This window comes from Dryobates pubescens, chromosome 8 (assembly GCF_014839835.1).
Source record: "Dryobates pubescens isolate bDryPub1 chromosome 8, bDryPub1.pri, whole genome shotgun sequence".
Lineage (NCBI taxonomy): Eukaryota > Metazoa > Chordata > Aves > Piciformes > Picidae > Dryobates > Dryobates pubescens.
The window spans coordinates 30,243,804-30,358,231 of record NC_071619.1 but is presented as its reverse complement, the minus strand read 5'-3'; the positions used below and the strand labels follow the sequence as shown (position 1 = coordinate 30,358,231).

The window sequence follows — 114,428 nt, the reverse complement described above, 5'->3', positions numbered from 1 at the left end:
CAGTAGCAGTGTTTCTTTTTCTACTTCTCCAGGTACTGTTTTCCCAGGACAGGAATCATATAGCTTAGGGGGGATTTCAGGTGCAAGAGTGAGCATGTTTTCATCATATTGCTTCCCTAGGGGGTTAATAAATGCTGTTTCTGTCTGTGTGCCTTTCAGCAATGCTGGACAAGGGCATGTGTGTATGTGCGCATAAATATACAAAGTAGATCCTTTTTATGAAGCACATAATGGGACTGCAGGAACCAGATGTGTGTTCTGTGAGAAATTCATACTTACATATACTTCATACTGAGTTCCATTGCTGCCCCAGAGCTGTGATTAGATGTGCAAACAGGAGCAGTCCTGAACTGTGTGCTTAGCATTTGCCTGTGAGGAGGTACTGCTAAACCTGCATGCAGGTTTTTAGCTGTTAGAAGGTCAATGCTTCCATGCTGCCTGCAGGAAAGCATGGTGTGTGCTGCCAGCTGCTCTCATTGCACGTGTAGCTGGAAGGTGAACAAAGTGCTGGCAGGCTCTGGAGCTGAATAATGGTGATGTCACTGATTCTTCTGATCAGTTGGGTGACACCAGTCACTTGCATTGGAATAGAAAACTGTTTGACTAGAAAGCCTTTCCAATTTACATGTAGTAAGTGGGGTTGAGCAAATGCTGGGAAGAGAAACCCAAGTGATCTTTGAACCACTGGTTTGTAAGCCCAGCATGCCTTCTTGTGGATCCAGAGTTTCATGCTTGTTTCTGCTCTGCTGATAGCAGCACCACTGCCTGAAATTGAGACCGAGTGTAATCTGGAGAAGACAGAGCAACCAGGATCATTAACAGGTAACTTGCTATAGGGATAAGGTGTTAATCATGCTTGAAATAACTTTCCCTCAGTTTAGATATTTGCTTTAAGAGCAAAGATTGCTTAGAGTAGAAAACGCTTTGGTGTGTTTCCTTTGTTGTATGTCTCTTATCTGGAATAGAAATAAGTGCCTTGGGGGAAGAACTGCAGGATGATGCAGGGTCTGCCTGAAGCAGAAGCTGCCATCAGACATGTAGCTGTTCAGGTTTATAGCTGCATGTTCACAAACAGCTCAGCCTTAGTGAGTAGGTAGCACTCCTTTCAGCAGCCAGGGAGAGCACCATCCTGTGTCAGAGCTGTTCACTGGCCAACTGTCTGAATTTGGAAGTTTTCAGTGAAATCACTTATGGGCTGAAATTCTCATACAGTTGTGAATTGGGTAGTGCTTCAGAGAGGTGAGTGCTTGTCTTGTCTACTGTGTGTTTGGAGTTGGTTGGTTTGTTTTCAGTAGTTTAAAAATAAACCAGATATGCTGGTTGCAACATATCACTGCTTATCCTGGCTTCTAATGTAGAAGCAGAATTGGTATGGGATGATTTTGTGGGGCCATATCTACAGGGAGCAGTTTCCTGGGGGAATAAAGGAAGGAGCGGCCATACCTTCTGTAGTAGTGCATCGAGGTAGCTATCTTGGAGGCGCATAAAGTGGAAACCACAACACCATCAGCACAGACTGTCCCTTTGTAATCAAGGCAGACACTTCAGCTGCTGGATGAACCTTTGACAGAGTTCTGGTGACTTGAGGTGCTGAACAACAAATAAATTGATATTCATGTGAAGACTTGCAGCTTTCACTGAAACAGCCTAAAAGCTTGCTAGGTGCGTGCAAAGCCCAGATGGTATCTCACACTTGGGTTTGGAAAGGTAATTTCTGTGTTTGAGCAGAGTTGTAGATGCCTTTGGTGTTTCATCTGTTGTAATTGTGAAGAAGTTTTGATGCTGTTAGTGGCAGGTACTTGTTTGGGTTGCTCAGCAGGCCCAGCCACGTACCCCAGCCCCTCACCTTGAACTGCAAACAGCACCTTGGCACTTCAGGTGGTTTTGTAACCAAAAGACCAATTCCTTTTGGGTTGTGGATTTGGGAATGCGAAGTGCAGAAGAAAATGAGGGCTGAGTTATTTTCTATCTTGTTTCTTCTTGCAAATATGCTTTAAGAAAAGGAAAATAAGACACTGCCTGAGGGGGATGTTCCTCCCTGCATCAAAGTCTTCTGCTAGACTGGATTGAGAAGAACATGCAGTGTGTGTTTTGACCTCTGTGTAAATGAGAATTGAAGATGGTAAAAATATTTTCCTTGAACTTTCTGCTTCTGAACCTTCACTTTTCTTCCTGCTCATGGCAACTGAGCAGAGTTGGTTTTCAGTGTTCCTGGGTTTTATTCCAGCTTGAAACTGCAAAACCTGAAGTCACGGGTCCAAGAAAAACAAAAAAGCATCCTCGGTCTGGAGCAGTGGAAAAAAGAGGAGAAAAGGTATGCAGTAGAGATGGTGCTGCAACTTGCCCTTTGGAAGGGAAAATAAAGCTCTTCTGCTTTGGGGCTTGCTGCATTTTTGTTGTGTGGGGTTTTTGGTTTGGTTTGGTTTTGTTGCTGTTTGAAACAGGACAAATTATTAGATGAAGCTCCCTGTTGGCATCACATCCGGTACAAAGTTCATGTGACAGGTTGAACGCAGTTCCACGGTTACAAAAGTGCTGGATTTGACTTGATTGCATCCTTTGAAAGACTACCCTGGCAGCAGAGAAAATACAACATGCCAGGCATTTCTCCTGAGAAGAACAACAGTCACCAGTATTTCAGCCTAAATATCTCAAATGCCAGTAGTGGTTTTTCCTCTAATTTGGCTTGTCTTAGAGGAATCACAGTTTGAACTCTTCAGTATTAGAAGTGGCAGACTCACCCTGTGTGACAGTGGTTATTGCTGGAAAACAGGCTTTGGCCACTGCCAAAACAGAGCAAAGTACATATCACAAAGATAATCCCCTTCTGGCCTCCCATAGATCTGTCTTTGAAACGGCCTTTAGTAGCAGGACTGTCTGAGGATGAGTGACACGAGCCGGCTCACCGTGCTGCTGCCTTTGCTGCACACTGCAAACATGTTTTGAGTCATGAACTGGTATTTCTCAATGCTTATTTTTAATTGTCCCTGCATGCTGATTAGGTTCACAATGTAGCCATAACACTTAAAGCCTGCAAATATTTGTCTGGTTTCAAGATTCAAATTGAATCCCGAACTCATTGTTGGTTTGCTGCAGTGGTGTGTCCGTGAGGGAGGAGCAAGGCTGCTGCAAGGACACTTTCTGTTAGCAACTGCTAATTTGGAAGGTACTAGTAATGCCAACCAGGCAATCATCTGTTTTCTTTAGCAATACATGTGGAGATTTGGCAGTGCCATCTTCATGCCACCTGGGTTTTGTCCATGAAGGAGACTGTGTTCTCAGATGGTTATTTGATGGCGATCTCCTGGAAAGAATTGCTAGAAATTAAACCACTAAAGCTGTAAACTAGATGATAGCAGTCTTTTATTTTTGCATTTATTGCCAAGAACAAGGACTTCTAGTAGCTTAATTTCCTTTATGCATTTTCTTCCTTCCTCCTGTCTTGAGGCTGGGTTTGTTTCCTTCCCAAGGCTGAAGGATAATGCAGGCAGTGTTAGTAACGTGCACCAGGGAACCGGCTTATCAAGATCATGGTTGTGGTGAAATTCTGTTTACCCTAAAGAATTGGCCAGTGTGTGCTCTCTGCTGTTCTGCTGTACTGCAGCCCCTGGAGCAGAAGAGGCTATAGAAGCTGTTACAGCAATACTTTTAGCTGAGAACAAGGGAGATCAGCTGAAAATCAAGCCTCTGAAAGGCAGTGGGCTCCCACCAAGTGCATGTGCCTCTGTAGATTGCTAACAAGCAGTTAGCTTGAAATCCTTGTCTTCCTGCCACAGGAACTGTGGGTGCTTGGTTAGAATCCTGTAAAAAAGATGAGAAGGAAAATTCTTGTTGCTGTCCTTAGGCCTACTGAAGTGTAATGTTTAAATAGACAGGTATGTACTGCTCTTCCACCTCCCACACACACACCCTTTCTCCCAGAGGAGATCTAGAGGCTCACCAGTGTGGTATCCCTGGTGTATGCCTCCTCACTGCTGGAGGTATGCACCTGCCCTGTCCTGTTCCCAGGACCTTACTTTGCTTGGGTCTGTGTGGCTTTAGTGATCTTCATGCACCCTTTGTGCTTGTGGATCTGATAAGTGAGGCTTCCTTTGTGGGTTTCAAGCTTTGCCAAAATGAAGTTCTGACAGTGACCAACTGAAATAACTTGTGGTGGTGGTTGTTTAGAAGAAAAATTACTAGCTTCTAATGTGATGAAAACTAGCAGTGATCATTATGCCTGCTTAGATCACAAAGGTGTTGCACTGCATTCATTGACGCTTGAGAGATGCTCCAGCTGCAGTGCTGAGGACCTCAGATATGTAGGGCAACTCGGGCTCTAGGCTGAGCAGATGGGAACTGAACTCCCACACAGAGGCTGGAGAATGCTTTCTATGAAGGGCAGGGGCATGTGTCCCATTTGGCTTTTCCTGTGAGCACAGGTGTGGCACTTCCCTTGGGAGTGCAGACCCCCAGGGTCAAAGGTAGGCTCAAGTGTACACTCAGATACTATCACTGACATTCCAGGGTACCACAATTCTTTTTGAAGGCTCCTGTGCATGGTGGGACAGGAGAAGAGAGGCAAGATTCTAGCTTGTCATGTTAGGAATTTTAAGCCCATGCTCAGACCTATCTCTAGTCACCCTCTTGCTGTGTTCCTGTCCATTAGGACGCAGCTACTCTGCCTGGTGAATCTCAGCCTTGATGCTGGTGATGTGTTTCGTAACTCAGAGGGAGCTGGTGCATGCAGTTTTGTTCCCCAAGAGAGTTCAGATGAGGTGTGGCTTTCTGGCTCCAGGCTGTGACAGTGTTCAGATTGACTCTTTTCTGTGTTTTTCCCTCCATTGCTGGTTGTTCTAGGACTGCTGCTGAAAACTGCCTGTTAGTTTCATAAGCACTTAACTGTCCTACTGAATTGCTGGCTTTTACAAGATGCTGCCAAATGGGATGGAGTTCAGTTCCAGAGAGGTAGCAGAGCTCTTCTTTTACTTTGTTGTTGAGTAGCAACCACAAAAGACCACCTCACAGTCATCAAAATTTTTCCTCTGATCTGATGGGGGCAGGATATGTCAGTGTTGAATCTGAGGCTCTTGCTTCTTGCTTTTTGTGAGTGTCAAGTAAAAGAAAAGGAACGTTCAGAGAATGCAAGGAATTTTTGTGTCACTTTTCTCCCTGCTTGCTTTTGAAATGCCTGAGAGTGAGAAGCCAGTACTCTGGCAGGCTTATTCTAGACTTCTGTTCTGAATATAATTACTCCATGGCACTCTTCATGTCGGTTTTGATACATAGGGAGGAGGCATTCTGCCCCAGTGGTATTTTGGACTCCTGTTACCATGCTGCTAGCTGAGTGGGTTTGCTGGTGTTTGTAAAACTCCATTTGCTGTCCCGTCTGTTAGCTGCTGTTCTGTTTCAACACACCTTTGGCTGACCTGTGCTCTAGAGCACTGTTAAACATTGCAGGCATGCTAAAGGAAGGAAAACAATCTGCCTTTTAACTTGGAGTGCAGCACTTAAGCTCACTGGTGTGCTGCACGAGCAGTAGGTGCACTGTGGGCAGTGCTGAACTGATTTAGAGAGAACTGGGAATGCATGAAGTGTGGAACTATGAACTTTATGCCATGGTGGGATGGGTAAGTTGGCATCTACCTGTTGAAAGACCCGTGTGTGTGTGTGTGGAAGTATTAGAGCTTTAAGAGTATTGTGTGCTACAGAAAGAGCTTGGAAAGGGTTTGAGATTGTTCCCCCCATGCTGACTTTGCCTTGCTTGAGTAGAAGGTCACCAGAGATGGTTAATAAAGCTTTAGCTGCTGAGCTCACCAAACATTCTTCCAGTTCAATGGCCTATACAGAATGATATGTTTAGTCAATGTTTAATTCCTAAGCAACAAATGGTGAGTGTCATACTAGGAGGCACTTGCAGTGTTGACTGAAGCAATGGAGGCCAAGGATTAAAAAGGTCATGGGGGGAGATGTCCTCTGCAGCCTCAAAGCTCCCTCCTGTAGGTCAGGTCCCTTCACAACAGGAGAAAAGGGGGAGAAGTTGATGCTGCCTTAAGGTCAAAGAAGGCTTTCCAATAAAAAAAGAAACCAGCCCTGGCTAAAACACACACAAATTAAAAAGTGGATGTAGGGGAAAATCCAAAAGGAAATGTTAACTGGGATGGCTGAGGGAAGGTAGTGAAAGCAAGACATAGGGAGACACCTGCCCTTGCCCTGGTGCCAGGAGATGAGTATATAGCTGCTGCTTTGGTGGGCAGGACAGCCAGGCTTTGATAGGAGGAGAAAGGTGCTGCAGTTGTCAAGGAGGTTGAGATCTGCCCATATGGCTCAGATCTGCATCTCTTCTTCAGAGACAAACTGCAAACTGTGCCCTCAGAGTGAGGGAGACCTGGGTGAGATGTCAAGTAGAAAACTCAAAAAATTCTCTTGTTGGATGAGTCAGAAATGAAAAGAGCTCTCATCTCAGATGAGAGCCTCCAATCCTGCCTCACCTTTCTCCAAGAACTGCTGTTCCCAGCAGAGCCCCTACCTGCCCTTTTAGCAAACACCATGCTCTTAAAAAGCCCCAGCCCTTGTGTCTGCACAAAACACAGCCCAATATGTGTGCAGAAAGTCACTCACTGCCATGCAGGATCAAGGGCTTATCTTGTTTTGGACATCTCAGTGCTGAAGGACTGTCACAGCCAGGCCCAGGGGCTGTTTGTCCTTAATCTGGCCTGGTTTTGTCTGAAGCTGCTTTTTCCAAGGACTGTGTTAGCTTTGACACTTTGACTTCACATAAAATCGGCTCCAAGCATCTGTTTCTAACATTTGTCCCATTGTCAGTGGGACTGGCTTGGCTGTTATGGTGTAGGTGCTGAGAGATCTACAGGGGTTCATTTCCATGTAGGCACTGGGAGAATCAGTATGACTTGTTCTTTATTGTCCATGCTTTATACATCAACATGTATAGTAGTAATTGTTCTACTGGGTGAAGTATAGTAACCTTTTGTGATACAGGAAAGAGCAGATGCTGTTCAGACCACTGTACCTGTGTGGCCATTGGAATGTGCTGCCCAGGGAGGTGGTGGAGTCACCATCACTGGAAGTGTTTAAAACCAGCCTGTATGAAGCACTTAGTTGATTAGATGGTGTTGGATGATAGGTTGGACTCAATAATCTCAAAGGTATTTTCCAACCTGGTTAATTCTGTATTGTATTCTAGATTGTGACTCAGTGTTTGGGATGGCTTTGTCTTATAGGCAGATGGAGACAGTGCCCATTTGGGGTTTGTAGCTATTGCAGATCTTGGGCATGTGTGTAATACAGACCAGAGTTCTGCTTCAGGTTTTGAAGATTAAGGCAAGACTGGAGAGATTGTCTTTGAGCTACCAAGACTTCCACTGCTTAACTACAAAGAGCAAGGCTGGGAGCTAATGGCAGAGTTTACTTGTGGCCAGGACATGTTACTCCTTACATCCTAGATACTGACTTAAGTGCTGATGTAGTGGGCACCAGGAGTAAATTTTCACCCATGGAATTTGCAGCTGCATGATAAGCTTAGTACTAGATTACTGATCTGTATTTCAGTCACAGTGGTGATTTATTTCACAGATGACTTGATGCTCTTGTAACCACGTAGGGCAGCTGTGCAAAAGTCATAGTTGGAGGGCTTAGCTTTTTTTTCTTCCATATCATGCTGTTTACCTTGAGAATGAAGAATGAATTGCTTTGTAAGAGTGGCATGTCCTATAAACCAGTATTACTTTGCTCAGTGTATCAGCAGGAGAGAGCTGTTCCAGCAGCCAGGGTGTGCATTCCAAAGCAATTAGAGCAGTTTCATGAGTAAATACTGCTCGGCAGCTGATAAAATGCCTTTCAGATGTCTTTGTGAAACAGATGCAGGTGACCAGCAAAAATCTTTACAGTCAAATGTGAAAATACTTACTTTGATTTTAATAACTTCTTAATTTAACAGTGTCTGTGAATTGGAAGTAGTTAATTTGTTCTGTTAGAATAGCCTGCAACTGAGTGGCAGGGAAAAGGAAAGGTGATGATGAAAAATTCCCCACCCCTGTCTGCTTCCCCAGGGTGCCTGCCTTCAGCATATCTACACATGCAACTCATTTGATGCTTGGTTCATCTGAGAGGATGAAAACTTCTGGGGAGGAGGAACAAGCAGGGGGGATGGAAACCATAAAAGGAGGATTTCCTCTGCCAACAGATTGACACATCCGTAACTGCAGCTAAGCTGGAAAGCTCAGCAGACTCTAAAGCATGACTTTGTGCTGCTCAGCAGCACGGCTGCAAGCTGCAGCACTGCTTCCCAAACTTCTTGGACCAGCAAACCCTTTCAGCCCTCAGCTTTTTCCCATATTATCCTTTGCCATAGAGCTTTGAATTCCTAACCTCACAACTGTGGTGTTTTCCCCTCACAGGCCCACCAGCTCAGTTGTGAAAACACCTGGCCCAGAGTAATCTTTGGGAACAAATGTAAAGAGTTGGAGATTCTGTGTTCCACTCCCAAAGCTGAAGATCTTTTCTCCAGTGACATGCTTTCAGAAACTAAACAAAGCAGTCATATTTTTTTCTTTTGTGTTCCCAGTTTCCTTTTGTTTTTTTCCTTTCCTATCCTTCATACCTCTTGGCTAGAGCCACTGTTTTCCCCGGATTGATTCTGCACATTGCCTCTGTGTAAAGGATGGATATAAAACTCTGAAGGGATAGTTTTCTTTCAAACACTTCTGTGAAAGTGTTGCTTTGAGTTGTCTGAGAAGGTAGGCATTGTGGACATTACCTGGGTCACCTCCTGGAAACTTCTAACTCGTGTATGAAGGAGGCCAATGTGAATGGAGAGCAGTACAAGCCCCTTGAGCCAGGCTGAGCCTGGAGAGCAGCAAAGAGTGGAGGTGTTCCTTGAGCAGAGCCAGCTGAAGCTCAGCCTGGACAGTGCCTGAAGCCAAATCCTCCATCTGTTTGCTTCAACTGGGTAATTTAAGCCCTGTACTTGGATGCTGTGGCACAGGCCCTGGCCAAGCTCGTGGAGCGTTAGCCTGATGGAGTGTAGGGAAGAAGTCTTTAGGTTTGTCAATCTACTACCCAAGCCTGTCAGATAAGCATGGCCTGAACTTTGAGTGTGTAGCTTAAAATGTGTCTTCACTCCAGTCCTTATTCCTGATGAAGAAAAGTAGTTTTAAACAGAAGCTTGTAAGCATAAAACAGTCAGGTTTTGTTCTGCACTGTACTGAAACATGCAGATAGAAAATTAAGCTAGCAGAAGGATAGTTTGGGGGTTTTGGTGGGTGGTTGGTTGGTTGGTTTTGTTGTTGCTGCTTTTGCTCTATCTTGGTGTAGCTTTCTTGGGGGGATTAGATGTGGTAGCATGATAAATGTAAGTCAAAAATCTGGCTTGGCAGTTTTCTGTAGTCACCCCATGGGTTGCTGGTAGTACATACCTAGTGAGGTTCTAGGTGTGACCACCTATAGGAAGATAATTCTGCTGCCTCTTGCCCAAATGAAGCCTGTTTCTACTGGAACCCTTGTCCAGCTCTGTCCTGGATCTGGAGCCTGATGTGGTATCTGGTAAGTCCACTCCATTTTTTTTTTCCTCTCACTCTCTCACAGGTCTCTGTACAGCATTCTCATGTCTGTGTTTTGGCAGGTTTTGTTTTTTAATCCTCAGACTAAATAAGAAAACAAGTGTTGGCTATGTTGTGAAGCCTTATTACTGGAAATAAATGCCTCTAAAATGAGGTGACTGTGCCTAAAGCTTTCCAACATCTCTGGGGCCTTTAGTTCACAAATCTCCTGGCTTTGTTTTGCTATGAGTTGAAACATAAACAATCATGAGCTCAATCTTATTTCTACTTCTGAGTTCCACCACATTAAAGGCAAGTGTTCAGATTTTACCCAGATGATTTGATGGACCTTGCTTTCACAGGCCCTTGCTCAGTTTTAAAACCTTGTGAAAAGGCAAGAGGAAGCTTCTCATTTTGCATTTCATTTTAAGCTGCAGGAAGCACCTCTGTAGTATTTCCTTGCTTTGGCTTGGAAAGGGAGCTGCCTTGGCCGTGAGCCAGCTGGCAGGGATGGAGCCTTCAGGCCTCCCCATGGAGCTCTGCTCTCGGCAGGTCAGAAGCCTGGTCACGGGCAGTGGAGTTGGGTCCTAGCCAGTTTGGCATGCTGTGTGCCTTTTGGGGAGGCATGCAACAGGCCAAGATCCTAAGCTCCCAGAAGCAGGGAGAGAGTCTGTGTGACTCTTGGGACCTGATGCTTCATTCCAGCTTTAGTTCAGAAGGAAGATGTTTCCATCATGCAGGATGGGATGAGGGGGAATTTCTGTCTCTCTTTACTAATCCCCCACTGAGTGGAACAGGGCTGAAATCTGCCAAGTTAGCTCTGAGCCCTCCAATTCTCAAACTGGCATTCAAACTCAGAGCTTTATTGACATCATTATAGTAATTCTCCCCTGGAGTGCGTTACACGGCTCCTCAATCTGAGAGTGCTTTGGCTAAGGAAGACTGCGAAATTGGGCAGTGTTAAGAGCAAGGCCTTTCTGTTGTCATAATTTGGACTATTTAAATAAATAATCACCCATCATGCTTCTTAAAAATCCTTATTCCCACCTACTCCAAAAACCTTCGTCCTGGCATGAGCCAGGGAAGTCACACAAGTGGGTCCACATGATGTGCAATGTAATTTGCCTTTAGAGGAAGAACCTCTAAATTTCTCATATGCTGACATCCAAAACTCAAGAGTTTGAAAGACTTGAGAGAAAGTAATTCCAGTCAGTTGAAACCTGCATTGCATCAACATAGTTATTTGGTTCTGTGCTCTAGCCCATGGTCCCGGCTTCAAGGACAAAACATGATGAAGACTGCAGTTTTGGGAGCCTCATCTCAGTGATCACTGTAACCTGGGTAAACCTGGCTGTATCCCCTGGTGTCTTGTATGCTGTGTGGCAAAAGGTATTTCTGTCACACTTCTAGTGATTTTTTTTTTTTTTTTTTTTTTTTACTAAATTTAATTTTGAACCATTTTGTGGGAAAGAGAACCTTTAAAGCTGCTCTTTCACCTTTGATCTGGGGCAAGTAGGCTGAGTGCTGCTAATACAATATTGCTTAAAGGAATTAGGTAACACATTAACAGTTTCAGTCCCCAGTCTCCTGCAGAACCTGGGGATTTTGGAAGTGAAAAACTGCTGCTTTTTCCTGATGAGCTTCAACAGCTTGTTCTGCATGAATACAAGATACCTCCTCAATATCTGCATGATGCCGGCAAGCAGCGTGCTGACAGCTCAAATGGTAGAGTGCTTCCACAAAAATTAGGAGTCAGCTGAGGTGCTGAGTCAGCATGAAAGCCACCTTATGTAGGACTATACTAAAGATGATCAAAAGAATAAAATGCTTCAGTTCATGACCTTATCTTCTTTTCTCAGAAAAGCCAAGAGAAGCTTCTCAGTCACACAGTGTTTGCAATGCCTAACCACTTCTCGTAGCTCAAAAAGTTAGATCAAGAAGCAAAACTCAGTTTTTCTGAATTTCTGCTTCCACTTCCGACTTGAGAAATTTATGCTTTTTCCACCCCCTTGAATGAAGGTTTGGTCCAGGTATTCATTGTCTCCATGGTGGTTTTCTTACACTTGTGGTACATAATGCTAACTCCAGTGTTTAAGTACTTCAGCTGAAACAGTAGGTAGCTGCTTGCTTTACCATGTCCCAGATGTTTGTAGTTTCAGGGCACATTCATAATAGGGATCTTGGTCTCTATGTCCCAGTGAAACAGCTCTGTGCTTCTCAGATATGGCAGGTTGCAAAGCTTAAAGTTCTGGAGGAGAAGAGGTAATGTATTTGTGGTCAAAGGGTCACAGAGGACAAACAAGTTGGAGTTCTTCCTTAGGAAGTGTTTGCAAAGAAGATACTTCACATGCAGTCACAGAATGCCAAATAGTTTGTCTCATTACAGAGGCAGATATCTCTGGCTGCTCCTTCAGGAGGAATGTCATCAAGTTCAGTGAGAGGCTAGAATTAAAATTCTCAGGCACATTCATTATGTTGCATAGCCTACAAAGTCGTCTCCAGTGTGTCTTTCAGAAGAGTGCTTGCCTCCAAGCTGGAGACTGGCTTTTCAGCATCTCTTGGCAAATGACACCATTTTTATTTCAGGTGAAGCTTCAGCATTTTTTCCTTCAGTATAGCTTTCCATTGATGCTCTTAGCCTTGGCCTCAGAATCGCTGAATCATTGAGGCTGGAAAAGACCTCCAGATCATCAAGTCCAGCCTATGACCTAAGCTAAGCCTATGACATCAGCTAAGCCATGGCACCAAGTGCCACATCCAATCTCTTCTTGAAGACCTCCAGTGATGGAGACGCCGCCACCTCCCTGGGCCATCCATCCCAGTGCCTAATCAGCCTTTCTGTGAGGAAGTGCTTCCTAATATCCAACCTAAACCTCCCCCAGTGCAGCTTTGTACCATGCCTTCTTGTCCTATCGCTAGTTGCCTGGGAGAAGAGCCTGACCCCCACCTCACTATAGCTTCCTTTTAGATAGTTGTAGAGGGTGATAAGGTCCCCTCTAAGTTTCCTCTTCTCCAGGTTTAACAACCCCAGCTCCCTCAGCCTTTCCTCATATGACTTTCCCTGCAGCCCCTTTGCCAGTCTTGTCGCTCTCCTCTGGACCTGCTCCAGCACCACAATATCCTTCCTGAAGTGAGGGGCCCAGAACTGCACACAGTTCTTGGCTGAGGCCTCGCCAGTGTCATGTGCAGGGGCAGAATTACATCCCTAGTCCTGCTGGTCACACTATTCCTGATACAGGCCAAGACGCCATTGGCCTTCCATGCTATGTGGGCGCACTGCTGGCTCATGTTCAGCTGGCTGCCAACCAGCACTCCCAGATCTCTCTCAGCCAGGCTGCTCTCCAGCCACTTCTACCCCAGTCTGCAGCACTGCATGGGGTTATTGTTTAATGTCAGCCCATTGACCCAGCCTGTCCAGGTCCCCCTGCAGCATCCTCCTACCCTCCAGGAGATCCATACTGCCTCCCACCTTGGTGTCATCTGCAAGTTTACTGACAATTGACTCAATCCTCTCATCCAGGTCATTGGTAAAGATGTAATAGAACTAAGCCCAGTACTGATCCCTGGGTGACACTGGTCACCAGACACCAACTGGATGAGGCACCATTCACAACTACTCTCTGCTCCCACTGCTTTGTCTCCTTAACACTCACCTGCATTCTAAAATACTTCTTTTGGAAGTTAGCTATTTAGAGCAAAGTAATAAAATGAAGGCCTTGCAGCATCCTGTTTAAGGAAAACAGCTCCTCAAAGCTATGAGCAATTTCAGGCCAGGTCTGCATTTTTCAGATTCTTGTTTTGCCTTATTTGGCCATGCAAAATGGAGTCCAGGGGCTGTGGGGACTTGGCTGGGAGGCCATGGGGCTTTGTTTAGGATGAAAGTCTGTGCTTTTTAGTTTGGAGACACATGGCTAAATATGGACTGTGTTAATAACAAATGAGTCTGTTTTCTGGCACAGTTACAGCTCCCTAGCATCCCTCCAGCTAAAAAGCCAAACTTGCAGCAGCCCTTCAGCACTGAGCTTTGGGGCTTTGACAGTGACTGTATTGGAAGGTGAAGGGGGATGGAGGGATGTGCCAGTGTTCACAGTGACAAAGCTTGCTTTGCTTTCAGTGAGTAGCTTGTGTACAAGACAGCTAGATCTGTCTAAAACAACTACTTGAAATGAAACCGCAGGAAGGGAATGAGAATTGAGGGGCTGTTGTGACCTGACAGAGTCATCTTTGTTGTTCTTTGTATTTTTCCTGGTTTGTTTTGGGTTTGTTCTATTTAACAGTTAGTCTCTATCTGAAAAAAAATCAAGGAGACAAACCTTAAGATGGCCAAATAAGGCATATCTCTTTTGGAATAAATACTGACTTGGGATCTGATAATGGCCAAGGTGTGTCTTACAAAATGTAGCTCCTGGGGAAGGAGCAGTAGCAGATGAAAAAAAAAGCCCTATGCTGGCTGCACACCTTGTTTACCTATTCCCAAGAGCTGTCTAAGATACTGCCTCTCAGTGCTGTTGGGTATGAAACCTGTTGGCACTTGGCCCAATGTGAAGAATGTGAAGTGATGGAGCAGCATAGATGTGCTAAAGAATCATGTGTTGCATAAAGCATTAACTCTGCAACCACACTTTTAAAATCTGGCAGCAAGGATTGAGAATTCTTGCAGGAGTAAGGGGACAGTACAGCTGGAGGCTGTCAGGCCTGGAGTATGTGCTATGGATAAAGTGCAGGTAGTGAAACAGCTTCTGTTGCTTGCTTGGGCACTGCTGATGAGGCAGTGTAAGCTTGGGCACTGCTGGTGGGACAATATAAGCTGGGTCCTCATGCTAGTTAGAGATTTAGCCCCTCAGAAACAGTTTGAGGCCAAAATCCTCCTAGGTATTTCTCTGCTCACAAAATACAGGAAAGGAAACTTAACTGCTTAGAGCTTAACTGCTCTGTTAGGTGGGATTTCAGCTGAATCATGGAGGAAAGGCTGAGAGGGTAGGTCCTAGTGAGACTTTGATTAGGAACACATTACTTCTCAAGCTCAGTTGCTTCAGAAGTTTCCTATGTAGGTGATGAAAATGTGACTCATCTAAAATGCTTTTTGGAGATGTTGGAAACAAGGCAGCTGGAAGAGCTTGGAGGCATGCTGATGGCAAGGCGCTTGTCAGTGAGGCCACACCATGAACAGAAGCAGAGGGTGGTCAATTGCATCCTGGCTGCACCCCTGTCTTGATATCTGCTCTTGAGAAAGTAATTGTAAGCTCACCATGGTCTCCTCCTGTGTTCATGTATTACCACTGGGATTGTACAAATGTTATTAGTAGAGCTGGTTGAAAGTTCCTTGTGAGAAAAGTGTTGCAAAAAAAAAAGGAATTTACTGAAAAATAAAAATTCTGCATGAAAGAGGAAAATTGTTCCTGGAGAGCTGCTCTGGGGGATCTTGTTCTCTGTTCAAAATAGCTCTCATGCCAAGAAGAGAGGAATTTCAAAGTTGAAGAGTCTTGCCTTCATAGTTTCTATGTGGATTTGTACTGTGGTGAGATGGAGACCTTATTGCCATCTACAACTACCTGAAGAGAGGTTGTGACCAGGTGGGGGTTGGTCTCTTCTCCCAAGCAACCAGCACCAGAACAAAAGGACACAGTCTCAAGCTGTGCCAGGGGAAGTTTAGGCTGGAGGTGAGGAGAAAGTTCTTCACTGAGAGAGTTGTTAGCCATTGGAATGTGCTGCCCAGGGAGGTGGTGGAGTCACCATCCCTGGAGATGTTCAAGAGGGGATTGGACGTGGCACTTGGTGCCATGGTTTAGTCATGAGGTCTGTGGTGACAGGTTGGACTTGATGATCTTTGAGGTCTCTTCCAACCTTGGTGATTCTGTGTGTGTGTGACAATATTGGTCCCCATAAGTGTTGTGTGGCTTAGTCTTGGCAGACCTTTGAACACATGAAGTGTTACAAAATCTGTTGGTTTTGTGATGTGAATGACAGCCTCAGTCTTTTGTAAATGGTTTTGAAAGCTATGAGGTGCAAAAAGAAAACCAAGAAACCATCTTTGCTCTACTTTGTTTGCATGTCCAAGGCTAACACAACACAACACAAGTTTACTGGCCACTGATTTTTATTTCATTTTCTTTCCAGTGCCCAGGTTTGTACCTGAATGTTTGTAGGAGTGAATTACTTTGTTTGGAACTGCAGGTGGTTCAGAATTATCTCAGGTTATACTTGAGGCTTCTCAGGCTCCACACCAGAATTAGGGACTTTGTCCAGGGAGTTTTGCTGGTGGTGCTGGTTTTGCACCACTGTTGGATGATGATGAGCTGATGATTAGAAGGTGACTGCTGAGGACTGATTTCAGTTGGCTGTACAACTGCTGTAACTTTGAAGTGTGTGACCTGCTCAGGAGTCCAGAGGTCTGCCTGCTGAAGTCCAGAGGCCACTCACTGGAGAAGGGGTGAGTGAAGGACTGAGAACTGAATATAATCCAAGTCCTCTTAAAATGGTAGCTGGTTTACTCCCTGTGGATGGGTACCGAAGGCTGGTGATTTGGACTAGTTCTGCACTCTGTCTAGAGACAAGCTGTCAGATGTTGCTGGGCTGTTTCCTCTTGCATTCAGACACTCAAGGAACTGGGTATCTCTGCAGAGATGGGGATGCAGCAGGCTTGGGGCTCTTCACAGGTTCAGGACTCTGAGCAGGAGCCAGTTTATTCCTCTAGCTTGGGCAAAGCATGCCCCAGAAATGGACCTGTTCCTGCAGCCCCTGGGTGAGTCTCAGCGAGGTGGTTATCAGATTTCTGCCATACTCATGTTATCACTGCTCATGCTGCCTCTGTTGTGACTCTGAGCACCACCCACGCTCTCACAGCATGAAGATGGCTTGCCAGGCTCTCTCTGCGCCGGCTGGCTGTGCCCACGTTCTGAGGTACCTCGGGACAAGGCTGGGATTCATGCCTGGAATGCCTGCTGCATACCAGCTAACCCACTCCCACTGCCTGGCTGTTTGGAGGAGGCACTAGCAGACCAGAGGGCTCTCCTGGGCTGCGATAAGTTAATTAGGGGTGGCTTAAATGTTGATGGGATGGAATGTGCCTCCCGTTCAGCATCCATCTGTGCTGAGAAGCTGCCTTTGATGTGTTGTTTCAGGGGTGAGTGGTTGAAAGTGTCTGTGCAAAGCTGAAACTTGCCTGAATGATGGATAACACTGAGGCTTCCTTACTGTCAGTCTGAAGATACTGATGCATGCAGAGCATTAGGGCTGGGCACGTGAGCTCATCAGACACAGGGCTCCTAGGGAGCAGCCCTGTAGCCTCCTCAAAGCAGCATTCTCTCTGTGCAGTTGCATTGCTAATTACAAGGTAGTCATTGTTCATAGCCTCATCTACCCTTCCGTCTTCTGGGATGGATGGGCATAACTCCATCCCTCGAGGCAACTGGAGGCAACCTGCCACAGCTAATAATGGTTGGCTGCACCAGCCAAAGGATGACATTTGGAAGGGAAATATCTGAGTTGGGACCCAACACTTACTCTCTGGATGGTTCTGAGTAGGACAGGGAGGAGCAGCTGATGTGGGAGGCTAGTGGAATAAGCCTTAAGGAATGAGATCTCGTACGATGTACAAACCCCCACCTTATTCTGTAATAAAGGGAATATGAACTCCAAATAGGATAGTTAATCTGAAACAACTCCATGGCTAAGTCAGCATTAGATTCTTGAATCAGGGAATAGAGGGGGGGTTTCAAGAAACCATAGAATAGCATGAGTTAGAGTTCTAACCCCTTCTACCAATCCCCCATCCCCTTACTAGGTTGCTCAAAGCCTCATTCAGCTTAATCTTAAATGTTTCTCAAGACGGTGTGTTCATGACTTGTCCAGGCAACTTGTTCCAGTGTCTCACCACCCTCATGGTAAAGTGCTTCTTCCTAATGCCCAATATAAATCCACCCTGCTCTAGTTTAAAACCATTGCCTCTTGTCCTATCACCACCATGGACCTTTATAAAAAGTCCCACTCCAGCTGTCCTATAGCTCCCTTCAGGTACTAGAAAGCCACTGTAAGGTCTCCCTGGAGCCTTTTCCAGGCTGAACCCAAACTTCCTCTGCCTGTCTTCATAGGGGAGGTGCTCCAGCCCTCAGATTATCTTTGTGGATTTTCTCTGGATCCTCTCCATTGGGTCCATGCCCTTCTTGGGGGCTCCAGAACTGGACATAGTACTCCAGATGGGGTCTCAGCAGAGCAGAGGGGCAGTGTCACCTCCCTTGTCCTGGGCACAGTTCTTTTGATGCAGCCCAGGACACAGTTGGCTCTTTGGGCTGCTAGAACGTGGTGCCAACATGTTAAGCACCTCAGCAACCAGCACAAGTCCTCCTCTGTGGGGCTGCTCTCAATCCACTCATCAGCCAGCCTGGATCTGTGCTGAAGTGAGAAAGAAGGGAAGCATGCTTTCTCTTTGCAAACAGTAGTGTAGGACTTGTATTATCAGACAGCAGCTGTGCTGATGCAAACACAACAGCTGTCTGCCAGATCAGCTTAAGGGCGAAACTGCAGCGCTGCCAGATCCCAACAAACACAGGTATCTGCTGGGAGAGGAATTGCCAATGGCCATGGCTGAGGCCCTTCTCAAATGGAAGGATTTTCTGGCATTACAGCTTGATATGCTTGGGAAAGTTTTGATGAAAAGGGTTTTTGTAGGCTAGAGCTTTATCAAAAATTAAAATACTTCCTATGAAACTACAGCTCTTGAGGAAGGAGAAATGTTTGGGGGGGGGGGGGGGGGGGGAATGGAGTGATTAATTTTCTCTGACCTCAGCTGGATAAGACTGGGATATCTCATTTTGAAATGAGACAGCTATACCTAATCAGTCATGTTTTAGGAAGGTGTTATGGTTTATTTGGCTTGTTAGAGACTGTGCTTAATCCAAATTGTATCTGGTATGTTAAACTGCATTTAAAAGTGAGGAAAAGGCTGAAGACAATGGTTGTCTGTTCTGAAATCAGAAATTCGCTTCAGAAAGATTTTTATTGGCCTGAACTTAAAATTAGAATTTTCCAGCCTCTCATTCTTGGTAAGCCTGGCCTGTTCTTAAATATCAGAAAGAGGGGTTTGAAAACAAAAATGAATTCTTGACTGGCTTATCTACAGCCAAGTATTGAATTCAAATATCTACCTAAGTGCCAAGGAGTCTTCAGGACACTGGTCTTTCAGCCATTTCTCTGAGGCTGTTAACTTGTAACACTTCAAATAGCATCCCCCCTCTCCAGTCACAGTGCCTCACCAAGAGCTTTTTGTGCCATGTAGGAAGAAGGAGCAGACAGAAGAGTCACAATCAGCCCAACATCACTCAGCACCCCTGAGCTTGCATTGGTTTAGGCTCCTAAGACAAAAGCAACTCTGCAGCACCTTAGGTAAGCTGTGCAGACTCAAAACCTCTGTTTGTGTTGATGGTCTGAGAGTCAGGAGCAGCTTTTTGTCTGTGTCACAGTGCTGATGTCTAGGTGTCCAGGGCCCCTCCTCTACCATTGCTAGCTGGTGGATCTGCCTGCTCTGCAGTGTCTTGTAGGGCTGATGGATGTGGTAGTCACAAAAGAGGGAAGGAAGCGTCTGTAAACACTGAAACATCCCCTGCAGGACACCCTGCAAATCCCTGACCTGCCTTCTCTGCTCTTCCGTGGATAAGGACACTTAGAACAGGTTGATAATTATAGTGCTACTGCAAGGCACCTGCTGCAGATCTCATAGTGCAGCTCACGCTGGGTGGACCTCTTCTGGGCTTTGCACTGTCCTACTGCTGGAAGCAGGGGGAGCAGCAGCCTTCAGGGAGAGCAGAGGCTTTTCCCCGGCTGTATCTTGGGGTGGCAATGCAAGCAGTTGTGAAAGGTCTTGCTGAGGAAGAGAGAGGAGTGTGAGTAGGACTCTCTTGAACAGGTTTATGCAACATGAGGGAACTCACTTTAATATTATCACTTTTGTGGGCACCCCTCTTGTTTTTGCTTACGTTCTTGTTGTCTTTGGAAACATAGGCTGGAGAGCAAAAATGTTGGTGAGTTTTCTTATGCCCTAGTGATCTGGGAGGATGCCAGGGTCAGGTGGAAGAACCATGAGGCCAGAAGTTCCAAAATACATTCTTGATGAGGAAATTAAGCGTGAGCTGGAAAGCTGGAGTGGATTGGAGAAATGCCTGACCAGCATAGCTTGCTGGAGACTCTCTCCCTGGAAGTGAGGCCACCAGCCTACAGCAGATGGGAAAATGGTTATGGACTGAGGGTTAAGCAAAACATGGGGCCTGGGAAAGGGCACATTCTTTGGTGGGGTTTAAGAACTATTTCTTTCTGTCTATTCTTATCTTGCATAAATATTCTAAACTGGCACCAGTCTGCAGCCAGTTGCAGCCAGTGTTGCATATTTCACATGTACCAGCTTTTTGTAAGTGTGACTTAGAGCTGCTCAGATCTGAGGTTTAGGTTTAATTTTAAAAAGGGAGGAATGGCTTATAAGCCTTCATCTGAAATGAAGCATTTTAGTACCCAGTTATTTTTAAACATGTTTAGGCATTGCTAAGTGATGCAAACCAAGCAGGGATTCTCACATCGTACCTAGAAAAGGGAACGGTTGCATGAAAGAGTCAAATAGCACTGAATTTAAAAGGCTACACTGGCAGCAGTAAAGAGTGTCAGTGCAAGTGAAACAAAACAAAGCAAAAACCCCAACAAACCCCCCATGATTCCTAAGGATGCAGAGCTGTCTGATCAGACCTGCTTTGGTGTCTGTGTGTCTTTCTGATGGAAACTCTTGGCATCTGTTGTCCAACTTTAGGTAAGTGTGACAGAGGGAGGAAGGTACTCAATGTAACTGAAGTTCTGCCAAGGTTTGTGGAAGCAAATTGAAAGGGTGGAGAAGCCATTGCCATCCCCTAGAGAGAGCTCCAAGGGCACCAGAGAACCCATGCAGGGGAAGCCACTGTGGGAGGTTGCTATCTCCCCTTGGGCATCCTCAGCCCTCAGTGCCACTGGAACTGCTTCTAGGAGAACTATGAGGAGAGAGGAGTGCAGGCAGTGTTTGAAGGGAGGTAGAGATACTGCAAGGCTTTGTAAAAAAGCAATTAAAAAATCAAATTGAAGCAATGAAAGCCAATAAAAAGCAAGCAGCCATGTGTAGTCAGTCCATTCCGATCCCTGCTACCTCTTTTGCATCTTTGGCTCAGTGCAGTTGCTACCACCACTTTGTCACCTCTCCATTTGGGGGTGAGAGAAGCAGCCAGATACCTCCACCTATAGTAGGACAGGCTCTACTCTTTCAGCGTGCTTATGGGAAATATTTGCCAGAAGTAGCAGTATTTGGGAACCTGCAAAATCTCTTCTGAAGCCTTGTGGCTCACCTCTGTCAGGGATGAGTGCAGCTGATCCTGCCTGGGGGCATGGCTGTGTGTCTGCCCAGTCTTGTGCTTCTGTGATCAAATGGTGTTGTGAGGAGGTGGGGACCGGGGACCCTTCAGTGTGGTGATGAAACGTTCTGGCCAGTGCTTGCTTCTGCTGTTCTTCAACCCCATGCTTCCAGTTCCTGAACTTGGACTCCTTTGTTGCTCTGCCTGCTTGTTGACATAAATTATGCAGCAAGCCCTTTCAAGCAGGGGCTATGTTTACCTGCCCATTTATCTGGCATCAGTGGGGCTCCAGTTTTGACTGGAGCTTCAAGCATAAACAACAACCATTGTCAGAGGAGATTATTCAGAGCAAAGCAATCTGAAGTCATTTGGTTATGAAAGGCTCCCCAGAGCATGAGTGCTTGCTGTGACCTAGAAATGTTGGCATGAAAATCGATTACATGGTTGGATTTACGTAGCAAAGTCTTCCTTGTGCAGGCAGCACAGGGTGTCAAGGAGATGGTGCCTATTGTGTGACATCTGTGTGCAGCCTTCCTAAAGCGAGCACCAGCTCCAGCCCTGGGAACGAGGGCTGAAGGAGCCTGTGTGTCAGGAACTGGGGCAACGAGGCTGGAGAGAATCTGGACCTTCTGAAGTGAGATGACAAGAGCAGTAATTGCTGGGGAAGGGGGTGAGATGTAGGGGCAGAGATGCAGAGTGTGAAGCCAGTGACAGGCAGCATCTCCAAAGGGAAGCAGCACTGATTAGATGAAACACAGAGCTGTTCAAAGTGGGCCAAAAGCCTTTTTCCATCTCTCTGCTGCTGTGTGCCTCCAAACATTTCTGTCAAGTCCTGCCTGCTTCTTGGCTGGCAGGGATACCCTGGGCATGATTACTTGTGTCACCTGCCCTGTTTCAGGCAGCTTTGCTGTTGTTACTGCTCGGCCTGGCACAGCTGGAGGTAGAGAATCTATTGAATGAGGATTCCGACTCTGGAAACCATGGTTATGTTCCCCACCAACACTGTGGGAATTGTTGAGAAGGTCCCCAATGGGTGGTGTTGAGAAGGCTCCTGAAAAGGGGACCCCAGTGTGTGTCTCAGAGCTGTTAAGGACAGCCAACAGCAATGGAATTTCCTAGCAAGTCATTAGCAGTACATGAAAGCACAGCATGTTAAATATCTCCACTTAGCTCACAGCAACAGAACTGACATCTTGTTTTCTGCTATTTACAAGTTTCAAAAATAGGGAGCTAGCAAAAGAAAGTGACAAGGAGAAGGTGTGTCCAGCATCCACATCTCCAGTTGTGGCAAATACCTAATCCTTGAGAACACAGCAAAGAAACCATTAACAGAGCTATGGGCTTGTGCGACAGCTTATGTAGTGAGAAACAGTTTCTTTCCTAATCCATATGGTGATCATTTTAAACCATGAAGTGTGAAATGTGATTAGCCTTGTCCAGTATTTGAATTAGAGGGCTGTAAAGAAAGGCTCATTGCTCCAGCTTGCTTGAGGGAGGGGAGAGCAAGCATAAAGTCCAAGAGTTGCTTCTGTCTGCTGTGTGAGACAGGGAAGAAATGATCCTTCTCCATTTGCTCACTGAGACGTTAAGTATGATGAACAGAAGCATTACAGCTCTCTCAGGAGGGCTCTGATACAAACCTTTGACACAGACAGCAGCTGCTGTGGAGGACAAATGGATGACATCTTGCCATCAATTGGAAATCAATTCCTGGTGAAAACAAGGCACTTGGAAACAAGCACTGAGCCAGTGCCAGGCTTTGTGCAGATCGTAACTGCTTATGCCATAGATCCGCTCACGGTCTTATCTTGCCTTCACCTGAACATCTGGTAGTTGGCACTAAAGTCTGAGCTCAGCTGCCTGTGAATTAACCTGTGTTTGCAGATTACTCCCCCACCCCCTGTTAGCCTCACCCATTTTGAGGGCCCTTCTGGTTACATTAGGGGAGAAGGTGACAGGAACCTTTGCTTCATTTTTCTTCAACAGCTGGCAAGATGCTCTGTCTGCTTGGGCACAGTTGTGATGCTGCTGCATCCCAGTGGGAGCTGTGATGTGGAAAGATCACCGCTGCTTCTGCCTGCTGTACCACAGAGCTGAGGATGCCTTGTGGTATTGTGTTGCACTGACAAACAGGTGTCAGTTTGGCCCCCCAAAAAAGCATTTTGTGGCATGTCTAAGTGAAACAGATACAGGTGTGTCCACAGAAGTACAAAACACAGTACTAATAGTGGCCTTCCATTTGAAAGGCACTTACTTTGAGAGTCTTCTCTAGCATGCCCCAAAAGGTTTCTAATGTTAATTAATAGAAAACCTGGCATGCTATGTTGAGAACAAGGCTGGGAAATTCACTCTGAGGTTGAGTAACCTTTCCTTAGAGTCTATGCTGCCATTGGAGCTGTTAGCTTCGTGGAGAAGCTGTGGTATTCACTAAACTCTGCTTGTCAGGCTGGAATGTGTAAATGAGAAGGGCTGAAAACCACTGGTGCTTGTCACTGAAATACCAAGTGACATTTCCTGCTGTTTCTTCCCTTGCTTTGCTTTTCTAGACTGAACTTCCACAGTTAACTAGCCATTTGTGGACACTCTCTGGAGCCAGAAGACTTGCTGCCTTGCTCTGGAATAAGCTGTGTGAAATGTTTTGATTTGAAGTATGGTTTCATTTTAGTGCACTGGCATCCTGTGATGTCCTTTGGAGAGACGGATCCCATAAATGCCAGCATTCATAGCTCTGCTGTAACTGACTACTTGCAACCACTGGACTCTGCTTGCAGTAGCTTGGGCTTGGACCTGTTACAATATTAATGAGAGATTGTTGGTCCATATCAAACTAAAACCAAGCCTGAAGGACAGACTTGCAGAAATCCACACAGTACAAAACAATAAACCCCATCTTCAGTCTGGTGAGCTGCTCATCTATGTGTGGTTGGTTTATCTGAGGACAGAGTGGTGTTCTCCACCTGCCTGTAAAATGCTGCACAACAAATATGGTAGACAAGTAAGGAGCAATAGACTTTACTCTTCCTCTTTCTCAGGAACTTTCCTCCAGCTTTTGAAAGCAATCTTATTTTTATCTTTTCAATGTCCATTTCAGGCAAGCTATGGTGTAGACTATTGGCTGACAGCCCATAAAGAGATTCCATTCTGGTTGCATGTCACCCTTCTCTGTAACATTACCAACAAATCAGTATCTTTTCAAGCATAAGTCTGTATTTCAGGGCTTTTTTTCCCCCTGTCTGCTGTGCCTTTGTGGAAATTCTGGAGCAGTGCTGAGGAGCACTGGGCAAAGTTTCACTGCTGGGTGCAGGTATTTTCACTCCTCAGCTGAAGTCTCACATCTGCTTCCTGGACCCAGTTCTGTGGCTTTGCTGTTCAAAAAGAAAAGGCAGTGGAGGAAGTGGGATGGCCTCAGGCTGGAAGCCAGGAGAGGTGGAGAGATCCCTGTGTGGTGGATTCAGCTGGAGTTCTGAGGTGCCTTTGGGGAACGCCTCTATTCAGCAGCAGCAGCTTTTTCCACTCGTGCTCTGTCCTGAACTTGACCTGACAGCATGTAGCTGCAAGGCTGGGGATCCTGTGCCAGTTAGGCAGTGTTTAAAGCGTCCATTATTTATTATAAAATAAACAAGTGCAGATAGGAATGGCACAGCTTGAGCTGTGAATCACATCTGACTCACATAAAAGGCTGCAAGTCCAATTCTACTTTCATCCGTCCCCAGTGTTGTCCTGCTGCTGGTGCTCACAGCATGCAGAAACAGGCATGAGTACAAGAAAGGTTTTCCTATCAAGGATTCATCTTAGCTTGTTTCAGACTGCGTGTTTCAGGTGTGCCATCACCTGTGTTCAACAATTGGAATGGGCTGCCCAGGGAGGTGGTAGAGTCACCATCCCTGGAGGTGTTCAAGAGGGGATTGGATGTGGCACTTGGTGCCATGGTCTAGTCATGAGGTCTGTGGTGACAGGTTGGACTCGATGATCTTTGAGGTCTCTTCTAACCTTAGTGATACTGTGATACTGTGATTGTCAAACAGCTGAACATGGCAGAGGGGTTGTTTCCCATCAGCAAACTTTGTAGCCTGCCCTACTTCAGATAATCAATCCCTTTGCAGCAGGAAATGTTTTCTTTGGGAGATACCAGTTATTAACTTTTGCCTTCCTGAAAGCTTTAATAATGCACTGCATACAGGAGCTCTCTGTGGTTTGGATGGGGGAGAGAGAGAGGAGGGGAAATGCAGTAATTTATATTTACATATTAGGCAATGTGTCTGGGTGATGGGGGATGTGATAGAATTAATTATGCAAAGCTTCAGTGACAGCCAGAAACTGGAGCATACAAACATGGATGTGTGTTTTGACTGGTGCTGGCCTCCACAAATAATGGTGACTGTGAAGTTGGCTTTGCTTGGTTAGTTCATTATTAACTCTCATTTCCTCCAGATGTATGCAGCATTAGTCATTTTTTTTGTATGGTATATATAGTTAGCTTAATATTTTTTGGGTTACTTGCTATTCTTACCCTGGGCTTGGTTTAGTAATCCTGATGGAGTAGGGAAACAGAGCATCATGGCTGGAACACACTGGAAAGAGCATTAGGGTAAGAGAGGAAATGCACTTGGGCATTCCAGATTTCATAATTTTGTTAATACTGAACAATGGTTTAGGAGCCACAAATGCTTGGCAATCTCCAAGTATTTCCAAGCAATTAATATTCTGGTCTGGTAAATTAATACTAAGCTAGGGATTTATTTTTTCTTTAAGCTGTGTTTTATTTTTAGCACTTTTTTTTTTTCTTTCCCCCTGTTCTCATGCTCCTGCATTTGCTGAAATTGCTGCCAGCCACGAGGGTTTGTGTTGGTCACAGGTGTCTTTTTCCAGAGGAAGCTAAAAGCCTTTGGGATCAGGAGGCAGGGAGGTAGGTCACTTACTGCATTGCTGTGCAGCACTTGGCTTTGGTGGGCTCTGCCATCAGCAAGGCCATGCTCACAGCTGCTTTGCTGGCTTCTTGCTATTCCATTTACTCAACTGCTGTTGGGCTTCTGTGGCAACATTTTGGTACCAAGGAGGGCTACAGGTGTAGATGCTGTGAGAAGCTTCTAGAACCCTCCCTTGTCTGACAGTGAATGCCAGCTGGCTCAGATGGAGCTGCTGCTGGTGAAGGCTGAGCCCATCAATGATGGTGGTAGCTCCTCTGTGATAACATATTTTAAGAAGACTGGGGGAGGGGGTGGGGGGAAGGCTGCTCATTAGTAGTTGGAGAAGAGAGGATGAGAGAACTCCGCAATCAAGGTCTCATGAAGAAAACCATGGTGAGGCAGACTGTGCCCCTGCAGCCCATGGAGGCTAACAATAGAACAAATATCCACCTGCAGCCCATGGAGAACTCCATGCTGAAGCAGATGACTGTGTGAAGGAGGCTGTAATCCCATGGGAAGCCTGCTCTGGAGCAGACTCCTTGTAAGACCTATGGAACCATGAAGAGAAAAGCCCATGCTGGAGCAGGTTTGCTGACAGGACCTGTAACCCTATGCAACAGACTGCTGGAGCACTCTGTTCCTGAAGGTCTATAGTCTGTGGAAGGGATCCACGCTGGAGCCCAGCCATGGCAAGCCCACCACATCAATTTATTGCAAGAAACTCATTTTTTTGGCATTGGCAGTTGCTGTTATGGTCCTTGTGCTTACTGACTGGTGCACAAAACCCAGGAAGCTCCTGACCAGAGCCTTCAGGCAGTTCTCAGCCTAGTATCAGCAAGCACCACCATCCCACATTTATCTTCCTGCTGAAGCTTCCTCTGGCCTCCACCACCTGCTAATTGGTAGATCTTCACTAGAGAGAAGGATGCCTAAAATCAGTTTACACCAGCATTGCCACTGGTAACAACAGCAGCTCTGTGTTCTGTGCATGAAGAGAGCTGGCTGTCAGTTCAGCCCCTGGTATCTAGCTGGCACGCAGCTTGTCTGAGAGATCCTAATTAAGACTGTTCATGTCCTGGAGCATTGTATTGGGTGGTTGTAGAGAGCTGAGATGTCATGGTTTTAACCCTTAGCTGTGAGCTCTCACTCTTGGTGACAGAGCTCCAAATATTTGCTACTTTTCTTGAATTCTTGAAAGAAGTGACATTGGTATAGCACTTCTCTTCCTGGCCTGTGAGTAATGAATGGATCTAATGATAACCAAAGGAGACATAAAGCCTGTAACAGAAAACAGAGAGGGACAGGCTCAACACTTTGCAGGATTTCAACTGTGTAGCCTCTTGGGATGTTTGTTTCATTTCTGTGGCTTTTAGAATTTAGGATTAATCATCTGAAATACAAGCTGAGCAGGATATGTAACTATATATAAGTCCCTTAGTAGCCTTTGGAAGTCAAAATAATTTTACTGTTAGGTCCTGCTAATCTGGGTAGGATAATTCAGCTTTATCATTTCAGGCAATGAAATGAATCTTGACTCTAGCTGAGAGCTCTTTGGGTATTGATACAACTTTGCATGATGCTTGGGAAATGTCAGATGTACACTAGCCTAATAAATTTCCTGCTGTGTCTCAGCTGCAGGCAAATGGCTCCATCTCTGAACAGTCCATGCACATGGTTTGCTGTACTTGAGAGGCATATTGTATGATTAGACAATTAATAGTAAAAACTTTGCTCTTCCCTGCTGGAGTGCAACAAAATTCAGCTGAATATATTGCTCACTTGCTCCTTGAAGTTCTTTATTGCTTTTTAAGCAGTCAGCACTGGCTGAGTAATCTTTTCTCTTATTTTCAATCCAAGAAAAGCAGCTCTGATTGCAGAGTCACTGCTTTCTGTGGTCCCATCCTGAGCACATCCCAGACTCATTTCTCCTTTTGGGCCTCCATTTAGAAGAGTCATCAATACAAGATACTTTGTAATTACCTCTGCTTGTTCAGAGATGGCAATTAAGCCTGTGATTCTTCATCTTGTGAAAGGATGTTTTGTTTTAGTGGATCATTTTGCAAACAAACTCTGATGATCCGCTGAGCACATGGATGAGTGCTGCAGCCTCATGATGGATGTTGCTGCAGCCACAGGTGGAACATAAGGCAAAAGGATGCACAACATGACGGTGTATATGGTGTGGTTGAGGCAAAAAATACTAGCACAGCAAGGAAAAAGTTATCTTCCATCCCTCACATGTTGGCTGCTATCCAGAAATAATTACACCACTGATCAGTCTTCCTGGTGTCATCAGTTTTGGCTAATTTGCACCTGTTTGTAAGAAGCAGTATCCAAAATGGAGTATGTCTTTCTGGGGAGCCATGACTCCTGCTTGGAAAGGATTATGTGTATTTACTGACTCGTTTGGCATAGATACCTGATTGCTTTGCTTTGTTAGGTAGTGTCTGAAGGTGGTTTCCTGAGAACTATGGTTTGTGAGCTCAAACAGCCCTGTGGCTGACACAGGGAGTAAATAGGCTGAGGAGGATGTTTAATCTTTAAATTTTGCTTTAGTAATGGGGAGTGGTAAGAGAGAGGATGGACTCTGTCTGGCATTGAATTTGGTCAAGTACTGTGAGATATTGCCTGCTCACGCTGTCTAGCTTGGGCTTCTCTAGCCAAAGTCCCTAGCAGATATGAGTAGAACCTCTGCCCAGAGCCTCCCAGCTTCTGGGGGTGGCTGCCTCTGATCAATTAAAAAATATATGCATTAATCATAATCAAAGAGTCAGTTAGAAAAGCAGGCTTTCCAATTTCTATAAGAATTTCAGCTATGCCTGCAGAAGGCCTGCAGCCAGCTTGGGGTCTGAACCAAGAGCAAAGCTCCTTGGGCTATTTCTGCTGACATGATTTTTGTATAGGAATAGTTCTTAGATGAGAGAGGTTTTCAGTTTTCCATCCTACATTTTAGCTAACTTTAAACACTGACACTTCTAATGTATTTGTCTTCCTAATCTGGGTCTTCTAATGCTAGCTCCTTTCCTTCTCTGCATCTCCAGAAGATTGGGGAAGTTGGGGTCTGGAATGCATTTTCAATGCTGTCTGAAAATCAAAGCCTTGTGAGCTGCTGTGTTGCATGCGCAGCATTGGAGGGATGCAAGTTGCAGTTATTTTAGAAAATCTGGGTTGGGATATTTAAAAATGAATTCCTCCTCTTTTAATTTCTGGGAATAATTCTGTTGATATCACTACTGACATAGAAAATGTCAGTCTCTCAATTTCATTACCCCTGCAGTGGGTACCATAGCAATAGGAGCATTACATTTCCAGCCTTTAGAATGCAGAGAAAATCCCAGCCTTTTCTCAAAGACTGACTTGACTGAATTCAGAGCAAATCCTGGCCCTTGGCTTTTGTTTAGTTTGGGTGTCAGAATTGGAAGCTTGGTGAAATGTTTTTTTTTTCTGCAACTCTGTATTGTTTCTTGTCTATCACAAATCAAAGGGCTAAGTGAAACGCAGCGAGAGTTTGAAATATTGGCTTTTCCAGATGTGGCACTCAAGGACAAAATCCTCAAAGAAAAGGCTTTTGGCTTTCAACCAAGATGTCATTCAGGATTAATTAAAATTTATTTAATTGCCAAAGACTAAATGGGGAAAAAAAGAAAACACTTTATGCTCTGACTGAAAATTATTCTGACTCCATTACCAGAAGGTCAAAGTTCCCTCCTTGGGCAGATGCAGATCCATAATCATAGAGTCATAGAATGGTCTGGGCTGGAAAGGACCTGTGAAGGTCATCTAGGCCAACTGTTCAAACCATTACACCAACCCTCAAATAATAATTCTTCTTCTGAAATCAATACCTAACCCATACTTGCACTGCTGTTCAGGCAAGTGAGCTGCATATTGCTCAGGTCCCCTCTGCAACTTCTGCTAAAAGATTCCAGTTCTTTCAGATGAACTACCTTGGATTAAGCTTTTAAAAGGTTTACATTGGCTTTGGGGTGTGTTTATTGGCTCATGAAAGCACAGAGCTGGCTGGCTGTGGGAAATAAAGCCATGTTTTAATTGATACTGGTTACATCCTGCTAAAATACTTCCTGAGTCTTAACAAGAAGTGGAAAGCTACATTAAAGAAGGGGGGGAGAGGGGAGAAAAGCTGTTTATTTGGAGACACAGGTGAATAACATGCCATTAATTAATTTTGTGTTAACAGCCTAGTTGCAGGCACAGTGCATTAGAAGCAGTAACCTATGAGAAGGAACACTTTAAAATGGTAATAGCAAAGTCTCATTTTAATAAGCCTCCAGAAGGACAACCTGTGAGTTGATAGGAGTTTTAAAAAATGGTTTTGTTTTGCAAAACCAGAACAAATAACCCTTCCCCCCCAGACAAACAAGCTAACAACAAAAACCCCAACAAAACTGCAGCATCACAAAAGGAAAACGGCAAGACAGGTCAAGTCCTGCATATTTCTCCCACTGCAGTCCTTATAATGGTTCCTAGAAAATGGGAGCTATTTGCTTCAAGTTGGGCATTTTGTCACCTCACCATCTTTCCCACAGCCAGCAGGATTCACCTTGAGCTCATGTGTTGAGCTAGAAGATGGTGTTTGAAGGGTATTTCTGTGAGTACATTTGTCATTATAGCACACTATATTACTCTCTATACATTGCACTGATTTCTATTGATAGTACTGATTAAGAAAAGGTTTTTCTTGGTGCATCAAATTTCATGAAGCAGGAGTGCAGAGCATGCTCTGGGGTTAAATTATTGACTATGGTTTGTAATAAAACACCAGAAATAGCAGAGTAAAGCAGTTTTAGTATGGTATTTATTGCATATTAAGCAAGAAAGACTTCTGATTCTTGATTATAACTCCTGTATTAATCATTACTGAAGTAAAAAGGATGCAAATGAGTACCTAAAAATCTATTGTTAAGTTCATGTTAAAATTAACATTAAATTCTTTACATTCAGATCCTATCTCTGAAAACACACCCCGCTCTCCCTACTCTCCACCCCAAATCAAAGGCATGCATTCTCCAATAAAACCTCTTGCAAGCCAGAAGATTTCAAGCTCTCCTCACCAGGCCCTGAGCGGTGTTCCTCTTATCTGCCTGCCTTTGCATGGGTTCTTCAGAGGCAGAAAATTAACCACAGACTACTTCAGCTTCTGGAAAAGTAATCCACTTGTGCAGAAGAAATGCCAGTGCTGACTACAGAAAAAGATAGAGAAATGTTTTTCCTGGCCAGTGAAGCTCGTTACACCTTCATTCCAAACTCACAGTACTTCTGTGGGGCTTGTGTTTTGATCTTTTCTTGTGGCACTGAGGCTGGGAAAGTGCCAAGTGGAGAACTTCTGTGAGCCTGGTTTGCTATAAGCATTCCTCCCTCTGCCAGAGGCTCTTTAGCTTGCTGTTTTCTATGAGAGCATTTGTTGAAGCTGGGGTCTAAAAGTTACTGTTAATGGATCTTGAGGAGCCAAAATATGCTACTTAAGATTGTCAATGTACACATTGTAAATGAAATTCTACAGCTGTGATGCAAAACTCTGATATGAGGAAGAAATGCACCTCAGTCTTCTCCACTAAGGTGCAAGTAACTATTTGCAGTAGCATGAGTAGAATGTCTGGTATCTTGTAGGCTGACATGCCAATAGCTTTGGTATAATTTCACTTGTGGGCAACTTGTTATAATATGTTAATATGATTCATCACAATTGCCAGAGGGAGGAATGAACACTTATTGGCATGTCCATCCAGCACCGTGAGTAGCTGAATGGCTGCTTTGGATGACTGAGGTGGCAACACTTTCTTAGAACACATTGACCAAAGGATGCTTTCTGTTGCCATTATTATTTTTCACTGTTGCTGTGCCACTGTGGAATCTGTTTAAAAAGGGGGAAAAAAAGCAAATGTTTGTGGAGTAAGATCATAGTGGGAGAGGGAACCAAGTAACTGACAAACTAGTGGCTGGTATAGCCATGATACTTAGTCCACAGCTCCTGGAGCCCCAAAACTGATCAAGTAAGGTCTTTCAGTGAGGTTGTGCTGATTTTGCTGGGTCCTACACGCTTGAGAGCTTTTGGAGGTGTTTCCTGTCCTGGTGCTGTTTGTGTGCCTCGTGATTAGGTTTCCAGACCACTGTGCCATCGTTCATGTTTTGAAGAAATCTGAGAATGAAACCAAAATAGCTCGCCTTCTGTTTTTCACTTGAAATGCTTTTACAGAAACCCAAAGATCTTGCTTTTCACTTCTATCAACAGAGAGGTAGGACTTCTCTGAGGGACAAAATAGGATGGCATGGAAAATGCTATGGTTCAGCATTGTTCCATACTAGATGAAGGTGACAGGTATCGCTGGTTTTGATCTAGGAGCCTCCTTCGGTGAAAGTCGCCCTTGTTTCAGAGGACTTTACCCTCACACGGCAACTTAACCGTGTAAAATGAGTTCATCTGAAATGTACAGTTTATGTTAAGACTGCGGAGCATTTACAGCTTCAGTAGATCTTCCTGTGTTCTCACTTTTGAATCTGAATCTTCAAAAAGTCTTTGACCTGGGCAGTCCCTCTCTTTCTTCTCCTCTTCTCTATATTCAATCCTGTTTTCTTGCCCTCTACCTCCCCGCCTCATGCAGACGCTAAGGCACGTACTGTTCTTATTTACCTTTGGCTGCAATTCTCTAGCTCTGTGGGTTTCTTTCCCCACCCCCAGCCAGGAAACAAAAAAGAGCATGCTCTTAAAGGCAGGAAGGTAGCTTTAAATACCCTGATGGAAGAGCTGTGAGGGGAGGAAAAAAACCAAACACAACCCCAACAAAACATGATTTTCTTGAAGACTATCCAAATATGTGGCTTTGTGAAATGTTTATTTTAGAGCCTCTTTCTAAGTCTAGAAGTGAAGCTTCTTCTAACAACACAAGCAGGACTTCCTTTCCACCTCTCATCCCCCTGCCTTCCTGGGGCCTTACAAAGAACATTTTTCCTGCAGAATAAATAACTTCACCAAAATAGATATATGAACCCCCTGTAAAACTCAGTCTGTTTATAGCTGAAATCCAAACATGATTTTGCAGCTGGTCTCTGTAGTTCATGCTGAACCTCACAGAAGGATGTTAACGTTTCCAAGATCTTTTGTTTTGCACATTAGTTCCTTTTGAATGAGAAATCTTGTTGCTGGCTTCTTCTAATGCTCATTTCTACAAGCAATCAGCACAGGAAGGCTCAACACATAGATCTGAGAGCTTGCAAAGGCTTCCCTACCTGGAAACTGCATCAGAGGCAAGAGCTGGTGTCAGGGCTGGACAGTGAGGGGAGCAGAGGAAGGTGGTGATGACCAACATGACTCCATGACAGACCACCCTGTGGTGGTCCCCAGGAAGGTGGTGTGAGTCCTGGCATGCCTCTGCTGCCTCTCTGCTTTTGGACAGCAAAGGATGCAATTAAAGTCGGAGTGTGCCCAAGGTCAGAAATTGCATCTGATGACAGATGTGTGTGGCACCTGTCCATGGCATTACACCAAGGAGGAGCACATGTCCCCAGGCTGTCTTGTGAGGTGAAGGTCACCATGTGCTTAGTAGTGGAACCCATGAAAGAGTATCAGTAGCTCAGCAGCAGACTTCCATAGCAGCTTATTACTTCACTCATTTGAGACAAGTAGCTTAAGTCCAAACCACAGGCTTGTGTTGCACGGTCTCATTTTGATCTGAAGCATGGAGAAGAGTTCAGCCAAACAGAGCTGGTCCCCTCAGTGCTTCTCAACTGCAAACCAACCAAGCAAAAGTCCACAATTATCATTATTTCTGCTCAGTTAAGTTGTGTTGCTTTGATTTTTTTGCATTCTTGAGGTGGGGGAAAAAAAGAGACAAGAATTAATGAAGTAAACTGTGCAGGACCTCTTGTGGGTGAGCTCAGGACAGGGCTATCATCTTCCTAACAAAATGTAATTTCTAAGCTATAGGTCATGGTCATAAAAGGTTCATGTTGCTGGAGGTGATGTTATGTGCCTAGAAGCATGAATTAGAAATGTATTTGCAAAGGGAAAAATTGGGAAGCAACTACTCCTTAAGTTCTGACCACAAGAAAGCAAAGTCTGGAGACAGCTAGAAAACTATGTTGCTGTTCCAGTTCAGGTGGTGGTGCTAGAATATGCAAGACCTAACAAGATTGGAGCAGTTTTGCCCTTTAATTTGAACAGATGCAAACTGGAGTCACTAGTAGGCTTGCATCACAACTCTGGTTCAACCCTGAGTCATGGAACTAGTCAGTTCTGCTATATTAATTTCAGTCAGCCACTTTGCTCCCTTTTTCCCCCTCGTGTGTGTGAGAGAGTGGGTTAAACAAGTGCTAATTCTTCAATGAAATGCTTCTCCCTTGTAGAGACTTGAATGGGATAGTTTCCAGAGTTCAAGATCTGAAACCACCCAAAGTAACAGCTGTGCCAGAAATGGCTCAGCAGGAGAGAAGACTGCTGAGGGGGTGGGGAACACTAACAAACATGGGCAAGGGGTACTTGGCAAGGAGTGTGTATATTTTGATGTTTCTTGTCTTGTGACACTAAATTTTTTTTGCATCAAATCAAGCTGGATGTCACACAGTTCTTTGATCCAAGTTGTTAAAATTCCCAGCTCTTGCTCAAGCAGACTGTTACTCCTGCTTTTCATTAAAGATGTTTGACTACTTCATGCCATCAAAAGAAGCTGCAGAGATCATAGCTTTTGTAGTTGTGAACAGCAGAGAGGTTTGTATTTACCTGATTGCTAAAGCAAGACCATGACCGGGTAGTGGCCTTGTGGATTTTTGCAGGAGCCCATGTGCTAAGATGCCTACAAGATGAAACAGGCAGGAGTGCAGCACCTACCTCAGCCCAGCCAGAGGGAGGCTCAGAGCATCTGTAAAGAATGAGTCACTTGTGCAGTTCCAGATTGCAGCTGCTACAGCATCAGAGGATAGCACTAAACTGGAGCTTAAAAAGCAGGGAAAGGGACAAAATCGGTGTGGAGAGAAACCAGAAGCTGGCTGAAGGATGCTGAAGGGATTTTGAGAGACCTGTTGGATTTTCTTGTAGCTCCAACCCTTTAATGAAGAGAAGAATTTGTCCCAGGATGGAAAAGATACAAGTTGTCTTGACTGTGGTTGTTCATGTCAGTGAAGAATGGATTGCTTTTCAAGGCATTGTACTTAAGACAGTGTTAAAGTATCTGAAGAAAAAAGGCCATTCTTGCCTAGCACTGATTTTTTCCCTTTTACATTTCACCTATGTTTAATTTTACTTTCTTCCCTAGAAATTTGATCCTCCCCAAAGTAGGCTACGTAGCTATAGGAGCAAGACTGCGCTGCTCTTGGAAAAATCCACATGCCTTTGTGCTTACATTGCCTTGGTTCTGTGTCCCAGCTGAACCCCTGACAATTGAAAATATTTAAAGAAGGAAAACTAAACCCTGATGAATGTGAAAGGCATCTGCAAAAAAACACAAGCCCTTTCCCTTCTGTCTTAATTGAAATACCTTAAAAGGCTCACAGAGGCTATGCAAACAAAGGCAGCTACTCATTCCCTCTATGTTCTCCTGCTCAGTTTTGGAGGGATTTGATTCTGGGTTTGTCTCCTTATTCTTTACCCTAATGAAGACCTGCAGGTAAAATTCCTGTTTGTGTCTAGGCTTGACAGCTCTGTGGTCACATCTCCTCGGTATCATTTTTCCTGTGAACTTGCAGTTCCTTCTCTCTTATTTGGCATAAAACCAAGCGCTCTGTTAATGGCCAGAAGATTGCAGCAGGAGAGCTGCACCACAGCTCGTCTTGGCCTGTGGATGCAGTAAGTGAAAGGCTGTCAGTCTGCTGGAGTGGCAGTGAGTATCTTTACAGCCACTTTCCTATAATAGAAACGTACTTTAAGAGCAGAAAAAATGCTGGTCTGCGTTACTCCACCAGACTCGATTTTGCCATGTAAGGTCAATTGGCTGTAAGCTGTGGAGCCAGCTTGGCTTCAAGGCATGCTGGTTCTTCATTCACAAACTGAATGCTCCAGATTGCTGCCAAATTGAGGAGGTGATTTTGTCCATTTGCTGGCAAGTTGCGGCAGCCTGCCTCACTTCATTTATATGCTAATGGAGGCCAAGCCTCCAAACAGGCTCCATCCAACATCAGTGTGACTTGGCTCCCTCTGTGTGGTTCTTCTGCCTTCTAGCAGCCCCAGTGTGTGTGCTCTGAGCTAGGCAGGGCTTAGTATGTCTTCATCAGTGAGGTCCTGTCTCCTGACCCCAGCTTTCAGAAGGTGACAGTTAAACTGGATGAGTGCAGGTCACTGGCACCAAAGGGTACCACGTGGGTGACAAGGTGAACTCATACCCTTTCTGACCGGCACTCTCCACGGTGGTTCTCTGAGGAAGTGCTGATACTTCTAGGGGCAGCTGACCTAATAAAAGGTTGCAGAGGGCACAACTCATCATGAGGATGAGGTGTTGATGAGCCAGGTAGTTAGAACAGCAAGGTTTGTTAGCTTCTTCTCTGCCAGCTTGTGTGTGACTGAATGGCAAAACCTCAGTCATCTTTAGACTGCCCCTTTCTGAAGTGGAGGAAGGGTCCATGCTTCATACTTGGTGTTCTCTTTGAGTTGTGGCAGTGCCCAGCCCTCATCTGGGAAGCAAGGTGTATCAGCTCAGCATGAGCTTCTTCCCCTGCCTGAGTCAGCTTGAAGCTGGACTCTGAGTGCAGGATAAGTGGTTTATCAAGTGAACAAGTTGGCACAGAGAAACTCTCCACCTCACTTGTGGATGGGGAGTCATGATCTGGCCAGGAAAGAAGAGGAGACTCATCAAGCCACAGAGTACAAAGCAAGAGGTAGCATGACTGTTTTGCCTACTGATGAGGTAATTTCCTGGGATGGAGCAGTTTCAGGATCTGGTACTTCCCAGAAGTACTTCAGCACTTTTGCAATCTGCTCATCACTCATTGGGTGAAGCTTCCATGGGATTTCCAAAGCCTGCCCAAGCATTCAGTTGTCTTTTTTCCTGTGAAGGACTTGTGTCTGTTCTCAACAGTGTGTTGCCTCTGGGCTATGACCTGTGGTTGACAAAAGTAGGTGCCAGGTGAGGTTCCTGCCAGGACACAACTGCCAGGCTGAAGAATACCACAACTCTTGTGCAAGGAAGTGGCTCACTTCTTTCCATGGAGCAGGTTTTAGCAAGTGTTGTTCAGGCAAGTTTGTTTTACATGGAGAAGCTCCAATGCCGTCAAATGTCAAATGGGTCAGGAAAAGGACATTCCTGTTCTCAGCCGGGATGGTATGGTAGGTGAAAGAGGATTGTTCCTGGGGACTGGCCTAATCTAGACATGAGCATTTGGAAGTGATGCTAAAGGAGATGACTGTAAAGGGCAGGATAACAGGGGGGGGATCTGCTGCTCTATGAGCTAGGGAGGGGAGGTGACTGCTATGCTCAGAGCACCATCCTGTGCTTGTCAAACCTCTGCAAAGGGGCATCAATCCTCCTTCCATCAGCCCCTGCCTAGGAAACAAAGGCAGTGAAATCCTGAACAATCTGGGGAGTGCCAAGTTGGCACAGGTCAGTTCCTGGGAGACTCATAGCTGAAGCACCATCCCGAAGTCTGGAAATACTGTATGAGCAGTGGAAGCCTAAAGGCCTCTGCCTGGACTCGGTTGCTACCAGTCCTGCAGCTCTGCTCTTACCATGGTGCTTCCTCCTCCACAGCACTGGAGGTTGGGAATGTTTATGTTGTGCTAGACTGGTCAGCATCAGATGCTGACCTAAAGCAGGATGCATCTTACTTTGAAGTGACAGCTCTGCTGAACTTGGAGCAGAGGTTTTTAACTCCAGACCTGGGGCTGTTCAGTCTTGAGAAGACTGAGAGGGGATCTCAAGGTGTGGGTGTCAAGTGGATGGGGCCAGGCTCTTTTCAGTGGTGTACAGTAATAAGACAAGGAACAACAAGTTCAAAGTTGAACGTAGGAGATTTCACCTCAGCATGAGCAGAAACTTCTTTACAGTGAGGGTGACAGAGCACTGGAACAGGCTGCCCAGAGAGGTTGTGGACTCTCCTTCTCTGGAGACTTTCCAAACCTACCTGGATGCATTCCTGTGCCAACTACCCTAAGTGATCCTGCTTTTGCAGGTTGGACCCAATGGTCTCTTGAGGTCCTTTCCAACCTCTGATACACTGTGGTACCGTAATATGCCCTCAGAGCAGCACAGCAGGGACTTGAACATGGTTGTCCCATTATCAAGAGCTCTCCAGAGTTATGAAAGCAGCTTCTACTTATGGCCAAAAATGCCACCTTTAGCTGAAAGGTTTAAAGTGTTTTGTTTTTTTTATGCCCCATGATATTCTGTGTCTTACCATACTGAGGCTGGCTGACAAGGCAGGTTGATTTCAAAATATGAAGAGTTCTGTTTCACAGAGCTGTTAATCTATATTAAGGGACAATCCAGCTCTGTAAAAAACAAAAAGCCAGCAGATTTAACTGGAGAAGGGACTTAGCTGGGGAAAGGAGAGTGATGGGCAGGAGGAGGAGTAGAACTGGCTATTTTCCTCGAGTGCTCTGATTCTAGCTTTGAGGAGGAAAAGGGAGCTACTGCATTTAAGCGCAAGGTTGCTTTACTGTAGAAAGACAGAACAAGGTGGTCTGCAGATCCAGAAGTTTTATGGGAAGAGATCTGTGTCTCTGAGAAAACTTGTAGTCAGTGGTTAGTGTCCTATTGTGTGGGGTTCTGAGGTAGATAAATGCAGTAGCTTGCCTGGATACTAAAAATGCACTTCTGGTGATGTCGGCAGTTGCATGAAGTCTTGCTGAAGGTAGTGGGTGTAACAACCACCCTTCATTTGAGTCAACTGCAAAGTGCAATTAAGCTTTACAGAACAGATAGCTGAAACAATAGGAGCCAACAACCCAAAAGTGAGGGTAGGTACAAAGCTGTGTAAGAATGTTGTGTAGGTGGAGGTTTGATAACAGGCTAAGTTAACATGCAGGTGGCTGAGTATTGTTCATGTGGAAGAGAAACCAGAAAGACATCAGAGCAGCAAGAGGAGTAGGAAACAAGAAAGTCCCACCTAAATAAATACTTGCTTCCTGACTGAATAAAAACTGAGTCTTCAGAAGTCAGGCACCTGGAGCTCCAAGCAAGCAAGGTGTTACCTGCTCACTGATAAGTGAGAACTTGTGTTTAAGGAGCTGCACTGAAATCAAGACATTTTGTATCAGAAAAATGCAGTACCAGGTCCTAATATCTACCCCAGAGAAATGGTGCAGAAGTACTGACCAGCTCAGAAGGTGGTAATGCTCTGGCAGATCTATTCCTTAGTCCAGTGGCAAAGAGGTGGGTATCTGCTGCTGGCTGTAGTCAGGCCAGTGAATCTTTCATAGGGACAGCACCTTCAGATTTCAGTGTGGGAAACAGAAATGAATGTCAATTAGAAGGGAAAGGCTGGTCAGAAGAAAACACAAACCAAGCTAACCTAGCCTGAGCAGGTGATACTGGAGCTTTGCATACAGGAACATTTAATTGCTACAGAGCTGAATTTGGCAGAGACTTGCACTTGGGTATGGAGGTTTGTTTTTTTTCTTTATTGTGTGATCAGCTTGATCCTGGTTAACCTTTACTGATCTTTATGATCACAACAGTGTCCCACATGCTTGCTTTCTTGCATGAGCTTTACTTCATTGTTCATCTCTCTCACCACTTAGAAGAAACCAGGTTTTTTGCACAATGTTTGCGTTGTTGAGTAGATTTAGCCTGTGAATAGGTTGCCTGACTGTGACAGAAAGGTTGCCCCTTATGTCTTTATTTGAAAAAGACTTTTGACAGTCTGTTTATAAGCATGACCTCAAGAGGTTTCTAACATTATGAGTTTGGGCTGCAACTGAGGCAAAGATCAAGACTATCTAAACAGTACCTTCCACAGAATAGTTCCTCTTGTTTTAGAGTGTCTGCAGGCCCCATGTAATTCCCCACACAACTGAGCCTGGCTTTTATTAAAGTACTGCCTGAACCCAGCTTTCTTTAGTCCCACAATGATCACTGGATTTAGATTCATCTTGTGCTTACATTACAGAAGATGCAAAGAAAATGAGCCAAGATAAAACTGAAGCAAGGCTGTAGACAAATCTGCTGCATTCTTCTAAACCCTGGACAGCCTTCTGGTGATGTACTGCCCAGAGTGCTGGCTTTTATGAGCTTCCCAAAAATTCATTACCCAGAGTTCAAACTCAAGACTTTTGCATGGAAAAATCCTTTTAAGTGTTATTAAGGAAGTTTTTGTCAGCTTTCAAAGTGAGAATACAATGAAGGTAATTATTTTTTTCCTCACAAAGCAGGGAGCAGTGTGAAATGCCACAGCCCATACATGGTATAAGCCATCAGGATCAGCCAGTCCAGTGCCTCACCAGTGCAGGGGTAATAGCTGGTTAGACCCAAAAGGTCAGTAAATCCCTCACTCTGAGTATACCGCAAGCCACAAAACACTCCCCAAAGCTTTGTAACATCTTGAAGACATCTAGTACAACCCATTCAGAGCCACAAACTGTAGCTGGGCACAGTTGGGCTGTTGCAATCACAATGATCTAACAGCTCCTATAATTTACAAGAGGATAGCAAAGAAATCTAAGGTGTTTTCAACATGCTAAGCAGCGAACACCCTGAGGACCTCTAACCAAAATCACACTAAGCAATAGAACCTAGCATGTTCTCCAGCCAGATTTTGGCACTCTGCTGAAGACAGCAAGCACACCTTGGACTTGAGCATGAATACAGTCCCTCATGATCTTCCAGAAATTACTTTTCTGCCTTTGGCACAATGGCATTGTGTCTTCTGGCCTCTGCAGAGCCAGAGAAGAGACGTGGCACCTCCATCCTCTCCAAACACTTACAAAGTCTGTCAGCAAGCTGCCTGGGGACTCCACAGCCTTGGCCAGGATCCAGCCCAGAAACTAAAGGTTTATTGGTCTCTTGGTTGTTAGGGAAAGACACAAGATTTAATCTGTGTTTGAGGTGAAGCAAGTTTTGGATCCCAACCATCTGATCAGATGCATCTCCGGGGACTTCTGCTGCTCAGATGCAGAGCTTATTTTCCTCCCATTTCCTGCTGATGGCTTTCACTTCCATGAAAAATTAGGTGTGAATTGCCGGGAAGATTTCCCTCCTAATGAAAACCCACTTTCTGTAAGTTCAGAAACAGCTGTGTATGTTTAATATACCTGGGTGATTTTAGTAGGGTCGCTGTAGCCTGATGTCTGTACATGTGCAGAAGAGATACAGACTGCTCTCAGGTGCTTTTCTCCCCCTCTCAGACCAGAATGTCAAATACAGTAACCAAAAATGCATGTGCTTGGCAGGACCCTATAGAAAGTAGGTATGCTTTTAAAATGTTTGATGTTTGGTTTTATTTTTGTGATGTAGTCCAGTTTAGGTCTTCATTTACCCAAGCCAGTTGCATCCATCTTAATTTAGTACATGGAAATAGCAGCTCTGCCAGAAAGCTAATGCTTCAGAGCTATTTCCAAATGAAATGAGCCAGGAAAAAACCCCACAGGATTATCTGAGGGTAGTACTGTTCTGATAGGAGGTAGCTGAAAGCTTTGCTAAACATGGAGGATAGATTTGTTGTTCTGGCATCCAAACAGATCAGCAGTGTGACATTTTTGTTTCTCACAGGAAAACCCTTTCCCTAGGGTGCAGGCAGGAAATCCAGCGTGAGAGGAGGTAAATACCAAAGGACTGCTGAGGAAAGGGGAGGCAGAAGGAACAGTGTTTGCTTGTGGTGGTGGCTAAGGAAAGGCTCAGAAAGGAAAACTGCCTGAGAAATAAGTGTTTGTTTTGATGTTATGTAAAGTGCTCTGATTGCAGGATGAGCCACCTCTCTGCTGGGGAAGGCTAGTGCAGACTGCCAAGCCACCTGGTGAAGTCTTTGTTACTGTGCTCTTTATGTTCTCAAAAAGCACTGAATTCCTCTGGGGGAAAATAAGTTAGAAGTCATCTTATCCAGCTACTGCATGAGACAGACCCTTAAGTTTGTTTGCAGCACCTGCTTTTCTGACCACTTTGCTGACCACTGTGAACCAGCAGCTTCTGTGACTCTTTCATTTTTGAAATCTGAGTGTAAACTCAGTGACCTGGTAGTAGGTGAGGACTCAGAGCAGCAGGTGTGTGTTTAACTCAGGGACCTTTTGCTGGCCATGCATTGTCTAGGCCTATACAGCCCTCTCAAGCTGCTTCCCTATGAGTACAGGATGCCACACCACAGGCATAAGGAGGGTAGGAGAGAGAGGATATTGTCCACAGAGCCTTGCAATTGCTCCTTGAACCCACTGACAGGAGCTTCATTTTGGACTGATGCTGTCACACCAGCCTCAGCGTGCTGGGTAGCAGCAGGTGGGTAGGGAGAGCCAATTCCTTGAGCACAGGGAGCAAAGCAAAGATGATTCACCTTGTAAGGAAAGGCCATACAAGGCTCTTCTGTATGGTGCTATTGAGACACTCTGTGACAGGGAGACTGTGAAACAGGGGCTCTGTCCTCCCATTGGACTTGCTGACTTGGGCTTTTTTTCAGCTGGATCTTTGGGCTTTTTGCCAGCCCAGCAAAAAAGAACAACAACAAAGGCCATTTCTTTCAGTTGCATATGATCAGGGATGAAGGAGAGGAGAAAGAAAATAAATGAGAGATTGTAATGTTTTTTAAAGAGAACCATTTTTTTCCAGAGGAGTAAAAATGTCTTATTTGTATAGATACTCAGCCTCTGGCTGCTGTGAGCTCCAGCATAATTTTTTGAATCCCTGCAAAGTGGCAGGGCTCACTTTAACGTAGTACAGATGTCATTTGGCAGCGCAGGGAAAGTTAGGACAGCCTTGAAACAGAACCCACAGCCCCGCTGTGGTCAAAAATTAGAAGAGAGAGGAAAAGATGCAACATTAGGAGAGGGAGCTGTTTGAAATGGATTTGCCCATCAAAGGCAAATTTCATCATTTGATACATAAAATTATAAGTTAAAGGCTTATTTCCTCTTGCTCAACATTTTTTCACGCAGTTCCTAGGTTCATGGGGTGTTTGTGCTCTTAAGACAGTGCTCATCAGGGCTGGGTGATCTCTGTGCTTTCAGAAAAAGAAATGAATAGGGTGTTCATGTATCCCTACTGATCAAAACTCCCATTGCAGTTTGTCAGTCATTTTTCAGTCACTTTCAGCTGTCTGACCAACCTCAGTGATTTGAGGGTGCTCGTAGACCCTGGCCACGGCATATTTGATGGAAGCTGAGCTGTTAGGGAGCCTTCCCTAATGAATTCCCTACAGCCACATTTTTACACTCTCCTCCTGAGCTGTGACCAGATACAAGTGGCACCATTTTAAGCACTGTCAAATTCCATCCAACTGCACTTACCAAAAAGAAAAAAAATGAGTAGTGAAGTACAACTAACCATCGCTGCCCTTTCTCTCCATAAGCTGTTATCAAAGAGTCTCTGAAGTTCTGCCAGCTTGTTTCCATTACAAGGAAAAGCTGATACTAGCTGGAATTTTTGGAGCACAGAGGGAGCAACGGCAATGCCGACTTTATTGTCCTGGTTTTTACAAACACAGACAAGAAGAAATTGGAAACAGTTTTGGGCTTAGATATTTCAGCCTGTTCAGCAGCACTGCACTGCTAAGGAGCTCCATCTCTTTAAACTTCTTCCTAATGTGATATCCATAGCAGCTTTTCTCACTCTCTCACTTGTTTTCAAGGCTTTGTTTCTCGTCTCTTCTGCCCATCAGTACTTTAGGCTATCAAATGTTCTAGCCCTGTGTTTATCTGCCCCATGAGAAGCCTCCCAGCTCACACAGCATAGATTCTACTTCATGTTTTAGATGTTAGGTTTTGGGGGGGGGGGGGGGTGTGTCTCTGCTATCACTGAGCCTGAGAAACTCTGAGTTTTCCAGTTTGCTTAATGCAAGCCTGGGACCAATGAAAATAGTTATTAACACTTTCAATCTAACAGCTGGCTGCAGCTAGTGACATAAAAGCCAGCTGCTACATTCTGTTGGTTACACGCATCAGTGGGCAGGTAAAGCTTTATGATCAAGGCAACGTGTGAAGGGTCCTACCTCGTATACAAAGCATGCACAAACAAGCTCTAGCCCTGCTTTACCTACAAAATAGGATTCAGTTTCTGCATGTGTACTGTATTAAGCTTTCTTACCATCAGTGTGAAAAAAAATCTCCTGCAACATGTCGTGATTTTAGCCATATGGTGTGTGAGAAACAGGTGGAGCAAAGGCTCAGCAAAAAGCAGGGAAGGAGGAAAAAAAAAAAGTACTTTTTTGTAATAGAATCATCCACTGCCTTTCTGAACACCTCCAAGGACAGCGCCTCCACCACCTCCCTGGGCAGCACATTCCAATGGCTAACAGCTCTCTCTGGGAAGAACTTTCTCCTCACCTGGAGCCTAAACTTCTCCATGCGCAGTCTGAGACTGTGTCCTCTTGTTCTGGTGCTGGTTGGGTGGGATAGTGAAGACAGAAGTTTGCACTTGTGGCCATTACCCTCCCAGCAATTATTATTAGAATAAATAGTCAAGCCCTTCCTAATAAAGAACTTATCCAGAGGATGGAGGCTGAAGATAAGTTACCCAAACATGCTTGGGAGAGAGGCTGCTCACAGCTCTTTGGGGTGTGTTGTATATGACTATGAGCTGCTACAGGGCTGTTGCCTTTGACTCCTATGATGTGTGCTTGCACTTGGCTCTCTTTGCTCTATTTTTTCATCTCTGTCGAGGAGTTTTAATTCAACGTCCCGACTGCATGATCCTCAAACCCACTGAGACTCTTTTCAAAGTGGTTGCTGGAGCACTGCCCAAGTAAATATTTGTTGAAGTGCTTATTAGCAAGACGATTTCCTTGTGTATTTTCTGTTTTCACGAACATTCTCATTAGAAATGCTAACAAAAATGCGATGCAGTTTGCAAAATGTGCTGATATTTCAAGCCTGGTTGAATAGGGTGCTTTAATCAGGGAATTTACCATTCCAAGCCTTTTTATTCTGCCTCTTGCTTGATGTCTGTTTTCTTTTTAGAACAAAAAGAAACCCCCAGAAAATAGATGGAGTTGCTTGTTCCTGTGGCAAGTAAAAGCCAAAACAGTCATCCAGCTGTTAAAATCAGTGTTAGCTCTGAATTTTCTATGCCCTTCCCACTGCATGGCAGGAAATCAGCTCTCATTGCTGCTTCCCCCTCCTCCTCATCCAGTCTCCTATTAGATTAATACCAGAAGCATGAAGTAACGTTTCACAGAAAGTTGTTGCTTTTAGCTCTGGGAAAACTTGGCAGCCTCTCCAGAAATGAAGGGGGGAGGGGGAACCTGAAACTTCCCTTAACTAAAAAGGAGTTCTGAGGCATAAAGAAACATTTTTCTGCTGTTAAACTTCCGAGGTTTAACAAAGGATGCGAATGACAAATTGTTCCTAAGTATAATGAAGATCTGCTGTCAGCCCTTTCCTGTCTTGATATACCAATTGCCTGGCTCATGCAGGCTACTTTTGTGTCCCCATTTCATATCGCTGCTTGATTTCTATTGTGCCAGCAAAGCATGTCACCAAGATAGTGCATTTCTCTTCTTGTTAGAATGGGTTTCTAGTTTACAGCCAAAATACAGGTTGCTGTTCATGAATGCAGGGAGGCCACCCTGACTCTTTTAAGGTTTCAGAAGTACAAAAAGGTAGGGGGGGGAGAAAAATGCAACGTGCAAACAAGACATTATGAAAAAGAAGCAAGACCACCCCCAGCTTCCTATCTTGGATTTCATAGTGGTCTTTAAATTACAATACAAAATTATGCTTTATTAAAACAATGTGTTAAAGATGATCATATGTTAATTTCCTGTGATACTCTGGGATCAGCAAGCATGTTTTATTGCTTCCTGTGGGCCTAATCCTACATCAGTCAGTGGGGATTTCACAGGGTGTTGTGGGCACACGTTGCAAGCCCAGACTGAGATATTAGGAAGAAGTTCTTTACATCAAGAGTGGTGAGACACTGGAACAGGTTGCCCAGGGAGGTTGTGGATGCCCCCTCCCAGGAAGAGCTCAAGGCCAGGTTGAATGATGTTGTTGTATAGGTGTTCAACCACACAGGGAGAAAATGGTTAAAATTTGTATTTTTCAGTTGCTTTTAACCCTATCTCTATTTGGAGGGGGGGGGAAAATCCTGAATAGCTGTGGCTAAAATGTATCATCATCTTATTCTGCCCCTGTTAGTGCAGGACAGTAGCTATATTGTGTCATCCTTTGTGCTGCTTATGGGACTTAAATTCACATTTGGAAGCCATCCCTTGAGAAAAAAAACCTTTACAGCCCTTCTCAATGCACATAAAATATCTTGCCAGCAAAGGCAGCCTCATGAATCAGTTTTGAGGGTATGTTTTGTCTGAACTTTGTTAGGTGGAGCTTTTTCCTTTATGAAAGCCACTATGTCACTTCCAGCCCAAATGGCTGAACAGAATAAAAGAAGTTTTGGCAACCATCTCTCCTTTTGGTAGAAATGTGTTGGTTTACCTCTTTTGACTCTGTACTAATTAATTGAGTTTCACCTGAATATCTTTTTGCAGGAGGAAAAAAACATGTGAGTATTCATTTTAATACAGAGATCTATCTTTACACAGATGAACTGTGAAACTGAAGTGATATCTTGGGTTCTTGTGTCCCACACTCTGCTCCCACTGAGCTTTCTTGTGGATTTTGTTCTTAGAGAAGTGGCTTAAATGTGTTTAGATGTCTTCTAATTTCCTACTGCAGAAAGTACTCTCGCTTGCATGACCCACCATGTTGTTAGATATACAAAGATTTCTTAGATATAGATATGTTAGGTATAGATGTTAGATATATAAAGATACCCAGATTTGATAAATAAGGATAGAGACCAAAGGAGAATAGAAAACTTTACTGATTTGGCATCAGAGACAAATCATAAGGCCCCAAACTCAAGTGCCTGTGAGAATTTATGGATCAGCTTATTGCTTTCTGGGAAAAACCTATGTCTAGAAGAGGGCAACTGTAGGATGAAGATACTCCTTCTATCCAGCCACTGAGTACAAAATTATTAGCTGCCCTAATCTGTGACTATAATTGTAAACCTGTGTAGCTATGGGATTTGCACCAAGTCTTCTGCCAACCATTGCCTGCTGCCTTAACATTTATGAGGAGTGTGGACCAAGATTTAGTCTGTAGACCTAGTGCTTGCAGTCTCCAACATGTTTGCCCACAGATCGCATATCAAAAAGGTACTTGTGTACAGAAAACCTTTAGTAATACTGTTGTGAGCTTAGCTGCAGTATCACAGTTGGCTAATTAAGGCCTAAACCCCTCCCATTGACAGAAGCAGGCTGATCCTAGCAAAGGGAAGCAATTAATCAGCTGCCAAGACAGAGAGCCATACAAAAGCTAATAGGGCAGTGCTCTTGTGATTTGAAGCAGAGCAATGTCTGGCCTGAGTTGGAAAAATCCTCTTGATTGCTAAAATACTCTATGGAAAGAAGAAATAGCATGACCTTTTATGGCACTAAAAAGTCTAGTTGCTTTAACAAAAAATGGTTACCTTTACAACAAATCTTGTCTTGTTTGTGTCTTCAGGCTACATTATGGCTGCAACATCGCTACTAGTTAAGTGAGTCATTTTGAGTTGTGCAATTTATCCATACAGCCATTTTTAAGGTAACTATGTATTATCAACAGAAAACTAACCACCTAAATGAGTCAAACCCTCACTTCAATAGTAGATCTGCAGTACAGCAATACTCCGAGCTAGACAGCCAGCATCGAAGACCTCACAACTGCACTGAACATATAGGCAAAGCCTCACAGCAGTGCAGCAAAACCCACCCCACCAGGCCTTAAACTCCCAATTCAGCTGCAAAAGCAGCCAGCACTTGATGACTCAGAGGAATGCAAAACCTAACTGCTTTCTTGCCTTGCAATTACAACCCAGTTAATTGTGTACAACTGTGCAAAGGAAGAGAATGAGGAAATTCCTTTCTTGACCCTTCCAGCAATTGACTTGTGCCCTGGAGCATGAGGTTTGATTACTCATATAACTAATTTTGACCAGGCAGTTTCCTCTTGATAGGTCTTCTGTGACAATTTCAGAAGGTTACAGGCCAAGTCACAAGAACAGGTCACTGGCTGAACTTCAGCTTGCATTTTATTGTTGGCTACACCTCTGGTGTGTGCTGCACTCAGGGATTTTTAGATATTCAACTTGGATGAGCAGTGTACCTACTGAGCATGACTTTTTTTCCCTCTGGAATGGTACTGATGAATGCAGGCGTGCACCAGGTTGCCTTCTTATTTTTGCAGAGGTTCCCAAGAAGCCTTAAAAATCAAGTCTCTTTCAGTACCTAGGATCTAGCCTGCTACACTGTCTCTCAAAATGCCTTTGAGGGCGTTACAACAGAAGAATCCTTGCTTGCCTCGATGTTTCACCAGAAGTTATCCTTGTGACCATTGTTCTTTTCAAGCTATAAACACTTGTGTAGTTTCATTCTGCAACAACTGGCTTTCTTCACTCAGGAAATTATTCCAAATGCTCTTGTTACATGCTGGAAAGCACTGAATCTTTACACCTTCATAGTTTGTGCTGGAAAGCACTGAATCTCATTGTTTGTGACATTTTTGTTTGAAAATAGTGTCATTTACTAATCCATTGGTGCATTAGTGATGCCAGGTCAAGACACAGAGGCTCATTCTCAAGCACAGCTGCTCAGATATAGGGGATTCCTCTTCTCATCAATCACTATAATGCAAGTACTTGTTGGCCCTTTCACAGAGGTGCAGGGAAGGAAGAGGTTTCACCATAGATAATTTTCTTTATCTGGTTTTCAAAAATAATTGCATCAGTCCACCAAACAAGGTCACAAACTATAGAGTGGGAACCCAAAAGAATAGTTAAGACAGGAAAGGGAGGAAACCAGACAAGTTTTGCCACCAAAGAAAAGACTGGGTGTAACTGCACCGAGTCATCAGTGGGTAGCTTTATCTCAGCTGAGTTTGTCAGGCTGGGTATTGTCTCCTGCAGGCAGCATAATGCCTGAACCACCTCCCAGCTGTGGGCTCTGGCTCATGTGACAGCAATGCAGTCATGTTCACACCTGATGTGGATAAAATCTGTAAAGGTAAGTGACCAGGAAATGTACAGGTTGTGAGTGCAGGTGCCTGCTCAGAAGTGACTTCAGTTCTGGTGAGTGAAATGATCTTTCCTTCCATGTTACAGAATGGCATTGAAGTGTTTTATTTATCACCATTCTCAGTGCTCCTGATTAGAGCATACTTCTTGCAAGCATTCCAACATTTGACTTCTACTTGTATGAATTACCATGGAAACTAAACTTTTATTGGGCATGCTTGCATACTCAGGGTGGAGGATTTTAAAAGCTAGAGCTGGTGTAGCCATGCAACTGCCATGAAAACAGTTAAAGCTAGCTGAGTGGACTGTTGGACCCACCTATGACCCATAGCTCTTGTGCAAGTTTCCATGTCCTTTCTCCTGACTTTCTTTGAATAGCAGGATTCAGCTCTTTAGTTTTTGGAGTTTCACTTGTTATTTTTTTAGTATTTCGTATTCATAAAATGTCCAGGATGTTATTGTTTTGTCTGTTTTTAAATTGCCAGACCCTCTTCTGTTAGATATTCCAACTCCTCAAGTTTTAGGGCCTCAACTATGGCTGGTTGTTAGTTGAGAAATTAGCTTTAATCCTTTTCTTTCCTTTGCTGCCAAGAAACAGGTGACACTAACTCAGATAAAATTCTCCTGGTGTACAAGTGTAAAGGTAAACACATGCTCTGCCTGACCCAGCTTTGCTGCCGCCGCACCTGCTGTGTAGGAACCAACTAAAGAAACCTTTTGGTCATCTTACCAAAAGTCCTTTAGACTTGCAGTTTAACTGCAAGTGCAAAGCGACTCCTTTCCGTACTACTAGGCAACATTTTCCCTGGGAAGACTTTTGCAGACTGCAAGTTTTCCCACTTAAAAGGAAAAGGAAGATCATGTGAGACAAAAGAACAGCTGACTGCTTTGGGATCCAGCAGGGTTAAAAGTTAGCTGTGAGCATTTCCTGTCCTTAACTCTGACTTGTTAAAATATATGCCTCTATTTTCTGCCTGTGTGTACTCCTCTTTGTTTGTTTAGGGAATAAAATGGAAGACCCATGTTCAGCACTGGTAGTAAACGAAGCACTCAGGCTTTTGGGGAGGCATTAGAGAAGAGCTCATCTAGATTCTGGCTATTAATTAGTCTCAAAAGCTTGTCTTCTTATTCATAAACTACAGTAGACACCAGACGGCTAAGGCCATTTATTTTTTTAATATCCTCTGGTACTGTGGGTGTTACTGTGCAGATTCCAGATTGTAATGAGTTATTACAGAGTTTATAGTGCAATAAAATAACGGTTTTAGCCAAGTAAAACATCCCTTGGAACATGCAGGGCAGGAACCTGATCACCACGAGCCTTCATTTCCCCATGGTGGGTGGGAACAGACCACGGTGGCAGGTGACATCTGCCAAGTGCTGTATGAGCTTCAAGCTCCAGGAGCCCTTTCCCTTGTTTGGAAAGGTGCAGGGACAGGTAGTGTAGTGAGGCTACACAGCACGGAACAAGTTTGCTGTGCAGACACCCTGGCTCATTGCCCTGAGCAGTCCTTGTGGCTGGCTCGCAGCTCTCCTTGCTGCAGCTTCCCTTACTGAGTAAACACTGTACATGCACTCCAGGAGTGAGGGTCTGCTGTACGTCCCACTCTGGGACCAGCACCCCTTGGTCCCAGGGTGGGAAGACACGACCCCAGAGGCTTTCTGTTCTTTTTGTTAGCATCTCTACCTCTGTCACTGAGCAGCCTCCTCTTGTAGGCACCTCTGTGGGGCCTGGCTCAACACTCCAGCCCCTCATCAAACCAGGGCAGGGCAGCCATGCTGCTGGGGCAAAACACACTTTGCCAGGCAGTGTTGGTTTGCATGCTCACTTTGGTTTGAAAGTTCTGTCCAGGATCACCAGACCTTTTCCCACTTTAGGACAGCAAAATGCTGGTGGTGGCAGCACCTCCCTGCATGCATTCTTTGCTGGCACACGGGCCTGGCTGGCCTACGTGTATGTACACAGAGATGTATGTAATTTTGTATGCACGCACACACCCGTGCACATCTGTGTGCTTTTCAGAGGCGGTTAAAGCGCAGGAAGGCTTCTGGCAGGCAGTAGCCGGGTATGACCCCGAACTGCGGCAAGCAATAGGGATACTTGAGCGGGGCATAGGGCAGCTCCGCTTCGCCTGGGAACTAAGAGGGTGCAGGTCAAGCCCGCTTTCCAGCACGGCTCCCCGGCGCTGAGGAGGACGAGCAGGGAGAGCGCAGGTAAGCGCACCCCCAGCCCCAGGCAAGGAAAACCGCGCCTTCCCGGAGCCGCCCTGTTTGCTCGGTTCATCCCGCGGGCAGCAAATTGCCCGGCGCTTCGTGAAGCGCCAGCGGCCGCCCCGCTGCACGGCCCCGCCGGCTGAGCCCCGCTCCGCGGACGTCCCCGCGCACGTTCCCCCTTTCCCCGAGCCTCCTTCCACCGTCCCGTCCCGCCTTCCCCTCTCCCCACCCACCCCGTCCCGGCTTCTCTTGGGCCACCCCGCTGCCGCGACCCCGGCCTGAGGAGACCGAACCATTCGGCCCGCGGGGGTGCCCCACGCCCCAGCCCCGCCGGGGGTGGGCGCGCCCCTGCGCGGGGCGGTGCTGGCTGCCGCGGGGGGCGGCTCCCGGCGGCGGGCGGTGGCGCTGGCGGCGGGATGCGCGGGGCAGCGGCGGCGGTGAGTGCGAGGCCTGGGAGCGCCGGTTCTAGGGGTGGCTGTAGCTCGCCGGGGCCGGAGCGGCCCCGCCGGAGGCGGTGGAGCTCTGCGGAGCTGCCCGCGGGGAGGGGGAGAGGGTCGTTACTGGGTACTCAGAATGTGTGCTGCTGCCAGCTCAGCTGCTCGCAGCTGCCCTCGGGTTTGGGCTACTTTGCTGAGAGTTTGTGTCCATCGCCTTCCCGGCCCTTCGCTTTTCTGACGGGTGGAGACGGACGGCTCTCCCCTTGCCGCCCGGCTTGTCGGAGACCCTGCACCTAAAAGGGATGGGGCTTCCCCCATGTCCCTCTCGGCGCCAGTCGCCTCTTCCTCTTTGTCCGGGTATTTCCCCACGGTGCTGGCTGGAGCTGCCGCGACCCTGCCGGCGAGTAAATCTTCTACCCTGGCCAGCGGCAGGGGCTTGGTGTGCCGGAGGCACGGAAGGAGCAGCGGGGCTTGGCTGGCTTTGCCGCCGTCAGTCAGCTACCTGGCGCGGAGGAGAGGCAGGACGGGGCTCTTTGTCCGCGCCTCTTTGTTAGCCGGTGGCTTTTAAAGCCGCCTACGGCGGTGCGAAGCTCCATACCCGGCGGAGCTTAGTGCTCGGGGCTGGGTCGGTTCTGGGTGTGGGTGCGCCTCGGCAGCGCTGAAGTTCAGCAGCAGGCACCCGGCATCGTGTCGCACGGCTTGCGGAAACCGGGGGCTTGGCTCCATCTCCCCTGACACGTTTGGAGCTCTAAGTCCCTCCATCGTGTAGCCCTGTCAGCGACCGGGGTGCGCTCCGGTGCCGCCCCGAGCTGCACACTCGGTCGTGGGGTCAGCCTGCACAGCTACCTGCTGCCTCCAGCCAGAGGAGGAAGAGGCTGGAAACAGCCCCCGCGCCTTCTCTTGCCCCGGCGCTGCCTGAGGAATGTCCCCATGTACTGCAGTGCAAACAGACTGGCTGTGCTTACATAAAGGCTTGAAGAGATAGATGGGCTTGCTGCTCCCACCGCTGAGTGCTTGTGTGAACTTACACGGCTGTTGTCAGTTTCTTTTCTCACAAATGCTCATCCTGCCAATGTGTCATCTCCGCACGCCTTGGCTCTGCGTGTGCCCGAGTCCTCCACGGCTGCGTCTCCAGGGCAGCTGAGGGGACATGGTGCCAGTCAGAACATGGTGAATATCGAATCTTTGTGCTCCACGTCCCCTCTCTTATGGGAAAAGAGGACGAGGAGAGAGGCAGTTTTGTGAGTTCCCACGTTTGGTGAACTTCCCAAATTTTTTTTTTCTTGCTTTACGTTCTCCTAGATAAGGTCCCCAAAGATAAGGTGTTAATGTGGGGAAGCAAGGGAGATTGGACAAGGTAAGCCACGTAGCGCTGAACGGAATCAGAAAGGACAAGGGTGAACTTGCTTCCCCACAGCAGAAGGAAGGATTGTGGGAGAGAGAGGAGATGAAATAGTCAGAAAATGGAATAGTGCCTAGCTCTGCTGTCAAGAGGAGGGGTAGGCTGAGCTAAGAGAGTAACAGAAAGAGATGCTTTCAGGGCAGTCCAGTAATTATATAATTTACAGAGCCAGCAGTACCATCTTTTGTTCACTTTAAGCAGCACCTTTTCCATACAATGAATTTATTTCCCTTCCCTTTTGACAAATGTTAAATTGACTCTTTTTTTTTTTTTTTTTTTTTTTTTTTTTCTGAGGGAATGGAAATCTTTGGCAGCAATCAGGACAGGAAGAACAGTAATTTTTTCCATTTTTTTTTTTCTATATTGGTTACTGTCTGTGCTTATCAGATGCAATTAGCAACCAGCTCCTTGAAAATATTCAGAGACACCAGTTGACTGTTGTTGGGAAGGAACAAAGCCCACTGTCAAAAATTTGAAATATTTTGATTTTTAGATAGGAAACAGGATGGGTGAGGTAAAGATTGCAGGTCCACCTTGAGGCTGGAGTTGGATCAGAAGGGCTAAAGGGATTTGGATGGGAAGGTCTTGTCTATCTTTTCTATTTGGAATTCCAGAGAAAAGCTGAAATAGTGAAAGTGAACGAGGGGAACTGCTGGTGACTTTTTGTGAAGGAATTAATGTTCACTGTATGTGAAGTGTTCTCTCCGTTTCAGTTTGTTAAATGGTTCATTCTGATGTGAGTAGCTGCCACTGTAGCAATCAGTGCTTCCCTCTGAATTAAAAGCTCTAAGACAATGCCCTCTTTTGGGTGTCTAGAGCAGATGCTGTTCATTTCGGTTTTGGTTTAGACTGGTGGCGCACATCCAAGATGCCAAGGGGAATTTCCCCCTTTAGATGGTTCTCCAGAGACTGCAGTGTAGGAGCAAACTCAATAAATGTGGCCAGGCTTAATTTTTCATACTCTGATCTCCTGCAGGTGGGATCAGTTTTGAAGTGAACTATTTTGACTTCCTTAATTACATTAGGTGCTGTAACTGCAGATATGGTCCCTTACTTGAGGGAACACAGCCCTGGGAGTTGCTGATCAGTGCTGGCCTGGGTTTGTGTGGGCAGGACCACGACTTGGTAGCACAGCAGCCACAGCAGATGCCATTTGAGCTGTCACTGTCATGATGTGGTTTGCCCAGCAAGTGTGACAGAAGTGTTTAGTCTGGGGGCTTGCCTCTGCCCTGAGAGTGCTGGGGAATGACGAAGCCTGAAAGAGCTAGAAGGGACATTTGGAAATATGGGGCAAGCATCTTCAGGAGGAGATAAATTGAGGAGAAATGGGCAAATTAAATGAAAGAGACAGAAACTGTCAGGTTAAGTGGGCACTGGAGAGAGCTGATTAACAAAAGGAAGTGTGAGACACAAAGTAGTGGTGAAAGAAATCAGTGCACAGGAAAGCAGATCATGGGCAAAGGTTGCCTGAGAGAGTGGGGAAAAGCAATAGACAGGGGGGGGAAGGTAAGGACAGCCAAGAAGGCCAGGAAAAAAATAAAACAGTAAATGATTTTTGAAACTCTTCTGATGAGTTTTCCTAGCTGCTTAGATTACCTACCTGCTGTGTGTTCATAATTGTGTTTTTTTTCTCAGCTCCCATCCCGAAACTTTAGATTAAGAAAGTTTGTGTTTTCTGGGCTGAGGGAGTAAGGATTATATTGGTCTTAGAATATTTGTGTACATCTATCCCTGCACCAGCTGCATGGCTTGTTTGGGGGTTTGTTAGTCTGCAAAATGAGATGTAAGCAACCACAGTCCACCAGCCACCAGCAGAGCTTTGTGTTTGCCATGTCTGTGTGAACTTTTGAAGTCTGGGTTTGCAGATCTTTACAGTACACTGAGATTGTCAGTAGGAAAGGAGTAAATTAAATAGTGTCAGAATAACACCAGGCAGCTGGTCACTACCAGTGTGGAATCGATCTTAAAGCTTAACTACCATAAAGATACCAAGACAGGAGAGAGGAGCATGACTTGAGGTTGGTTTGTTCTCTGCTAGCCCTGTTTTTCTGCCTGAAGAAAGGAGTTCATTGTTTTAGCAGAAATCTCTTCTGTCGATGGCTTTTCTTCTAGCAAAAAGGAATGAACTCCCCTTCTCACCTCAGCTGATCTGAGTGAGCCGGTACAGATGAAACAGTGGTTTGTGTGATGTGGTTTGTGTGACTGCATCTAACGTGGTAGCAGTGATGTCTGTGAAAATGTGCCATTAGAGTGGGTGGTCTAATCGCTTGTTCTACCAAATGCATAGGACTGAGAGCAGATTCGTTGCAAAGTGTCCTTTAACAGTTTCAGCTCCAGATAAGAGTAGCAGCTATGGCACAAAAGTTGAAAGGATTCAACCTTTTCATTGCTGTTTTTATTTGGACACACTCAGTGGTTGATGTCTTACGTCAATGGTTAAATGCTCAATTTGTAGTGACCAAGCGATAGTATTTACACCATAATGAATGGTTTCATTCCTGATGTGCACTTGAAATTGTCAGTTGTCATGACCTGATTAAAATGATTACATGGTTTCCATCTACTGGAAATTTATCTGACAATACCTACAACATCAGTGCTTGTCAAGGAGGGAATTGTGCTTTATGCAGTTGGACAGAATAATTTAACATGTCGTGTTTTGGTGCAGCTTTTTGAGTGGCTGGGGGTAGTCATTCCAGTAAAATGAATGTGGCTTATGAGGGGGGTAAAGCTGGTCAGAGTGTTTTCTGTGCCTATGGTTGCACTGCCCTTTTTCTGCCTCTTCTCTTAATGTCTAACATGGTGATTTCTCAGAGGAAAAGCCCTGAGAACGACTTCCTCTGCCGCTCCCTTTTCCACATCGGAAACCTGCAGGGTTGCAAGGGAGTGACTTAGTCAAATCTGCTTCATGAGTATTTGATTTTTGATTGATTTTGTGTTGGTGAAGGTGCCAAGCTGTGAGCTTTGGGAACTGAAACACCCTGTGCCCCTAGTCGGACCCTCTGCTCGCTTGCACCACTGGGATCAGTGTGTTGCAGCACCTATGTGGTGAAAAGCCAAGGAGTGGACAGACTTTAGGGCTAAGCTGGCAGGAAATGAGCTGCAGCTTAGGGCCTGATATGTTGTGTTGCTGGGGAAGAGGAGGAGGAAATGAAGGATGTTTAAGGTGACCTTTAGATAACAGCCTTGCCAAGTTGCTTGGTTTTTGGCAGAGATGTCTGTGTTTTCTCTTAAGGATGCTAGTTTATGGGTACAGCATCTCCACTAAATTATGCAGATGCCTTTCTGTGAATATGTTGTTCCAGTTAGTCAGTAGGCTCTAAGCGTTTGGGGAAAGATGGTTTTGCACTTAAGTGGTTTTGGAGGTAAACTATAGATCCCAGGAAGTTTTACTTTCCCATCAGTTTAAGCCTATCAAGACTTTTGTTTGTAAATAAGCAGAGTAACTCAGGTGGAAATAATGGGCTTGATTTAATCAGGAGCAAGTACATTGTCCTCAGATGATGCAGGAAAAGGTAAATCAGTTTGGTAATGGAGCAGCCCATTTATGCACGTAGGTGTGCAGTGCCGTGGGAAAGTTCAGTCTCCAGGCACAGAAGCCGTCAGCACTCACTCACCGAATGTTGCTGGGGGTGTAAAAACCTAGGGCTCTCTTGTTTCCAAAACAGTGTGTGTTTTATTGGAACAGTGGACCCTAATAAGTTGAAAACGTTCTTGTTTAAGAACAAATTAAACTCTGGTGATGGTGACAATGATGGGGCTTTGTCCTCACTCTCCACCACGTGGGGTTTCTTCTGTTGTCACTGGGTGGCTGTACACTGCAGTAGGAGATTCTGGTGAGAAGTGTGAGACTGTTGTCAGGGCCAGGGCAGGCAGGATGGGAGCTTCCAGGAGCCACTGGTCATGTTTTGTGAGAAACTGAAAATGAAGAAACAGTGAAAAGCAGAAAAGCCTTAAAGGAGAGATGACCAGATGCAAGACCTCTGTTTTAGCAGTGACTGTTTATTTTCAGCCAGAGGAGCACTTTAGTAGAGTCTGGGGCGTTGCAATCCCCTGGGCTGACAACGTCAGAGCAAAGTAGGTGTTAAAGGGAGATGGTACCAGCCCTGGCAGAAGGAAAGGAAGGGGCAAGTGCTGAGATCACACCAAGTCTGTGGCTAATGCTGGATAGAGCTGTACCTTGTGTCTGGGCTGACCTGCAGCTCTAGGCTCCTCCACCAAGGGACTGGAGTTCTTACTGTAAAGCCACCCTGTGTTACAATATCTTGCTTTTGGAATCCTTTGACTCGCCGCCCGCTTGAGCCATGAATCACTCTTTCTTCTGGTCGTTAGTGAAACAGAACTTAATTTGGCCTGGGCAGTGTGGAGATGAAGCATGATTGGTAATGCTGTATACATTCACTTCAGATGACTTTATAAATCCCAGATGAAATCATTTTGCTTTCTTCCAGCCAAGGCAGAGTGCACGTCTGCTCTGTAACGAGAGTCAACCTCACTGACTCTGAGGCCCTGCATAGCCCTCATCTGAAAGAATATCATCTGATGAGACCAGATAAACTGTGGATTTTGAGCTGTTCATTTGCTTAGCTCATTAATTCATTAATTGTCTTTTGTTTATGCTCACAGAGAAAGAGCCTTAGAAAGCTTTTCCTCCTACAAAAGCCAGTTATTGCTAGGTGACAAGTTCTCTGATCTTCCATCCAGTAAGAGAAGAGATATGTAATGAGTTCTCAAACCTGAACTGAAACCATATAAATATTTAACCTTAAAAAAAGACACTTTCAGCTAGTAGCAAATCCAGGTATTTACCAAAATTAATTTGATTGAATTTTCAATCACACAGAAACCCTTCCTTCCCAGGTGTTCTCTCCTGAATGTTTGTTACAATGATTGAGTGGTAGCCATCATCTCATGAGCTAGAAAGGATGGGGGTTTTGGGGGGATCTTACCACTGACTTCAACCATAAAGCAGCAATGTCAGAGAGACAGGGAATCAAATCATGTGTTTTCCTTCCTTTTAAAGCAACCCTTTCCTCTGTATTTTTAATTCCAAGTTGTCTGCATTTTGGTTTCCTGTTTGATGAGGTGGTTATGCTTCTGTTACAGAACAGTGTGAAATACTGAGAGTCACTAGTTTTCTGTGACAGGTGGGACATGTCCTGCAGACAGAAATTTTTGTTTCTTTTCTGGGCAGCTCTGAGCTTGAAGTGCAGTATGGAGGTCACACAATCTATATGCAAAGGTGGTAATGTGGCAGCAGTTTTAGCAGGATTTCTGTCTGAGTCCTTCATATTTCATAGGCAGGCAGGAGGCAGAGAGGCAGCTGGACAGGTGAGAAAGCCACTGTTGACTCTTGCTGAGTTTAGCAGCCTGTTGGCTGCAGCCCTGCCTAGGGCCCCAGCCCTAGCAGGGGAGGTGTCTGAATGCTGTACAAATTTTGGGTCTGGAGGATGCAAGGCAAGCTGTAAGGAATTAGGGAAGGAGTATCTCCATGGGGTGGAAGATGCAGTGGGGGGGATGGTAAATGTTTCATGTCAGCAAAATAACCTGTTGAGCACGAAACTCGGGTTGAAAAGCTATCTTCTGTCCAAGCTGTTTCCCACCACTTGCTCTGGAGAACTTCAGCCCTGTGGTGCTGGAGAGGCAAGATGTGGTGACTGAGCCTCCACAGGAGGTGCAGTGCTCTGGAGGTCTCCTTCCTACCCTGGCTCCTTGGAGAGCAGTGCTATTATCAGGGAACAGTAGCTCACCTGCTGTTGGAGGAAGCTGTTAGGGTGAAGCCCACCTCTCACTGTGAGGAGGGGAGAGATGCCCAAAGGGTTGGAAATTCTCTTTTAGGAGTGAGGAAAGACCACTGCAGAGGAAGAGAAAGCACTGCCAGGTGAGATCAGTGCAGGGGATTTACAGGGCGAGAAGAGAGGAGAGGCAGGGTCTGGCCTCCCATGGGAGAACACCCTGGGGAAGCAGGTGAGGTAGAAGCCTGGCATGATGGTGAAGGAGACTCACTCTGCAGGGATTAGCAAGCCAGCTCCCTTCTCCTAGGGCTGGCCTCCCTGGTGAATGATGTGCAAGAGCATGGCACGAGAAGTCTGCACAGCAGAGACCTGAAGCGCTGTGGTCACGATGACTGCAGTTAATTAAATAGGTGGCTGGTCTCTAGACAGCCCCAGACATCTGTCTCCATTCTTCACTTGTTTTTCTGCTGCCTTTCTATTTGCTTATTCCCAGTTAAAGCCCAGAGGACCTGCAGATGGTCACCATTAATTTTGTCACTTGATGCAAATTTTGTTTAAAAGCTTTTTTGTCGACCTTTTAAAAGCAGATGTGTGTATAAAAAGAATAAGCCAGTCTTTTAATAGAGCAGCTCACTAGGGAACTTCTGCTTGGAGTTAGATTCAATTTTAGTCTTTAGTGGCTGGGATTGAATTTTGGAGTTTCTTCTGAGCCAAGCCTTTCCTGTAGTGTATCATTTTTTAAAACAATCATTTTCCAAAGTAAACTTTGAAGAATCTCTTTGCTTTCCTAGGCTGGCTTCTTGGGAACCTCAGAAATCACTCTGTGCCAAAACATCTTCTGTGTTTTGGGTCACATACCTGGTTTTTCCTGTGTTTCTTTTGTGATTGCAGGATGCTGGTGTTGTGTGGGCTGAAATTGGCCTGTGGGCTTTCAAAAACACTAATCTTGCTGATGATCTCTTAGGGAAGCCACAGAATCTCAGGCAAAACTCGGGGTCTGTGACTAGTAACTGCCTGTACACAGCCAGGACTGTAGATAACACCTGATTAGCAAATCATGTGAACTTTTAAACTGATAAAAAACAACTGCAGATTCATTCTTGTTTCAGTTTTCATATTAAACATCACCCTCTCCAAATATCTTTGAACATTTACTTTTGAGTTGGTTTTGGAAATTTTACCTTAAAAAAAGCCAATTTTGTTCTACATTATGCATTTGAAGGATGTTCTCAGAGTACACTTCTTAACATATTTTTTTGTTGTTGCTGTTACTTGGTTTGCAGGTCCAACATTTATGTGATTCATTCAAATTAGTGTTGTTTTAACCATCCTGTAGAAGATGAATATGATGCCAAACAGAAGTAACCTCTCCTTTCAGAATGCTGGATCAGGTAATCAATCAATAATTTGTTTGTTTGGGGGTTTTTGGTGGGTTTGGTTGGTTTTTTTGGTAAATGTACTGAGATCTTTCAGAATTTGTTACTGATTTTGGTCCTTTAAGCCTCCTGACACATGGAGAAGATCAGTGCTCTATTCTTATTCCATGTCTAGCTCCATTTACCAGCCAAAATAAGGCCACAGCTGGATACTCTGCAGACATCCAGCCCTCCCCCATCAGCTTCATGCCTGGGTGGAACAGATATCGGTAACCCCCCCAGCTAAACAATGTGGAAAAGGAAGAAAAGGAATGAAGTGGAGGGAGGGGGTGTGTGTGGAGAAGAGAATATAAAAATGGAAGCATTTCCTTGTGCCTAGCTGCAGGCAGCAGATGCTTTGCTAAGCAGATGAGCTGTGTACGGTGCAGTGGGGCTGAGATGCACGCAGGATTGATCGGGGCACACCACCTTCAGTCCCAGCCTCAGTCCCTACAGCAGCACCCAAGGCAGGCCTCAGCCTGGACGTGTAATGCATCTTTCTTCCCAGACATGACCCTAAAAATAAACAAAATAAACAAGATCTGCTCTGTGGGAAGCAGTTATGGTCCTGTTAGAGACGTGCTGCTGCCCAGTTGGGATTTAACTGTGTGACTGCAAGCCAGGACCGAAAACACAGAACTGGCACAAAGTGTAGCAGAAGGAAGTTGAATCCATGCATCTGTGATTTTATACACCAGCTGGACTGAAGTTTTAGTCTGGGACTGATCTAACATGAACAATTCCATTGGTATAACTGAAACAAACACACAAACAAACAAAAAGCCCAGTTAAAATCATTAAAATCTCCATTGTATCTCCCTAAACAGAGGTGTGTGGACATAGCACTTAGGGACATGGTTTAATGGCCATGGTGGTCTTATGTTGGTGGTTGGACTTGATGATCTTGGAGTTATTTTCCAACCAAAACAATCCCATGATTCTTTAATAAATCAAAGCAAATAGCTCAGGAAAAGGAGCTCAGGTGTAACTGTTGCCTACAGAAGATCTGTTTGCTGTTCCAGCTGTTGTGTAAATCCACACACGGAATCACAGACTTGAGGCTGGAAAAGACCTCGGAGATCATCAAGTCCAGCCTATGACCTAACACCACACCATCAGCTAAACCATGGCACCAAGTGCCACATCCAATCTCTTCTTGAAGACCTCCAGTGATGGCCACTCCACCACCTCCCTGGGCAGCCCATCCCAGTGCCCAATCAGCCTTTCTGTGAGGAAGTGCTTCCTAATATCCAACCTAAACCTCCCCCAGTGCAGCTTCATACCATACACTCTTGTCCGGTCACAAGTTGCCTGGGAGAAGAGCCTGACCCCCACCTCACTACAACTTCCTTTTAAGTAGTTGTAGAGAGTGATAAGGTCCCCTCTAAGTCTCCTCCAGGCTGAACAACCCCAGCTCCCTCAGCCTTTCCTCATACAACTGACATACAGCTGACATCAAGCCAGTAACATTGTGCATGGAGGTGTTTATACCTTGGTGACATCAAATCTGGAAGTGGTAAAACCATTTGCACCTAGGCAAGATTTAAGGCTTTATAGATGTGGTGCTGAGGCATGTAGTTTAGCATCAGACTTGGTAGAGTTAGATAATGGTTGGACTGGATGATCTTAAGGGTTTTTACAACAGAAACAGTTCTGTGATTCTGTGACTACAGGAAGGTACTGTGACCTTTTCTTCCTGTACTTATATGGAATTCAAGTACAATGAACCCTTCATAGCTGTGGTGAACAGGCCTGAAAGTTTCCATGACTTAACTTGTTCTTTGGCAACAGCATCCAGTCTGTAGGATTAAATGTGCCCCACTGGTGTTGCAAGGGAGTAATAAACAATTATTAATGTCCTATTAATGTGTCTGCTAAGCTATTGGTATAGGAAACAGTGGATTTCATGCAAAACATCTGAACTTCAGATGTACTGAAGTTGGGATTTGGACAGTACAATTTTGATATGAGATGAGCTTTCAAGAGAGAATTGGAAGAGGGAAGGAGGAAGAGATGAGGCCATAAATTAGGATGTGTTCCACAAGCAAAGTATACAAGGCATATACATTGTGCTTTCTGTCTGTGCTCTTAAATAACTTTTACATCCTCTTCTTCCTTATAAGATCATTAATATGATGAATGCCTGCTCTTTTCCAGGTGGTTTTCCTTTGTCCCAACAAGAGTTCTGTTGAATTTTGTGGGTCATGTTCCTCCTGCTGTTCATTTGAGCTCTGCCATAGCTGTCAGTCAAAAATGGTGAAAAACAGCTAAAAAATGCAAAGTAAATTGTCAGATGTGAGAAGCAGTAGATTCAGTGCTCACAGTGCTGATGGTCTGATGGGGAGAGCTCTGTGAACTTACTGGTTCAAAGGCAACTTAAATAGTTGTGTCATCATAAGCATGTTAAAATTGCAGCAAATGCAATTCATGATCAGCATAAGAACATTAAATTCAGTGTAGAAGTAAGCCTGAGGCATACTTTTGAAGCTGTAAGTTAATGTGTTTGGCCACTGCCAGAGCTTGTAATTAACACATGCTTAGCCAGGGCCAGTATGCTCAGGAAGGTTTCATTTTGGCTTCTTCATCTGTCCTGTGTCCTGTTCCCTCTCTGTCCCTGGGAACACTGACTCCCTTTTATCTTCTGCTTGTTCAATTGCATGATTGAGAAGACAGGCAACCATCATTAAAGTTACCACTTTGTGCCTTAAGAATTGAGGAGAGTGTGTTGTGAAATACTTACCAGAGTTTGTGCAGAAGCAGCCTGTGCAGCAGAGGTTTAGTGAACAATGCCCTGGGCAGTAATGAATTCCAGGTTGTTTTTTTTTCACTTTCTTAGCCAGGAAAGTCCCAGAAGCAAGTAGCCACTCAAAGAAGCTTTGCCCCCTTGCACTAGATAGCTGAACCTAGTGATGCTCAATGAAACTGGGTCATATCAGCTCTGGTGGGGGTTGGGAATCCAAATGTTGTGTCCTTATCTGAAGTGGTACTTGGAAGAGGATTAGAGTATTGCCTCTGAGGATTTTAAAGGCGCTTGACACATTTGGATGTTAGGTTTTCCTGTCGAGGCTGCCTGAGAAGCTGAGGTTGGGTTTCTCACAAGATGATTGGAGTTACAGGTGAAATCTCACTGAGCCGAGCGTAAATCCCAGGTTTGACCCTTGTTTTCAGAAGGAGCACTGGCTGGCACTGCAGGAACTGACACTGAGAGTGCTTTATCAGTTCAAAGCACAGCCTAGCACACCCGGGGAGCTGCTGTAAATGCTAATGGTGCCATTTCTACATCAGCTGAGGTCTGCAAGTGCAAGCCTGCTGGGGGTTCTGTTTACCTCCTGCAGTGATTGACGCTGTCAGAAGCTGAATTCCTCTCTTTGCTTTTGGCAAAGTGGTGCTCAAAAGTCTAGGCTGGAGTTTGATATATCCACCACAGCAATGGCTTTTTTGGTCAGTGTCCTCTTCCAGAAGACAAACAAACATTAGAACCTAGAACCTTAAATCCCTGCCAGTATTTTTAATGGTCATGTGTCTTCATTGCTCTTTTGAATGAAGACATGGAGCCCAGCCCTGGACTTTGTTAAGGCTATCTTTTAACTGAAGTGTCCTTTGCAGATGTAGTTACAGCTTTATATTTTAAGAGCACAGAGCTGAAACAACTTGAGAAATGGGCCTCAGTTTTGTACTTTTCAGTGAAGCTTTGCAGAACAATCCACAGAGAAGCACAAAAGTGACAAACTCCTACTTAGCTTTGAAACTGAGCTCACTTGGGCTCAGCTGCACTAGCTGCACAGGTTGAAAGAGGAGGCGGTGCAGAGCAGTAGCTTAGAATACAGAATAATTTTGCTTGGAAAAGCCCTTTAAGATCATTGAATCTGACCCTCTGCTTAACATCACACTGGCCATTAAACCATGTCCCAAAGTGCCATGGCCACAGGTTTCTTGAACACCTCCGGGGATGGTGACTCCACCATCTCCCTGGGCAGCCTGTGCCAGTGCCTGACCACACTTTCTGCAAAGACATTTTGCTGATATCCAACCTAAACCTCCTCTGGCAGAACTTGAGGCCAGTTCTTCTCCTTCTGTATCTTATGTTCTGTATCCTGAGCTCTGGGAGACCTGTGTTCAGTTCTTTCCTCTGCTGTCTGCTTTGTGTCTTCTGTCTGCACCTCACAGCCTCAGCTGTGAAATATCAGGACAGTGATGCTTCCTTCATGGACATCTCCAGAGACTCAGGTTTGTGAAGGCTGAGCTCCAGGCTACTGCAGTGGATAGTAACCTAAGAAAGGGAGTAGCCTCTTTCCAACTGTGTTGCTGATTTGTAGCAACAACTATGAGTTGTTCTGCCCAGGGAGGTGGTGGAGTCACCGTCCCTGGAGGTGTTCAAGGGGAGATTGGACGTGGCGCTTGGTGCCATGGTCTAGTTGTGAGGTCTGTTGGGACAGGTTGGGCTTGATGATCCTTGGGGTCTCTTCCAACCTTAGTTATACTGTGATACTGTGAGTTTGGTGATGTTCCTCAACTCTTTCTTTCTTGGTCTCCCATCTTTTGCAAAAACAAAGATGGCAAATTGTGTCCTTTCCTTTGCTTAATGACCTGGGACATGATAAGCACAGTAATTATTACCAAAAGGGGCTTTTTAAGGTAATATATAGGCATGCACATACAAGAGGCTACTTGCTGAAAGTATTCTTTTTTTCTCCCTTGTTTTCTCATCCTTACAGATTCCAGTAAGATTATGGCAGAATACAGCCACACACAAAACCAGATGGAATTACAAAATGCTGGTCTGGGAAAGGGTTCTGTGGCAAATTCCCTTGAAAACGGTCTTCAGGATATTATGGAAAACCTCAGCACGAAGAAATATTCATCAAGTCTCAAATTTAAAACAAATGGGGACTATGCTGGCTCATATTTAACCCTTTCACAACCTATACCAGTTAAACCTAATTCTTCCTCCAGTGTCAAAAATATACATTCTATTAGCAAAATTCAAGGAGGCAAGCAGTTTGCCTGTGAAAGCCCTTATCTGCCAGACAAAAGCATCTCTGTGAAGCATTTGGGCTCTCTGTCAGGCACATCTCCATCCCTCGGTGGGTACAGCTTAGGAAGGACAGACTTTGATATGCATGCCAGCAGAGAAAATGAAAAGTCCCTTGGACACATGGATAAGTTCCACTACTCAAAGTACAGCCAGAAAAACAAGTCCTATGACAACGTTTACTTCCCAGGAATGCTGGAGACAAAGAAAATCTCAGGCTCTCTTCTGACCATGTGGAATGGAAGCTCAGGGAATGAGCTGATACTTTCACCTGCTAGCAATTCAGGGGCGGCCAGCATGCCTTCTAGCCCAAAGCAAGGCAGGAGGATGAACGTTGACAGCCTGGCCCCTCACATAAAGCCAGTTAAGCAGAAGGATGTGATGGAGACTCTGAGTTCCCGGCCTAGGAAGTACTCTGGTGGATCTCTAAGCCATATGGGAATGTACAGTCGCTCCCTACCCAGACTTTACAGACCAACAGAAAGCCAGCTGGTGCCATTAAGTTTGCCTCCCAGAAGCTCTCTGGGTAACACTAAAAGGAAAAAACTCGGAGACAAAGATCTACCTCAGAATGCTTTAGATGCCGATAATTACCTGAATTTTTCTTCTTGCAGCTCAGGGGTTTCCCCACACACAAACTCTGGCTCTGGGAACAATCCCTACGTTAGCTCCACCCTCAGTGTCCCTGCAAGCCCTCGGATAGCTAAAAAAATGCTTTTAGCACCTTCTCCCCCGTATCTTCCTGATGATTTTGATAGACTTGGGCTCTCAGGAACAAGTCCCAGTAGTTCTTTTTCCCCAGTGGATTTCGACAGGTCATTCTCTGTCCGGAGAAACCTTTCCACCAGTTCTGTGGAACTCGATGACCCAGATCTGGACAGCTACAGGCAGACGCCTAACTCCATGCAGAGCTCCATGAGGGAGCGGAAGAGCAGCATTAGCTCCATTTCAGGAAGAGAAGACCTCATGGACTATCACAGGAGGCAGAGGGAAGAGCGGCTTCGGGAGCAGGAGATGGAACGGCTGGTAACTTTTCCTCTTGAGTTTTCCCTGGCAGTTAGGGCTTACAAAGTGCCCATCCCATCAGGAGGGTACAGCAAAGCAGAAGCTGCCATGTTTTCAGTTCAGGTGTTGCCTTCTTCAGGGGCCTGGTTTGTTATCTTGGTCCCTGAAGCTAAGGCTGAAATAGCTTGCTGCTGTAACAGCTCAGAGTGACAGTACCATTCAGCCAGCTCAGAGAAATGTTGGAAACCGTGTCAGTTGTGTTCAGCCAATGGGCTCAGTTAAAACATCTGTGTACATAAAACCCACAAATTGCCCTGCAGGGATCCAGCAGTGCATATTAAACTTGGTAGTAAAATGTAATGTACGTGTTACTGAAGCAACCTTTGAGTAGGAAACAAAAAGAGCTTCAGAACACACAAAGGTGGTTGAAACAGCTGCTTATTCAAATTGTCTCTGAAAGGATGCATAGCGTCTCCTAAAAGCATTTTCTCAATGGCTACAAGAATCCCTGGCCCTGTTAAGGTGCATTCATACTGCACTGATTTCACTGTCAATATGGGAGCCAGGGTCATTAGATGGGCTGGGTTGTGTTTGCTGAGTCTCAAATCTGAGATAGGAACTTTCTGTGTAGTGAAGTGCCTTGTGCACTAGGGTCCGACTCTTCCATACTGTGTGTTTGAAGCAAGGCAGGCAGAAGAAAACTGCAGTACTGCTTGGAGAACATCATAAACATAATCCTCCACTTTAGAGGATTAGGCTGCTCTCTTGTCCAGATAGGAAGTGTTGAGTGTGTGTGTTAGCACCAGCACTGCTATCCTGCTGGCACAGGCTGCTTTTGGGGTGTTGTGTTCGGTAGCTGCTGCTCACTTAGAGGTTCTCTCTTAACAGTAAAATCTATGCACACATTGTAATTTGACCTGGTATCTGCCCTTGGCCTCTTCTAGTTACTTTCTTTTTTTCTTTTCTTTCTTTCTTTCTTTCTTTCTTTCCTATATAAATTATTCTGTGACTTTTGTTTGTGCTTAGTTTGCTTTTGAAGTGATACAGGCTCCTCTGGAAGTTTGCAATTTGAGCTCCTCCCGTGGCCTGCTTGTGAAATCACATAACCTGCTGGCTTTGCCCAAAGAAATAGTGGGAGAACGAAACAAAAAAAACCAGAAGAAGAATAAAAAGTCCAAATAGTGCAAATAGATATTTTAGGAGTTTTTGGGTTTGGTTTGTTTTTTTTCTGAATGATTTAAATGTCCAGATTTTAATTTGTTCCCACGTGTCAAACAGACATACGTGCACTTCTGTAGGATTTGGTGTTTCTACCTCTCTTTTGACTTGCCTTCTACGGCTGGGCTCACCCCAGCTAGCTGAACCCTGGTGCTGCTTCTGTTCTACTGGTGGGTCACAATCTGCTTTGGCTTCCTCTGCAAGCCAGCTGACCGGACGCTCGCTGCCTCTTGGCTCGGGAATGTTTGTACAAGCTTTGCAGGAGTGGAAATCAGACTTAGCCACTGCTGAAGCTAAGCCCAGGAGCCATTTAAACAAGGGGGAAAGTATCACTGTCATCTAAGAATATTCAGTTAGTTACTGAATTCTTTAAACCCTTTTTTTAAAGGGAAATCTCACTTTTGCTTCCCGTCTGAGGTAAAAGCCCAGCTCTGGTGTTTCAGTCTTTCTCTTTAGCACATGGGGAGGTGGGGGCAGGGTGGAACAGCACAGACAGACAGCGTAGTCAGATAGGTATTAAGGCCATTTGTTTTGTTTGAGTCTTGTTCATTTGGATAGCGCTGAACTTGTTTTCTGCTGCGGGATGTGAGGCAGTACAGCGTGCTTCCTCTAGGTGGTGGTAGGTGCCTAAAAATGACATCGGCGTGATCCCTTCCAGGGGCCGGCCGCCCCAGCGGATCCGTAAACGTACGCTTGTTAATGAAGGTTTACTCCATGCAGGAGTTGTGCTGGGAGAGGTTTCAGTTGACTTCTTACCAAAGCCCAAACAAGCAGTAATAAAATTCAAGAAGCTTACTCCGTAGTCCACTTTTGTTTGCAATCAGGAAAACGCTGTATTTCATTGGGTTTGTTCAGCAACTAGGAAATAATACAGAGTACCCCTGTGCCTGGTTTGCATTGCTGAATTGCAATGGAGTAAAATGTGCTCCTGTGATGGGAAAATGAGATTAAAATGGTTTTTTTGAAATGTTCCAGGTGGTGCTGCTATAAAATTGTGGTTAACAGAGCTTGTGTAAATTTCACACACAGCCTGGAAATACCTCATACATTGGTTTATAAATTTGTGTTGGCTCTGTGTCTTTTTATAGGGCCAACCTGTGAGAGTAAGAGGTAACCCTTACAGGAAGCCTAGCCAAGCAGACAAAGACTAGATCAAGGTAATTTTCCCCACTGCTAGGATCTGACAGTACAGTGTTACAGATTAGCTGCTTAGTTTAGTTTGGTAAATGGACAAGTGCCATATAACAGAATTAGAAACCCCCCATAGAATATAACTAACACTGACAACTCGGTAAACTTGCAGGAGCATTCCATTTTCATTGTGTTCCAACACATTTCTCCGGGATCTTCAGTAATGCAAAGTGTGGATTACATAGACTTAACTTTCACAGCTCTGTTTTACACAAATCAACAGAATGGGCCAGGAAAAAACCCAAATTTTAGGAGACCTATTCTCATGTACAGAACTTAAGTGTTGCACTGGAGCTGTGGGCTTCAGGCTCCTGCCCTCAGTGTGATTTGCAAAGGAGCACCTGTGTGGGCGCTGCAGGGGCAAAGGGCACTAATCTGAATAACGTTCTTATTTTGGAAGTCGACTGCATTTCCTCATGAGCTGGATGTGTGCCTGCAGATGCAGGAGCTAATTCTGCAGAAAGTTGTCTACTCGGCTTCTCTCTGGAGGCTGGCTCTGCTCTGTGCCATTCACCTCTTCTGCTTTTACCAGTCTGTACTGAGAAGGTAAGAAGGAGGTGGGCCAGTCTGGTCCCTGCAGCCTGGTCCCTGCAGAGCGCCTCCATGCAGGTTCCTGTGCTCTGAAGGGCTGCCTGCGCGTTGCCTCCGGCAGGCGCGAAACCTCAGCACGTTCTTGGAGTTCGGTACTGTCCTGTAGACTGTAGTGAAACAAAGACTGAAAATGAGAACATCATTTGGGCTGCAGTGAGAATCTGATACAGGCTGGGGCAAAGGGAGAAAACAGGGAGCTGTTCTCAGATCTAGCTTGGAAATAAGCAGCTCAGTACTTGGCTGATACAAAATCACCAGCTCTTTAGAAACGCAGGAGGGAAAGAGAAACCCTTCTGCTGCCTCTTGGCTGTGTGGTACTGGATGTATTTGTGAGAAAGTAATTCTGGGATTTTCTGTTGCTCTCTTACCTGATTTCTTTGCCTCTTCCTCCCTCCCTCCCCACCATCCTTTCTGAGTAGCTGCTGCTCCAGGTTTTGCTGTGAGGCTGGTTGGTAGCTTGCCCGTGCAGTTTTTGAAGAGCAACAGTGGAAGTGTACTGTTCTTTCATAGCTGAAAAGAAGAATGGCTCTTCAGCAGGCAGTGGGACTGGCTGCAGGGACTGGCTGTAATTCTCATTAGCAGTGGTCACAAAGGGTAGGCTGCACTTGTATTTTTAATGAAATCTGGGCTCATCCAGTTGCTAATGTCGCTTACCTAAAAAGCTTCCTGCTTGCCGCAGCTGATTTACCAACTTCTGCCTTGACTGTCCAGATGCAGTTTTACCTCTACAGGTTTGTAAACATCATGTAAGTGAAATGCAGCAGTTGAAAAAATCCAGGACTCACTGAAATGATTGCTGCTTAAAAAAACAAGGAGGTTTTTATCTCTGCTATTTTGGAATGTTTTTCTTTACAGTGGGCCAGGGATGTCACTTAATGTCATTGCTAATAACAGAGGAGAGTTGTTATCCCCTTATCCCACCCTTCTCCTTCAGCACCTGCAGCCATCCATAGGTGATGTATAGCTTTGTCAAAGACGGGAGCAGTGAAGCTGCTCAAACACAAAGTGCACAAGACCTGTGCAGCTCTTTTTGTAGCAGGTAAGAAACCCACAGAAAATGTGGAGATGTTTTAGTCTCTTAGAAAGGACATTTTATGGGGAAGTACACTGAAAGGCTTACAGGATTTGATTCAGCACCTCTTCTTCCCAACTAGAGTGAATTTTAAAGCAATGTTGTTCTTTTGGCATACCTTTTTTCCCCCCTCTGCTGTCTTCAGCATCACAAGTCACTTCTGCAGCATTTCTTGTGAAATTGTTGAGTGGATTTTCCACATGCTACTGCTTCTGCACTTTTTATTGCAAGGTTTCCTAGCCTTGACTCAGAAACACACACTGGAAACAGTTAAATGCAGGTGTGCTGGAGCTGGGATGAGTTGGCTGAAATGAAATGATGGGAACAGAGCGTATAAAATAACCACAGAGCTTCCTGTCCATAAGCCTTGAGCAGGTCAAAATAGAAGTGAGAGATATCAGTATTTCTGTAATGTGGCCGAAAGCTCATCAGGAATGTTTCAGAGGCTGGCAGAGGTTTCCCTGCAATTTTTAAGCTTTCCTGAGCATCTGAGACTTGGGGAAATAAAGAAACCAGAATCCCTTTTTGTTTTCCCCCTCTTTTTTTCTTTTTCCCTCTTTTCTGACTGCTTGGCAAAGAGCAGGCTTGCTGTAAGAGCCCCTTACCTGGCTAGGGACAAGCAACAGCTGTGCTTTGAAATGTGTCATTTCCTACTATTATTATTGAAAGGCTAGCAACTTGGCCTGGAGTAACCTGATATGTCCTGTTGTTGCAGGGAAGGATGAGACTGCAAGTCTCGATGCCATGTTTGCCATCTGTAACCGTTACGGGTGGAAAGGGCTGAGTGGAGCCATCACAGCAGAGCCACTGCTCGGAACTGGGTTGTATGGCCAAAAGGCTTAGCAAGGGGGAGGACAGCGGCATTGGAGGGGTAAGGGGAGAGGCTTAGGGTTTGGCAGTGGAAGGAATGAGGCTTTGGGGAGTTATGCTGATCATGGGTTGAAGGATGTTTACAGAATCTGCTGGACCCATTTCATGGAAAACAGAACCTTGCGATTGCTGCCCTGCAGCTGCCCCAGGCTCTGTCATCTCAGTGGCTCATCTCTGCCAGTGCTGTGGCAGGAGGCTTCAGAGCAAAGCTGCAGTGGGAACCTGGGATAAGTTACCTAAAGGCAAAATTACTGTCTCATGGTGCTCTCTGGGTTGGGTAGTGGTTGGAGATGGATGGGTTCAGATGGGTTCTCCAGCACAGAAACGCAGCGCTTAACCATGGGTGATGCAGGGTGATGTGGACCTGTAGTATCTACAGCTGGGTAGTCTGTTGGTAGCTGCATGAAAAGCTGGGTGCTTGTGAGCCAGTGCTGAATTTTGGTACAGCTTCAGTGGCTTGCTGCAGGGAAAGGGCAGGCAATGCGTTTCCTGAATGCAGTGCTTGATCCTTGTTTTCACTTTCTGCTGGGCATAGAGGAGTGTCAGAAATAGCTGTTTTGCCAATCCTGTTTGCAAATGTAATGGCACATAGAGCTTGGAAAGTGAGTATGTCTGCAGTGGTTGCTGGGGCTTTTGGGCTTTCTTTTTAAATGCTACTAAAACCCAAGCAGTATTTCCTAGAAATCAGAAATGAGGTCGCTAATGCAGGTGTTAATGCCAAGCATGGAACTCTCACGGTGGTCTTTTTTCCCAGCAGCATTTTCAATAGGCTTATGGTAAGCTATTTTGTATTTACATTGTTTTTCTACTTAGCAAAAGAAACACAGAATTATGTAAAAGCATGATCTCTTACAAATGAAAAGCTGAAATAATTTCATCTTGCATTCCTGTAAGGAAGTGATGCATGCAGTAAAATCAAATATAACTTTCTGATACTTTTTGTAAGTCATTAGAGATCTAGAAACCCTTTGGAAATTGAATGTTCACAGAAACTTGAAGCATGTTAGGTCAAATTGGCAGATTCCCAAGTCTGAAATGTTATATTAAATTGAGTTAACTGGTAAATAAAGATTTCCTTCATTTCTGTGCTTTTGACATGTTCTGGTTTAGATGCAATGCTTTCTTTTTCTATGTATGCTCCCCAAACTGTCTCAAACTAGGGACTAATTCTCTCCTAAACCAGGGAATCAAAGTCAGTAAAGCAGAAAATCCAAGAAAGTCAGGAATGAGTGAGTTCATGGAAAATGTGTGAGATACTTTGCAGCTTAGCAGGAGTATAGTGTAAGTGGGAAGTGGGACAGTCGGTGAATTATACAGTGAACTCACTGGACATGTGTACCTAGAAATGCAGCATGGTGGCAGCAGCCTGAATAAACAAAACTGAAACTTTCTATGTCTGAAAGATGAGTAAGAGGATGTCTTATTTAAGTAGCTCTTCATGTCTGTGAGATGTGCTTTTCATTTTTTAAGTAGTTCTTCCACATTATGAGTCTTCATTTTGCACTGTAATTATGAATATCTGGTTATTATCTCTAAGTACTGGAGGCATCTATGGAACTACAGGACTTTAATGATACACTCCAAAAAAAAGGCAAATTAGCTAAACTTAATTACTTTAGCTGACATGAGACACTTAGGACAGTATTCTCTTTTTAAACCAGGAGCGGCAGCGGCTGGAGACAATCCTCAATCTGTGTGCGGAATACTCCAAGCCTGACAGCGACCCCTCTGCAGCTACAACAGTTGCTGATGTGCAGAAAATTAACAAAGAACTCGAAAAACTTCAGCTGTCTGACGAGGATTCAGTGTTTGAGGACTCCCAGATGAATCTGGAGCCGAGGTTCAGAGGCCACCTGAAGTCATCAGCCAGCGACTCAGATTTCTCAGAGCTGAGCAGCCACAGCCGTGGCACCGCTGCCATCTTCTCCTCGCGAGGGCCAAGGGCTGACGACCGCTTTGAGGAGAGCACCAGGCCTCCACCCTTCACTTTGCCCAGCTTCCTGAAGGATGCCCCTGAGTCCTCCTACCTGAGCATCACACCAAAGGTAGGAGAAGCAAGTGCAATCCAGGACTGACTGCTTGAAGCCGTCCCCTGGGAGTTGGCTGTGCGGGCAGGGGCCACAGTTAGTGTGCTTGGGGTGTGAGAATTAATCTTGGACCTCATCTTAGCAGCCAGTGAGTAATGAATTAATTTTTGTGGAAGCTATTGGTACTGGAAGGTGGTTTATTTCAGAGGGTTGTACAATTCAGGAATTTTAAGATTTTCTGGGGGAGAAAGATTTGCTTGATCAACTATAGCTTGTTAAATAAGGAGGGGTTCAGGAACTTGGTTTAGTGCCATGCTGGCATGTACCAGGGAAGGGATGCTCTGCTGTCTTGTCCCAACCTGAGACTCTTGTCTTCTGTAAGAGGAGCTTTTCTTATAGGCAAACTGAAACAGTTGCACAAGAGCTGAAAAGGAGTTGCCTGGGCCAGAGGCACTGTCCTGTCTTGTCTCTCAGAGCTGGACATGAGCCACTTGTCAGGTCAGCTGTTGCTTCTCCTGGGGCATGCAGTGGCAGCCAGCCTCCTGCCTCTAACCCAGCTCTGAGCCACAGCTTCTTTCCTCTGTACTTCACACTGCTCTTTTAGTTACTGAAGGGAAATTGTCCTTCAAAAAAACCCCAGAGCAACAGCCTTCCTAACAACTTCCTTCAGCTAAGGCAGCAGCAGCCTCCTCCAGTCTGGTGCAGGGGCATTTCATCTTCTTGGGTCAGTGCCTAGGCGTTGGTGTGCCAGAGCAGCAGTGCTGCAAATCCTGCTGACAGGCAGCCTGGTAACTAGCTATGCTCAAGAATTACAATCAGGAGCATAGTTAAGACCAAGAAAAGCCATGAAAGCAGGTTTCTGTATAACAAATTCACACCTTTCAAATACTTCTGTGTTTTTCCTTTTTACTGTTGTTTATACATTGTATGAGCTTCAGCATGGTTATATGCTGAACATGAAGTGTACTTAACCTCTGCTGAACTTATCTCTATAATCGCTTGTGGTTTCAACCCACCACGCACTAGAAATGTGTATGCATACAGGAGAGAGTGGTTTGATAGGAAAACATTTTGTCTTGTAAAGGGGTATCACTCTGGAAACCTGCTGAGCTGGAAATCTTTTGGCGTGAAATTACATTGGGCCAAGTGTGCTACTCCAGCTTTGCTTGGTCTTTCTGTGTTGAAAAGGTAGTAAGACATTTCCCTTAAAAGTTGGTTTGGTCTTGCATTTCTTTCCCATTTGTTGCTTTCTTCGTGCAAGTCAGAGATCCTGTTTTAAATCCTTATTAGGAAACTGAAATCCAAGATGTGGTTTTAGCATTATTCCAGCAGGACACCTGATAAAAAGAGGCTTCCCTGCTAGAATTACTGCTGCTAATCAAGGAATGCTGTTCATTCACTCATTGTGCAGGGTGTTCTGCCTAACTTTGAGAAAAGCAGTAACAAGCAGCTGTGTCAGTGAAGCACAGTTCATTGTTTCAAAGTCTCAGGATCAGAACTATTCAGGATAAAATGCCTGCTCTCAGAGCAGCTTTTCACCAGCTGAGCTGATCCTCTGCTGAGCAAGGCTGTGTGGTCCAGGGGTTAACAGGAAGCTGTGCATGCCGCTAACTTCTCCTTCTGCTTGGGGACAATGAGTGAGCAGCCTTACCAAAGTAATTGGATTGCAGCCCCCCTGGGGTCAGGTTACATGAAGAATACGTTTGAAACTCAATGCTCTTTGATCTTTGCAGACACAGGATTGGAGATATTTTCTTAATGTTTGATTCTTGGCAGGGTTATCCAGTAAATAAATGGCAACAAACAGAGTATCATTAAGCATTGCTTCCTGAGAGGTGACTGGGGAGGCAGAACCAACTTTTGTCCTTATTTTGTAGATACTGCCCATTTTACTGACTGATGACAGAAATGTCCTCACCTACCTCCTGGCTTTTATTTACATTAAGAGTAAATTTACAATAAGAGAATCTTCATCTCTCTAGGTCATTTTTATAAAGCAAAAATGGGATTTTTACAACCTAAATAGCACATTATGCAAAGAATTCTCTAAGGTTAGGTTTTAATAAATTCCTGTAGAGTTAATAGCATTTATTGTTAAGTGTAGTATTTGCTTCCAGTGCCTGGAAGTATTATATTCACTGCTCTTGTATACCTTCTAAATATAGAAATAGCAATATAGTAGGTATGAAATATGTAACAGATTGAAAACCAGCATGCAGTACTTGTCTAAAATGAGCATAATATGAAAAGGGGAGGAAAAGACAGTGCTTACCTCTTTTTCTAATGAACTTCATGTAACATGCAACTCAGATACCAGAATGTGCAAGTGATGAGCAAAGAGGGCAGGAGCTTGGTCGACTGGAAGAGGAGCGCATAGCAATACTAAATAACTTAGAAGAACTTGAGCAGAAGATCAAAGATTTGAATGATCAGATGGATGAATCCTCAAGAGAGGTATGAAATGTGTTTTGGTTTTAAATGTCTTGCTTGTTGGGTATGTCTACTTATGGGTTCAGCAAGTACACAGGGAACTCGTGGATGTATGTAGCCTTCATATGCTGTTGTTTTCACCAGGATTAGGCACAGAATCAAGGACCTGGCTGGCTTCTACTTTGAAAGTTATTTTTCCTTGCTTGGAAGATGGCTGTGATGCTCTGATTAGCCTTTCCCAGCTGTAACCATTATACTCCTAAGTGGAATTAGAACAATCTTGCTTGTTTAATGGTCATTCAATTGATCTAAATACTTTATGTCACTTGGGAGTTTTATGGTGGTATCTCTGTGACTGTTTAAAGAGAAAGGAAGTGAGACAACTTCCTTTCAAACCTCCTTGGCTTTACAGTGGCAAGGGTCTGTTGGCACCCTCTTGACTTCTGGAATCTCACAGTTGCAGGCTAAGCTGGCCAGGAATTTGGGTTGAGCTTGATCCAATTATCAGTGACAGGAAAGAAACAGCTGCTCCAGAAGGTTTCCTATGGAGCCTGGGCACAGGGGGTTGGTGTGGTGTCATAACTGGAGGAGGCACAGAGCAGAGATAGAAAAGAGTGTTGGAAAAAAGAATCTTCAAACTAAAGTTGGTTTGGACTTGACTTTTCAGTATTTTGTGTTGCAGTTTTACTTTTTCTCAGATTTATCTCTTTTAAACTTACTTTTTGTGGCAGTAATGCTTTTTTCCCCCCTCTGGTTTTTTCTTTATTTTTTTTTTTTTTTTTTTTTACTTTTTTTTTTTTCCTTTTTTTTTTTTTCCTTTTTTTTTTTTCCTTTTTTTTTTTCCTTTTTTTTTTTTTTTTAAAGAAAAAAGTTCTCTTGTGAATAATCACCAACTCATTCCCCCCTCCCCCAGAAAATAATGTATGTCAAGAGCTCTTCTTAATCTGGACTACTTCTGAAAAATGTTTTGTGTTCCTAGTTGGATATGGAATGTGCCCTTTTGGATGGGGAACAGAAATCTGAAACAACAGAGCTGCTGAAAGAGAAGGAAATACTGGATCATCTGAACAGAAAAATAGCTGAGCTGGAGAGAAATGTTATTGGTGAAAAAACAAAGGTAATTGAACTGTCTTAGCTGGCTGTGTGCTCTGTGCCCCTTGATATTCAAAATACATGTATATGGTGAATATATTGCTGGAAGTTATTTTATGAAGTAGTGCCTATAGGTAAATTTACTTGATAAATATGGAAGAAAAGAATAGTGGTCTCACTGGCCTCTCCCTGTAACAATCTTGTTTACCAAGGTATGCTTGACAAAAAATACACTGCAAACATGAGTGAAAGTATTTTTGAGTAATAAGAAATACATATAGGGCTTGGACCTGGGGTTATCTGTTGCTTAAAAGAACTGTATTAATTGTACTGTTCTACTACCTTCTGTATTAATTGTACTGTTCTACTGCCTTCCATTGTAGGTTACATACTCTGAATATTAATTTTTTTTCATTTACAAATCTTTTCTTAGCAAAGGACTAGAGTGAAAGAGGGCTGCAGTTTCAGAAGGTGGCTTTATCTCTTATATGCAATGACATGTAAACCATCTGTCAACTATGTAATTTTTAAAGCAATTACATTGATTTTGTTTACTGACTGACATTTATAGTACAGTGATTAAGTTCAAGGAATTAAGTAGTTCTCCTGTGCAGCCCAGATACTTGATTGCTCTCAGATATGCAGCAAATATATATCGGCATATATTTGCAAAGTAGGACAGCACCATGAAAAAATTCGAGCTACAGAAATGCAAAAGGTCTGCAAGACAAAGCTGTGCCCACTCAAACCAGGAAGCACTGGTTCCTTCCATCAGGCTCTCTACTTGCCTTCTCCAGGGAGGATGTTCCATGGCCAATAATATCTCAAGGTCAGGAAGTTTTTCCAGGGCTTCCAGCCAGTAATGTTTCATCCTCTACCTCGTAATTTAAACCTGTCACTCATGGGAATACTCTAGCTATCCTCTCCCCAAAAACACGTCTGGAAGTCGTCTGCATGATTTGCTTTTGCTTAGACAAGCATTTTTTGCTTTTCCACAGTCCCCCTCTAATTCATAACTTGCAGCTTGCATTGTTTTATACTGAGCTTTTTGTTTTCAGTTTCTTCTTGCCCTGTAATGAGCCTGAATGCTCTTTTGTGGTTGTACTCATCAGACCTGTGTCTGGGAAGGAGAGTGGAGCTCCCATCTCTCTGCCTTGTGAAGTGACAGAACACATCCAGCTGAAGCTTGAACTTTTGTGGAATTTCCTGCCTGCACTTTCCCTTGCTCTTGTGTACCTCTCAGTGATCCTTCAGCTTTCAGTGTTGCCTGTGGTCACTTTATAATTGTTCCGTAAAATATGCTCCATACCTGATTTTTAGTATAAAGATGAGTTTAAAGTTGGTAACAGTAGATAAGTGGTACAAGCAGATGCTCTCTAAAAGGATGCTGCTAGAAGCTTTGTTTAGTAGATGATAACAAATAATGTATCCAGAAATTCAACAAATCTCTTTTGCCTTTTGTGTTTGTTCTCTAGTAGCCTCAAAGTTCAATGATACTAATGGAAATCATTCTAAAACCTGTAGGTTGTTTAACTTTCCTTGCAGTGATATGATGGAATATTATGTGTGGCAGTCAGAAAATTGAAATGTGAGGTCTAGTTTAAATTTTCAGCTCAACTAAAACATGGTAAGGATCACAGAGTGAGCACTCCTGGCATTTTAAAAGGCAAGGTCACTCAAAATATTTTTTTCAGTATGAAGCACACCACTAATCAGCTCAGTTACAGCTTTGTAGTTGCCTTCTCTTTTGTGTTCCTTATTAAGAAAGAGATCCAAACAAACACCAGCTGTGAGTGCATGGCCTAGACTTAAAGCCATTGCTTGGTTAATGCTGAAATTATCTTTGTGGAAATAAACTCTGAAAGAGCCCACAGAGTGTCTTCTGGAAGATGTTTGAAAGCATTTTGTAAAATGAAAGTGTAAAAAAGAGCTGTGAGACAAGCTTCTGTGAATAGGCAAAATACAAAGTGACAGAGGAAGAGTTCTAGAGAAAGCAGTCTCAGTCAGCCAAAGAGATGGCACAGACCATGTCAACAAATAAAGGCTCTGGCTGGCTGGATTTTCTAAACTGTGTTTTCTAAAGCTCAGTCTGTGTGCCTGTATGTTTAAGATTGCTGCCCTACAGGTCCTACAGCCCTGCAGGCAAGCTCTTGGCTCTGTAGTAGTACAGGATCAAACTCCCCACAAAAGGGGTGCTCAGTTGAAGGTGGTAGGTGGTTCATTTTGCTGAAATGATTTGAAACTGATGGCCTACTCAGCAGAATTAAGGCTCAGGTTCTGGCCAGTTGTTTCCATCTTGCTGATAGTACTTTTTGTGTTGTTTCTTGCAAGAACTGCTCCAGTGTTGGCACAGTGACCAGAGTTTGTTCTGGTTGCCTGTATATTTTAGCCTTAATAATACCAGTGGTCTTGGTTTTGGAAGAGCTCTCTGGCAAGAAGCTGTTTGGTCTCCCTGTCACTTGGACAGTGATTACATTTCTGTCAGGGTAAGGGAATGATATCTGAGTACACCTCATAGTGTTGTTTTGAGGTGAGGAGGAGAGTTAATTTCACTCACAAATGATGGTGGGGTATTAGTGTTGTACATGATGGCACTTGTCTCTGGACTGACTTAAGTGTCTCCTGGAATTTGCTACTGATCTCAGCACCTGTTTGACAGGAACCACTGCCTGGTTGTGTTTCATCCTTACCCAGGCACCTGTTTGGAAAACTTGTGAAATTCTTTCAAAGAGAGATCACAAACTACAACCTAATTATTGGACCTTGTTATGTTCTTGGAATAGAACATAGGTGGACTCTCTTCTACTACTTCCTACCCAAATTTTTGGTTGTCTGTTTGTTTCAATACCCTGTGCACAATCTATTAAGATGAGGACACAATCTTTTGCCAACTATTGCACAGTTTTAAAGCTACCGTTTCTAGCCTTTGCAAGGCAAAAGAATTGGCTGGAAAACATATTTGAAGGCAGAGTTGTGAGTTCAGTTTTGGGCTGTGCCAGTGTGCTTTTGCTGTGGCACAATGTCTCTGTGTCCCAGCACTTTGCTTGTAAATTAGGAGTGGATTAGGCAGGAGGGTTTGTGTGTTGCAATGGTATGCTGAGTTCTGGTCTCCTTCGAGCCCTATGCTCAGCCCTGCCTAAACACTTGGCAGGACTCATGGTGAGGAAGAATGGATAAATTGTGGGGGGAGGTAGCACACACCCTGTGGTGAGTTGAAAGTGTTTCTCTTGCTTTGATGAGTGTGCCACCACACACAATGGGAGGAACGAAACAGTTAGGATTTGGAAATAAGTGCTATTAGTGCTTGCTCTCTTGAAAAAATTACAAAGCCTTTCAACTCCATTGCAGCACTTGGTGTCACTCTGGCTGTGCTGCATCTCTGCCAGGTACAAGTGGTGACAGAATTCAGTTGTCCTGGCTAGGGTAGCTGCTTCCAGAGCTGTTTGGCACAGTCTGTGCCTTCAGCCATCCTGGAAATCATGCTACTGTATAGAGGAACACCTGACTTTACCTCCATGGCCATCCTTCTTGAGGACAGTCTACAACTGCCCTATTTATTTATTTTTTCCCCCTTTTTAACTACCATGTTTATGTATCTGGTTTTATGCACAGAAAAGATGACCAACTTCTTACCCGAATAGCAGCACTTAAGCTATTAATTGTAGGTTCCACTTAGGCAGGGATGGTTTAGTAACAAAATGTGATAGGTAAAATTTGAAGCTCCCTGGGAAAGAGCTTTGCTGGAGATATTGACAACATTAGAGTGAGTGCAGCCTGCTCTGGAGGGAGCCAAGCTGGGCAGTGCCCAGAGTCAAGCAAGCGAGCAGGCAAACCATCTCCCTTTCCCTGCCATCCAAGCCTGGCTCCCTGTCATTACTACAGCAGTGACTTGTGTCAGTAGGTGTGCAGTAATGATGCTTCTGTTTCCAGTGGAACAGCACCTCAGGTCCATGGTGCTGTTTATAGAACCACAGAATTGTTCTGGTTGGAAAAGACTTCCAAGATCCTCAAGTCCAACCATAACTGTGACTTCCTCCCAGTGACCCTCTGCCCACAAGCCTTAGTTTGGGATTGACGTTCATCTATAAGGAAACTGGAGAAAGCTGTATTTGTTCAACTGGATGTCATCCAGCTTTGTGAAGTTCTTTCTTTTCATACACTGCTTCCTTAGTCTGTGTAGCTTTCCAACATACAGTCTGGCCCATGGAGAAGGATGCCTAATTATCTGTCAGGCCTAATGTCTCCAAGCTAAAGCATCAGACTGAAAGTAACACTGCAGCGAGAGAAAGAAAGAAAGAATGGATCAGAGAGCAAGAGCAAACAGGACCACCTGAAAATGAGTGATGAATTCAGCAGAAGTGCTGTGGGAGGTAATCAGAGCTAAATGGCAGGTCTGGCAGAGAGTTTCAAAACAATTATTTATGCCAAAGTTTAGACTGCATTATAAGACAGGGAAGTTACTTCTTTTCTTCTTTGCCTTGTGTTGTGGGGAAGTACATGCTCTAGGACTCTCTTATTAACCCAGGTTTACTGTCCCTCTTCAAGAGCAGAAATCAGGAGCAGCTGGCAGCAGATAACTCCCTCTTTTTTGTAACACATTTATTTTGTCTGCAAGCCTCTGTGGAAATATTCTTCGGTCATTAACAGAATATCTCAGACATGCCAAAATATTTGAAGCTTGACCTCTTTGCTGAATTAGAACAGCAAAGACTAGGAAGAATTGAGTCAACAAAAGAGCAGCTGTCTGATGAGCCCCATGAAGGGGGACACTAGCAATGAAAGCGAAATGTACTACTGATCTCTCTTCAATTCTTTCTCTTCTGGATTCAAACTACAAATTCAGGAATTTTTTTTCCTGCTTAATCCAACAAATTTATGCCTGATGGCCTTTTAAGTCTTTCCTGGTTAGATCCCAGTTCAGCAAGGTGCAAGCAAGTGTTTTAAATGGATGAGTTTTGTCTGGAACACCAATAACCTCCTTGAGACAAAATTCACAAGATGAAATCTTCTGAGGAATGCATGTATCCACTGGGTATATCCATACACAAATATATTGTAGAGAGAGCACTAACGAGGAAAAAGATCATTATGAAGACTGAAGGAGGAAAATCTGGATTCACAAGCTTTCTCTTAAAACAGTCATGCAGGAAATAGCAGAATGGGCTGTACTGCTAAGAGAAACCCTGGATGTTGAATGCTGAGCAGGACTTTGATTTTATCACTTAAACTCTTCTGTATTGGATTGTTATTTCCTCTTCCACATTCATGAAGTCTCAGTGCTCTAGAATCTTTTGCCTGCCCTATCTGTTCACTAAGATGACACATTGCAGTGTTTGAGGAATGAGCTTGGAAGGTTAAAATAAAATGTAGTTGTCTTAGGAACAAGTGAGTGGGTGCAGCTATTGTGATTTAATTACAGCACTGGAATTGCTTACTCTGCTTTTAAGTGCTTTTTGACATCAGTTTTATGCATGCATGTGAAACAAAACCATTGAGATCTCTAATACAGATGCCATCACAGTGTGGAGTCTATTAGGTGTTCAAGAAGGGATTGGACATGGCACTTAGTGCCATGGTTTAGTAGTCATGAGGTCTTGGGTGACAGGTTGGACTTGATCTTTGAGGTCTCTTCCAACCTTATTGATTCTATGATTCTATCATAGAATCATAATAAATTAGTTACCACTCAAACAGTGAAAAGAACTTCCATCATACTATTTGGTTTTTTCCTTTTAATGGCTTCTTTCATGAAACCCACAAGGGCTTAGTGACAGACCACTAAATTATGACAAGATGTATGCTTCTGCCCTGCAAGGGGTCAAGGAATGCAGGGAAGAGTAGTCTGTATATGGAAAGCATGCACAGTTTATGCCCAGGAGGATCTGTTTCACCTCAGCAGTGCTTTTTTAGTTAGAGTTGTATGCAGTCTGGTTTGTAGTGGCCATGGCACTGGAAATGCTTATTTGTGGGAGTGCTGGGAGAGTTGATAGGCCTGAGGTCTGATGCTTTTCTCTGATGTACTATTTGCCCCTTTCAGCCAGTAACCATTGAAGAGCAGATAACTCTTCTTAGCTTGCTTTCTGTGAGGGGGCAGATTGTTTTCTTACAAATCCATGGTTAGTGTTAGCCCAGTTTTGTCAGCAAGTTGTTAAAGTCAATTTTCTTGCTCTTCCACTTATTCTCCAATATGTTTTCTGGAGTGGCAAACTCTGTAGCATCACACTGCTTCCAAGTAGAAAGGAGTCATTTTTGTAGTCTGCTCTTACCCCTCCACTTCTAGCTTTGGCAGTAGGTTATTCTGGAGAGGAAGGGGGATTTTCTTTTGGAGTGTAAAAGACTAGAGTTTGCCTAGAGGTGAAATCATGAAGATCAGATGTTGGACAGAACAAAGAACTGCATGTGCTTCTCCTTATTTCTCAGTCCTATGTGACTTGTGAAACTGGCTGATTCCATACTGAGGAGCAAGGGTGTGCAAGCCTGAAGGCTTGGTGTGGGTAATGAGGTGTTGCTGCCTTAAATATAATAATTTGCAGGGGAGTTGGATTGAGAAAATTCTTGAGTACTTCAGACTGGAAGATGTAAAGTAGAGGAGTCTGCTAGATGGCAAGGCATTTGTTATTTTTGAGGGCTTTTCTTCATTTATGGCTCATAGATTTCTTTGAAGTTTCTGAAAATAATATGTACTTCGGGTTGGTGGGGATTTTTTGGTTGGTGTTTTTTGCTGGAGTTTGGGGGTGGGTAGGTTGGAATGTTGTAGAGTGAGCCCAGTTCACCTAGCCATGCAATCCATTTCACAGTGACCTGGTGAAAATAAGAAGTTTCTTGCTTTGGTGGATTTTGGTGTCGTCCCAACCGTATCCCTTCTCCCCCCTTCCTCCCTCCCATTTTTGACTGGATTTTTGAGACGCTTTTTCAGTTTCATCCACATTTACTTACACTCATTCTGCAGAGTCTGCCAGTTACCATCACTGGAGGTGTTTAGGAAGGGACTGAATGGGGCACTTGGTGCCGTGGTTTAGTTGATCAAATGGTGTTGGGCGATAGGTTGGACTTGATGATCTCGAAGGGCTCTTCCAACCTGGTTAATTCTGTTCTATTCCACATGCAGACACATGCTGCTCTACAGTTGTAGCCTGACTGCTGAATGTGATGAATGACAAACTGAAAAGCAGAACTCCTCTGCAGAAGGGGTATAGGGACTTGCTAGGGTTTTAAGCAGTAGTATCAGTCATGTATAGGGCATCCTTGACCACAGGAGACAACACTGAAGCGATTGGTTTCCTTTCTTTCTGTCATTCCCATTCTTCTGCAAGCTACAATTGTCTTTAAAACTGTCCTTTTGTCTCCTCTGTGTCCTCATCCTCTGTGAGATGTGTTGGATATATATATTCTTTTTTTTTTCTTATTCTCTCTGCCTTCAAATCAGTTCTACCAGACCTAAAGTTTGATTTCCTTTTGTGACCCATGTTGATTGCTTATGGTTTGTGTTCAGACCATGGATGCTCTGCTCATGTCCTGTGTCTGAGCTCTTGGTGGACAGCATCACAAGTCAATGCTTTCTACTGCTATCCTTCACAATACTCAGCCTCCAAAACTGATCCAAGCTGTGTCCCAGCAGCACCAAGCACCAAGGTAGTCTTGCTCTATATTCTGGTGACCACAAGTTCATTTAACGCAGGGCAAGTTGGGCAGTAGGCTAAGGCCAGATGTTATGCTTTACTGAGCTCTACTTCTTTTATCTGGGAACAGGTTGTTGAGATTTCAGTTAATGCAGCTTCAGAGTCAGTGCTGGGGCTGGGAAGCAGGTGTCTGCAGAGAAATGTTTCACAAGTACAAGGTGATGTGGTTAACTGAGGATGAGCAGCTGGAGCACATGTTCTGCCACTGCCTGCTCCTGAGCAAACACCCTGCAGTCAGTTGTAGGCCTACCTCAGCTGCATCTTGTACTTTGCTGGCAGAGTTATTAGCCTTTTCCCTCCTAAAAGAACTTGCCTTGATCCATTTGTAAAGAGACTGTATGAAAAAAATCCAAGCATCCATTTATTTGTCAGATTACTGTGACAGCCAGAGATGTCAGAACTCAGCCTCCACAGCTGCACAACACATAATGCTCCTCATTGCTGAAAGAGATATTTCCTGTGAAGAGTGCATGTCTTGAAGGGAGCCAGTCTGGGGGGATGTTAGCACTTCCTATGCTATAAATAGACCAGATGAGTATCCCTTTCAGTCTCAGAGGAACAGATTTCTAATTTCTTGAGGGAAGTAACAGTATCTCTGGCAGGATTCTCAGGGAGCTTTATGCTTGCTGACAATGTCTCCTCACACTGGAGATTTGACTTGCTCATTAATGTACATGCATGCTTGTTGCAGCACATAGACATTTAGAGAGCTATTAATAGCTTCAAAGGCATGATACTGCAGCTAAGGTCAGAGGAGTCCTTGCTGCTTTAGATTGCTAGATTGGCAGAAAAGGAAAGTGAAAAACAAGGTGGCAGACCATAGGTTGGATGCTAAATGGACCATCATGTTTACAAGGAGGGGTACTCCCAGTTTATTGATAGATTACCTTTTGTGTTGGAAGAAAGGATGGTTCAGCAAATGGGATTCCTTGGGGACAAAGGTCTAGAGGTGACCTCTCAAGACTTGCATGCTGATCCCTCATTGTGCAGCTTGTGCACACTACCTCCTCCATGTTTCTGAGCCCTGTTGCTGTTATTGTCAGGCAGAAGCTAGTACAGGAAATTCAGGTAGTGCTGGCTCAGTTACTTACTTTTACAAGCTTAAAAAAAAAACCCAAAGCTTTTGTGTTCACCATTTTCATCATCTGATTGCATGAGCTGAGCAGCTGCACGTGTCAGTGAAAATAACAGAGCTGGGAATTCGGTTGTTGTTGAGCTTGAATGAAAATGCTTCCTGCTGTTATTTTTAATTACTGGGAAAAAAGAAATTCCAGCCCCTTATCTTACTCAGATTTAGAGGTGAAACCACAGAGGAAGCAGGCAACTAATAAATGTGCCTCCAGTGTGCAGGAAGGTTTGAGAACTTCGCCAGGAACAACACACAGAAGGTTTTGGGGAAAGACCATCCCACAGCTTGAAATGTCAAGCACTGTACGCTGAATGAAGTCCCTTCTCTATGGCATGTGCTGTGTGTGCCACAGAGTGCCTGATCACACAGCACCTGTTGAGCCATGTGTTTGTTTTTAATGTTAATTAATAGCTGGGATGAGAGAGAGGACAAACAAGTGGATGCTGTGAGAGAATTCAACTGTTCTGGGAGCATCCAAAAGAATAAGCTGACAGTTTGGGGCTGACACTATTAATGTTTTTAGTATTACAGAGAGTTAGAGACCATGTGAGAAGAGATGGGTAACTACAGAACAAGAAGCAGGGAAAGGAAACTATACCAATGTGACTCTAGAAGGTAGCAGAGAGCTGGGCTTCAGGGACATTGCCAGTTAATGATGCCTGGCATCTCAAGCATTTTGTTTTTTTCCAGTTATTAATTGCTCAGCTGCAGAAAATGCATCTGTTACGTTGGCCAGTGTAGATGAAAGCAAAAGGCCCTGGGAAGATTCTCTGCACTCTGATTTATTGGTTCCCAAATATTGTTCCATAGAAAAATAATAGTCTGGAAGGCAGACCTAGGTGATCTGCAGCCAGTCTGTGGAGCAGTACTGCAAGTAGACCGTGTAGTATTTTATTACAAAGATTTAAAGGTTTTGAGGGGGGAAAGCAGTCTGCTGATTTAGAGGTAGTTAGACCCCTAACCCCTAGCCCTCATGGCTGCACTCTAACCCTAAGCCTGAGCCTAAGGCTAAGCCTAAGCCCTTGCCCCTCACAGTACTGACCCTAATGTGACTACCTCTAACCGTAGCCTAGAAGCAGTGTGAAGCCAGAGGAAAGCTGAACTAGTTGGAGGAGACCAGGGAGGTTGAGCAGTCCCCTTAGATCAATGAGAAGAGGTTGCTGTTCACAGAATCACAGAATGTTAGGGGTTCAAAGGGACCTGAAGTTCATCTAGTCCAACCCCCATACCAGAGCAGGATCATCTAGAGTAGGTCACACAGGAATGTTTCTGCTGCAACAGGAATTCCTGGCCCACAGTTCTTTATAAATCTCTGCTTTGCTCTTTATTATTTTCACTGCTTGCAGAAAGTACTTCTCTCTGCAAGGGCATATAGGCCTGTGATGTATTCTCCTGGGAAGATCCATTTCCCCCTCACTGACAGACAACAGTAATTTGCCATCCATTTTGCATTTTCTCTTTTCTCTCTCCTTCATCAGTCACCTACAATTTCTTCCATTTCATTTATTTATTACTTATTTTTCCACTAGGTGGAGTCTCCTTCACTGGAGACGTTCAAAACCTGCCTGAATGCATTCCTGTCTGACCTGCTCTAGGTGGCCCTGCTCTGGCAGGGGGGTTGGACTGGATGATCTTTCAAGGTCCCTTCCAAACCCCTAATATTGTGTGTGTGTGTGTAGGCAAGATGAGTGCTTGGGCAGTGGGCTTTAGCAGCACCATCCAGGCATGGGTGCAAAACAGCGAGGAGGGAGAGAATGAATCACTGCACTCAAATGCTTCCTGTTTTGTTTTAATCATTCTACATCCCACCACTGCATTTCAACTAACAGATTCCTGTCTCTGACCTACATACTTCAACTGTTGGTTAAAGCTTTGCTACAGACTATCATAATCACTAACAACTGCTTGGGTTTAAAGGTAATTGTGTTTATTTTCTGGTTCATGCTTCAGGAAAAATTAAAACTTGATGCTGAAAGGGAAAAACTAGAGAGGCTTCAGGAGCTTTACTCCGAGCAGAAGACGCAGCTTGATAATTGCCCTGAGTCCATGAGGGAACAATTACAGCAGCAGCTGAAGAGGGTCAGTAGCAAGTTTTGAGATTGCACTCACTTTTTTTTTTTCCTGTTGATTTTCTTCTTTCTTTCTTTTAACATACTCTGTTTCAAGTATCCAGTGCTTGAAAGTATTTGCAGCTTGTAATTGTGAATAGCCACAACGGCATGCCTGTGGAATGCTTGTAACAGATAATGTGCGCAGTGGCAGACAGGCAGGTCAGAAATCATTTTGTGTTGAATATCTTCAAAGCTTTGGGCTACCTGCCTGTAGCATGTTAGGCCTGCTGGGCAGTGTGGAAGCTGTTGTGATATTTAGAATGGAATAGAATTAACCAGGTTGGAAAAGTCCTTTGAGATTGAGTCCAACCTATCACCCAACACCACCTAATCAACTAACCCATGGCACCAAGGGCCTCATCCAGTCTCTTCCTGAACACCTCCAGTGATGGTGACTCCACCACCTCCTGGGCAGCACATTCCAATGGCCAATCTCTCTTTCTGGGAAGAACTTCTTCCTAAACCTCCCCTGGCACAGCTTGAGACTGTGTCCTCTTGTTCTGGTGCTGGTTGCTTGGGAGAAGAGACCAACCCCCACCTGGCTACAACCTCCCTTCAGGGAGTTGTAGACAGCAATAAGGTCACCCCTGAGCCTCTTCTTCACCAGGCTAAGCAACCCTAGCTCCCTCAGCCTCTCCTCATAGGGCTTTTTCTCCAGACCCCCCCCAGCTTTGTTGCCCTCCCCTGGACACTTCATAGGAAATATTCTTTAGATTTTGAGTTATTTGCAGAATTTTGTTTTTTCAAAGAAGACAAAAAGTGCAGCTTTGGCCATAACAACATTAAATTCTTCTGTACTAACTGAGTGGTGTGCTGAGACACTTAAGTATTTTTGGTAAGTTACCTCTTTTTGTTTAAATATATAATACATATTAAAAGGAAGGGAAGCCTTTTCTATGCAGTCACAAACTTTAAGGTATTAACCCATGAGAAGTTGCAGTCCTGTTCCTGTGGGATGCTACTAAATCCCTTTTCACTGCTGACCACTAAGAGGCTCCTAGAAATCTGTTTGGTTCTGGGTTTTAAATTCTTTTCATTTCTCCAAGTTGTCTGAACAGTGATTTTGGATGCCAGAGTAGGACAAAACTTGACAAGTGGAGGTGCAGTGAAGTGTCAGGTTAGTCCCATTGTATATTATTCCAGGCCAGCTGTATTGACAGTAGATCTCATGTGGCTATCAGATATAGCAGCAGCTATGAAAACACTGTTAAGTGTCCTGCACAAAACAGAGGAAGCATCTTCTTCACCCAAAATAAGCCTGGTACAGGGTTAAATACCTGAGTCTGCAGCAGGTTATGTGGTGCTGCTTTACTGCCAGCACAGAAGGGTTGAAGGTGGTGAATTCAGTAACTTCTTCATTTGTGCCCAGGGGAGCAGGCAGGCAGCCAGAGTCACTGTGGCAGCTGCTGCAGGGTGGGTCTGGGGTTTGGGTTGGTCACGGCAGTGAACAGCTGGCACAATGCTTCTGGTGTCTGCAGTGAATATACCCTCTCCCTTTGGGCAAGAAGGACTCTTCATTGGAGACTTCTGGAACCTGAGGGTTTGCAGAAGGCACTGAGAGAAAGTATTGATCTTGCTGATGGCTTATTTAAAGTTAATTAGCACACTCCATCCTTCAGTGTTAGTATGAAATCACCAAAGCTGCTTTGTTCTCGTGTGTCTGGGCTCATAGAGATAAGAGTAAATGAACAGGTGCCTGGGTTCCTGCAGAGATCTGAAGAGACCCTGCTCCATGCTAGGACTTTACCTTTCTCTTCAGATAACATTGTCCACATTTTTACAGATGAGACAGGCCCATGGGGAGATTGTGTCTGCTCTTTGTTTATTAATAGATTATAAGTGACAATATTTTGATGTCTCTTGTTTTTAGTCAAAGAGAGGGAGTGCACTTGGTGTAATAAAATACACTTTCAGTAAAAAGGCAGGAGTACTAGGTTCAAGAAGCCATCACCTACAGCATGGACAGTTATCCTCCTACAGATGCTACACTGCTGAGTAGGATCCTTGTGAAAGTTATGGAGGTTCCCTAATTCATCTCACAAAGAATATGTTTTGTGAGCTCAGCTGGCTACCAGTTGCCTTTGTCTGAAGTCTGTTCTTCTGCCTCATGAGCAATTAATTTGGTACAAAATAGCCTGAATTTGTTGACTTTGGTGGCCCAGGTGAAGCCCTTCTCTTTGTATTGAATGATGAAGGTGGCTGGTTTGATTGAAGTATTTCTGTGTTGTAGGTAACTGCTTGTAATTTTTAGCCCAAGCTTTTGCTTTTGATCTCTTCACTATTTCCCTACAAGTGAAAGGCACATCTTTGGACAATAATGGAAAGATGTTGCTATTTCATATAGTAACTTGGATTCTTCAGTTTCTAAACCCTGTGTCTTTCCCTGGTGCATGGAAAGTTGTGTTTGAGTGCCTTTATAGAGATCCATCTGCTCACCTCGGTCACTAACCTTTGCCTTTGGGTGAAGTAAGAAAAGGAGTAAGGTTCTGTTACTGTAAAATGAGAAACTGCTTACAGGAGATAGATTTTTCTTGTGTTGTAAGTTATGTACAATGTGCCTATTTTAGTGAGCTCAAGTATTTAATGTTAAAAGCAGCCTTTTCTATAGAATTATGGAACTTGTAAGTAGGAATCTGTGTTATGAATACACAGATGTGGCAGGAGAGAGATGAGTGTTCAGTTCTTATGCTGAAAAGCAGCCTAAGTTCTATCTCACCATCCCTAAGCAGAAGGCAGGTGTGTCTTCATTTCTTAGGTCTTTTCTGCAGCATTCATTCAGACACTTTTTCCTAACAGAACCTGGCTTGGCCCTGGCCCAAGGCAATCCAGAAAAGTAGACTGATACTTTTTTCTGCAGCAATACACCTACTGGCCAGGCTGGAAGGCTAGGTCCTTAGGTCTTAAAAGCATTGAGCTCTGGTGTCAGTGACAGTATGATTACTTTGTTTGTTTGTTTTGCTTAGGATGCTGATCTCTTGGACATAGAAAGCAAACACTTTGAAGATTTGGAATTTCAGCAGCTTGAACATGAGAGCAGGTTAGATGAAGAGAAGGAAAACCTGACACAGCAGCTCCTGCGTGAAGTAGCTGAGTATCAGCGCAGCATTGTCAGTAGAAAGGTAAAAGCACTCATGCTCCATTTGTTTGTTCTTCATTGCTGGGCAAAAAGGAGGTTAAATGGACCTACAAACTTGTGGTGCTTTGGCCCTGGCTGGGGGCCAAATGCCCACCAAAGCTGCTCTACCACTCCCCATCTTACATGGACAGGTGAGAGGGGAAAATATAACAAAAGCTGGTAATAAGATAGAAGCAATTTAATAATAATGATAAGCGCAAGCAAAAGACCACATATGGAAGAAAAGGCAGAGAGAGATGCTATTCTCTGCTTCCCATCATCAGGCAAGTGGTTGGTGACTCCCAGGAAGCAGGGCTCTCTGTGTAGTGGTTTTTCTGGAGGACAGACACCATCCCACACACACACTTCTTTCTTTCACTTAGTTCTTTTATCTGAGCTGATGTCATATGGCACAGAATACCCCTTTGGCTAGTTTGGGTCATTTGGCTGGCTGTGTCTCCTCCCAAGATCTTGCCCACCCCTCAGTGTACTCTTGGGGTGGGGAAGTGTTGGAAAAGCGCAGCCTGAGTGCTCTATTCAGCAGCAGCCAAAACGCTGCTGTGTTATCAACACCCAGCTACAGCACTGCAAAACACAGCACTAGACAGATGCTCTGAGGAGAACTGACTCCAGTTCAGCCAAACCAAATACAAACCTGCAAAGCTTTCGTGAAATCATAGAATCAGTAAGGTTGGAAAAGACCTCAGAGATCAAGTCCAACCTGTCACTCAACACCTCATGACAACTAAACCATGGCAACAAGTGCCACCAGGACGGGTACTCCACCACCTCCCTGGGCAGCACATTCCAATGGTCAATTACTCTTTCTGTGAAGAACTTTCTCCTCACCTCCAGCCTAAACTTCCCCTGGTGCAGCTTGAGACTGTGTCCTCTTGTTCTGGTGCTGGTTGCCTGGGAGAAGAGACCAACCCTTTCCTCCTTGAAAAAGCTTTTGAAGCAGAGTGAAGATGATGGCCTTGTAATACCCCACAGAGATGAAATCAGACACTTCTCCAAGGGGAAGTGAATCAATAAAATTCTATGCTCTGTTTGTATATTTGCATATGAAAATTACCCCTTTTATTGCTACAAAAAATGCCAAAGCATTGTGTTTTCTCCTTTAAGAAGGGAGATTTGTACACTTTGGGCAAAACTACAGTTATTTTCTGCTCATGATTAATGCTGATGTTAAATGGGTTTATTAAAATAATAATAGAATGACAAACTAAGGAAATATCTTAAAGCTCAGTTTCATCCATCCTATTTCTAACCAATTACAGGGCAGTTTTTTAGAGACTGGGAGTTGCTCTAAACCAGCTCTGTCCAGTGCAGGGATGTTAGTCATCATATTCTCAAAGAATATTTGGTTTCATCTCTTGAATAAACTGTCTCCTCACTGTTCAAATCTTATTTAATTACCTCTTTCAGTGGAGCTGTCTTGTAAGAACTTCTTTTCCTACTGCTTCACTCATATCAGTGAGTGAACTCTCCTGAGCAGGGTCTTAGCTGCAGGCTGTGCTTTGAAAAATAACAGAGGTAAATGGTGATTATTTTCTTCTTCTGCTAGGAAAAGATTTCTGCTCTCAAAAAGCAAGCCAATCATATTGTCCAACAAGCACAAAGAGAACAAGATCATTTTGTGAAAGAGAAAAACAACTTAATAATGATGCTGCAAAGGGTAAGTATCTGTTGTCTATCAAATAGTTTTATCTTGTTGTGGAACAGCATTTCACTGAACAGAAGAACTCAGAGCACAAGAAAAACATCCTTTGTGCAGAAGGTAGCAAATGGGTGATAATGTGACAAATAGTAGTTGTATCCATTAACCTTTAAAAAGATTTCTCTCTTCTTTTAGCAATTAATCAGCAGATTTCCTGAGAAAGTCATATGATAATGGAAAGGGTTTCAGTGGTGCCCCAGCTTCAGAGGGCTCCACCGCAGGCACCCACCCAGGTGCCAGAGCCTGTGCAATCCTGTGTTGATGCTGGAACTGCGAGCAGAGCTCAGGTTTTGGGCTTGTAATAGCTCATACCACGCTGCCAGACAAGCTCCTGAACATCAGCTAACACCTGGTTAATAAGAAGCTGGCAAGAAGCCTTTCTGTCCATTTTAGGTTTTACTTTTAAGATAAATCATGGATAGGTTATTAAGCAGAATCAGGATTCTCAAAATGCTGAAACAAGACCCCTTGGGTTTGACTGTGGTTATTAAATGAAGTCTTTCAGTCTTTTCATTCAGTTCCTCAATTTTTTGTTCAGTTTTGCAGTTGATGGATGAAGTTGAAGCTCTGCTGTGCAGTTTCTAGCCTCCTATCCCAGCGTGTTTCTTTGTATGGTTAAGAAAATAACTAGCCTTTGTTTTCACTGCGTGGCTCTTGGTGTTTCACAGAAAATATCTGGTTTTAACAGGAAAAAGAGAATCTTTGTAATCTGGAAAAGAAATATTCCATGCTTTCTGGAGGAAAGGGATTTCCTGTCAGTCCCAACAGTCTAAAAGAGGTAAAGAGATTCACAGCTTTTGACTTTACCCGAAGTAATTATTAATAACTCTTCTTACAGAAGCACTTCAGTGTTTAGTGAAGTTCTAGTCATACTTCTTTTTTTTGAGATGTGGTGAAATTAGTTTGTAAAGCTGTTCCATGGGCTTCTCCAAATGCATGCATGAGCAAAAATAGCTTCTCTTGACATTTTCCCTGGTGTGACTGGTATCACCGTAATCTCTTGCTCTGGGAAAATGGTGGGGTAAATGTGTGTGTGGGTCTAATTTTCTCACAATAGACAATTCAACCTCATTGAAGGGAAGAAGAATAAGGGCCAGGAATAACTCTATTCAAGTACAAAGACAGTTCAGTCATATTTTTGCACTGTAGATTTCACTATTTCCTCCCCTGCCTCTATGCCAAGGCTCTGCAGTAAAGCATGACAAGAACACGTTTTGATCTTGTTAAAAGCCATTGTTGTGGTTGTAAGGTGCCTGTTGAGCTATTTATCTAACTGCTTTGAATAGTTAAAGGCATCAAATATTTCTTTGCTGACAAAAGCTGGGTGAATTTGGGTAATGCACAAAGAGACCCAGAGTTTACCTGTAACTGTCAAGACTTCATAGCTTTGAGAGTAGCCCTTTGAGCCTCAGGGTCTATGAGCAAGGTCAGTGTCACGTAAGCCACAGCCCCTTGCACAGATTCACTCAGCACATAGGATATTAGCATTTACTCAGATTTATTTTCTTGATTTGACTCCATAAGTCTGCAAATTGCAGCTAAACACAGAGTTACAAAGGGAGTAGTGGAAAGTCTAGCATTTAGAACATGCTGACAGGGATCTATGGCTGCTCCATTAACTTCTGCCTAAGAGGTCTGACTAGACTTGTCAGATCTACTTGTGTGGAAGCCCTCAACAAGGTCTGCCACATCTAATGATGCAGTTGTCACTGTGGGAGTTGGGCTCTTGAAGTCTAAAGCAACAATGTGTCCTTTCAGTACCTGGGAGATGTGATCTTACTTATTTGGCCTTCAAGAACCTGGGTGGACTCCAGCACATGTCACTGGGGGTTGAGCATTTCTCCTCAGTGCAAGCCATGTTGCAGATGCTTAGACTTTCAGTGTCCTAGGTTGTGTTCTGACCTGGACATCTGGCCTCCCACCAGGACATCTGGCAAGGGGAAGCTTCATTTTTTTTAATTTGGAGATGTAGCTGTTCATTGGTAACAGACAGTGGGCTCTGTCTCTGGTTTTTATTTTCCTGTCTACATGAAGGTTTGTCTAACCACAATGCAAGAACATTAAGTGTGCCTGACCCCTTTTATTGGAATGGATTATCCAGCAGTGTTGTTCTGTTCACTTCAGTGAAGTCAGCTGGAACTTACTCCAAGGCAAATGAGAGAGGAATCAGTATGGGGTTTCTGTTTCATACTCAATGTCCCCATAGGCTCTGTCCTATAAAAGAAATTGTTTTCCTTGACAGATGTTATATTTGCCTCAGTCTGGTTTAACTTTCCTCTGTTTTGGCACCTTGAAAAGTCAGGCACCAAATGGCACCCAGGCTTAAGCAAGTTGCCTGCACACAGAAATTAATTTCACCACGCAGTCTAAAGTTTCCCAGCCCCTCCTCAGCAAAGCACACACTTTTAACTCTCTGCCATCCACCCTGCAGCTTATGCTCTGCATGTACAGCAATAGAAAGTAACAGGGCCTCCTGTAAAGATGCAGGATGCTTATCACAGAATCAACAAGGTTGGAGGAGACTCCAAAGATATAGGTCTTCTCTGCAGGCAAAAGTACACGGATGTCTGTGTCTTTCCTCAGCCTGCTGCCTCAGGTTTGTTTATTTGGAATTTATTAATGGAATGGCTGTGGAGCTTACACTGACAGAGTCTTATGTGAGTCTCCTGGTAACACCTAAGAGTTAGAGACAACTTCCAGACAACACAGATGGAAGGTGTTGTGTCCGCATGATTTATAGAGTAGCAATGGCTTGTCCTGATGTAAGTTCTTCCCAGTTCTGGAAGTGATTTGGTTTACTCAAAATAGCTCATTGGTTAGGCAAAAAAAACAAAGCAGGGTAAGGTGGGGGTTTATTTAATTATTTAAACAAAGGTTTATCTACTAAAAAAAAAAAGAAATGTATAAGATTTGATGAATAAGATTTGCTCTTCCTTTCCCTCCCAACCTGCTTTCCCAAGAAAGAGCTACCTAATTTCTAAAGGGTTTTACATTTCAGTAAAGTCTTTTGGTCACTTAATGTACATTTGCTTTTTGATTACACAAATGGGGGTTTTTTTTGGCATTAAATGAAGAACAATTTTCAGAATGCAAGTACTCAACATTTGTAAAGCTCAATAATTTTGTTGATGAAGTATTTCAATTATAACAAAGATTTGGCTGTATCCCTCTCAACTAACTTTCATCATGCTGGAGACATTAATACTCTTGCACGCCTTTTGGCTTTTGCTTCTTTTAACTTCTCAATTCCTCCTTTTAGGGCTATGTCAGTGTAAGTGAAATTAGTGAGCTGTATGGCAATTCCACGAGTATATCCCCTTCCACTCAGCCCCCCACAGATGCTGAAGCAGGTGCCACTGAGCCTTCCACGGCTGTGCTGACGAGCCAGCCACAAAATAAAGAGGTTTGTTGCAGAGACATTTCCCTTTGTTTGCATTTCTCTCATAGCTGCCTTTTTGTTTTCTTTTTGTTTTTAATTATTGTTCTTTGCTTTTATTTTCTTTTTTGATAATGCAAGTTGTAACAAATTGACCCTAAGGCAAACTGCCATCTGGCAGCTGCCAAGTCAGGCAACACTTTCATAGTAAAGGACTGCTCCAGTTCTTTGACGCAGTGTCTTTGATGATGTAGATAGGACTTTGAAGTCCAACAAACCCGAATGCTTGTGACTCAAACAGCAGTGAGTGGCAGTTTGTGAAACACTGTAATGTAATTGCACCTTTGGTAAATGGTCTGTGGACAAGCTTAATGATTAGCTTAACGATTACTCTCTCAGTGGTGCTTAGGTGTTCATTTGGTACCTGATTTTTTTTCACATTGTTTGGGGGGTTTGTTGTTGTTTGGGTTGTGTTTTTTTCCTGTGAGGTGATAGAAGCATGGTTTGAATATTTGTGGGAGGTGGATAGCTTCTCTTTATCTTAGCTATTCCACAGAGTCTGTCCAGTCTCTGTCTTCTAGCTTACACTCTCCTTTCTTCATTCCTTGTGATGTTTCTGCTTTTGTAATGACCAGAAGCACATTTTTAGTAAGCCCCTTTTTAAAGGAATGGAATAACCTGACAAATGTAAAGCCACCAGCCTTGGTGCTGCAATAAGGCAGCAGCAGGTTTAGAATTTGGTACTTCTGTGCTGCTTCTGGTGGCTCAGTATGCCTGGAGAGATACAACACATCTCCTTTCCTGCTAAATACTACCACAAACACAGTGCTAAAAGTGCAGCTTGTATGTGCCGGATCTTTGAGCAATTCCACAAAGAAAACTCTGTGTGTAATTTCTCTTTTTTCTACAAAGCTAAGATCACCTCTCTGTTCTGGATTTGTGTTTCCTCACTCTCTTTCTCCTCGCTCTATTGCTCAACTTCCATCAGTCCATTGGCCTGAGGTCATGGCAACTCATGTAGATCCTATTCCTTTATCTGATACACCTCCACCTCTGCCAGCTAAGAAACACCGCAGGCAACAACAGGTAACAGATTCAAAGCTGATAACTTGGGATTATTTTGTCTGGTTTTGTTATGGTGGTCATGAAGTTGATGTACCTGTAAAGTTTTTGTAGTAGCATGATAGATCGTGGGTTGATAACACATGCACAGTTTTGCTTTTAAAAAGCACTGCTCATTTGAAAATGAACTCAATGCATTATAGAATGCTACTGAACAAAACTTCTCCTTTATGTAAACAGCCCAGAGGCAAATACTAATATTTAGGAGCCACTGCAACTTTCAGAAGACATGCAACAATGAAGTGCATGTGGCTACGCTTGAAATCCTTCATTAGCTTTTCATATGCAATTGAACAATGCCTCGCAAAAGCTGTATAGGTTTTAGGCCACCAGTTCATTGGGATAGCATGTAAATGAATGTTTTCTTTGTAATTGGATTCCACCCTTCAGACTTAAGGGGTTTAGGAAAAAAAAATAGGTACAGGCACATGCACAAAATGTGCCCATGAGGTGTTTCCTTTGTCAGCATCATTTTAATGGTTGTAGAAGTCCTAGGAAGGTGCTCTGTGGTTTACATTTCTTTCTTTCCAATGAAGTTCCCAGGCTGTCACCTTTAGTATAGAGAGCATGACTGAGCAAGTAGGTCACTTCCTTTTGTCAAAGCTGTAACAAATGACATTTGAAGCATTTCAGAAACCTGGAAGAGCGGAAGAAGCAGCACAGGGAGTGCATGTACATGAGTGACACTTTGCCTCGCAAGAAGACGACGCCGGCTGTGTCACCGCACTTCAACAGTGCTACGCTGGGACGCAGTGTTGCATCTAAAGTAGGTGGCTGCATGCTGTTAGCAGCTTTCCAGTGTGTCTATTAGAGGTCAAGCACTGTCAGTATTATAGAACACCCCCCCCAAATTCTCATCTGAAATTGACTTTGAAAGAATTTCATGTTGATTAACATATAGGAATACATGGAGCCTTCCATGCTTCCAGTCTTCATCCTGACCACTGGAAATGCCCTGCTGTGATACATTAATGCATGATTACTAGCTTACTAATTGTATTTTCAAGCTGGTGCAAACTGATTCTAGACTCAGAGCAGGCTGTTTTCCTTCCTACTTACAGCCTCTGACAGTAAAGATAAGGTTATGTATAAAGTGAAAATGCTCTTTATCTGTGGTGTGGTAAATAACAACAGCAGGAAGGTGGAGATGGTACTCTGAAAATATTTTTGCCTAAAATGGAGACTGTACACGACTGAAATACCCATGGCTGATTGATGTGACATGACATTGATAGCCATGACAAAGCAAGTTGTTTTACCATTAGTTGCTGATTCACAGAACTCTCAAAGGGTAGTTTTCATCACATATTTGCACAATTTCCTGCAGGGACATTTACCATTAGGACAGAGCAACAGCTGTGGCAGCGTGCTTCCTCACTGCCTGGCAACCATGGCCAAAGAGTCAGAGTCCAGAAGGATGCACAAAGGTAAGACATTTTTATTTCATTAATTTTTACTTACAGAAATGAATGAAATATCTGAGGGGTGGGTGTCAAGTGGAGGGGGCCAATCTCTTTTCAGTGGTACACAATAAGACAAGAAATAACAGGTACAAGTTTGAACATAGAAGATTTCACCTCAACATGAGGAGAAGCTTCTTTACAGTGAGGGTGATGGAGCACTGGAGCAGGCTGCCCAGGGAGGTTGGGGAGTTCTTTTCTGGACATATTCAAAACCCATCTGGATGAATTCCTGTGTGGACTACGCTAGGTGATCCCTCTTTGACAGGGGAGTTGGACCTGATGATCTCTGGAGGTCCTTTCCAACCTCTGATGTTCTGTGATACTGTGATACAGTGTTCAATTTTTCAGGAGATGGATCTGCAAGTGGTGTTGCTATAATCAGCAGGTCTGTAAAAAGAAGTTTACTTCTTGATGGGAAAAAAAAACAAACCCAAGCTCTAAATGTAATTTTCAGGTATCAGCAAAGTCAGATGTTAAGATTAAGACATGTGTGGCACATGTAGTTTTGAAGCATGTGGTTGGCAAATTGAAAAGTGAATTGGAAAACACACATAAGGTTAACTGGGTAATTCAAGTGATTGATTTTGAGACTGTATCACATTGTCTGTTTTTTTTTATTACGAATTCTTTTCATGTTGTGATCTTGAACATTGTTTTTCAACAGCTATATATATATGTTTTTTTGCCTGGACAAATTCCCCAGACAGAGGTACCTTTGAGACTTTGGAACTGCAGTGTTTTAAGTGGTCTTAAATATTTCACCTACTTAGCAAGGAAGGAGTGGTTCTGCTGTGGATGGATAGCTGCATTTCTGTAACAGGGACATGGCAATTCTGGATCCAGAAGAAAGTTATGTCTTTCAAACACAGTCTTGGAGGCTATGGGATTCTGTGTCTGTTGTTTGTTGGCTTCATTTCTGCTTGAATGACATGCATTGTTCCTGAGTGTCCCGTCTTCAAATGGAGTTGTTCCTCAGTGCCATCTGTCACTTTCTTTTCTTTCTGGCACGTGCATCACTGCTATCAATAGAAGTCTTTTTGTAGAATTGTATTAACCTAAGCTGAGATAGGATCCATCCACTTGTTATCAGACTTGTCAGAGCCAGCAGCTGTTTAGGGTCAAAGAGGATGACTGAGGTCAGCCATATGCACCAATATGATTCAGTACAGAACAAGCTTGCTGAAAAAGGATCATGACTTGTGGCATTCACTTGATAGAGCTGATCCACTTGTGATTTTGTTGGGTCTGAGCTTTAGTGGTGCAGCGGGCATTCCACAAACCTACCATGCTTTCTCTGACATCTTGATGCATTTCAGTAATTCACTCATGGTCTGAAATAAATCTTCTCTAGTCAGCATTCTCTTCTTTTTCTTATTTCACTTCAAGAAGATAAACATAAAAGCCTGGGATGAAACATTCAGCTAAAAATCAAGTCAGGAAATGAAGAACAGCCATTTGAGTTTGAAAATTAATTTCAATCTCCTTTTTGTGTGTGTTTGTGCAGGAACAATCAATGTTAATGAATAAGTCATAGTCTAGATTCAGTAGGAGATATTTCCATAGGTTTTTAATCACTACATAGCCTTTATTCCAGGAGTACCAAAATTGTGTTTAGGCAGTCATATGAGTTCAAGAATTACTCTTAAAAGAAACAGCATGAGTTAAGAGCCACTTATAAAATATTTAAGAGGACACACCTTTGATGCAAGTCATTAGTGGAAAAAGCTATTTCTTAGCAGCCATTCATTAATTATTTTTGAAGGATTGTATTTATGAATTCACCTTCTGTCTGTGTGCCTTGGTGAGCAAACTACATTTGCAAAGAACAAAGAAGCTGCCGTTTGGTATAATCTAGAGACTTTGCACAGGACAGATCATGGTCCCAGGAAGCTCCTATGGGTTGCTGGGTGGACAGGACAGGCAGGACCAAGGAGGGAGGGTTGGCCAATTCAGTCCCATTGTCTGCAGGATGGACTCCAGAATGGAAGAGGAAATGGTTAGCCAGGAGTTAAGGTGGAAGACCAAACAGCACTGGGAAGAAAACTGGACAGAGGAGTTAGGTTACCAGGAAGGTTACCTGTATTCTTTCTTAGCTCTCCAGGAAAGCAGTGCACTGCTTGTGTATGTGTACAAACAAGTTACAAGATTTTTAAAGCACTTTGCCCTTTTCTTTCCCCTTCTCTCTTTCTTATTGACCACAGGAAAAGCCAGAAAAGGTATGAAAGCATCCCTTTACCTGGCTGTGTCTATCATTGTTGTGTTTTGGCAAAAGTACTGATTGCTTCAGCACTGTCAAGTAGTTCTCACAATCTTGAAAAACCTCTCTGTAATGGTTAAGTAATGACAGCAATTCAAAAATTCCTTTTTTTCCTGCTGTCAAAGAACCTGCCACAGCAAAACTCCTGATTAATGCTAACATCTGCAGAGCTGCAGCTTTATGCAGGCTTAATTTTTTTTTTTTGCTTCTTTGTTCATAGCCACACAAGTGGAGCAGAAAATCTTGAAGTCTTTGCAGATCTGTGGGTGACAATGTAGGCAGAGTTGGGCTTCCTACCTTGGCATGTTTCCATACAAAAAATGTATTTTGACATGTTAATATCAATCTTTTAAAAAGGAAAAAAAAAGAAGAGGAATGAAGGAAGATGTACTCTGATCTTTTTTATTAGGAAACATTAAGGGGGTTTTAACATACTTGACAGTGCCTCTTTCAATAACAGCTCTCACCTGTAGTTCTGACCTTGCCATAATTCTGTGGGGTTTTTTGTGATTCTATCCAATAACTTCTTTGGATTTTATATATATATATGTGTGTGTGTGTGTATATATGTATGTATATACATTTAAATGCAATGGCTTTATGAGTATTTGCAGTAGTTTGGCTAGCAGTATGGCTGTTAACAGCATCAAGCTTACTGTTTCACTACAGAGAATCTGAGCCCCTGAAACAAGAAACATTTTAGCTTTTGTTCCAGCTTAGAGTTGGCTGATACAAGTGTTTGGCCAGTGGGAAGCTTAACTAAGTGCTCGATTGTACAAGGAGTCTAATGTTTTACAATACACATTCTGTGGATAGGTGCTTGAGCAGTTAAAAATTCCTTAAGCAGCAGATTCTGCCTGCCTGGTGTGCAAGTGGGGCTTTAATGGAGGGGGGTTGGTGGTGGGGCTTCTCTGACCTGGAGCTTTGTGCTCTGTGTGGCTGATGACATGAGAAGAATGTGAGAACATCAGCTTAAGTTGTGCCTCTGTGGACGTGTCTCATTTTGCAACCTAACAATGGTGCATTTCTTGCAGTGTTTAGTTATGTTTGCATGATTACATGACTTTGATAAACATTTTACTTAAAAACTGGTTTTGTATCTTCATGGAAAGTTGGCTTTCCTTCAGGAAAGCATTTGTAAAGCTGCTCTGTTTTACTAGGCCTTTGGGAAGGGTTTATTTTTCAGTGAGATATAAGGCATGAAATTAAGATTCCTGAGCTGGCAAGGTTTTGCACAAGCTTCAATAGAAAAACATGCATCTGAATAAAGGTATTTCAGTAATTTTTTTCCCCTTTCTTTCTTTCCATAATGAATCATTTATAACCATTTCACAGGAGCAATTAGTCATTCCAAAGGTAATTGCTTATCTGTAATAACAGCAGCATTTGACACAATAGTGGGGGAAAAACCAAACTGCACGTGTGAATCAGTAACAGTTGTGTGATGCTGTTCTCTGTGACTGCTGAGGTCTTCTTGTGTTCCTTTTGTCATTTTACTAACTGGTGCAAATGAACTTTCATTGAAATTTACTGTTCCTTCAAATGTCAAGTAAAGCCCTGTTAGTTGATTAACAACTAGCTCTAATTATCTGTGAAAAACTTTTGTATGGTACAGAGGGAAGTGACAAGGAAAGAGGAAACTATCTGCCTTGGAAATGCTTGTAGGCCATTATTTTCTTAATGATATGCTTTAATTATTCAGCTTTAGTCACGCTTCTTAGCGTGGAGACCTTTACAGCCTTTCCAAGGTAGAACTGGAGCTGTTAGCTCCCTGAACTGGAACTCTGCTCACTCTGGGATGGTAACAAGTACCAGAGAATAACCTTGTATGTGCAGATAGGGAATGAGAACAAGACAGGAAAATATTCCAGCTCTTAGCATGTTTTCCTAACATCAGTGTCTTCATGGTGTCAAGCAGAAATCTTTATCTGGACCTTGTGGCATTTGTACATTTGTCTGCATTCTTTCTGTGTCTGTTTATCTTAAATACATGGAATGTCAGTGACTACCTTCCTGTACCTGGGAGATTTTCATGCAGTCCAACAGTCCTTCCTGATCTCCAGCTCTGCCGCCAGCTCAAATCTTGTGTCAGGAGCAGGCTGAGAATATTATCAATTTGGCTGAGTGTCAGAACTGTGATCAAGCCTCCTGTGATAAAACTGTGATCAAGAAATCTTTCATTGATTGAAGGAAAAGATACGAGCAGTGCAGCTGCATTTGTAAACCCCACAGATGGAAGGGTATGGTGAAATAACTTCAGCAGGTGAACCAACAGCTGCTCTTGTATTCCCCTCATCATCAGGCAAGCTCAACAAACTCTCTGCAAGTCTCTGTAAATACTTCTGCATTGTTTACAAAGAGGAATGGAGTCAGGAGATGGAAATAATTCTGAAGAAATATTTTTATAGGGGAGATGCAGCCAAACAAAGTTTCCTGTGTTCAAGAGGGATGGCTTTTGAGAAAGGATGATTTTGTGGAAAAACAACAGCATGAAGAACTTAAATGTTGCATGAACCTTGTTTTTCTTTGCAGTCATTGAGCTACAGGGATCTGCTTCAATCGAGTAGGGTGATCTGTAGTTTCAACCCCAGGGAAGTACCCCTGCACTAGTAACTGTGATGGCAAGCAGGCTGTATTGTTTTAGCTGAATCTAAAAGCCCAGTTTGGAGTTACCATAAGGCAAAGTTCCCCAAACAGACAAAAAACAATCGCCATCCAGTTAAATCAACCAAACAAGTGCTCAAGACGATGGTCAGAACTTTCTAGATCCCTGGATTGAACTGCATTACTTTCCAGATTAGGTCTAATTTTAATTTGAAAATTAACATTTCATTAATTCAGATTAAATGCTGATAATGCACATCTATGAATGTATATTGAATAGTCAGCCATGCTAATCTGCATGTACTTGTGTCTGTCAGTTAAACCAGATATTTACAGCTTTTATTTCAGCTGTGATTCACTTGTGAAATTAACCCTGATTTTGTAGTACCTGGTTCACAGTGCAGCTAAGTCTGAGGTGACATTCAGAATGTTTGTGCTGCTAACACACTGTGTAAAATCAGTGTTTCCTCTGACTCTGTAGGGTATAACCATCAGCGTGTCTGTGAAAACCAAAGGCAGAAGTCTCCTGAGTTCTACAGCAGGACAGCGTCTGAGTCAAACGTGTATTTGAACAGCTTCCATTACCCAGATCGTAGCTACAAGGACCATGCCTTTGATACATTAAGCCTGGATAGTTCTGACAGCATGGAGACAAGCATATCAGCTTGCTCACCTGATAACATATCCAGGTAAATCATCTTTCTTTCTGATGTTTTAATGCTTATGGGGTTATAACGAAGAAGAGTATGTGCACATGTTGATGCTATGGTAGTGCTGCTGACTGGTTCAGAAAGCAAGATTGTTAGGCAGGAATAATATCTGGTGTTTGTATAGCACTTAATAATCAGGTTTAACTATTACCTCACTGTTTATTTGGGGATGGAAAATTAAACTATGGAGAGGCTAAGTGGTAATGTTGAAGGCCACAGAGAAATCAGTGTCAGTTCCAAACTGAAATGATGATGCTCTTTTCAGAGTGGGTCATACCTGGAGCTTCCTTCCTTGGTCATTACAGGGAAGGAATTTCCTGTGATAGGACATTCCTCAAAGACATCTGCTGGTGATGAAGCTTCAAGTTCAGTGTGTTCCCTCACTGGCCCTTATGCTGAAGCACCTGGGGCTCACCTGGCATTCATTTTACCCCTCTCCTTCTTCTGGGTCAGTAAAAATGAAAAGATGGCACTTTAAAGGGTTAGAGGCTTCAGCTGCTTTTCTCATCCACAGACACTGTCAACTTAAACACCACTCCTCAGGGAAAAAGAACGTCAATGATCTGTGCCAAGTGTCTGAGCTTCAGAACTGTGTGCCATTTTCTTTTGACAGTCTAGTTTCAATGATAGCTAGCTCTTTCATTTCTGCTCATAGCCCCAGCCTGGCTGTCTCACCAGCCTAAGTGGAGGATGATTAATTAAGTACTGTGTTGTCACAGGATTAAGAATCCTTTGTGAACACAAGGACAGCTTGTTTGGATAGCATGTTGTGTTTCATACAGCATCTGTTTCCTTTAGCAGGGTATCAGCCCACTGATTTCCTCCTGTAGTGTTTAGCAGTGCAGTGTTAAGGGTTTCAGAAAACATCAGTGGCAGTCATTCTTCCGGCTGGTTTGGGGGTTGTGAGATTTGGTTTGTTTCATTTTGTTTGGCTTTGATTTTTTTAAAGCAAAATCATTAGGACTTGGTTTTAAGAATTCTGTTTTAAACAGGTACACAGCAAGTTTCTGGTAGCTGGAGACAAGCTGGGAATTCACTGTGCAGTGATCTAACACGGCAGTAGTATGAAACCTATCTCTCTTTGACTTGCTGCTCTGACCAGCAAGTGCAGTCTCCAACCCAGGATGGAGGAGCCCCAGTGGCTGTTGAATTTCACTGGTGCTGTTTGCCCTTCTGCTTCCCTCTGTCTCTTTTGCAGCTTCCAGCCAATGCAAGAAGAAGCAAACACCACCACCACCAAAACAAAACAAACAAAAACCTCAAACCAAACAAACAAAACCACCACCCAAACAAATCCAAAAAACAGGGGGGGAAAAAAACAAACATTCCAACATCTTTCAGTTTCTTACAAGGCAAACTTTGGTGACAGAAGGAAAAAATGTGGGCTAATTTTGTTGCTAAAACTTGGAAGACATTTCCTTGACAAAACTTCCCTTAAGCAAAATTAATTTGGATTGGTTTAGATGCCATTTGAAAATCATCTCTAGCCACATCAGACTTTAGAGGAGAACAATTTATGCTGCTTTTGTTCTGACATATATATGTTATATTTTACCTTATGTAAGGTGAGAGAGACATTTTTTCCTGGAATGCATAAAATCTCTCCGTGCTCGAAGTACAGAAGAAACAAAACTGCTGTAGTCATTCATCAGCTTGCCAAATAGTAGTTGCTTCAGGGTTCATTAGCAACTTATCTTCCATGGCTGAGGTGTCAGAGATTGTGATCTTCAGCTTTGCATTAATTTCTGCGAGCAGCATAAGCAAGGATGAAAGAGTTTAACTAAGCTGAAGTGTTAGCCAGTTTAATATGGGAAAACCTACTGCAATTAATTTTCCAAGTTTCTCAGAGGACTTCTAATTTATGGCTTCATTGCTTTTACTGAAGTTATTTGACCCACATTCTCTTTCCCATCAACTAGACATATGTTGGGCCAAACCAAGGTTAGGCATCTAATAAGCCAATGGCCTCTTCTCCTTTTTTTTCCCAGAGACAATCAGCTTTTAGCATTCAGATAGGTTTCAGCTGGATTGTATCTTTTCTGCAAGCTTAAGTTAAATGAAATCTGTTGGTTTTGTATTGTATCTTCTCATGGAATGTATCCCCAGTATCAGCCAGAGAAATAGCTTCTGAAGACCGTCACCCTTCTGACAAACATCCTAGTCTGACAAACATTAGCATCAGATGTGTGTTCAGAAAGTGAAGGATGCTGGGTTTACTTCTTGCTTTTCCTTGCCCAGGACACATATTTAGGCTGCTTCCATTCTATATATGTCCCTTCAGAGTTGTTCTGTTTGCTGTTAAGTACCATGAACAAACCTGCCATCTGACACCCACTTCCCCTTGAGTGGTCAGAGAATATTTTCTACACCATTCCAAGTCCAGTTTCTCTTTTCCCTAAACATTTGAATCGATTTTATATCCTCTCATAGTGTTTTAGTCTAATGGCATTATTAACGGAAGGACATCGAGACACTTGAACGTGTCCAGAGAAGGGCAACAAGGCTGGTGAGAGGCCTTGAGTACTAGCCCTATGAGGAGAGGCTGAGGGAGCTGGGATTGTTTAGCCTGGAGAAGAGAAGGATCAGAGGTGACCTCATTGCCCTCTACAACTACCTGAAAGGTGGTTGTAGACAGGAGGGGGTTTGTCTCTTCTCCCAGGCAACCAGCACCAGAACAAGGGGACACAGTCTCAAGCTGTGCCAGGGGAGGTTTAGACTCGAGGTGAGGAAAAAGTTCTTCACTGAGCAAGTCATTCGTCATTGGAATGGGCTGCCCAGGGAGGTGGTGGAGTCGCCGTCCCTGGAGGTGTTCAAGGGGAGATTGGTCGTGGCACTTGGTGCCATGGTCTAGTCGTGAGGTCTGTTGGAACAGGTTGGACTTGATGATCCTTGGGGTCTCTTCCAACCTTAGTTACTGTGATACAATAGTACTTAACTGTTTTTCTTGAACAGCATAAGGTGAAAAATAAAATAGCACGCCATGGTAATGGCACAGTTGAAGTGGCTGTTAAATTGAGATGAAACAAAGGGATTGTACTGGAGAAAAGAAATGAAAGGAAAAAAGGATAGGCAGCAGTGATAGCTGTGTCTTGCTGGGCCAGGATCTAGCACTCTTGGTGATTGCCCTTCTTTCTTTGGCTTCCTGGTTATTTAACTAGTAGATCCTTCCTGACACTGCTTTATCACTTGAATGGCCTTTGTGAATACCACTCAGTCCTTCATTTTATTGAGCATTTCTTGAGAGACAAAACAGAGACAGTCTACAGGCAGAAGGACTGGAATATTCAGATGGCTGCTAATGCCAGCTCTGAGGATCGCTAGTGTGCTGTTAGGACATGGTAGCCGCTTCCATCCATTCTGTTACCTGGGAGAAGATGACAGATCCCAGGGGGCTGACAAGATGCACTTGAGTCTGCATCTTTCACAGCTCTGCATGGGGAATGTATACATTGATGGCATACCATATACTTTATACATCACCTTTTGTCAGTGCCTACTGCACTGAATGGTACCAGAACAGAATGGCTCCATCCTTAAGCTGGCCTATGTTGGACAGTAGGACAAGTCTTGAAGTGCCAAGTATTATTGAAAATAACTCTGGATTTTTGTGCAGTGCTAGCACTTCAAATGTTGCAAGAATAGAAGAGATGGAGAGACTTCTGAAACAAGCACACGCTGAAAAGACCAGGCTGCTCGAGACCAGGGTAAGCATCACCTTAGGAGTAAACCCAAGAGCGGGCATATTAATTAGATAATATCCCCCTAAATGCAACATTGGAGCCTGAAGAGTTTACCCTAATAGACACTTAAAAAGTTACTTCTTCCCCTTATATTGGTCTGGTTTCACCCTCATACATCTGGGCCCCTCAGTTTAGGAAAGATGTTGAGTTGCTGGAAGGTGTCCAGGGAAGGGTAACAAAGCTGGTGAGGGGTCTGGAGCACAGCCCTGTAAGGAGAGGCTGAAGGAGCTGGGGTTGCTTAGCCTGGAGAAGAGGAGGCTCAGGGGAGACCTTCTTGCTCTCTACAACTCCCTGAAGGGAGGTCGTAGCCAGGTGGGGGTTGGTCTCTTCTCCCAGGCAACCAGCACCAGAACAAGAGGACACAGTCTCAAGCTGCACCAGGGGAGGTTTAGGCTGGATGTTAGGAAGAAGTTCTTCCCAGAGAGAGCTGTTAGCCATTGGAATGTGCTGCCCAGGGAGGTGGTGGAGTCACCATCACTGGAGGTGTTTAAGAAGAGATGGGATGGGGTGCTTGGTGCCATGGTTGAGTTGATTAGATGGTGTTGGGTGACAGGTTGGACTTGACGATCTCTCAGGTCTTTTCCAACCTGGTTCATTCTATTGTATACTACATCCCAAAGCACAGATACAGTAGCTGCTGTCTCAAAGTTGATGGCAAAATCTTAGAAATTACATTACCAGCTCTAGTTTCACATATAATTAAAGCTCTGCATGTGCTTGTGTTCAGGAGCGGGAGATGGAAGCTAAGAAGCGAGCTCTGGAAGAAGAAAAGCGCCGCAGAGAGCAACTAGAAAAAAGACTGGAAGAAGAAACTAGCCAGAGGCAAAAGTTAATTGAAAAGGAAGTCAAAATACGTGAGAAACAAAGAGCACAGGTGAGATAACAGTGACATGCAATGGTTTTTAAGGGAAGGACTGCCCCTTGATACACAGAAGGGCCTGACTGTATTTCTGCAAATGGTAAAGAGAACTGCTGTCCATGGAGTAGATGCATTTGGTATTTCTGAGGTGTAACTGTGCAGCCAGAAGTTTGTGTGGGCTCTTGGAGCCTTAGATAGGTGTCCAAGTATTACAGTTAAACTTAGCAGCTGACAATTTCAAGAAACTCCTATGCAAGAGGACACAGTCTCAAGCTGCACCAGGGGAAGTTTAGGCTGGAGGTGAGAAGAAAGTTCTTCCCAGAGAGAGTTGTTAGCCATTGGAATGTGCTGCCTAAGGAGGTGGTGGAGTCACCATCCCTGGAGGTGGTCAAGAGGGGACTGGATGTGGCACTTGGTGCCATGGTTTAGTAGTCATGAGGTGTTGGGTGACAGGTTGGACTTAATCTTTGAGGTCTCTTCCAACCTTACTGATTCTATGATTCCATGATTCTAATCTGGCTTTTATAAACACTTCTGTGTTTTGGGGTTCTCATTTTGTTGGGGGTGGGTCGTTTGTTTTCTCCAACACTTTGTGAAGTTACAAGTTCTTAAGAAAAATCAGGATTGCGGCTTTATTTTTCTTTGGTTTGTACTCGGAATCTGTGGGCACCTTGCAGTTGTGTCCTTGCAGCAAGAAGGGTGAAGGAGAAGTTAAGGCTTCTGTTCATACTATGACTTTCTGTCCTTCCCTGTAGGCCCGACCCCTGACTCGCTATTTGCCCGTTAGAAAGGAAGACTTTGACCTCCGAAGTCACATCGAGACAGCTGGGCACAACATAGAGACCTGCTACCATGTCTCCCTCACGGAGAAGACCTGCCGAGGCTTTCTGATCAAAATGGGAGGCAAAATCAAAACCTGGAAGAAGCGGTGGTTTGTTTTTGACAGAAACAAGAGAACCTTTACGTATTATGCAGGTAGGTTGCACAGTCGTTACTTGGGTACATCTGTCCCTCCATCTGCAGGGGGTGGGGGGTGAACCAGAGAACCTTTAAAGGTCCCTTCTAACTTAAGGCATTCTGTGATTCTACTGGTTCCTTGAGGGTGGCAGGGACATTCCCAACACTGCAGTGTTTGCTCTCTGGGATTTCTTTTTGCCATCCTATGAAGCTCTTGAAACTGCCTGCAGCTACTGGAGTCACCTTCCCTGGAGGTGTTCAAGAGGGGATTGGACGTGGCACTTGGTGCCATGGTCTAGTCATGAGGTCTGTGGTGACAGGTTGGACTCGATGATCTTTGAGGTCTCTTCCAACCTTAGTGATACTGTGTGATACTGATGTAAGCTGAATTTGGTGAAGCTTCCAAATGACAGCAGAAACTCTCATGGGACTGATAAAGATGTTCTGCATGACCGTTTAGTGTCAAACAGGGGGATCAGAGGGTATTATGTGTCCCTAGTATAAAAGTACTAAGTCTGGAAAGAAGTTTGGCCTTGGGTGTCACATGCAGCTGTGGTGCTGCTTAACCCCCATTAGGATATTTAACAATTTACCTTACATTGCAGGAAAATGGAGAGTACCCTAGATGCTATCTGCCCTGTTCAGAATAGAACAGAATAGAATTAACCAGGTTAGAAAAGACATTTGAGATCAGAGAGTCCAACCTATCATCAATGTTTCTTGTGAAACATTTTAGCTGTGGCCGTTACGATGTTATGTTCAGTCTGTATCCTTGCCCTAATGATTCACAAGCTAATGCTGGGACAGAAGGCAGTACCAGAAGATGTCTGAAATAGTTTACCTCCTGGAAGTGTCTGCTTCTTTCCATTGCCTTTAAAGGGAGATTAAGTCTGTATTGTAGGTATCAAAATTTAAGTGAGAAGACTCCCACCCTGTATTTTGGCTTTGCTGTAGTGGGATATTTGTACCACTAGGTAACAATCTACTCCTTGTTAGCAGCCTCCCTGCAGTAACTCTCCCTTACACTGTGAGGCAAATGGGGACTTCCTTTTGGCAGCAGGGCACACTGTGTCTAGTTTGGCTTTTTTACCTTGGATGTCCAAGCAGGAGAGTGCAAGCAGGCAGTTATGATGAACTTTTAAGTTTCCTGTAAACTTTTGCATGTGTCAGAGCTCATAGAAATGTGCCTACAACCTGCTGACCTCACCTTTGAATGATAAATAATAGTTTGAGACCGAGGGGGAGAGTAGGAAGCACAAACAAGGATCTAATGTGAAGCTTTGCTTATCGTAACAGTTTGACTTTGAAAGCAAACTGTAGAGCTTAGCCTCTGAGCTGTGTGAATTCTGGCTGGCTTTCATGGAACTGGAAAATGGGATGTATCTTGGAGAGATCTGTCCTTCTGTTGGCTATAGTGTTTAGATACTTAGGTGAAGGAAGTGACTTGCAAATGGATGAGGAAATTGCAAAAGCTTTATTTCCTTGGAAACAAGGTGAAGAAGAAAACACACTCAAGTGCCATTTCTTAGTAAAACTGACCAGCTACTAAGAAAGGTGGAAGATTTCTGAAGGATTTCACAGGCAGAAGTGTTAATCCAGGTACTTCTCAGCTGAACATCTCTGGAACTGCAAACTGAGCTGTTGCTTCTTGAAGTACTGTTCATTTCAGTTCTCAAGTCATTCTCTTTTCCATTTCAGACAAACATGAAACTAAATTAAAAGGTGTAATATATTTTCAAGCTATTGAAGAAGTCTATTATGATCATCTAAAGAATGCATATAAGGTAAACTTTGCTGTTTTAACTATCGTATAGCAATGCCTAAAGTGTGGTAGCTGCAGTAAAGTCAAGGGCTGATGTGACTGAAAAAATAAAAGAAGAAACAAACAAAGAGAGTTTCCTCCCCCAGAGTGGTGGAAAAAGAAGATGAACCCAGATCAGTGATTAGCACTGAGGGAAGTGGGGATATTATGAAAGCAGAAATAAGAGTGTCTGCCTGCTGTGGAGAATTCCTTAGTCCAGTGGCAAGACCACTGAAATCAGTGGGTGTGCCAAACCAAGGATGGCCGAATGTGTCTGTCATGGGGAGGGAGTGAACTGGTGCAAACAGCGCGTGGCATCCCCTGCCCCCCCATCTGTCCTTTCAATGAGCTGTGAACAAGGTGAATGTGTCCTTGGCACGTGGATTTGTGAAAGCCAAGGTGGTTTTGACCATTAGACAGAGTCAGGGGGTTAGTTATTTGATCATGAAACAACAGCTTGGAGCCCTGTATTACTGTGTCAGTCTAGTGCAAATATGTTTTAAAAAGCATTTCTGGTGGATACAAACACTTCAAACACATCTTGCAGTTTTATTTAAGTCTCTTTCTCCCTGTTGTAACTCCCTGTAATTCCACTTCTGCTGCCAAGAAATGGCTGGGGAGAGACTGTTTAGAAGGGCTTGTGGGGAAAGGATGAAGGATTTGCAGTTGGAGCAGGGTATATTGAGGTTGGATTTAAGGAGGAAGTACTTTACAATGAGGGTGGTGAAATACTGCAACAGGTTGCCCGGGGACGTGGTTAAGGTCCTGCCCCTGAAGACATTCAGGATCAGGCTTGATGGGCCCCTGGGCAGCCTGATCTAGTTGGAGGTGTCCCTGCTGACTGCAGCAGGGCTGGATAAAATCACCAAGATGACCTTTGAGGGTCCCTTCCAACCCGACACAGTCTGTGAATCAGTGAATTCATTCTGCTGATACTTGTCTTTCTGGTGTGTTTCAGAGTCCCAACCCGTTGCTCACTTTCAGTGTGAAGACCCACGACCGGATATACTACATGGTCGCTCCTTCACCAGAAGCCATGAGAATATGGATGGATGTGATTGTCACCGGCGCAGAGGGCTACACCCACTTCATGTTATAAGGAACGGGGCCGACAGGGCATCCTGCAATACTGTCACACATGAAGCTAGCCATACGCAGTGGAATCTGAGAAGCCAGTGAACGCTCCGAAGCGTCCTCCTCATGATGTGCACCCAAAACCTCAGAACGAGAGGGGTTTACAAATGCATTGAAAAGGGGGGTGGGAGGGTGTTACTTCTTTTAGTTGATGTTTATAGCAAGGAAAGAGAAAAAGCTGTTGAGAGAATCCTAGTGCTCCAAAATGGAGCATCAGGCAATTTCAGTTACAGCATCTTGACTCAGTGGTAATTTTCTACTAGTTCTCTTGTACAGAGGATGTCTTCATAAACTGCTAAACAGTCTGGAAATGTGTGTTCTCATCAGTAAGCAAGAATGCTAGTAATGGAATAAAAAAAGGTATAGCAAGCATATATTTTAATATGCAGCAGCATCATGTATAGATGATTAGGTGACTTTTTAAAACTTTTAGTCAAGTATTTTATAAGACCCTAAGGCGCACACAGCTCTTGCCTTAGCAGTTCAGTGTTACAACAGAGCCAAAGAGTTATCCAATCCCCTTACTGTGGTGTGTTCATGTAGGTAGTTGTACCTAACTTTCTGTAAGGGGACAGTGCCAAAACTCTTCATGACTTGTAATGTAATTGATTTGTTACGATACTCCGGGTGTTCAAACATAGAGCGGCACCAACTGCCTGCACCTATGGGACACAACAGGAAAGGAGAGCTTTATAAAGGTGCATTTCTCCACAAGGATATGAAATGGAAACACATGTATTAACTTCCTCATAAAGAGGGGGGGTTAAAATCTTCCGTGTTGGATAGAATCAGATGATTCTAGACCCTACAGCAGTCTTCATTTGTGCATGGTTCTAACCTTACTCTGTGCCATGTGAACGCTCTACTGAAACCTCTCAAATACTGGTCCTCTTGAAGCCAGCATCAAAATCTCTACCTATCTTAAATTCTTTGGAGCCAGGTTTTCAGCCCCAGAGATAATTTTTTTTTTCCCCCAAATGCATACCTGCACAGAATAATGCTAATCATTAGATTAAAAAGAGAAAGGCAGGTTCTAAGAGTTTATGGTAAGCAGTGTATGAATAAGAAGAAACAAACCCAAAATTTTCAGTAGCAGAGGGTGAGATTCCTGAAACTATAAAAATACTGAGGGGGTAGTGGTCACCCATTTTAAAGTCACTTGCAAGTCTCCTGAGTACTATTGCAGAAGCATAAATTATTCAATTGAACTGATCTACAAGAAAGTCTTTTACAAGAGGTTGTATTTCAATAATCAAAACTTACGTGCCAAGTCCTTTGTGTAACAGAAGAAAGCACACTAGACTTTTTCCTGATGAAAAGTTAATGGCTTTTGATGGACAAGTTAAGAGCTGAAAGCCGAGCAGAAGTGTGCTGGCAGAATGCTTTTGTTACGCTTTTTAAACCCTTTATCTGTAATGACCAAGTTGGATTTTTTTGGTGGTGTGTCCAGGTGCTATGGCTGTTCCAGGTTCGCCCTGAATCATGGCAGAAGGGACTCTTGTTGCAAGATGATTGTTATCATCTGTGCTGATCACAGCCTGTAATCTAATGATTTAAAACACTATCAGAGGTAAATTGCTTTGGTTTATATAATTATTATTTTTCCTGATGTATCTTGATTTTGCTCCTAAATATGGTTATAAAGGTTTTCTAATAATGATTTTTTTGTATCCTGCATGACACAATGAAGGCATTTCAATAAACATTTTTAAAAATACACTTGGTTGAAATCCTCACTTGCTGTTTCCTCTTGAGCCACTGCTGCTGCTCTCTTGATAGTCCTAGCAAAGTTGTGCAATAACTTAGTATTTCTTAGTAATGATTAATCTGACCATTCTCTCTGTGTGTCCTCATAAAAGACCTATGGTAAATAATCTTAGAGATGGCAGTGAAATTGGGAGTGTAGTCTGTTTACTCTGTGTGTGTACCTCATGTAATACCTTAACTTTTTATGACCCTGTTTGAGAAATTTATCACTTGGATGT

The 114,428-nt window shown here is 44.0% G+C and overlaps 1 protein-coding gene across 5 annotated transcripts; it reads left to right on the top strand.

Moving 5' to 3' along the window:
• The first annotated feature begins 60,002 nt into the window (after positions 1-60,002).
• PHLDB2 (pleckstrin homology like domain family B member 2) lies at positions 60,003-114,141 on the top strand. Of its 5 annotated transcripts, XM_054163341.1 has the most exons (19): positions 60,003-60,114; positions 64,854-66,196; positions 72,779-73,162; positions 75,455-75,598; positions 76,554-76,691; positions 87,425-87,553; positions 90,549-90,704; positions 92,268-92,378; positions 93,109-93,198; positions 95,680-95,823; positions 96,709-96,882; positions 97,544-97,684; positions 98,246-98,345; positions 103,724-103,931; positions 107,566-107,656; positions 108,420-108,566; positions 109,307-109,526; positions 111,207-111,292; positions 112,268-114,141. In XM_054163341.1, the coding sequence occupies exons 1-19, from the start codon at positions 60,063-60,065 to the stop codon at positions 112,406-112,408; spliced, it is 3,999 nt and encodes a 1,332-aa protein (XP_054019316.1). In that variant the 5' UTR covers positions 60,003-60,062; the 3' UTR covers positions 112,409-114,141. The 5 variants fall into 5 exon arrangements, with proteins under 5 accessions (XP_054019316.1, XP_054019312.1, XP_054019313.1 ...); XM_054163337.1 differs by lacking the exons at positions 109,307-109,526; positions 111,207-111,292; positions 112,268-114,141 and adding an exon at positions 100,583-100,597 and having other exon boundaries at positions 108,420-108,585; XM_054163338.1 differs by lacking the exons at positions 87,425-87,553; positions 109,307-109,526; positions 111,207-111,292; positions 112,268-114,141 and adding an exon at positions 100,583-100,597 and having other exon boundaries at positions 108,420-108,585.
• The last annotated feature ends 287 nt before the right edge of the window (positions 114,142-114,428 follow it).

What these genes read in the sequence shown, in the direction of transcription:
- PHLDB2 (XM_054163341.1), top strand. Translation starts at nt 60,063, where the DNA reads ATGAATATGATGCCAAACAGAAGTAACCTCTCCTTTCAGAATGCTGGA. An exon ending in GACGCAGTGTTGCATCTAAA is followed by an intron (nt 97,685 to 98,245) that starts GTAGGTGGCTGC and finishes AATTTCCTGCAG; the next exon opens with GGACATTTACCATTAGGACA. An exon ending in TCACCTGATAACATATCCAG is followed by an intron (nt 103,932 to 107,565) that starts GTAAATCATCTT and finishes ATTTTTGTGCAG; the next exon opens with TGCTAGCACTTCAAATGTTG.